Source organism: Lactuca virosa, chromosome 5 (genome assembly GCF_052849685.1).
Source record: "Lactuca virosa cultivar CGN04683 chromosome 5, Lactuca_virosa_CGN04683_v6, whole genome shotgun sequence".
NCBI classification, from domain to species: Eukaryota; Viridiplantae; Streptophyta; class Magnoliopsida; order Asterales; family Asteraceae; genus Lactuca; species Lactuca virosa.
The window spans coordinates 345,822,249-345,966,427 of record NC_136430.1 but is presented as its reverse complement, the minus strand read 5'-3'; positions in this window follow the sequence as shown (position 1 = coordinate 345,966,427).

The following is a 144,179-nucleotide window of genomic DNA, read 5'->3' as shown; positions in this document are numbered from 1 at the left end:
TTCAAATCTTAATCCAGTTCAACAAAATCTTCACCATGATGAAAGATTTGCAAGCATTGTTTGAGGAGAAGGGAAAACCTTCTTCCTTAAAAGGAGGAAAGGATCAAGCGATTCAAGTTGACGAAAGTACAAGCTCTTCTTCGACATCAGAGATACTGTAGTCCCCTCCTCATTCAAACAAAATTCCAACTCTTCCTCCGTCTCCAAAAGATAAAACTCCACCGTAGTCTCCCACAAGGTCTCCTCGGAAAAACAAAACTCCAACTCCTTCAACCTTTCTAAGAAGCATTCGCCCATCAAAGAAATATAACTGGCGCCTTCCATGTACGATGACAATTCCTTCCACTCTCCCAAGACAAGACAGAAAAAGGCGGACTGGAGTGCAACCAATCTAGTTGAATACATACGTCAGACTCAAGGATTTGATATGAGAATCGATGAATCTTTAATCAATTTTTGGGTAAATCCGATGCGAAGACTCTGGGACATGGATTATGTTCCTCATCTCACTTATGCTTAACCTCCTACTGGTGGATATTCCTCGCTCTCCCAACGCTAAATACTTCCTAGTATTTAAGCCATTCGACCAGAACATCCCGTATGAGAGAAGAATGCATGGAGTTCGAAATATTAAGCTTGTTTCACAACAAATATGGTAAATCAAAAGAGGAGATCTGGTCCAATGACATACCCGAAGTTGTTACAACTTTCAAACCAAGGTCTTTCAAAGGATAAACACACTATCAATACACTCTCTCTAGATGTGGAAAAGATTACCATTTAACACAAGCAAAATTCATCTTTATAAATCCAGAAGAGGTTTTTCTGATTGCAAGGGTCTTCCAATTCTAAGCTCAAAAATACCCGAAGATGGAAGATGCATATATAAGGGCTGCAGACTTTCTCAAAGCTCTTGTGTGTGACTTCGGAAAAATTGATGCTAAGATCCATTTAGCTCTAGCAGAGAAAATGAGCTTCCCGCCATTTGAACATCTTAAATACATTACCGAAGGAATTTAAGATTTAAGCCTCGGAGCAACAAAGCTCCCTAAACTTGGCATTGTTTTCAAGCTTTCCAGAGATGGCGAAAAGTTCTTCCTGCCAGCCACTGATTTCCACCGTTGCTCTCCAAAACAGCTAAAAGGTACTCTATCAATGGTTTAAATGTCCAAGTTCATCACTGAAGAGGTGAAGTTTAAAGTCTGCAGAAGAATCAAATGGATTTTTGAAGTTAGGAAGTTATGGTGGATCATTATTATGTTTCTCAAACTTAGTAAATGAAAAGTGATAGCTACGAGTGTTGGGTTATGAGCATATCTACAAATCCTATGTGTTCATGCAACCCTTAATTAAGGATCTAGGTTTTCACTAGTTGAACATGCAAACTTGAATATCAAAGAGAAACCCTAAGAAGCTAGTATATAATCGAAATCTATACAAAATAGGGTTTAGATGTGTACATTACTTGTTATGTAGTAATAAAAAGAAAAACCTTCTAGATCTTGAACTCTTGAGATCTTAGTGTCACAAATGTCACACCTCTAATGGCTCACAAACACACAATGCAAGAAGATGATTGTGAGAAGGAGGAAGGAGTATGATTTTCGGATTTATTCTCTCTAGGAATAGAGTGGCCGAAAATTGCAAGGGATATGCTCCTTAAATAGTTAGGTTGCTTAGCCCCAAATCTAGGGTTTCTAGATTGAAACCCTAATTTCCAACTTAGGCCCCAAGCAACTCATGGATCCACCTCCTTAAGGCCTTGGACGAAATTCTAAGGGCCTTCCTTAGAAATTTCGGCCAACCCTACGAAGGACGATCTAGGAGCCCAAACCACAACTATTAAGTAATTGCAAACCAGCCCCTGCACTATTAATTAATTCCTTTAATCCCAAAATTAGTTTTTGATTAAGTATTAATTAATAATATGATTTCTAATTAATATATTATTTCCATAACATATTAATAAATCATTTATTCCAATAATAAATTCTTCCTCTTTTTCAATAAATCATCCTGTCTAGTTGCATGTGTGAAGGCAACCTAAAAGGACCATGCCATTATCAATTCAAGTACATACCAATTATAATTATGGGCTTAGACACCTAATCCAACAGTCTCCCACTTGAATAAGTCTAATAACTATAGTTGCAAGTACGACTTCAAAATTTGACAAGCAGTCATAGCTCTCAAAGCCGTTGTCGAACTCTGACCTAGTCAGATATGTGTCCTTAGATAAGTGATCAAATATTCCTCCATTCTACAAGATATCGTATTAAACATGAGACATGGATTATAATCATTCTCTCTATCCAAGGATTGTTTCCCGATTTCAGATTTATAACGACTGATATCAGGCTACTAATTGAACACATCAATTCAGTTCAAGCTTGGCCAAGGGCTTTAAATGTCGTCACCAAATCATCGAGAGGCCCACATATATCGCTTATCCCATTAGGGTAAAAAGGAACGGATAAACATCAACTCATATGCTTGCACTATTTACTCATCAAATTACGCACACCAATACGTTCTATAACATCAAGTTACTGATGCGTTTACGTATTATCAATGCACAACTGACTTGTAAACAACAACTCATATGTCTCCGTTTCAAGAATATAAGATATTATCGTCTCAAAATTACTCTTGATAAAATCCATGAAGTAATTCTCTGAGCGTGGGTTAATCCAATACTCAAATCCCCACTTCAAAGTACTCGTGAATGTTGCAACAAACCATTGTTATGTCTAAACCCTTAGACAATCTACAATCCAATTCACGACAACCTTAATTCAATATTTACTTTCAAAGTATGATCGACTATGGATGTTTTGAATAATCCAATTATTCGGGAAGTAAACATGCGAAGTGAAACACAATAATAACCTAATTAACTATGGTCTCAAAACTATTGAATATAAATAAAACACTTATTATTTAATCACCATATTAATTAGACTTTATTAATTGCATAATGTTTCGATTAATCAACCAAACACTTGAATTTAGACATCAGTCATGCCATGTTCTAAACATGCATACTATGTCTCTCTATGGTCCTTCCTTTGTGAATAGATCGATCGGACATTATTCCAATGATGCTCATTTCATAATTTCAAATTCTTATTAGAACTAGTAAGAATTCCAAATTCTCTTCATCACTAAATATGTTAGAGTCTGACCTTGCATGCAATATCCTTTTGTGAAGACTTTACCAATAATTTCACAAAATGCTCCATTGAAACTTTGTTACTTAAAACAATTTCATGGCAATGAAGTATCAAATTCAAGGTAACTCTTTGAACACCTTCCTTGCATTAAGGTTTCTAACTCATATGCAGATTTCAATAACCAACTCCCAATATGGAAACAATTCCACATTCCCATATGACTATCAATTCTGAACAAGAATTATCCCAATCAGAAACATGTCAGTATGGTCCGTCCAAATATTACTATACTTCCAACTATCCACAAGCAACCAATCTTCAGCGAACCTCAGATTGTTCTTGACCATTGTTTAACAACTCTAGTCACATCTTGTTCTAGTCATTTTCCCCTCTTAATGCCCTAGGAATTTGAAAAATCAGAACAAGTGAATATTATAGCATATGTAATCAATCCTATATCTGAAAGCATATGGGATTCGACACACAATGTCTTACACAAAGACACGATACTTGATTAGTCTCTTTCTATAATATTTCCATACATCGAATTTTCCTATGTTGAATCACTTCAATATGATATTCATATATGTTCATGACTAAGTTCCATTAAAATCCTTCAATCTAAATGTTTAGATTTGAAATGAAGTATGAGTGTCATCTCCCCTAAATCCTTTTATAGCGAAACAATTCCCAAACTTTGCAAGTTTGAAATCTTTGTTTTCTACAACTAGTATTGCCAAACTGCAACACTTAATATAACAATTATGCTCCCACTTAGCATAACAATTATATTCTTGCTAGCATAACAATTATGATCCCACTAGCTTTGACATGAATCCAGAAATTAACTGGACTTCTAGAAATCAATACTATTGACTTTCTTACTAAAGTTCAGATTTATGATACGTGATGCTTCGATAAGTCTTCAAGAAGAATTCTCAAGCTCATACACCTTTCATTAGATAGCATACGTGTGTGTGTTTAAACCCATTTGGAACTTATAGCGATAAGTCCTGAATGTTCAAACTATTACTTGCCATTTCTTACAATTCAAACTATGAAAAGGGATGCCATAATCATATACGAATTTGAGAACACAATTATCACACCTGCTAACCATGATATCAATCAGATTTAAAATCTACCAGTTAAAGTGTTTCCTCATAATCATTTTCATGAACTAGAGCGAAAACTTTTGCCACCTAGATTTTAGGGTGTATGTGTTCCTATCCATGTGAATTTATCAATTCCAACCTACAATCATAAGACAAGGTTGAGGACAAACCATAATCAAATTTTGTTTTTCCTTTCATGGACTGAACTTTGCTTATTCTTAATTTCTTATCATCTGGTAGCATAAGGGCCTACCATGTCTTCCATGTTGTTGAAGCAACTCACTCCCATTGACCAATGTACTATCACTGACCAATGTGATCTGCCTTTTGCAGTCAAATGAGAACCATAGAACTCACATGCATTGTCAACTGGAACGTGCATAAAAAAGAGAATATGTCAACTTAACACGATAGGTTATCACCTCAGGTCGTGTGCTAATGATAACTAAAAGGTTTATTCTTGACTGACTCTTGAAACTCTTCAAGATCATTAAGACTCCCACTGACTTCTTGACATATAAGTTTTTCTGTTAAGGAACATTCCTTGACAATCAAAAACAAATATTCAAAAGTTAGTGTGGGTTCTTATCAAGATAACACTTCATTTAATTGGTCTTAGTTTATCTTGTTTTAACCAAAACATCACAACTACCAATTTCAAATGTGCTACAGTAAGAAAACTTTTCTACTCAACATATCATGAGGTGTTATAAACCTACTTATTTTGAAATAAGTTTTGAGATACGATTCAAAGTGACTAGAGTGTGACTCTAAAACTTTATATGATACGAAGTATGACTCATCTCTTGATTAAACCATTTCAACAATATCTGATTCCTCTTCTTAGTAAAACAATTGTACTAAGATATTCTTTGAGGATCAATTTGGGACATGGTTTCATAATCATTAAAATGATCATAAAACATGATACTAAAGTACTCTCCTTTCCTTTTAGATTGGAGAAACCTTTATCTTTCTGTCTGACATATTCTTCTTATTCGTTCTGTCATTCTTTGAAACTTTTCAAAGAATCAGAATTACACTTAATCTTATAAGTATACCATATTTACTGAACCATCAATAAATCATGACGAATAGACTTATCGTCCTTTGTGGTGGATCTGACCGGTCCACATCAATGTGTACTAGATCTTTTAGTCCTTCACTTTGATTCATATAAACATGTGATCAACGAATTAGTCTTAATCTTCCAAAGATCAAGATTCTCATACATCACACAATTCGAATTGTACGACTCCAAGTTTCTATCTAACTGAAGCTTGGGTGATGATAATTCCCTTTCACTTGGTTAATTATGACATTTCCACAAATCACACAACTAAGAATCAAATCCACATTTAACATTGCTAAGAATAGAAATATAACCACCAATTTTCATAAATGCCATTGCAAGGAAATACAAAGTAAATAAGATAAATGCAAAATTTACCTTATTGATAATGTGCGGAAAAAACTTGTCCATACAATGCAAATATATATGAAAACTATGTTTCTAGATATTTCCTAAGCAATCTATCATAACTCCTAAGCAGTATCTCAAAAATCCGATCATCGAACTATGCGACCGAAATCCATCTCTTACAATTAGATTTAACTTACTTCTTCTTAAGCTTCCTTCTTTCTCTTAGATCTTGCAAAACATCAAAATGTGACTATCACATCATGTAATAAGAATCTATGAATAGGAACTTAATAGAGTTAGATAGTGGATGTACCTGAAGTAGAGTCATACAACTTGACTTTATTATCTCTGCGATCTTTCAGGTAGACAGGGCAGCTTCACATCCAATGTCCCTTCAATTGGCAATAGAAACATATGGACTTCTCAGGAATAGCACATGGGACCATCTCAGAACTGGCCTTTCTCTTTACCATATGGTCAAACGGTTTGACCTTGGTCGATCCCTTTCCATTGGGAAGAGAAACCTTTTCTGGACTACCAATGTTGCCATGGTCAAAGTCCATGGAAACTTGGGAGACAGATCCTTCAAACATATTTGCTTGAGCAGTGCACTTGAGAATTTCTGCTTCAGCAGCAATTAGCAAATATGTCAGATCAATTAGGCTCACGTCGTTGTCACTCATATAGTAGTCCTTAATGAACTGACTATATGACTCAAGAAGCGAGTGAAGAACCAAGTCAACAGCCAGCTCCTTTCGGAAAATGACACCCAACATTCCCAATCTGTCAATGTACGATTTCATTTTCAGAACATGCGCACACACAAACTTTCCATCTAGGTGTTTTCATGCCAACAGGGCTTGAGTAACCTTGAACTTTTCAAGTTGAAGAAAACGTGGGTCGGGGAGAATCATTGGAGGAGGTGGAGGAAGAGTTGGAGAAGCATGATTTCCAGTTCCACTATTTGAAGAAGGGAATACTCTTTCCCCTTGATCAACTTGTGGAAGATCATCTTCGAAGGAAAACCATTTCAAGAAGAACCATTGTAGTATTGACTCGACATCTATAAAAGGATAAAAGAATTCAAGTTAGTTGATTTATTTAATCCTTAATTATTAACCCGATATTTAAATTAAGGCTAGTATCCATAATTTCGATTCGAATTCTGAAGAGGGATTCCGTAATCAAATTCGAATCTATTTTAGCTAGGTAAGCATTACGAGTTTCAATCTAATGAAACTCCTAGACCTTTTTAGATTCATTGAACTATTCAATGGCATGTTAAATCTCGATTATGCTCTCATTTTGTGACTGGGATGCCGAAGATCACAAACGAGATGTGAATAACCATGCAAATTAGCTTGGTACTCTCGATGTCAGTTATCACCCAATCAATGTGTCGGTTAACCACACACGCTCCATCGATCAATGATAATTTACGAGACACCCATTTCCAACAATATTAGTCTATATTAGTGTGCCGGTTAACTACACATGCTCCACTAACGACCAATAAGGTGCAATGTGCAATTTCATGGGTTAGCATCAAATTCACATTTTTCCTAAAGTAACTAAGAATGAGATTTTTAAAAAATGGTTTAGTTACTTTATTTATTTCATTATACTTATTAATGAGAGTTTAGAGTCCTATCAAACCCGTTCGGCTAACGACCCTCCACTAGTCAAGGGTGCGGTAGGTAAGAACGGATACCTAATGGCGGTCATTTTACATGTCGCTTCCTTAAACACCCCTTATAGATCAGATTCGTGAATAAGACCTACTAATGGTAAGATTGACTTTTCTTTATATATATATATATATATATATATATATATATATATATATATATATATATATATATATATATATATATATATATATATAAATTAAACTCTTAATCTTACATATAGTATATGGTGTATTTTAAACATATTAAAATACTAAGGGTTTAATCTTTTAATAAATTAAACTTTTAATTTGATTAAATTTAAACCTTTTATGGATTTATTAATTATCTTTTAATTAAACATTTAATTAAATTATTAACAACATCCATAAGGATATACTTTAAACCTTTTAAAATACTTGGGTTCTTAAATTTAAGATTTCAAAATTAAATTATTTAATTAAATTTTAAATTCTGAAACCAAGGGGTATTTTTTAAAACTTTTCAAAAATACTAGGTTAAAATTTTTAATAATTAAATCAAATATTAATTTTATCTTTATAAAAAATTAAACAAAATCATTACATTTGATAAGTATATCCAATTACCTTTATAAACAATTCAATTTTAGGCAGAAAAAATAAAAGGTAAATATCCTAATCAAGCCAAGATTATCAAAATCGAAAAACCAGGGATCTGACACGCCAACTCGTCGAGTCTGAGCAATGCACTCGTCGAGTTGGGCCAACTTGTCGAGTTCCAAACATGAACTCGTCGAGTTCAATGAACAAAATGACGATTTTGTTCCCTTCTCCTTTGAACGATTCACAATTGCATCAAATTCAACTGAAAAACATCCTAGGCTCTGATACCACTGTTGGGTTATGAGCATATCTACAAATCATATGTGTTCATGCAACCCTAAATTAAGGATCTAGGTTTTCACTAGTTGAACGTGCAAACTTGAATATCAAAGAGAAACCCTAGGAAGCTAGTATATAATTCGAAATCTATACAAAATAGGGCTTAGATGTGTACCTTACTTGTGATGTAGTAATAACAAGAAAAACCTTGTAGATCTTGAACTCTTGAGAGCTTAGTGTCACAAATGTCACACCTCTAATGGCTCACAAACACACAATGCAAGAAGATGATTGTGAGAAGGATGAAGGAGTATGATTTTAGGATTTCTTCTCTCTTGGAATAGAGTAGCCGAAAATTTCAAGGCATATGCTCCTTAAATAGTTAGTTTGTTTAGCCCCAAAGCTAGGGTTTCTAGATGGAAACCCTAATTTCCAGCTTAGGCCCCAAGCAACTCATTGTTCCACCTCCTTAAGGCATTGGATGAAATTCTAAGGGCCTTCCTTAGAAATTTCGGCCAAACCTACCAAGGATGATCTAGGAGCCCAAACTACAATTATTAAGTAATTGCAAAACAGCCCTTACACTATTAATTAATTCCTTTAATCCCAAAATTTAATCCAGATTAATTTCTGATTAGATATTAATTAATAATATGATTTATAATTAATATATTATTTCCATAACATATTAATAAATCATTTATTCCAATTTATTATTCCAATAATAAATTCTTCCTCTTTCTCAATAAATCATCCTGTCTAGTTGCATGTGTGAAGGCAACCCAAAAGGACCATGCCACTATCAATTGAAGTACATATCAATTATAGTTATGGGCTTAGACACCTAATCCAACAACGAGGCCACCTAGGAGGAAATTGTTGATGCATGGAAATGACCATCGGCAACTATGAGGTGTATTGAAGGACCGAAGACTTGTTTGTTGGTTGCGATAGTATTCTTGTCATTGATCAGTTATGAAGAGTTGTGATGTTTGATACTAAAGACTTGGAATACCGGAGTGAAGGATGTTAACCTGAAGGAGAGTATGTTTTGTCTTTTGTACGCCGAAATGTTAGAAAAGTAATGTTTACTTTTTCTGACATTGTGTGTTAGATGAGTTTGTTAGTCTAAGCGTGGCAAGCATGGCCGCCTGACTTAGGAGTATTCTATTATTTATCATGTACTAAATTTTACTATAAATAGATGATCATTTTGATCGATCTATTCACCACTTCTCAGAATTTCTTTGTATTACTCCTTATTTTGAATACAAGTCTTCATTATCATCAATTACTAACTTGTGTTTGAATGCAAACCTTGTTACGATTCAAATAAGTATTATTACTTGTTTATGTTTACTGATGAATCTAGTTATATTCTTCCTTATTATTCTGCATATTTCTTATTTTTGAGCTTACTAAAAGTTCCCTTGAGATTAACTTACATTTCCGCAAATCAATATCTCAAGTTAAGCTTTCTCTCAACGATATTAATGAAGAAAATAGATCAAAGGTTATAGTTAGGCAAAATAAATGATTTCAACAAGAGCTTACTTACTATCCACACACCAGCATGCCACACGTAACAAAATAAGAAATAAAATATAAAGGCAGATGACCGCTCATCCCAGTTTCCTATGCGCGGCCTTGAATTCGAAAGTTATGACTTCATACTTCCAAAGCAACGTGTACCATCTGAATTTTAGGCCTAGAATTTTTCCTTTTTAATAATTTTTTTAAAAATAATAACAATATATATTTCATGTATTAATTTGAAAATAAATTTTATTAAATTAAATAAATTTATATTAGTGAAATTTAAAGTTTCAAAGTTATTAGAAGGCTTAATTATGGTTAAATAAAACATTTAGTGTTAAGGGACTATTATTGTAATGTTTGGAAAACTTGTTTATGACTTGGATTTAACTAGCTAAATGATGTATTGATGACTTAATTATAAGAAATTGATACTTATAAGCTTAAGTTAGAATGTTTAAGTAGGAAATGTTGGTAGATGTCCTTTTAGGAAAATTTAAGACACATGGATTAAAACTATCAATTTTGTGAAACTTACGTTTAAGTTTGGGTTTAAAACTTCAAATGTAAAGAAGTTGATTTTTTGGATTCTATATGAAAATAATATAATTTTTTAAGACTTATAGATGTTAGATGATGTTATCAGTAGAAACTTAAAATTTGAGGAAACTAAGAGTGGAATTGGATTTTTGCTATTATCAAATTTCATTCAAAGTCTAACTTCAGGTTTATTTATCAGGCTTCTCAAGTCTAATATTATTATTGACTTGTATTCAGAGGGGAGGATTCAAAATTTGAATAATGAAGATATATTTTTAGGCCACATTTCATGTAGTGGTTATTCCTCGAGTTATGTTTTCATATAATTGTATCAAACACTTAATTTGGGTTGTTACACTTGAACCATTGGGACCTGTAACAATTACTTTTAAAAGATTAAATGTTTTCAAAAAATATAAGCTAATGAATTCTAAACCATATGAGGGGCATTTTGGTTGTTAGCAAAGCATTTGTTTATGTGAACTATGTGTTTTTTTAGTACTTAGACTTAAACCTCAGTGCTCATTAGGGATTGAATAAGATGCTTATGGGTTTTAAATCCTAGCATTACTTATACATATGAATTTAGGAGTCACCGAAGATGATAGTTTGTATGACTGTGAAAAGAAGTCACCATCGATGGTGTGGTTGACGGGTGGTGTGAGGTAGAGAGTGTGAGGTGGGTGGTGAAAAGTGGGTTTTTTTTTATTTAATTATAAAATTATTAAAATAAATTTTAAACAATGTAAAATAGTAATTAAATTGGTATGATGTCATTTCAACATTGATAAGGACTTAAACCACAATTAAATTATGCTAAGTAACTATTTTTTACAAATTGAAAGATTTTTGGATAGTACTAAAAAAAATGCAAACCACATGATCGATTTTTGACGTTTAGTCAATAATTTATGTAGAGTTATCACTGCTTTTTTTTTTGAAAAAATAACTTTTCAGAATGTCTTAAAGTTGCCAAGTATTCGGTTTTATGTTTTAAAAGTTATTAAACTCATGTTTTCTGTATGGTTACCTATTATCTCAGGTTGAATAAGTTATTTTTTAAAATTTTACAAGTTCGACCTAGATTTTAAATTTTGTTACAAATTTGGCCTAAATTTAATATTTTATTGCGAATTCGCCTAAAGATAAAGTTTTGTTTACAAATTTCTTTTTCTACAACTTTTTTATAATGATTTATCAGCTTTTTTTCTTTACTTTCTTAAAGAAAAATTCAATTACAATATTTTTTAGTTTTTCCAAACTTTTGTATTGTCTCACATACATTAACATAATCAATTTTTCTGGCTGATTGTGTGACAGTTGCATTTGATGAAATAACAAATAGGATATAAAATCAGAGGAAATAATAATACAACGATAAAATTATATTTCATCAAATACAAGCGTTGCATAATTATCAATAAAAATTGGTTTGCTAATGTATATATGAGACAACAAAAAAGTTTAAAAAAATATTGTAAAAGTGTTTTTTTTTTTTAAAGTTAGAAAAAATTTCGAAGAAAAAAATTTATAAAAAAATAAATTTGTATAAAAAACAATAAGTTTCGACGAGTTCGTAACAAAATTTTAAATTATGACCAAAGTTGTAAATAATTCTAAAATTTAGCCTAAAAATGTAAATTTTAAAAGATGGATGATCTATTAAACCCAAAATAGCATGTAAACCATACAAAAAATATGAATTAAATACCTTTTTAAAATATAAAATCGATTATTTCATAACTTCTAAAAAGATTTAAAAATTTTGTTTCCAAAAAGTTTATTACTAAAAATCAGTAATAACCCATTTGTGTAAGATGAGAAAATACACTATTGAAGTGCTTACACAATTCATCTGTACCGAAAAAAAATATTGTAATATATCCCCACTCAAATCAAACGCACGGCAAGTGGGTTTTTGGTGATTATCATCAAAGCAAATTCAATTACTTTCTATAACTTTTATATCAATTTATTTAAAGTATGCTGATATTAAAGTTTTGCTTACTGATCTAAACGGACTAGTTTACTGGAATTAGAAAAAAGTTATTTATTTTGAAATATAAATGAAATGAAGTGTAGAAGACTTAGTTGTACACTTACTAAAATAATTTATAATGTTTTTATAGATATTTAATGTATAACTTTAATTAAAAAACTATAAAAAAACATCCTAGGAATTCTGAATAAACATATTGAAAGGATTTAAACAGCTGGATATAAATTTAGAAACTCTTATTATATTCGATCTAGTTTGCTTTCTATTAAGTTTTTGGATTTCGTTTATATTTAAATCAGTAAAAACAAAGCATCATTCAAATCAGTTATTGTTAAATAAAATGGCAAACTGAGTTGATTGCAAGTTGACCACAAAAATGTGTAAAAGTCCATTGTCAAAACATAAAATTCTTTTAACTACTTATAACCAAATAGTTTATAAGCATTTTAGGTGGGGTGTCATTTCCTAATGATTAAGAATCCATTTATGTATTTGGATACATACGTGTTACATTTACGATGGTATTTTAACAACAAAACTAGTGCTCAAGAAAATGTCTCATATCTAAATCATATATTGAAAAGGAAAACCTTTTTTCTTGACATTTATCTAACATTTGTTCCCTCTTTCCTCATCCACCATCCACCAGACTAGAAATTAACATTGTAATAAAAATATTGAGAATTCTTGATAAAATTATATTTTTTTTTCTTTGTATAAACTTTTTGCATGAATGAAACCCCTCTACTAGAACTCATAAGAACTACTTTTTAAGGGATATTGACTTCGATATAGTAACGAATTATGCTCCGTGTATACATTTGATCATTTATCTGACACACAATAACCAACGTTTTTACCACGAGGCCCAACTTGTCTTGTAACCCAAGATATATATATATATATATATATATATATATATATATATATATATATATATATATATATAACATTAAATTAAGGGCCCTTTAGAATTGAGGACCCTAAGTCCTTGCTTAGTTTTGCAAAGGGTAGAGCCGGCCCTGAAAGTTTCCGGTCATCTTCTCCGACCAATAACAAAATTTCGGTCAACATTAGTTTTCCGATGAGTCTCCGGTCATTTTCTCTATGTTTTCAGATCTAGAAAATGATTTAAAAAGCTGAAATAGTGAAACTCAATTCCAAAAGTCTAAACAATTTAAAAAAATTCTGAAAACATGTTCTTCGTCTCCATGCTTCCAGATCTGAAATTCCGACCAACATCAATTTTTTTGTGAATCTTCAATCATCTTCTCCATATTTCTAGTTCTGAAAAACAATTACACAAAAAAAAAAAAGAATCTGGAACTCTATTCCAAAAACCTCGAAAACAATAAAAAAAAAATAATCAGAAAACATGTTCTTCATATCCACGTTTCCAGAGTTGAAACTTGATACCAAAAAATTGTTCTTCATTTCCATGTCCACAAAAACGATTTTGATGTTCTTCATCGGGTGTTGATTTTGATGTTGAATGTGTTTCGTAAACTGATGTGTTATAAAAGAACCCATACATGGCTCATTGGTGAAATCAATGGTTGAATATAAAGAAGTTTGAAATCATAGAGCAAAACCATTACAATTTTTTTATACGTGTGTTGCAAAAGTGTAACATTCAAAAATTGAGGCTAAATTTATTGTCCACTTTTGACTTTTGAAATCTTTATTCTGTAACTTTAACCTTAAATATTTTTATTTGTATTATATATTACTTGATGAAACTTATAAAAATGAAAAGACATTTAAATCACAATTCATTCATATATCTTGTATCAAGTACTCAAAAACAAAAATATTTAAAGTCAAAGTTGATGAATAAAGACTTTAAAAGTCAAAAGTAGACAATAAATATGAGACAGAGGTAATATAATACTTCAATTATAATTTAAGTATGAAATTGATTTTTTGAAACTATTTTTTGTAGGTATCATGCTTAATTAAAAAAAGTTGGTGGTTTTTAAAAGAATGCAAGTTTTACGAGTAGCTCAAAGTAGAGTAGGGTTGCACAATCTATAATAGAATTAGAGTATATCATAGCCTCAAAGGAAGCTCTAGAAGTTGTTAGGATTATTAAGTTTATTGTTGAACTAGGCATAATACCTAGCATCGAAAAGCCTATGGAGATATATTGTGACAATATCGACGCCATGTACTCGTAAAAGAGCCAAGAGTGATTAAACGGAGTAGACATATTTTAAAAAGATATTATTATGTTTGTGATGTTGTCAAAACAAGTAAATTGGTTGGTTTTAAAGTTCATCCAAATTGCAACTTGGCATATATGTTTACAAAACCCATGCATCGTGCTCAATATGATGATCATACCATATGAATTGGACTTCATTATACTAGTAGCTTATTTTGATTTGTAAGTTTTAGTATTTTGAAATTAGCAACATGAAAAAGTGTTATTTAAAGTTATGAACTAATATACTTGGTATGATTATTTTCATAAAATCTTATTGTGTTATGTATTAACATGTTTTTATCGGTGAATAATAGTTGGTTATTCTAAACGCCTATAGTCGATCGTATTATTGTAATAAGTATGAATTAAGAGTAATGTGAGTGGTGGTAGATATTCATTGTTGATGAGTACATACTCTACAAAAAAAAGGAAGAGATTATCCCTAATATTCATTAGTGAAAAGTTGTCCATAAGATCTAATGATCTTAAAAGGCTTATTCCAAAAGAAAAATAAAAACAAAAGACAACCAATCCAATAAAAAAAGATTAATGTACCTAAACAATGAAAAGTCTAAACAAGGATGACGATTTTGTTTCTCATCCTATTATGTTGCAAACAGTTATTAATATTCATTGAAAGGTGAATTATAGGAATCCTCTAAGATATAGTTCTCAACTTATTAGTGTATTAGATGACACGACAAGGAAAGAACTTTACGGGAAATGTTCAAATGATTTAAAGCTCTTAGGATGTAGAAATATTCCTAGTTAGTGATCAACAACAATCTATATGCTTGTTAACATGATTTCTAATTATTTTTGTTGTTATAAAACCTTATAAATTATTGAATTTCTGATTTTAATAAAATTTTACTATTTTTATATTCAGATGATGAAGATGAAATTCCTATTTGAAAGATCCAGTATGTTCAAGAATCATATTAAAGTCATTTTGCTAATTAACATATGATACTAATTGGTCACACTAACAACAACTTGATACAATTAATTATTTATTAGAAATTGATTTTAATAAATATTCAATAAACTCTTATAATTAAATTGGAAGTTATTTATTTCTACGAAATAATAAATTTCATTAGCAATTAACAATACATAATTATATGGTATGAATTAATAAGTCATGTACAATATTTTGGACTAGATAAATTCTTTTTGTTTTTTACCAAAAGTTAAAGTTTATAGTTTATAAACTTTGTTTATAAAATATTAAAGGTTTGTCTTCTTTTTACTCTTATTTTCGAAAATATGAGAAGACAAAAGGAAGACATGCCTTTTGATTATTTAAATAAAAAGTATGACTTGTCTTAAGAAGCATGAGCGACAATCTAATAGAAGCATGAGTGTTTAATGGTTAAAGACTCATGAATATTGTGCATATTATATGAATGAGCAAAAGGGCTTTCATTCATCATTCTTCATGCATAAAAATGGTAAGTTCCTTGGGACTTCTCTCTCCTTCTCTCTGTCTCTGTCTCTGTCTCTCTCTCTCATTTTGTTCTTCTCATGGAGATTACTTTCATCTTTATGCTCTCTTTATGTTCTTATTTTAATAAGAACATAAAGCTTAAGAGTCTTAAGAGTTTTATACAAAAGAACTAGCATTCTACATGAAGTTGATATATTGTTGGTGTCTCTAAAGTTCATCATTCTTAATCAACTTCCAAGCCTCCCAAGAGGATTCAAAGAACTACAAAGGTTGTGATTTCTCAATCTTTTTCTTTGGCTGGTGTTTTCTTTCCAAGCTTTACAAGATGATTCTTGGTGGGTTTAAATTGTTTATGTTATTCAAAATTTATAAGTCTTCCTTTGCCTAAATATTATATTTTTTAAACTAATTTTTGAATAAAAATCTAACAATTGGTATCATAGCTACCTTGCAAGTTTGGTAAGATTTTTGTTTTTTGAAATCTTAGTTTTTGGAGAATATGGATAACTTGGTCTTGTATAAAAACAAGTTTATACATATTTTCTATGACAACTTTATAATTGTTATTTTTTTTATGTGAAAAAAGTTTCATGTATCTTTTGTCATTTAAAGTTGTCTTAGAAAAACAAAGGTTGTTTAATATGTATGTTGATATATATGATGTGCATAAACTAGACATGGACCATTATGTTTGTTGTGTTGTCGTGTTTGATGCTTTTATTATAAAAATGATTGTAATAATTTATTTATTCATATGATATGTAATAAATTAAGTAGGTTAGTTTTCTTGGTTTATTTTTGTAATTAATAGATTATTTGTTATAAATAATTTAGTTGTAGAAAAATGTAACAAAAAATGAAGTTTGAGCCATTTTTTGAAGACCAAAGAGCAATTTTCGAGTTTATGAGCATGCTGAAAGTTAGTGACAGTTTCTGAAACGTGTCACTAATGCTGTTTACAAAGGGCTGTTGAACTTTTAGCGACAGTTACTGAAATATTGCTATAAAGAAGCTTTTTCCAATCTTTTGCAAGCAAATTGTGTTTTCTCAAGTGAGAGCTTCTACAAAAACATTAGAAGAAGATTTTTGGTCCCTTAAAATGTCGCTTTAGGAATGGACTTGACCTTTTTTGTTTTGGATCACAAAAAATGTCATTAGTTGGTTATGTTTATGCACATATATTTTATGCATGTGTGTTTTGTTTATTTTATGCAATTATTATGTGTAGTTGATAAATTAGTTTTTTCACATGCTAAACTAATTTTGGACAAAATAAACATCACATGGAGTTTGGTTTTTCAAAATTTATAATGTGGACATAAGATGTAACAAGTTATTGTTTTAAAATAAAATCTGGTTTTATAAAAACGTTAATAACATCAAATTTTGAAATACTCAAATATAAGTTTTAAAATTGTGATTTTTATAACTTATACAAACTCCAAATATATAAGTAATAAAATGAAGTTTTATTAAAGATATAAAAGCTTCAAATGCACTCAAACTTAATACCTATTATTAAAATGGAATCGCATTAAAATTATATAAAAACTAAATTTTTATATAGAACCTTTATACGTGATTTTCTTTTGAAAACTAGTACCATGGTTTATTATATGCATGTAATAATCATGATATCATATGTTTTTAAGACTAAAATTATAAAACATATAAAAAACCCTTTTACGAACCTCAAATCTACGCAATCCATCTTGAAGAACACTCACACATCTCTTGTATGCACTAGTGGGATAAATGATACTTAACCTCTTAATGTTATCTTTTGATGGTCGGGGTGTCTTTTTGATTTATATAAATAAGTTATAGGTCGATTACACATGTTTTTCAAATTGAATGATTTGATTAAAAGTGTTTTGTGATAAATGATACCTAAGCAAGAGAATTATGAGGCATAGATGTGATCAAACATGTCTAATTATGTAACATCCAAAAATCACAATAAATTTGAACTTTTCAAAACAACCCATTTCTTCCATAAAGTGTTTACAAAACCAATGTTTCAAAAGTATTACTCAAAATCAGAGTATTCTAAGAGCAAATGCCATAAAAACAGGGAGATGTACATGATCACGCCTTCGCTTTCCCACGATCCTTTCGAGTACTTGAAACAATAAACTGAAAACCGTAAGCATGAAGCCTAATGAGTTTCCCCCAAAGTACCACCTCATGTCATAATAAAAATAGCATGCATACATGAGCCTTCAGCATGAATGGACCGCCTCGCAGGCCTACACACTATCTGGAACGCTCTTAGAGCCTTCAGCATGACTGGACCGCCGCAACGGGATTAAAGCCTATCTGGACCGCTCTCCAGGCCATCAGCCTGACTGGACCGCCTCACATGCATTCAGTCTATCCGGATCGCCCTGGGTATCTTGGCCTTCAGCATAAAGCAGGACCGCATCAACCCAACAAACCATAACATATCAACATACGCCATAACAGTCAAGAGCTAGCAGATACATGTAGTTATACATATCTAACAGATCACTACAACATAACAACATCCTATATACCAAGATACAAATCTAACATATCACTACAACATAGCAACATCCTATATACCATGATACAAATCTAACAGTTCACTACATCATAGCAACATCTTACATAAAAGGATACAGATATAACAGATCATTACAACATAGAAACATCCTATATACCAGGATACAAATCTAACAGATCGCTACAACATAGCAACATAAGGTAAACCAAGATATTAATCCAATGGGCCGGCCTTGGTGCCTTCGACCCGTAAGCAGTGAAGAAAACTCACCTCACAATCAGAATGCAGTCTAAAGAACTCCCAGCTCCAACAACCGGCTCAACCCAAATCCTAAATGTCAAAACATTTCCCTTCTAAATTAATAACATTTCCACAAATTACCCTTGGTCAAAACTGCTCAAAATCAACAAGTCAACCGAGTAAACACAGCCGATTCGACTCAGGCTTCATATACGGGGCGTACTTCGGAGGTACGCGACACATATTAGTTGTCCAAGGCGTCGGGGCCAGATCTGCATACGCGCAGCGTACCCTTCGGTACGCCCAACGTACGCAACAGTCCCTTTCTTAACTTATTAAGAGCTTATTTCTCTGACTTAACACGCCCAATTGCAGATCCAATGCTAAAATATCATCAAGAGTCAGAAAGTTTCCAACTTTATGAATTTGCATGTCCATTAAGAACTTAATACACAAAATCTCAACATCTTAATGCCTTGAGACCTTATATAGCATGCATGGAGTAAAACTAAGTATCAAGACCACATTTTATGACTCAAGAGCCCTCATAAGGTCTGAAAGGATGACTTATTGGGTTAAGAGCATGCCATGCTCAAGAATCACAATATTTGGGACCAAAAATATCCTAATTGAAGAAATGGATAGATATACAACATAGAGTGATCAAGTTATGAAATTTTTACCTCCTGGAGGTTACTAGCAAGTGGGGAATCCCAGATCTATGTTGTTTCCAAGCTTTAAGGTCTTTGCACTATATATATATATATATATATATATATATATATATATATATATATATATATATATATATATATAACTTCTTCTTCTTCTTCTTCAAGAACACCAACAAATCACACAATTGAGCTCAAAAGCACTCTCCTCACTTAGGGTTTGCTAGAGGGTCGAATTCTCAGTTGGAGGTTGATTAGGGTGAAGGTATTGTTCATGAAGTTGTTTAAATAGGGTGAAAACCCTAAATTTTAGGGTTTGGAACCCTTGCACATACGCCCAACGTACTAGGTCCCTCGCATGTACGCGATGAGTACGAAGTGTACGCCTAGCATACAAAGTTCTGGCCAGAAATTACCAAAATGCCAGTAAGGGCCAAAATGCAATCACTTCTCATAATAAGGGGGTTAAAAGGTAAATACTTGAAAATTAAGATGTTACAATTCTACCCCACTTAGAACATACTTAGTCCTCAAAGTCCGCTACTGCAACTAACTCATGGTAGTGTTTCCGCAGCTGGACCGCGGCCACTCAAACGGTCATCCCCGGAACCCGATTCGAACTAAAAGTCGGTTCATTCAGGCGACTGCCTTCCTGTACTATCCTTAACCTAATCTTAACAAAGCTCACGCACCCCGATGAATAATGAATCCTTAACCCGCTAACTTTTACCACTGAAGAAAACCATCACACTTCTCCCAAAATGAGGAAATCCAAAACCTCGACTGGCTCTTAGGCAAGCAAAACTATCTCGGAACGCAGTCATTACGACTTCTCTTTACAATTCGAAGCATACAGAACCCTTCCGAACCTGAATTACCTTGCTGATACCACTGGGAAACAGAATTCCTGACCATTCACTATTGTTGAACCCTTCATCCAAAAACGAGGTGACTCCCAACACGAGTCTCAGCTAGATAACCGTTGTAGAAACGTACAACACCAGCATATTCCACAACTTCCTATCTATAAGACATAACTTTTAGCAAGGTCTACAGAGCTAGGGACTCTCAAAACTACAAGCCCTGAAACAACTCCATCAATATGCTTCCCGGGACCGGAACCTATCAGTTCTAAACTTCTAAACCCATATTCTAGGAACGATATCCATCCATTCGTTGGACCTACCCCTTGTCTTCGATTAAGAACACCACTAACCACACGGAACGAAGTACTCAAAATACTTTGATCCCGAATTTCAACCAATCCCAAAACCAGAAGTTATACCAAAAACCTTAAATACACCCTTGATTCCCTGACACGTCATTACCAACCCACTACTCCTACGAGCAAATATGATCAATCCAAGAACTTTCATGCTGTATCCAAACCCTTATCAACACAGGTGTACCCCTACCTGGCAAATCACTCGATACACTCACAATGAACTTCATGATTTGAGGTTCCATAACCAATACCCATCATTGTTGACCAATTAAAAAACAACTTGCAAACAAATGGGATTTATAATGCAAACACTCCTCAAAGGTCTTCTGATGTACGATTGATACTCCGAACAACTCTTAACTGACCATATGTTCCAAACCAACTGGTTACTGAGTTCCCCGACTCCCATTACGCACCAACACCCTAAACATGACAAGAAGACCAACGATTCGAGACCTAAGAGCCTCAAACATTTGGCTATCAGTTCCTACCCATACGAATCATACATCTCCGGTTCACGATAAGCTTGTGATACTAAGTCGTTCTTGTCGTCGCTCCATCACTGGCTTGAAGATTCACTCTTAGCGCCACAGGGGCTCAAAAATATCCAGCCATCAATCCAACGGCTTGTAGGAAACCAATCAACATCCCTCTTGATGCTAACCGAACACAATATACGGGTCAATCCAGATTCCAATCCCACCAAGGCGATATGACAAAACCCAATTATGTGCAGATCCAAATCCAAGCCTAAAAATAAATAAGACTACATAATGCTGCCCCAACATCCGAGCTTCCGATAACCAATGAAAATTTCCAACTCGAGCCTGCTATGAACAAATCCACAATCAACGATTGAGGGTACCCATTCCGATGGACCCAAATATACTATGTGCAAACTTTACGATAGGTCGACGCATCCATTGAAATCCAACTGATACAACTCAAAACTTTCAAAGGATCTCCGATTTGATGATGAACGAAATGGCCAATTCTCGAGAATGCATTAACACCTAATCCAACGAACCTGTACATTACTGAACCAAAACCCCTCACAGAGCTGAACATGCCCATCTTTGAAACTGTTTTACTGAATGAAACTTGCCTAATCTAGACCATAAATATCAATCCATACAACGAGCAGGCAATTCCCTCAAAAACCGATACTCAACCCTAGTGATCCTGACGCCTCCTTATCTATTCATTAGCATCCCAAAAAGGAACTAATGGCTGCAACGAGCTCCTTAACCAACTACTTCCTGCCATGAGACAACTTGTGTATTTCTTGAATACATACATCTGATAGCCACTTGATCTACACCCCTGACTTGATCAAAATATTGAATTGAGATCCCCACGAACCATTCTTCTAACACCATAAACTTGAACAGATCAATGATACTCTAAGCATAATACCATGTTCTCCCCCACTTAGGGTTCAAACTATCACCCACTGGTGTTGCAACCCAACCATACGTCAAACCGACTCAACCAAGTATAAACCATCCCTAACTCTTGGAAGGTATAACAAACGCAGATGATCTTCCAAATAAGGACCAAGCAAACCCTAAGAGATTCTGAATTTTAGATGGGGACCTTAGAAATTTTCCAATCATAAGAACATTTAACATTAAGGATTTCATGCAAATGCATAAGCAAAACATCGACTCACTATCCAAAACATACACTCCTTGCCTGCAGTCCCAACCTCCAATCCGATACCTGAACTGCCTATATCTAAGGAAAACAGACCCTTGATCGCATCACTAAGCATCCATACCACACCCATCCTCCTATGCCTTCCCACACTGTCATACTACTGCCAAAAATCTTAGCCAACTATCCCCCATGCTGGGTTTACATCCCAACTCTGAAAGTTACAAGCCTACTTACTCCTTCTTGGAAAAACTATCAGGACATAATCCTTGCCATAGATAGCGATGTTCCAATCCATCTGTCAACCACTCGGCTTCCAACTGTAAACCTTAATCCGATTATAACAATCGTTTCCTTATTGATTCCCGTGACTCAAATGCACGAACTCGAGAAAGGCCCTAGAGACCTTAAAACCAACAAACTTACTTAGGTCTGCACCAATTAAATCCAACTCACATCGCCCCTAAGGCCCAAAACAATTATCAAACCTATCCTCATGCTTAAACAACCATAACCAAAAAGATTGACAGATTTGGAACCACTGCCACAAATCATGGTATCAAACCATGCTATCTTCCTTGACCAGCTTGTTAGAATCCCCAAATTTTTTCTCGATTTGAGTATGGATCCTGTGCTTCCAGTAGTACGACCCCAATACTACCTTCCACACCTATCCATACTTTCCTCAAGAATTATCTCGGGTCCTCTAAGTCACCTACTCATAATAATACTCCCAATACCTGCTCAACAACGTAGCAACCACACTAAAATACTTCCTAGGCTCTCCTAGGATTCCCCATCTCCCCTGCCATCAGCTGCTGAAGGACCCCTGCTAATGTCAGCTAACCACTTCATGAATACAATTACATGAAACAAAGCTTAAATAATATTTCGACTAAATGACTCAACCCTATAACTGTTAGACTCAAACGAGAGATGCGCAATAGGACCAAATCATTCACTCTAAGATTATTTAACCTTCATAGCATGTAATTTAATGTATTCATTTGATAGTTGACTAACATTAATATGAGTCCCACAAAGCACAAACAAGCAGCATTCGAGCAATGGAGTCGACTGGCACTAAGACACATTAAAATCAGGTAGATCCTCATACAAAATTCCCGACCTCTAGGCCCAAGCATCTAGGATACACCCTCATCAAGTCCTCACTCTATAAAGAGTGGCTAATCATTCCTCATGCTGACCTACTATGAACTGCACCCACTCATGAAACTTCCACTAACCATGTAGATACGTGCATACTAATCATACATAACGCTGGATCGCATAGACAGTCGAATACTTGACTCTACACTAAGCCCTTAATCAGATAAGAACAGGAAATAAAGCTAAATCAAACATTCTCATGCTATAGAATCTTTGTTTTGTACATCTATGATGCATACACTAAGCGACTACAGTAATGATGTCAATTTCATCTAGCATAAGAAGTCCTCCTAGGATATCAGGCATCGTACATTAGATAATTCTATCATGCAATTCCTGAAGATCCCTAGCCTATCACTTGCATGCAGTTCTACCATAGCCATCATAAACAAGTAATAGTGTGGTAACTTCGAGCATACTCTCTTGCTCCAGCTGATCGTATACATCTCATCCTTCCTTGGTTACTTTTGGTGGCTTTTGGTTGTCCTTGAAGAAGAAGCTAACTTCCTGGTGTCTAGTGATGTAAACTCTAGAGATTTTCTACCTTCCAATTCCCTCTTTAAGCTCTATAAGTGATCAAGTTTCAAGCTTTATGGATATTTATGGCTAGATCTAGTATTTTAGATATTTTTGGTCCTTTAGTTGTGGTCCAATGGAGTTTGGGATACTCCAGGTCCAAAGGCAGTGTTGGTTGTTATTCTGGACCTTTTATGGTGATTTGTGTGCATATTCACCTTTCTTTTTAATCCGTGCATCAAGATTTGTTCAATACTCCAACCTAGGCTACCTGCTTAGCCCAAGAATATCTTTATTCTTCATAAACTTTGTAGCTCGGCCAACCGACTACAACATTATAAAGGTCGAAGTTCAACACTCCTACCTAGTCTACCTGCTTAACCCAATAATATCTTTATTCTTCATAAACTTTGTAGCTCGGCCAACCGACTACAACTTTATAAAGGTTGAAGTTCAAGACTCCAACCTAGGTTACCTTCTTAGCCCAATAATATATTTATTCTTCATAAACTTTGTAGCTCGCCCAGCCGACTAGAACTGTAAAAAGGTCGAAGTTCAACACTCTGACCTAGGCTACATGCTTAGCCCAATAATATTTTTATTCTTCATAAAATTTTAGCTCGGCCAGTCGACTACAACTTTACAAAGGTCAAAGTTCAAAACTCTGACCTAGGCTACTTGCTTAGCCCAAGAATATCTTTATTCGTCATAAACTTTATAGCAGCGGACTACAACTTCACAAAGGTCGAAGTTCACAACTCCAACTTAGGCTACCTGCTTAGACCAAGAGAACCCCTAGTCTTCTTAAACTGTGCAGCTCCGCTAGTCGATCACAATTTTACAATGACCAAAACTTCGAAACCTTAACCTAGGATATACGTCTGATTCAAAGAACACGAGGGGGATCAAGCAAACAGCACCGACCGCCACAAAATACTTACGAGATCTCACAAAGAAACCATGACAATATCACAAAACACAAGGAAAAAATCACGAGAGAAAAATTATAATCCCAGAACGCAAATAAATCGCTATCAGATAGGCAAACAAGACAAGCTACTAGAAGTTTAAAAGGCCGCACATGAAGCCATGCAAATATATGATCAAACCACAACCATCCGATCACCCTAAGAATCAGCACAAAGAAAAAGTCGTTATGTACAACATGACCAATATAAAACAATCACAAAACAAGAAAACCCAATATCCAAGTTATGTCAAGACCTAAACAACCAAGTATTAGCAATATGACAAATGATCACAACAAAACCATGTGATTCATGCTAAACGACACAAATATAACATAGTAACCACACAACAAGATTCAAGATCCACCACCACCTGCACCACCACCATGACTGCTCGTAGAGGCACCGTCATCATCCGGAGGACCCACCAAGATACGTAATTGCGAAACGATTTCACATATTGATCACGAAACGATTTCACATTATGAGAAACATCACGGACAGAACCACAAACGGTTTAACAAGATCATATATCTTTTTAAATTCATCTTGAAGGCCATGATTCTCCAAATGCAATGCCGCATTTTCATCAAGCTACGGGATAACTTCCTAACTAAGAACCATGTTTTCAACAAGTTTAATCTTATACATATCTCGAATATGTTCTCTACGACCTTGACTGACACTTGAGCGGGTTCCCGAAGAAGCAAAATTTTCAAAGAAAGAAATGGAAACTTTGGCTCCATTAAAATTTGCTCCCGCCTATACTCCTAAGAAGGAATATAAATAGGACCAGATAGGTAAGGAACACTAGCATCACGAGGAGGGATGTTAATGTTTTGTAATGTCCCATAATTACTATGTAAAAATTTCATTTTAAAAAAAAAAGAAAGATCATTCATTAATTTCAAAATCCATGAAAATGTGATAATGTATAAAATAGTTATCAAAGTACAAATCATGTCATAAAATGTGGAATGTTAGTGGATGCGGTGTGATCAAGCCAGGCCCTTCCCTTTCGAACTGGAAGTACCTGAAACCATAAACATAAATTATAAGCACAAAGCTTAGTGAGTTTCTCCAAAATATCCCATACCAAACATACATAACAGCTTGAAACGAAAATTGGGTCTATTTCACCCTCTTTGGTATATTTCAACTGGTACTAGGTCTATTTCATCCCCTTCGGTATCTTTCAATTGATATTGTGTCTATTTCGCACCCTTCGGTATCTTTCAACCGGTATTGGGTCTATTTCACCCCTACAACTAATCATACAATCATAGCAGCAAGAGTCACAAGGACAACAAGCACATACATACATATCAGCAAGTTTCATAAAGACAACAATCATCCTACAAACACAATCCAGTGGGCCGACATTGGTGCCTTCGACCCACGAGTATAGTGAAGAGACCCACCTAAAAAGCGATGATCAATTGCAACTGCTCCTGCTGCTACGAATACATATGCTACAAACCACCTATATATCCATATAAAGGACACCCTTAGCTTACCTTCCAAAACTAGGGGTTTAACCAAAAGTCAATGCAAGTAAAAAGTCAAAGTCAATGGTAAAAGTTGACTCACGGCATCGTTTCCATCCTTGGCCACGTTGTGGCCCTAAACGACAAAACATATATGTTTTCCCTAGTCTCCACACCGTGGCAGCCTAGGCCACGCGGTGGGAACTAAATCCAAAATGTCTTAATGAGTTAAGCCGAAACCTCTAATCACAGAAGTTCTAAAACCCCGATCTGATCATTATATTTGTCTAAAGGGATAAACTTTCCACCTTTATCCCTTGAGATCCACCAAAAGGTCAAGATATCAAGCCTTAGATCTATAAAGCATAACCATGACATATGCTTAATTAAGAAGCACTTAATCCCTTAAGTCTTCAACCTATTTGCTCCCGATAAGATTAATACACTAAAACCATCCTAAAGATTGATGCTTTTTATAATTGCATGTTCAATGCAAGTCTTGGACTCATCTTAGGTCAAAATGGGGTTTTATGACCAAAATCTTATTCATGGCACAAACAAACCACCAAACTTCAGATCCAAACCATAAACTACTTCAAATGATCTAGAGATTCATAAAGTTGCAATATTTATGAAGTGTCACTATCCCATCCAACAAGATAAAGAAGAAAACGGGACAAAATGCAAGATCTAGCACTCTATAATAAAAAAGGTCGAACCTTGAACACGTACAAAGGTAGAGAATAGAGCTAGAAAGGGAGATAGAGACTCTCTTTGTTGATCCTTGGCTTTCTCCTTCTTACTTCTTCCTTAAATACCTCTCAAAAGAACTCAAGAAAGTGTCAACAATGGAGGAAAAGAGTTAGTCTTTTCCTCTGGATAAATGAGTGTCGTGGAGGCTGATGGTGAGTAAACCTTAGCCTCTTTATTCCTTTAAATACGGTGCAAACCCAAAATTTTAGGGTTTAAGACGTTAGTGGCAGCCATTCCGTGGCCCTCCTTGCCTCGTTGTGGCGATTCAAAAAGACCCACGATTAAAAATGCTTCACGTCGTGGCCATCCTTCCCACGCCGTGGGGACTCCCAAATTCAATTCAAAATAAAACGTACCTCAGAACCAGATGTTACAAATCTGGCCCGTTTGAATCAGACTTCGTCCTCGAAGTTTGTTGCTACAAATAACTTTAGGTAGATCTCTCTCATTTCCTCCTCAGGCTCCCAAGTCCATTTTGAGCCCTTTCAGTGATGCCATTGCACCTTCAATAGGTTCACCTCCTTGTTTCGAATGGCTTTGGTGTTCCTATTGAGGATCACAACCGGTCTCTCAATGTAGTTCAGGTGCTCATCAACCAAACACTTCCGTATTTGAGAGACGTGAAAAGTGATGTGAGTCTGACTGAGCTCTTCGGGCAACTCCAAACGATAAGCAACCATGCCCACCCGGGCAATAACACTGAAAGAACCGATATATCTGGGGCCCAGCTTGCCCCACTTCTTCAACCAGATGAAACCTTTCTAGGGTGACACCTTCAGGAGTACCATATCTCCGAATTGAAACTTGAAATAAGATTGACACCTATCTATATAGCTCTTCTTTCAACTCTACGCAATCTCCAATCTCTCGCGCACATGCTGGACCAACTCGGTAGTCCGAAGCACCACCTTCATGCTACCCATGACTCGATGACCGACCTCGACCTAAAAAATCGGGGTCCAAGACTTCCTCCTATAGATAATCTCAAAAGGAGTTCGATCAATACTGGCGTGGTAGCTGTTGTTGAAAGAAAACTCAGCCAATGGGAGATACGTATCCTAGCTACCACCGAAATCCTTCACACAAGCCCAAAGCATATCCTCCAAAGTCTAGATAGTCCACTCACGCTGTCCATTGGTCTGTAGATGAAGCGTACATACCTATCCGAGACTACTGATACCAGAACCCCAAGCGGCGCCACAACCTCTCGGAGATAAATGTCTGCCAACTTCTCCACATAGATGCCCTCCTAAATGGGAATAAAATGTGCACTCTTGGTCAATCGAAGATCTCTATACATTTTCGTCGCACCCGGATGAATAAAAAATCTCTACTTGTGTGCCTTCTCCATCAGTACCTATCGTACACCACCCTAATATGGAACCCAAATCCTTCGATGTAAGGTTAACAGTCCCCTACTTTCGTAATCGAAAGAGGACAACTGCCTCATAATGCGCTCACTCTTGGGGTGCTCCTCTTTCATGGCTTTGACCTGAGTCTCGCAAATTTTCTCCCATAATGGAGTAATCACCATCATCCTCAAAAATAAATCTCGATTATGTGCACTCATCACCTTATGACTGAGCGCATAGGCCCCCACGTTGGCCTTCCCAGGGTGATAAAGGATCTCCACTATATCCAACCATGTGCCCTGCCTCATATTCAGATTTGGCTGATCCATCAAGTACCTCAAGCTCTTGTGATGTGTGTAAATGGTACAACAGACCCCATAGAGGTAATGACGCCACATCTTGAGGGTGAAAACCACTGCCCCCAACTCTAAATAATGAGTGGGATAGTTCACCTCATGTGGCTTTAGCTGCCTCAAAGCGTACGCAATAACCCGAACCTTCTGCATCAGCACCACACCAAACATTATGATCGATGCATCACAATATATTATGAAATCATCCACACCCTCTAGAAGAGTCAAAATCAGAGCCTCACACAACCTCTATCTCAAAGTGTCAAACGCCGCCTGCTGCTCAGACCCCCGGTGGAAAGTAATTGTATTCTTCGTTAGCCTGTTTGTCACACACCCAAACCGGAACGGTGGAAACGTTCAGGGGCGGAGGACGTCATGCTCAGTATCATAACCATAGTGAAGAAAGTAAATTATGAATGAAAATACCTGAGAATACAAGTTGTTTTTGAAAGAGGATCAGCATAAAGCTGGTGGGTTCATAAGCAATTTATGAATGAAAAATGAATGTTGTTCCTTTAAGTTTGTTACAAGTTTGTTTCCAGAAAATCCAATATTTTCTAAAGGTTTGATGTAGTCTTAACTGAACCAAGACTTAGTATATGTAAGTAAATCGTCATACTTGTGTTTGTGGTTTTATATTTAAATAAAACTCCTAAAATCCCCGTGAACTGTGTGTTTTGTTAATTCCCCATGTGAGATGTTATAACCATGCTAAAACTCGAAGACCTCGTACTCGACGTTCTTCCGACATCAGAATTTTATGACACTTGTCACCCCAGACCTGTCGGTCTAGCTGTTGCAAGCAGCTTAGATGCGGGTTTGTCAGACCCAATATAGATCTATACACAACTATCACGCTCTCTTTACAAGAGATTCTGGTTATAACTACATGACTTTTCTGTTGTACTTAAGAGTACCCTGAAGGTGAATGTCTCACAAATTTATTCATTAACAAGTTCACGTAGTTTGTAATGAAATACCCGTTTTGTAAATCGATTGTATTACCATTTCTTTGTTAAATGAGGTGTTCGAACTATTCCTATTATAGTTTATCAGCTGTGTGTTATGATTTAATGAAACCTTGATATGCATGACTTTGTATTTCAACGAAAATGACATTGAAACTACTAAGTGTAAATCTTACACACCTTGCACAGTATGTTACAAGGTGTGAATAACTCTTAAACTTGTGTTTGACAGTTTTACCCTTAACTGTCACTGTTTTTAGAATATTTATAGAAAAACCATCGTAAGTCGAAAACTGAATCCGTAAACTCTGAGTGTTTGGAAAACGAGTCTACTGTATTCATAAATTTTCCTATAATTTTTGGCGGTGTCAAACCAGTGTGAAAATGTTCATCTTCACAACCTGGTCCGACTTTGTTGCTTCAGTGATAGACAGTTTTGTAAAAATCACCATAAATTATAGGAAAACTGTATGCAGATGTTCAAGTAGTCATTTTAATGGTATAAACCTGAACTATTTGCATATTAAACAGTTTAGAAAAATAATAAGTAGATGTTGGGTAAAACAGTTCGTGAACAGGTCACAACTTTTCTGTTGTAAGCTGTCAAGTAGAGTTTTAAATATGTTTTGGTGTTTTAACTTGTATTCCCCCCCCCCCTGAAAACTAAAGAACACTGGAAAATGTAGGGGTATGAACTCACCTTGAGTGATTTCTTGAAGAATGGAAGGTCGAAGACGAGGAGTATCAAGTCAAGAACACTTGATGAACATGTGAAAGCTTGGATGATCCTAAGAACGATTTTTGGTGTTAAGATGTGGGTAGATGATCCAAGAGTGTTAGGAAAATATGGAATAACACTTGAGTTTAGATGAAATACTTACCAAAAAGTGAAGTAGTAACTCAAGAACACTTTCACAAAGTGGTGGGAAGTAGTGAGAAAAGAAGCTTTCTTGAGGGGTAAGAGAAGTGTGTATGTGAAGGAAATGATCAAGGAATTCAAGAAGTTACTCCAGGGGTTTCTTTATATAGATGTTGCTAGAGCAAGTTGCAAAGTTGAAATGATGTTTACCTTAGTTTGTGTGATGTGGATAATATTGGGAAATGAGGAGGTGACACATGGAGACAAGTGGGCACACTTGACCCACTTGTGTGGTAAACATCCTTAGATATTTCTCTTAATGTAAAAAAATGATTTATTATTAATAAATCCTTGAGAAATGAATAAAATATGAGTTGAGGGAGTTTAAAATGATAAAAATATGAATTTGGTGAAAAATCCCCATCAAAAACGTCAAAAACGGGCTTAAGAAGCGAAAGTGGTCGAAAACCGGACAATAGAAGCGAACCTGCGAGGTTCGGTCCTTAGGAGGTGAGAACCGAGAGAAGGGAGAAGGAGGAACCGAAAGTGGGAGAAGGAACCGAAGGGGGAGGCTCGGGCCCGAAGGTGGCAGGGAACCGAAATAGACCGAGGGCTCGGTTCATTTCGGGTGCAAGAGGGTTCGGTCCGAGATGTGATGACTTCGGTCCAGAAGGCTTAGTTCGGTTCTGTCAGTTCGGTCCTGAGGGACCTTCGGTCCTAATAGGAGGGTTCGACTCTAAGAGGTTCGATTCCTAAGAGGTTCGGTTCCTAAGAAGGGTTTCGACCCTAATTAGCTGTTTTTCACGTAAACTCCCCGTTTCAAGCGGTTTTTGGCCAAGTTAAGGGTCGGGATGACCCGGATGACTATAAAACGTTGAGAGAGATTTTGAGAGAGATTTGGGAGAGATTTGGGGGAGATTAAATTTTATCCATTATTATTGTATAACCTCGTAATGCAAGGTTCGTGAACCCCGTTATGCTTCGTTTATGATTGTTTTAAGTCCCCAAAAGGGTCCATAGTCGTGTTTTGATGCGTTTAACTCCCTTTTTAGGGTTTTACATTGATAAACACATAGATTTTCCGAGACACTTGAATTCTTGGCATACAAATGAACATTTTTATACATAGAATAAGTTTTAACATACAAGTACTAGTTAAGTTTGATCGATTTGACTTGTTGACTTTGACTTTGACTTTGACTTGAATTTGACGGTTGTCACATTATCCCCCCGTTAGAAGGAATTTCGTCCCGAAATTTGCATTTTGAGTGGGACTTCAGGGGTTGGGGAATAGATGTTGGTACTTTTGTTTCATTTGGTCCTCACGTTCCCAAGTAAATTCGGGTCCTCGCTTGGCGTTCCGCCGGACCTTTACGATGGAAATGCGGCTTTATTTCGTCGATTTGACCTCTCGGTCCATGATTTCAACAGGTTCCTCTACGAAGTGGAGGTTTTCATTGATCTCAATTTCTTCCAAAGGAATGGCAAGGGTCTCATCCGACAAACATTTCTTAAAGTTTGACACATGAAAGGTAGGATGAACGTGATTGAATTCCTGTGGTAATTGTAGCTTGTATGCCACCGGGCCTATCCTGGCGAGGATTTCGAATGGTCTGATATACCTTGGATTTAATTTCCCATGTTTTCCAAAACGTATTAATCCCTTCCAAGGTGATACTTTTAGTAGTACTCGATCCCCAACTGGGAACTCCAAGGGCTTTCGTCTCTTATCCGCGTGGCTCTTTTATCGGTCTTGCGACGCCTTCATTTGTTCTCGAATTTGGACGATCTTTTCTGTTGTTTCCCTTATGATCTCCGGTCCAGTGAGTGTGCTGTTAGGAACTTGCCCTCTTGCTAGTTGTGTATCGCCCACCTCAGCCCAGCACAGGGGTGATCTGTACTTACGACCATAGAGGGCTTCGAACGGAGCGACTTTGATGCTAGTGTGATAACTATTATTGTATGAGAATTCGATAAGGGGTAAATGAGCATTCCAAGCTTTAGCAAAGTCTATCACACAAGCTCTTAGCATATCCTATAACGTCTGAATGGTCCTTTCACTCTGCCCGTTGGTCTGTGTGTGGTAGGTTGTACTCATGTCCAGCCTAATTCCCATAGCTTTCTGCAGTGACTGCCAGAATCGTGACGTGAACCGACTATCTCTATCAGAGATAATGGATATCGGTACTCCGTGAAGTCGCACGACTTCTTTAATGTAGAGCCTTGTCAGTTTCTCCATTTTTTCTGTCTCTTTTATTGGTAGGAAGTGTGCGGATTTGGTTAATCTGTCGACGATTACCCAAATGGTGTCAAGTCCACCCGTTGTCTTAGGTAGCTTGGTAATGAAATCCATCGTAATCCGCTCCCACTTCCACTCGGGTATCTCTGGCTGCTGAAGTAGTCCCAAGGGCTTCTGATACTCTACCTTAACCTTGGCGCAAGTCAGGCACTTGCCCACAAAGGTAGCTATTTCGGCTTTCATGTTTGGCCACCAATACAGCTTCTTGATGTCTAAGTACATTTTGTCTTAATCATGAGGCACGGAGTAACGAGTTTTATGAGCTTTGTTCATGACAACGTCCCTGAATCCACCAAATTTTGGTGTCCAGATCTGGTTCATGAGACCATGAACTCCGTCATCCCTGACTTCAAGATTTTTGTCCATTCCTCTCAACGCTTCACCTGCCACGTTCTCTGGTTTTAAGGCCTTTTCTTGTGCCTCTTTTATTTGTGCGGACAAGTGTGAATGGATGGTCATGGTTAATGCTTTTACTCGACCGCCCGAGTATTCTTTTCTACTCAAGGTGTCCGCAACCACGTTGGCTTTTCCGGGGTGATAACGAATCTCACATTCGTAATCGTTTAGTAATTCCACCCATCGTCTTTGTCTCATGTTGAGTTATTTTTGATTGAGGATATGCTGAAGGCTTTTGTGATCGTTGAAGATAGTGCACTTAGTGCCGTAAAGGTAATGTCTCCAGATTTTTAGGGCGAAAACTACTGCTCCCAATTCGAGATCGTGCGTCGTGTAGTTTACCTCATGTGTCTTCAGCTTTCTTGAAAGTAGGCAATGTCTCTTCCTCGTTGCATTAACACACATCCTAGACCTTGGTTTGATGCATCAGAATAAACCACAAAGTCCTCTGTTCCATCTGGTAAGGACAAGATCGGAGCACTACACAGAGTTCGTTTCAGCGTTTGGAACGCAACCTCTTGCTTATCCCCCCAGACGAAAGTCACTCCCTTTTGAGTCAAGGTGGTGAGTGGTTTCGCGATCTTGGAGAAGATTTGAATGAATCTTCGGTAGTAACCGACGAGTCCTAAAAATTGTCGGATCTCCGTGGGTGTTCTTGGTGCTGCCCAGCTTTCGATTTCCTTGATCTTTTAAGGGTCCACATGTATTCCTTCCTTGGTGACTACATGTCCGAGGAAATTCACTTCTCGAATCCAAAATTCGCACTTTGAGAATTTTGCGTACAATTTCTCCGCCCTCAGTGTCTCTAGGACTTGACGTAAATGCTGACTGTGTTCTTCCTTACTTCGGGTTGATGGTACCCTGATCTAAGGTCAATCTTTGAGAAGAAACTTGCTCCTTGTAGCTGGTCGAAGAGGTCGTCGATTCGAGGCAAAGGGTATCGGTTTTTAATGGTGAGTTTGTTTAATTCACGGTAGTCGATGTACATATGGAACGATCCATCCTTTTTCTTAACGAACAAGACCGGTGCTCCCCAAGGTGAGAAGCTTGTTCTAATGAAACCTTTGCTTAGCAGTTCGTTCAATTGATTGGACAATTCCTGCATCTCGGCTGGACCTAGACGATATGGCGATTTGGCTACGGGGGTAGCTCCAGGGATTAGGTCGATTCGGAATTCGACTTGTCTAGCAGGGGGAACTCCAGGAAGGTCTTCCGGGAATACGTCGGGGAAATTAAAGACCTCCGGAATGTCTTTTATGTTTTTCGCTTCTTGTTTCTTGTCTACGACGTAGGCTAGGAAGGCGTGGTACTCCTTGCGGATATAATTTTGAGCCTTGACACAAGAGATGATCTGAAAGTTTGAGCTAGGTTGGTCGCCATAGACGGCGAGGGTTTCGCTATTTGGCAGATTAAGGCGAACGACCTTTTCGTGACATAGGATTTCAGCATGGTGAAGGCATAACCAATCCATGCCAATGATGACATCAAAACTTTTTACGGTGACCGGCATAAGATCGATTTGGAAAGAGTGATTGTTTAAGGTGAGGGTACACCCGGTGTAAATGTCGTTAGTGTTCTTTGTTTTTCCGTTAGCCATTTCTACGGTGAATGTGTCTTTTAGTGTTTATGGTTTTTGTTTAAGAAAGCGTTTAAATTGATGGCTCACGAAGCTTTTCTCCACGCCACTATCGAAAAGAATGCATGCATATGTATTGTTGAGGGGAAACGTGCCGGTGACCACAGTCGGATCTGCAACTGCTTCCTCATGACCTATCGCCAGCACTCTGCTCACTTCACCAGAGTTGGGGTTTCTTGCCTTCGGGCAGTTACGCTGGAAGTGTCCTGCTTCTCCACATCCATAGCAGGTTCGACTGGCTCCGGCGTTGGCAGCTTGTGCGTTCTGTTGGACTGGAGCTTTACAAAATCGGGCGGTGTGCCCTTTTTGTTACAGTTGGTGCAATGCATTTCACGGCATGCGCCATTGTGGTTAAAGCTGCACTTGTTGCACTTGGGTAGGTTCCCGGTGTATTGCCTTATCGGAGTTGGGTTGGCAGTGGTTGTGGCAGCGTGCACCGCAACCACTTGTTGCTTATTGGCAGGGTTTTGAGCAGGTTGACCCTTCTTCTTGTTCCAGAACTTCCTTTTGTTGCTCCCCCCTTTTGCTTGTTCGGTGGTGGTTGCCACAGTGCCATGGCTGGCTTTATTATCGATGAGTTGTTGTGCCAGTTCTTTGGCACTGTCAAAGGTAGTTGGCTTTGAGGCCAATACGTTTCCTTGAAGTTGAGGAGATAATCCCCATATGTATCTTTCCACCTTTTTACTTTCCGAAGGAACCATCCTGGGACACAGCATGGCTAGATCGCTAAACCTTGAGGTATAAGACAGGATGTCAGAGCCTGTCATTTTGAGACCCCATAGTTCCTTTTCCAACTTCTGTATCTCGCCCCTTGGGCAGTACTCCTTCATCAACATGGTTTTCAGGTCTTCCCATGTTATCGAGTTAGCCACCGGAAGTGTCAATGCCTTGACGTGGCCATTCCACCAGGTGAGGGCCCTTTCAGAGAATGTGCATGCTGCAAATTTGACCTTGTTTGCTTCAAGGCATGCGCATATTTCGAAGATGGATTCGGTTTTCTCGAACCATTACAACAATGCTATGACAACTCCGCTTCCATTGAAAGTTTTGGGTTTGACATTTATAAAGTCTTTGTAGGTACATTCTCTCGAGTGTCCCTGACTGTCCCCGTGGTTAGAATTTGTGGCACCATTACTCGCACCACCTTCATTGTTGGTGCTGATTTGGGACATTGCGGCTGCTACTGCAGCAGTTACGGCCGCCTGGAACATTACTGGGTCGAACTGAGGGGGTGGTGGAGGTGGTGGTGGTGGCGCTGCAGCTCCTGCGGCGCCGCTGCGTCTAGGATTTCTACGAGGTGGCATCTTCTGCCATTTCAAGAATGAAAAGACAATAAGTCTTTGATAGCACTCACAAGTCGAGAGTTAAAAACTACACATTATTAGTTCTTTATATGCATCATGATTCCGACTTGTAAAGATATTGCATGAATCCATTCATACTAGAGGTCTATAGATAATGAAATATAGACTTTATGAATGCTGATAGTTTTGATTCACATGAAATGTCTGTGATAGTATCCATACTGGGCCCATCCAACAATCGTTTGATGTACAATATTCATAGATAATTAAGATTAAATAAACTTTCGAATCTAATGGGTCTGCCCTGGGCCCACAACCAAACAAGGAACAGGATCCGAGGCGGAACCATCATTTATAGGTCGACATGGTCTTAATTATATATAACTTTGATTTATACATCAAACAATCATGAATTGGCCACCAGTAAATTTTAATCTCAGAATAATCCTTGTTATTAATCTGATGTAATGTTCCCAATAAAACAAATAACACGTCAATTTCATTGATATAACTTAGTATACAATATTGGGGGAAATTTGACCCGACAAGGGGTCTATGCTACATCAATGTATGGGAAAATCTTGACCGCCTAACTGATCCCGGAAGTGTAAACACTTAAATCGTGAGTTCGGTCATAAAATACTAGAAAATAATAGTAATATTTATCCGTAAAACTAGATTAAACTGAAGCTAGCAGTGCAAACACTACTTGCGGTGGTTGAAGCTCCGAGGATCACGAAATGAGGACACGAAGTTCTTCATTTCGGCTCTGGATTCTGCCGCTTGGCGCTCTGCTTCTGCCAGACGTCCTTCTAAAGCGGCTCGGTTCTCTCGGAGTTCTTGTACTTCTGCTCGGGTCGCGGCCATTTCCTGTCGAAGAACCTCGGTGCGGTCTCGAGTTTGATCGTGGTCATCATCCAACCGGCGAATGCGAACGGAGTTGACTTGGCTGGTTGCACCAATTTCCATGAGGTGGCGGGTGTTAACTCTTGTTTGCTCTTCGTGGCGTGTGACACGGTGAACCATGACAGGAAGGGCTCGGTCGGCTGACCCTCCTCTGCTGAGATCGTAGAAACTTCGTTCCATGCCATAGGGAGGTCGTTGACCTTGCTCTCGGCTCCATCGATGCATAGTTTTGGCCCATTGGGGCGTCGGGCCTTGGAAGTGTTGCGGAGGGATAGGGGCAGGGTGTGGATTGTAAACTTCGGGTTCGGAGTCGGTTCCATCCGAGTCTTCTTCCTCTTCGCCGTTTACGGATTCTTCCTCTTCCATGGGTTCCTCATCCTCCATGGGTTCTTCTTCGGATTCTTCCTCTGGGTCTTCCACAATCCAGCCGACATTCCCTTGGTTAGGGAAGTAGGGATCACCTGGTAAGTGAAATCCTGCCATTGCGCCTGTACGAGAATAGGGATAAGAAGGATATCGCGAGAAATTTTGGGAATAAGAAGTTAGTTATCGCAATTTATAATGTGGTTATTACGGTTCTTGTGTTAAAACACTCCTATAGTATTTTTATGTTTGATTCTCGAAGTTTTTTGGTAAGTTGAAGACTTGTTGCTCATCATGATCCTTCTTCGGCATACATTGGTCCTACCTTGGCTAAATATAGTTGATCAGGCTATATTCATCCAAGATCTGACTACATACCCCGAAGCTGAATCATGGTGTCCAACTTGTCTTGATACTTTTATGTTATTGCCATTATGATACCAAATTAATGAGTGCGATTGTATGAATACTTTTATAAAAATATTAATTTTTATTTTAAAGTATTTTTGAAAAGCTACATCAGAGAATTTTGTCCCGTTGTATTTATAGTTTGTATATCTTACGTGGTTCGATATACTTAGTTCACTATAAACAAAGCTCTGATACCAATCTGTCACACCCCCAAACCGGAACAGCGGAAACGTTCGGGGGCGGAGGACGCCATGCTCAGTATCATAACCATAGTGAAGAAAGTAAACACAACCATCACAAATATAATTTAAAAGGTTACATCGTTGCAAAAAAATACATGTTTTCAAATAAATTACATATGATGTCAAAATAGTTCAAAAGAAATCTGCGCCTTAGCGTCTTGCCTTCAAAAATCTTGTGGTTACCTATATTAATGAATACCTGAGAATACAAGTTGTTTTTGAAAAAGTATCAGCATAAAGCTGGTGGGTTCATAAGCAATTTATGAATGAAAAATGAATGTTGTTCCTTTAAGTTTGTTACAAGTTTGTTTCCAGAAAATCCAATATTTTCTAAAGGTTTGATGTAGTCTTAACTGAACCAAGACTTAGTATATGTAAGTAAATCGTCATACTTGTGTGTGTGGTTTTATATTTAAATAAAACTCCTAAAATCCCCGTGAACTGTGTGTTTTGTTAATTCCCCATGTGAGATGTTATAACGATGCTAAAACTCGAAGACCTCGTACTCGACATTCTTCCGGCATCGGAATGTTATGACACTTGTCACCCCAGACCTGCCGGTCTAGCTGTTGCAAGCAGCTTAGGTGCGGGTTTGTCAGACCCAATATAGATCTATACACAACTATCACGCTCTCTTTACAAGAGATTCTGGTTATAACTACAGGACTTTTTTGTTGTACTTAAGAGTACCCTGAAGGTGAATGTCTCACAAATTTATTCATTAACAAGTTCACGTAGTTTGTAATGAAATACCCGTTTTGTAAATCGATTGTATTACCATTTCTTTGTTAAATGAGGTGTTCGAACTATACCTATTATAGTTTATCAGTTGTGTGTTATGATTTAATGAAACCTTGATATGCATGACTTTGTATTTCAACGAAAATGACATTGAAACTACTAAGTGTAAATCTTACGCACCTTGCTCAGCATGTTACAAGGTGTGAATAACTCTTAAACTTGTGTTTGACAGTTTTACCCTTAACTATCACTGTTTTTAGAATATTTATAGAAAACCCATCGTAAGTCGAAAACTGAATCCGTAAACTCTGAGAGTTTGGAAAAAGAGTCTACTGTATTCATAAATTTTCCTATAATTTTTGGTGGTCTCAAACCAGTGTAAAAATGTTCATCTTCACAACCTGGTCCGACTTTGTTGCCGCAGTGATAGGCAGTTTTGTAAAAATCACCATAAATTATAGAAACATTTTATGAAGATGTGCAAGTAGTCATTTTAATGGTATAATCCTGAACTATTTACATATTAAACAGTTTAGAAAAATAATAAGTTTAAGTTGTGTAAAACAGTTCGTGAACAGGTCACAACGTTTCTGTTGTAAGCTGTCAAGTTAAGTTTTAAATATGTTTTGGTGTTTTAACTTGTATTCCCCCCCTGAAAACTAAAGAAAACTGGAAAATATAGGGGTATGAACTCATATTGAGTGATTTCTTGAAGAATGGAAGGTCGAAGACGAGGAGTATCAAGTCAAGAACACTTGATGAACACGTGAAAGCTTGGATGATCCTAAGAACGATTTTTGGTGTTAAGATGTGGGTAGATGATCCAAGAGTGTTAGGAAAATATGGAATAACACTTGAGTTTAGATGAAATACTTACCAAAAAGTGAAGTAGTAACTCAAGAACACTTTCACAAAGTGGTGGGAAGTAGAGAGAAAAGAAGCTTTCTTGAGGGGTAAGAGAAGTGTGTAAGTGAAGGAAATGATCAAGGAATTCAAGAAGTTACTCCAGGGGTTTCTTTATATAGATGTTGTTGGAGCAAGTTGCAAAGTTGAAATGATGTTTACCTTGGTTTGTGTCATGTGGATAAGATTGGGCAAATGAGGAGGTGACACATGGAGGCAAGTGGGCACACTTGACCCACATGTGGTGTAAACATCCTTAGATATTTCTCTTAATGTAAAATAATGATTTATAATTAATAAATCCTTGAGAAATGAATAAAATATGAGTTTAGGGATTTTAAAATGATAAAAATATGAATTTGGTGAAAAATCCCCATAAAAAACGTCAAAAACGGGCTTAAGAAGCGAAAGTGGTCGAAAACCGGACAATAGAAGCGAACCTGCGAGGTTTGGTCCTTAGGAGGTGAGAACCGAGAGAAGGGAGAAGGAGGAACCGAAAGTGGGAGAAGGAACCGAAGGGGGAGACTCAGGCCCGAAGGTGGTAGGGAACCGAAATGGACCGATGGCTCGGTTCATTTCGGGTGAAAGAGGGTTCGGTCCGAGATGTGATGACTTCGGTCCAGAAGGCTTAGTTCGGTTCTGTCAGTTCGGTCCTGAGGGACCTTCGGTCCTAATAGGAGGGTTCGGCTCTAAGAGGTTCGATTCCTAAGAGGTTCGGTTCCTAAGAAGAGTTTCGGCGCTAATTAGCTGTTTTTCACGTAAACTCCCCGTTTCAAGCGGTTTTTGGCCAAGTTAAGGGTCGGGATGACCCGGATGACTATAAAAAGTTGAGAGAGATTTTGAGAGAGATTTGGGAGAGATTAAATTTTAGCCATTATTATCGTATAACCTCGTAATGCAAGGTTCGTGAACCCCGTTATGCTTCGTTTATGATTGTTTTAAGTCCCCAAAAGGGTCCATAGTCGTGTTTTGATGCGTTTAACTCCCTTTTTAGGGTTTTACATTGATAAACACATAGATTCTTCGAGACACTTGAATTCTTGACATAGAAATGCACATTTTTATACATAGAATAAGTTTTAACATACAAGTACTAGTTAAGTCTGACCGGTTTGACTTATTGACTTTGACTTTGACTTGAATTTGACGGTTGTCACACTGGTCAATGGTACTGCGATTTGGGGGAAATTCCCGATGAACCTACGATAATATCCTTCTAAACCCAAGAAGCTTCAAATCTCAGATGGAGACTTCAGAATCTCCCTCTACATTACGGCCTCAATCTTGGCCAGATCAACTAATATCCCCTTCACATTAACAAGGTGTCCCAAAAACTACACCTCGCGCAAACAGAACACGTGAATTGACCAAGATATCATCAATTAAAACAATGATAGAATGATCCAGCATCGGTCTACACAAGCGGTTCATAAGATCCATGAACGCGACTAGGGCATTGGCGAGCCCGAAAGGCATCACAACAAACTCGTAATGACCATAACGAGTCCTGAAAGCATTATTTTGGATATCCTCGTCTCTGACTCTTATTTGATGGGAGCCTGAACGCTGATCCATATAGGAGAACCAGGACGCACCCTGTAACTGGTCGAATAAATCATCAATCCTCGGGAGCGGATAACGGTTCTTCATCGTTAGCTTGTTCAGCTCCCGATAATCGATGCACATCTTTTGGGAGCCGTCCTTCTTCTTCACAACCTGAATCGGCGCTCCCCAGGGTGAACTACTCGGTCTGATAAACCCCTTGTCTAACAGCTCCTGCAACTATATAGACAACTCCTACATCTTCGGCAGTGCTAACCGATAAGGTGCCTTGGCTATTGGAACCACACCAAGTACTAGATCAATACGAAACTCCACCTGCCTCTCCGGAGGAAATCCATTCAATTCCTCTGGGAACACATCTGAATATTCTAGAACTACCAGCACATCCTCAATTATCCTCTGTCTCTCCATCCTCATGTCCAATACATAAGCCACGAAACCCGAACAACCCTGCTGAAGATATCTCTTAGCTCCCGTAGCTGAACAGAGAGCTGGTCCGAACGGAGCATCTGCACTCTTAATAACTAGTTCTCCCCGAATTGGAGTTCGAATCTGCACTAACTGGTGCCCGCAATCAATCTTCGCCCCATTAGGGCTCAACCAGTCCATCCCCACAATGACTTTGCTCTCGTGCAAAGGAATAGGAATCAAATCGATTGGGTACCTCTCTTGGACTAACTTAAAAGTACAACCCTGATGAATCCTCATTACACTTACTGAATGATAATCGGTATTTCCACCTCAAACATATAATCAAGCTCCCCAGGAGCATCACCAAGTCTCTTGCTGAGCGCAAGAGATACAAATGACCGGGTAGCGCCCGAATAAAAAAGAACTAGAGCAGGAAGTTCGTTCACTAAGAAAGTCCCTAAACATTACAACATAAAACATAAGTATAAAAAATAATGAAAGCACATAAATGAATGGAAAACATACCCGTATCCACGTCAGAAGTTGCACGCGCCTCCTCTACCGTCAGCTGAAAAGCCCTGCTTTTCACTACAAGGGTCCTTGCCCTGCCCTCACGGCCATTTATGATCCTTAGAGTCGCCAGAGCGGGTGTTGTGGCAGTGCAATCCCTGCCGAAATGACTTGTCTTGCCACACTTATAGCAACCGAAACCACCCGCCCTACAAACCCCATCTTGCATCTTGCCGCAGCGGCCCCGACCCTGCTGGACCGTCGATCTAGAATAAAAAACCTTGGGTTTCTTCATTGAAATCCCAGTCGCCTTAACCTACTCTGCCTTTCTCTTTCTGATTTGCTTCAAATGAATTTCCTGTTCCCGGGCCCTGGGTATCATGTCTTCTAATGCCCTGGGTATCTTCATAGTTAATTCCTTGAATTTGAGTATACCCTTTTGTGAAAAGTCGTGCCTTGAATTTTTATACATTTCCGTCCATACTGATATTCTTCTTGAAGATCCACTTGCTTCCAACACCCGTGTTGTTAGGAGGTAAGTCAACCAAGTCCCATACTTGATTGTCATTCATGGACTGAATTTCAGCTCTCATGCCTTCAAGCCATTTTCAGATTTAGGATCTGTAGTAGTTGTCTTGAACTTGATGGGTTCATAGTGATCCATCAAAAACACTTCATCTTCAAGAATGACAAATCCAAATAAGCCAGTTTCCTGACGAGGTCTACTTAAGTGTCATATAGCTGGTGTGCTTTCGAGTATTTGAACGATAATTTCAGGTTCAACATTGCTTTGTTCATTATCATTCTCAACTAATGGTTGTTTCTTGAATTTATTCAAGATCAATGGGACTCCTACTTGATTTATAAAAGATAAAGTCATTTTCAAGAAAAACTAATTTCCGGGCTATGAACACTCGGTTCTCTTCTTTTTGAAAGAAGTAATAATACATGGTTTCTTTTGGGTATCCCACAAAGATACACTTTTAAGATTTGGGGTCAAGCTTGTTAGAAGTCTCTCTTTTAACATATGTTTCACAACCCCAAATGTTTAAGTAAGACATTGATGAAACTTTTCCATGCCATAATTCATAGGAGTCTTACTGACCTTTTTATTTGGGACCATGTTTACGATTCAAGATGCGGTATCGAGCGCATACCCCCAAAACGAACGAGGAAGGGAAGTATGACTCGTCACCGATCGTACCATATCAAGTAGAGTATGATTTATCATTTCCGAGACACCATTATGTTGTGGTGTTCCCAGTGGATTGAGTTGTGATATTATGTCATAATTCTTAAGTTTTTCATCAAACTCATATCATAGATATTCACCACCACGATCTGATCGTATGGTTTTAATCTTTTTCCCTGGTTGATTCTTTACTTCATTTTAGAATATATTGAAGATTTCAAATGATTTGTGTTTGTGTTTCATGAGATACACATATCTAAATCTAATAAAGTCATCATTAAATGTAATGAAGTATCTTTAACTGTTTCTACACATTGTCTGAAAAGGTCCACATACATTAGTATGTATGAGTCCTAATAGATCCGAAGCTCTTTCACCAACACTGGTAAACGGAGCTTTGGTCATTTTTCCACATAGACATGATTCAAATACATCAAAATACCCCGAGCCTATTTATTATAAGATTTCATCATTTTGAAGCTTAGCGATGCGATTTTTGTTTATATTCCCAAGGCGACAATGCCATAATTAAGTTTTATTTAACTTGTACATTGAATTGTCCTTTTAGTATGAACCATTTAATTCGATTTCATATATTCCATTATTGGGACAAGTATCAAATTAGAACAAATTATCTTTAAACACATATATGATTCCAGAATAAAAGTCAAACTTATAACGAAAACCTTGTTCATACAAACAGAAAGTAGAGATAATATTCCTAGTTATACTAGGTATATAATAACAATTTTTTAAAATAAGAGTAAGACCATTTGGAAGCAAAATATGATATTTCCCTATGGCCTTGACAACTACTCGAGTTTCATTACCCACATGAAGTTCCAAATCGCCATCTATAAGTTCTCTAAAACTCTTTAGACCCTACAAATCATTGTAGATGCTAGTACCACCTATAGTATCGAATACCCAAGAATTAGTATGGAATGCATATAATTCAATCACATATATACCTGAGGTGCCAATCTTGTTGGCTTTGTTTTTATTAACTTCCTCTCAGTACTTGGCACAGTTGCGTTTCCAGTGTCCCTTTTGATTGTAGTGAAAGTAATCAGAGTCAGTAGTAGGTTTGGGATTACGAGTTAGATTAGTAGCAGGAAGCTTCCCTTGACTCTTTCCCTTTCCCTTTCCTTTCTTTGTAGCTTTGCTTTTCCCCTTGTCGGTAGCATTACTTGTTTTCTTTTTGGAAATTTGACCCTAGCGGATCATCAGCACTTGATTTTCAGATTTCTTGATGTTTTCCTCAGAATTTTATGCATCAAATGAACCTCATTGATGCTTCTCTCCCAGTTATTCATAGTAAAGGTCAACACAAACTAATTGAATGACTTTGGCGATGAGGCTAGGACCACATCGGTCGCTAGCTCATCCTATAATGGGAATCTGAGGCATGCAAGCCACTTCGGTCGAATCATTTACATGTTTCGACCGAGCATCTTTCAATGCCTTGGCGGCAATTTGTGGGAGCTCTTCTGGAATAGGTTCATCAAGGACATAGTCCCTTTTCTAAGTTTTGAGGATAAACCCAAGTTGTCTCAGCCAATCAAGAAGGTTGGGTCCACTTAGTTATTCGTCTTCGAGGATCGATCAGATGGTGAGTGATGATGTGGTTATAGTCGGGGTAATCATTTAAAATATAATATGATTTATTTTAATATTTTTGATACAGTTTCTTTTAAAATTAATTACCATTTAAATTAAGATTGAAAAGCTAATATCCACATCACCCAAAATAACTTTAGGCCCTCAACACAAGTGATTTTGTTCATAAGTAGGTTGTGATAACCAATTACAACTCTTATGTAATTCTTGGTATTAATGGGATCTAAAAACCATTTCTATGTTTTTAATGACATGTTAACCCCATCTATGCCTCAAGTCTCTTCTCCTTAGGAGACACATATCACATAAGATACTTGATTAAATCATCCATTTAAAAAACTTGTGAATTGTATTTCAGAAATGGTTAGGTGACCTTTATCCCATAAGTAAATATAAAACACCTTGGCAATGATTGAACAATCCAAATACATCAACAAAGATTGCACAAATAATGCACAAGTGGTTTTTAAGTGGATTGCATAGATTTGAAGTTTTTGAAAAAAGACTTTTATAAATGTTTTATTATTCTAGCATTTTAAAAAAAAATTATAATGAACAATTCATGCATAAATTATTCCATGATACATTTTATAAAGTTCCAAAATTATACAGTTGAATTCACATCTTATATTTAATTTTACTGATTAAAATTAATACTCAATTTTAATTCGACGTTATAATGATAGGAATTGGTTTTAAACTTTTTAGTAAAACTTTATTTTATTATAGAGTTATAGAGTTTAGATTAAGTTTAAAAATCATTTTAAACCTTTTTAAATATTTAAAAGTTTGGCTATTTAAGAGTTCTAAAATTAAAATTCTTTTTAACAAAAAACTCAATTTTTGACATCTTATGTTGGAAGCTTTTTAATTAAAATTCTAAACCCCAACTTGATGTTATTTTTGTCAAAAAAAATTTAGCTTGGAAAATATATTTTCATACATACAACATTTTATAGCAACCAAAAATAAACATCACAAACATGCATTATAAGTGTATAAACAAAGCTATTTTCTAGTAATATTTATTGTGAGCCATCACAACAAATACTACGTGATTTCCTAAAGGACTTGTTAGGACACTTGAAGATCTTCAAAAGATCCATGTCTTGATAAAGTCTCCATTTCTCCATCTTGTTACATTTAAAAAAAAATACAAGCTAGCCTAAACTAATTTATTACACATAAAAATAAAAAAAATGAAATAACACCTATTTATGTATTACATCATCATATGAATAAATAAATAACATCCACAAATGTCCTAATTACTTGTAACATTAAACATATTAGCAAAAAAAAACTCTTTGTTTTTTCTAAGGAAACTTCTATATAACCAAAATGCATGGGACAATGGTTATATAAAAAATAAACACTTTTAAACTACTAGTTGCCAAAGAAAACAAATATGGACAATTATTAAGCCAAAAAGAAATCCATGCTTATTTTCCAAGAACCAAATATCATCAAACACAAAAAATCATTCTAACATATAAAAGATTGCTCTGATACCACTGATGGGTTTTGATACATAAAATAGAAAGTTTTTCACAAAAAACCGCAACAGAAGCATTGTAAAAGTAACTAGTTTATTTTAGAGCATTTTGAAAAAAAACCATCAAGTATGCTTTTACAAAAGTTAGAAGGATATAAAAAGCAACCATAGGAAGTCTAAGAATGACAACATTTGAAGCGTTTGAACCCACTTGGTTTTTGGGTTGTTGAAGTAGATGGCAAGATCAAAGAGTATGATCTCATCTACAAGTAATCCACCACAAAGAGTAAAGGTACATTGAAATGATAGTTTACTTATTGTATTCTTGAGTTTATTAGGCCTTAAAGCACTTTAAAAAATCAGCACTAAAGCAGAAACAAGATGAATAACCAAATAACAACAACTAGCCTCAAAAGGAAGAGAGTGAAATGGAGGAAGAAGCTACGACTTCTTGTCTGAGAATGCAAGAACAAAAAGCTAGTAACTCTCATGCATAATTCTATCTTATGTATCTCGTTGAAGTTAAGGTCAAACCTATTATAACATAGTTAAGTATTATAAAGTAAAAATGTATGGGGAAAAAGTGAATAGAGGTTGACAAGCAACCTCCATACCCTCTAGAAAGTTACGGTCGTGAGGCCTTTTGGAGGAGACAAAAAAGTTAGGCAAGTTAGTTTAACTAAAATCCAAATAGTTATGTCATGGTTAACCAAAGTGTCCAAAACATTTGTACATGACTTATTAATCATACCATATGATATAATAACCAGTTTGTCTTCTCTTTTAATTATTATTTTGATAAAACAATAATTTTTCTCTAATTAAATACAAAAGTTGAAATTAATTATTAATAATAAAATTCTTACTTAATATTCAATAAATAACAACTTGATTAGGTGTGACCCTATAGGATCATATGTTATTAGTTACATCATTCAAATAATGATTCTTGAGCATATAGATCCAACACCATATAGTTAGACAAAGCTTATAAAGGAAACTGATTCCTATTATTCTCATACTTGTTATATCTATTGATATGAGATCTGTTAGAAATACATGTTGGTTTGTTGGCTAAGGATGTTTTTGAGAATTGCATGTTAGAATTTGATGATAATTAAGATGCATTGTAGCCTTAGGGATTCCTCGATACGTGCTACTTCAAGTTTGTGCTAATGTTAATATGCTGTTAAGTGAATGTTTTAGAGTTGTACATGATTAGGAGTTTATAGCCTTATAATAGTTGATTTAGCCTTACTTCATGTTCCTTTTCTGGTTATGGGTGTTGGGTTTTCTATGCATCCATACATAAATTTTAGGCAACGAAAGCAATTAATAATAACTCTCATGCATAATTCTATCTTATGTATCTCGTTGAAGTTAAGGTCAAACCTATTATAACATAGTAAAGTATTATAAAGTAAAAAGGTATGGGGAATAAGTGAATAGAGGTTGACAAGCAACCTCCATACCCTCTAGAAAGTTACGACCGTGAAGCCTTCTCGATGAGACAAAAAAGTTAGGCAAGTTAGTTTAACTAAAATCCAAATAGTTATGCCATGGTTAGCCAAAGAGTCCAAAAAATCTGTACATGACTTATTAATCATACCATATGATGTAATAACCCGTTTTTCTTTTCTTTTAATTATTATTTTCATAAAACAATAATTTTTCTCTAATTAAATACAAAAGTTGAAATTACTTATTAATAACCAAATTCTTAATTAATATTCAATAAATAACAACTTGATTAGGTGTGACCCTATATGATAAAATGTTATTAGTAACATCATTCAAATAATGATTCTTGAGCATATATATCCAACAGCCTATAGTTAGACGAATCTTATAATGGAAAGTGATTCCCATTATACTCATACTTGTTATATCCCTTGATATAAGATCTGTTAGAAATACATGATGGTATGTAGGCTAAGGATGTTTTTGAGAATTGAATTTTAGAATTTGCTGATAATTAAGATGCATTGTAGCCTTAAGGATTCCTTGATATGTGCTACTTCAAGTTTGTGCTAATGTTAATATGTTGTTAAGTGAATGTTTTAGAGTTGTACATGATTAGGATTTTATAACCTTATAATACTCGATTTATCCTTACTTCATGTTCCTTTTTTGGTTGTGGGTGTTGGGTTTTCTATGCATCCATATATAAATTTTAGGCAACGGAAGCAATTAATAATAAACCTAAGTAGACATGCACCCGAGATCTAGCTTTTACTACTATAGTAACCTACTTTCAAAACTACTAAGAGATATAAAAGTACTAAATTTAAAGTATAATTGAATTTACTTTTGATTCATTTGTAGATATGAAGTCTTGGTTTCTTCAAAAAGGATCTATCACCCAAAATAGGAATATCTTTAAAGGTTCACACCTAAAAGACTAAAGCCCTAGAAAATTAAGGAGAGAGGAGAGGGATTACAAGAATCAAATTCTCAGCCTTAGAAGAGTATAGGATTAGAATTCTAAAGGCCAAGCATGTCTTTATATAGACGAGGTAACTTGTAGATAAAGCTGATTTGAATTAATTAAATAATCAGATTTAATCTTAATTCAAATCCTTTCCTTATCTGCTAGCAAGAAAAATTTTCAGAAGGCTTTTAGAGCCTCTCTAAAACCATCCACCCCCTTAGGGATTCCATAATGTTCCTCTTGCTCAACTATTGAACAATTAACATTCAGTACATGTACATTTAAATAAATCCTAGTTAATGCTAATTAATTCCAAATTAATTTTAACACGTTTCTAATTAATTTATCAAGCTATGATAAATTAATAAACTATTTATCTCACTATCTTAAATCATTTTCTATCTATTTTAGCTCTTGAGGGAAAGCCTAAAAGGCCTTTGTTCTTTTTACAAAAGTTATACCAATTAGTTATGACATTGGACACATATTTACAAGAATAGGCTTAGGGCATAATCACTTCTTCGATTGTCTATCTACTCCCTGATTACGTACTAATTTCGATCACCAGGCGGCTATTGATATTTGAATAAATTCTTAGTGGTATGGGAAAGAGGGTATATGAATCCTAGAAGGAGAATCTAGGAAGATTTAGCTCCGTATGTTCAGTTTCACATTTAGGTATATGATAGAATTCCTAGTAGTAGTTGTGTCTGGTGACTTGTAAACTTTGGGGAAATTCTTGGGACGAGTCGAGATAGGTGTAGAATGTAGTATGGGCCTGTAATATTGGAAGCACATGATACGTACGAGGATCCTGAGAGGTCACAAAGTCATTAAGGAATTCGTATATTGGTAGATAGTATGTGTGGTAGCACTATGTTTGATTGTAACCTGTTTCCGTCTATACATGCAATTTAGTAATGGCTAGATAGACAAAGAGTGGTTCTGGTTCAGGCCATAGTGTCCATGATGGATAGGGTCTGTATGATGCAAAGCTACATTAGATAGTTGATCTTGAGGTCTCAAGGGCCTTGTTTGAGGTAGTACAAATTTGATTTTGAGATTTAAGCAGGAAGTAATTGAGATGATCGACAACAGGATTGCAACCTTCGCTGGGGATAGGAAGCCTATGGTTAAAGATGTTACTTTCTATGATATGGTTGTGTATCAGCCTCCCACGTTCAAAGGGAGGGGGATCAGATTCTTAGCAGACAATGGATAGAGGAGTTGGAGCATTCCTTCCGAACCAGTTTCTGCCTTGGAAGTAAAGGTCCCACTCACTATGGACCTTTGTCTTAATGCAACGAGTGATTGTTGGGATGTGATCGTGTATAGATACCATGTATTGGGATGAGTTTACAGTCTGCTTTAGGAAAGAAAGGGTGTATTTGATGAAGATCAAGCATATGATTCCTAAGTGTGGACTGGAGGTCTAGCATAGGACGAAAGAGAAAGTACAGATTAAGGCACCACTGACAGCTAAGATGTTAAAGACTATTGATACTCGCTCAAGAGGTTAAGGGTGCCACAGTTGTTTTGGAAAATGCAGGAAGGTGCTTGATGATGTTTTTTATGCATTTATATCCAAATGTTTCAGATGTGGTCCAAAAAGGTCATTACAGTCGAGAATGTAAGCATGAGAGAAGATAGTATGTTTTCTTTGCAATCAACTAGGGCATGTCAAGGCTGATTGTCCTAGATGAGCAGGAAGGGTGGTCTTGGATCCAACATGTATCGTTGTTTCTGGTATGTTTCTATTACGTTTAGGATGTCCCTTTGTGTTATTTTTTATGTGTGTGCACTGGTGCATTCTAGGTGACCCTGTGCTTTCCGTAGTTTTGTTCGGCTCTTACTCATGTTGTTCGTCTATATCGGTTGTTGTTGGAAAGGTCTTTAATGTTACTCGTAGAACACCGAAGTTGTTGCTCGAGGGATCAAGAGTTTCATTCAGTCATCAGAGAGCTATGTTGGATTAAAATTACATAGGTTTAGAATTTTTGGTTTAGCTCTTCACCCTTTTCTTATTTGATTAGGGTTGTAGCATGGAGTCAATTATTTGAAAGGATATTTGATTCCATATTGTGGACAACTATTTAGAATCAAATATGGGATGTGGCGGTGGAGCCAGTTCGAGGCTATTTTGAATTTGGTCGACAAGAGAATGTAATTCGAACACTAAATAGGGGATGACTATTTATTCGGAGTAGCGGTTCGTGGAGTAGCCCTACTTTTGGATTCAGAGTCAAGGGCTAGAGGTAATTAGGGCATGGAGGTGCAGATTGTTGGTGCATGCTTATTTTTATACGGGAAAAGAAGAGAGAGAAGTCTATCACCAAAGTACCTTTGATTATAAACTTTTTCCTATGTGTTTTTATAAGGATTTGTTAGGAATTTCCTTCTAAGCTTCAGGTAGGATTCTGTATTTGACCAGAATCCTAGGTGTGGCTTGGGTAGCCAAAGCACCATTAGGATTGCACCTTTAGGGATACATGTATTGTCCTCACAGCTTAAGAGCTACATGACAAGGAATTCACTCGGTTGACTAGTTCACCATGGGGAGCATCGGGTGCTTTTATGGTGAAGAAGGATATGCTACTTAGGATGTGAAACGGTTTTAGGGAGCTTGGCTATCTTGTAGTAAGGATCCGTTATTCATTGCCGAGGATTGGAAAATGTATGATCGGTTTAGAAGGGGACATGTTTTTCTTCCTATGATCTATATCCGGGTCATCATCAGATGTATGTGAGCGGAAAACGGGGCACCTAAAAGTGTGATTTCAGGATAGGTTATATCTAATAAGAGTTATAGTGATGCCATTTGGGATTTGTTAATGTTCCATTAGTGTGTTTAGGATTGATGGGTCGAGTCGTTAACCCGTGTTGATCAGCTGATTATGATGTTATCATCAGCAGCTAAGGTTAGTGAAGGGTCTCGTATACGGATTGGTAAAGGTTCTGGTATAGGAGTGACTCTGTGTTAAGTGTTACAGGTGTGGTCTAGGTTGTGGGAGGCTTAGTTTGAGGACGCCTCGTCCACTAGAATGAAAATTTGGTCCATTCGGCCAGAGTCTAGCCATCGATGTAGTGAGAGGTTATGAAGACTCCCTTTGAGATAAGGTATTTTAGTGGTTCAACAGGTTATCTTTAGAGATCTGTTCATGTCTTCCCAAGAATTAGGGTGCCCTTGTTTGATTAAAGCTTATGTCAACCTTGGTAGATCTTGATAGAATGACGTAGGGTTTGCATGTAATCTAAATGAGATAGCCTCAGAACTCTTGATCCAACCTTATTGCATGGTTCTTGTCTGATTTATTGCTTTCGAGTATGAACAAGTGTTCGAATGGATATCTTATTTCCTGACTATATATGGTTATATGTTCATCCAGTGACTTTCCAATATTGGATTAGACTTTGGAATGGTTTGCATGATTAGATTGGTGTCTCTTTTGTTGTGTGGTGTAATTATTAGATCCTAGGGGATAATGTCTATGTGCCTTCAGGCATGCTAGGATGATGACTAGGTTCCTTCAGGCCGATATGGGATGGTGGCATGATCGGTGTTGTGTCAATAAATGGATGGTGTCATGACGTATCGTGGACCTTCATGTGTACGATTTGCATAGATGGAACCCAAAAAATTGTGTTGCTTAAACCCATAGGTCTATCTTCCATATTCCTTCATGACGTAGTTTGGGTGTTTAGAGCCTTGAGGTAGGGCTATTGGTGACTCTGTATCCTACAGGTTTTGGTCTGGCATATCGAGGAATGTTGACTTTTTGGATAGGTCATGGTTGTGCATTAGAAGCTCCTTCTTGAGCTTTCGTAATTGTGAAATCATGTATGGGGGATTGAGAGCGTTCTGTCATGAGTTCAATTGTCTGTGTTAGAATATTGGTTTTGGATATTTCAAACCGATAAAATTTGTTGTAGTAGCATTCGATTATTCTTGGTGGACGAGCGTCTAAGCTAGGTGAAGAGACCAGTTGCGATGTGAGGATGTGAGACGTTAGGTGGGATGCGTGTTTCATACGATGGAAAGTGATACCTTGTCGACAAGTCATGACGAGGTATCAGAAACCCCTAGGCATGATCCATGGCGTGGTTATCGTTTGATTTATGATAGATGAATTGAACATGGAATTAAATAGTAGTTTTAGCAGGAGGTCAACCGTCGATCTTTGAGTACGAGCTCAAGGGTTCATAATTATCACTTCCTAGGTTAGGAAGTTTTTGCAAGGCTTGGTGTAACACCAGTGTTTCTGGGCTAAGCAATAGTATAATGATGTAATAGTCACGGTCAACCATTGTAACTCATTTTGAAGTAATAAAGAGGAATTATGTGAATATTATGTGAATTATGTGCTTATATACTTGTTTATAACGATATAATAAATTAAGAATGAAAATACGCGTCAAAAATAAAATAATAGATAAACCCTATATCTATGAAGAAAGATTTAGTGGTCGTGACAAGGATTCCAGAGATATAAAGAACGCCGAAATCCGAGTTATAACAAAGAAGTTATGACCTATCGAAGTTTTACGGCTAAACCGGCACGACACCGCGTAACGTAAAAAGTGAATTTTTGATAAAATACTTTTTAGCCTTAGAGATCTAAACAAAATTCGTAGTATACGTTAAACCGAGAGCGTGCGAAAAAAGAACGTCCAAATCTGACTTCGTATGAGGAAGTTACGATTTTTCTAAGATTTAACATAACAGTGCACAACCCGGAATTCAAATTTTAGATCAGTAGATTTTTAGCCAAAATAATCTAAACGAGAAATGAAGATATCATTAATATGAGTTCAACGATAAAAGGACAGTTGAAAACGGAGCTTGTATGCGAAAGATATGGACGAAACTTAGTCCCTACATTTCGAGCGCGACGGATTCGATACAGTTTTGTAAATCTGAGATAGAATGAGAATTAGCCGACGGGGTCTAAATGAAATTTGTAGTACTCATAAATACCAACGCGTGGATATAAATAACGTTGATAATAAAGCTCTTATGTTAAAGATATGGACGAAACTTAGTCCCTACTCTTCGAGCGCGATAAATTCGATACAGTTTTGTAAATCAGAGATAGAATGAGAATTAGCAGATGGGGTCTAAATGAAAGTTGTAGTTGATGGGTTTAGGCCATAAGAACATCCTATGTGCTCATGCAAACCCTAATGCTTGGATCTAGGTTTCTCTATTGTACATGCATTCATCCAAGACTATAAACCCTAGATCTAGCATGTGATAATCAATATTAACATATGAATTAGGGTTTAGATCATACCTTAATTGTTATGTAGCAATAACAATCTCAAATCCTCCTTGTAATGGCTTTAGAAAGCTTAGAGTCACAAGTGTCACTCCTCTAATGGCTCACAAACACCAAGAGCAAGAGGATGAAGAATAAGGAAAGAGGTGGCTGCCCAAAACGTGTGGAAACCCTAGTGGAACTCTTAGCCACGTTTTTGGGGCTTAAGGGTACTATATATACATGTAGGCTATTAAGGTTTTCAACTAGGAAACCCTAATCTGACTGCTTAAGCCCTAAGCAGCCCATGGACCCTTTTAGAATATCCCTTGGGCGATTTCTAATGGGTTTCCCCATAGAATTCGTCCAACCTATTATTCCAAGGTGATCCATAGCCCAAATGCAATTATCTTATAATTACAGTTCCAGTCCCTTAAGTTTAATTAATCTCTTTTAGCCACAAAAGTAATTATCAATTAATTCTTGACTAATATTAATTAAACAATATGATTTCTCCTTTAATATATTATTCTCATAATATATTAATAAATCATAATTAATCCTTTCTCTCCATAATTCATCCTATCAAGTTGCTTTGGTGAAGGCAACCCAAAAGGACCATGCACCATCGGGTCAAGTACATACCAAAATAGTTATGGACTTAGACACTAATCCAACAGTCTCCCACTTGGATAAGTCTAATAACTATTCTGCGTATGACTTCAGATCCTGATCTGCAATCGTAGCTTTCAAAAACCGCTGTCAACTCTGATCCTATCAGAAGCGTGTCCTTTAGATAAGGGATCATATATTCCTCCATTCTAGATATCGTATAGACTGAGACATGGATTTAAATCATTCTCTCTGTCTATGTGTTGTTTCCTGATTTCCGATTTATGACGACTGACAACAGACTACAATTGAACACATCAAATTAGTCCCGGCTTGGCCAAGCGCTTAGTTGTCATCACTAAATCATCGAGGGGCCCACAGATATCGCTTTCATCCTACTTTGGATAAAAGGAACGGATAAACTTTGATTCAATGCTTGCTTGCACTCACTTACCGAATCACACACAACAATATGTTTTATGACACCAAGTTACTGGTGCGTTTACATATTATCAATGTGTAACCGACTCACAAGATACAACTCACACATCTCGGTTTCAAGAATATAAGATATTATCGTCTCACCAGTCACTCGTGATAAAATCCATGAAGTGATCCAAGTGAGCGTGGGTTTAATCCAATGCTCAAATCATATTCATAAGCACTCATGAACGTTGCAGCAAACATTTGCTTATGTCTAATACACTTTAGACAATCTACAAACCAATTCATGACAGTCTTCATTCATACCTACTTCCAACATATGAACGACTGTGGACCATTCGAATAATTTGATTATTCTGAAATAATTTAATTATTCAGGAAGTCAAAACATGCAAAGTGAAACACAAGAATAATACTAATCCCATATGGCCCCAAACTCTGGGTATAAATAAAACATTTTATTTAATCACCATATTGATTACTCATTATTTGTTATTTCGGGTAATCAATTTCTTACTTGAATTATTACTACACTTGTCCCATTCTCTCAGCATGCACACAATGTTTACCTATGGTCCTTTCTTTGTGAAATAGATCAAATGAACACATTTCCAATCATATTCATTTCACAACTCCCAATCCTTATCACAAGTATAAGAATATCAAATTCTTATTACTTATGCTAGATTCTAACATTTTATGCAATGATTCTTTCGTAAAGTCACAGCTCAAAATCATCAAGACTCGGCCAATCTCTATCAGAAACAATTCTATAGATATGATGTCTCTCACTCAAAGTACATTCCTTTGAACATCCTTCTTGCATAAAAGTTTCTAATCTAGACATAGATTCTTAATATCTAACTCCCAATATGGAAACATTTCCATATTTGGCATATGACAATTCATTCTTAATAGAATCTTATCTATTCATAATAATGTCATCCAATACCATACTTCCAACTACTCACAAGCGACCAATCCTCAGCGAGCTTTGGATCGTCCTTTGATAGTTGTTTAATTATTTTAGTCAAAACCGATTCTAGTCCTTTTTCCCTCTAAATGCGCTAGACATTTTGAAAATTTTAGAATGGTCAAATATTATAGCACTTGCAATCGATCCTATACCCGAAGCGTATGGAACACGATGCATAATGTCTTACATAAAGATATGATGCTTTATCCATCTTCTGCCATAATATTTTATGTGTCTCGTTCTTACAATTCGAACTATGAAGAGGGATGCCGTAATCATAATCGAAATTTAAGAACACACTATGTATCCTTTGACTAAATTTATTAAAATTTCTCAATCTAAGCTTTAGATTTTGAAACGAAGTACAATATTCTCTTCCTTAATTACAGCAAAATAACTATTCAACCCTTACGACTTTGCAAAGTATGACTCTTGTTTTCTATAATTAATGTTGCTAACTTGCAATACTTGCCTTAATAATCATACAAGCACAACATTTATGCTCCCACTATCATGATGACTATTATCATATAAGCATAACACTTATGCTCCCACTAGCTTTGACATGTTTTAGAAAACAACTGAACTTCCAGAAAACAATACTTATTGAATTTCTGAAGTTCATATTTCTAATACCTAATGCTTTGATAATCCTTTATCTAAGCTTCTTAAACTTATACACCTTTGCCTTAGATAGCTCATATGTGTGTCTAAACAATCCAGACTAATTGCCAAATCTCACAATCGAATTATGGAAAGGGATGCCGTAACCATAATAGAATTCGAGAATACAATTTCACGATCACTATCTTCTTAAAATCTCTCTTTGTGAAAGCATTTCCTCACAGTCATTTTCATGAAGGAGGGAATCTTATGACACTTAGATTTTAATGGTGTATGTGTTCCTATCCATGCGAATTTGTCAAAACCAAAGTTTGCGACAAATCCAAACTCATATGGACTGAACTTTCTCAATCTTGATTTCTTGCCTTATGGTAACACGAGTGCCCACCATGTCTTCCAAGTAGTTAAGCAGCTCACCCTTTCATATCAACGTACTTTTCATTGATCAAGGTGCTTGCCTTTTATGCGTTCAAATGAGAACTCATAGAACTCACATGCATAATTAACTTAATTGGAATGGCACAGAAACAAAATAATGTCAACACGATAGGTTGTAAACCTCAAGTCGTGTGCTAGTGATGATCGATAAGGTTTATTCTCGATTAGTTCTTGAAACTTTTCAAGACCATTAAGACTCCCACTGACTCCTTGACATATAAGATTCTTTTGTCAATAAACATTTCTCGACAAACAAATATTCAAGAGTTAGTGTAGTTTTTATCAAGACAAAACACTTCACTAAATTGGCCCTAGTTGGTCTTTGTCTTATCCAAGACATCACAACTTTCCAATTGTGCAAGAATAAGAAAACTTTTCAAATTTTACATTTGATGAATGTTATAAACCTTCTTAAGACTTGTCACTCAATTCACAATCTTAACTCTAAGACTTGGTTTTGAAACGAAGTATGATTGACTTCTTGATTTAACCATTTCTTCAATTCTTGATTCCTCTTCTCAGACATACAATTGCACTAAGACTCACTTAGAGGATCAATTGAGATATGGTTCTTAATCATTAAGACCTATCATAAAACATAATAAAAAGGTACTCTCCCTTCTTCTTAGAATAGAGAAACTTTTATCTTTCTGCCTACTTGATTCTTCTTATTCGTTCTGCTATTTATTGAAACTCTTTAAATCAATTGAGAATTACACTTAATCTCATAAGTATAATCATATTTACTTAACCTTAGTAAATCATGACGAATATCTTTGTTACTCTTGTGGTGGACTTGATCAACACACAACCTTGTGTACTCGATCTCCTAGTCCTTCACTTGACACTTTGTCAATGAATTAGTCTAGTTTCTAAATATGAAATTTCTCATTCATCATGCAACCAAGTTGTATGATTCCAAGTTTCTGTCCAATTGAAACTTGGGCGATGAGAAACTTTCCCTATTTGGTAAATTCTTGACCTTTCCACAAATAACATAATTAAGAATCAAATCCATTATTGCTAATAATAGAAACTTACATCAATTTTTCATACACGCCATTGCAAGGATAAATAAATAATATAAAATCAAAATTTATATTATTGCGGAAAAATTTGTCCTTACAATGCAATTCAACTGAAAAACTATGTTGTTAAATATTCCTAAGCAATCCATTCTAACTCCAAGTAGTAGCTTAAGATTCTAATCTTCAAGTAATGCGATCGAAATCCATTTCTTCACGATTAGATTCCGCTCACTTCTTCCCTTAAGATTCCTCTCTTTTCTTCGATCCTACAAGACATCGAAATGTAATCTTATCACATTATGTATTAAGAATCTAGAATAGGAACTTAAAAGAGTTAGTTAATGGATTTTACCTAAAGTAGAGTCATACGTTTTGACTCTCCCATCTCTTAGATCTCTTAGGTAAATAGGGCAGCTTCGTCTCCAATGCCCCTTCTCTTGGCAATAAAAGCAAATTGACTCTTTTGGAACAACACACGAAACTACTTCTGACTTTGCCTTTCTCTTATGATCAAACTTTTCGATCATGGCATGCCTTTCGTTGCCATTGTCTATATCCATAGAGGTCTGGAAGGCAGATCCACCAATCAACTTTGCTTTTCCAGTGCGCCAAATCATTGCTGATTCAGCAGCAATAAGCATATAGGTGAGATCGATGAGGGTTACGTCGTGGTTCATCATATAGTACTCTCTTACGAACTCACTATATGAGTCAGGAAGTGACTGAAGAACCCAGTCAACAGCCAGCTCCTCACAGACAACAGACCCCAACATTCTTAACTTATCAATGTGCGACTTCATCTCTAGGACGTGTGCAGACACTGACTTTCCTTCTTCATGTTTACTTGCCAAAAGGGCTTGAGTGAGTTTGAACTTTTCAACCTTTTTGAACTTGTGGGTTAGGGAGAACAATAGGAGGAGGTGGAGGAAGTGAAGCATGATCTCGTGTTCCTCTATCGAATCGTGGAATATCATCTTCATGTGAAAAGCTTGTTCCACGGGATTTGGGAATACCATAGTTGTCATACTTTGACATCTACAAAACGGGAGAAAAATTCAAGTTAGTTGATTGATTGAGTCCTTAATAAATCACCCAAATGAGATATTAAGGCTAGGACCCAACACAATACTCTACAACTTGGGAGAGGGATGCCGTAACCCAAATTGCAGAACATTTGAAGGTAAGTGAATGACGATTCACTAATTTCCACCATGAAAAACAAAAAAGAAATTTAAGTTTTAAATCTATTGAAAATTCCTAGATCTTTTGAGATTCATTGAACATTTCAATGGCATGTTTAAATCTCGATAATGCCCCTCGATTTGTGACTGGGATGCCGAGGATCACAAAACAGGGTGTGAATAACCATGCAAACTTACATGGTGCCCCCAATGTTACAGTCACCTATTCGATGTGCCGGTTAACCACACACGCTCCACCGAACTATGACAAACAATGAGTCACCCTTTGCTACCTTTGCTTAGTACCATTTAGTGTGCCGGTTAGCCACACACGCTCCACTAATGTCTTCGCAAGGGCACAAAGTGTAATTTCATGGAATTGCATCAATTCACTTTTGTCTAAAGTAACTAAGATTGGGAATTTTGTATAAGACATTTAGTTACTTAATACTTCATTATACTTTTAATGGAAAGGGTTTGCCCTATCCTACCCGTTCGACTAACGACCCTCCACTAGTCAAGAGTGCGGTGGATAAGAGTGGATACCCATTCAATCGCCATTTTATAGGCAATTTCCTTAAACACCCCTTATAGACTAGCTTCGTGAATGAGGCCTACTAACGGTAAGACTGACTGTTTACTCATACATATATATAATACTAGACTTTTAATGTTATATATAGTATAGGGTGTATTTTACACTTTTAATATACTAGGTGGTGTAATTTAATAAAACATACTTTTAATTTAATTAAATGTAAACCATATCACTATGGATTTATTAACTCTCTTTTAATTATACAATTAATTAATTTAATAAAACCATAAGGGTGTGATTTGAACTTTTCAAAAACAATACTAGGGTTTTAGAATCTAACATTTCTAAATTAAACTTTTAATCAACTTTTAAATTCCAAAACTTGAGGGCAAGTTTTGAAACATTTCAAAAACACAAGGATCAAATAGCAAATAATTTAAATTAAACAATTAATTTAATGATTATCTAAATTTGACCTAATTTCAATTTCTTGCAAGATAAGTTACCCAATTAATACAAATAATTAATCTTTAATCATATAAGGAAGTTATTATCTAATCAATTGGTAATTATCTTTTGTTTAATCAAGGATATTCTCAAATATAAGATAAAATTCGAATATTAAAGACCCAAAACAATTAAGGCAAGTATCCTCAAGCAAAATAGCAAGAAATCCCGAAATCTGCTCTTACTGACGCTCGAACTCGCCGAGTTCCTCTATGGACTCGCCGAGTTGGAGCAACTCGCCGAGTCCACATTGGAACTCGCCGAGTTCATCAGTCAGGGAGCCAAAAAATCGATTTTGAAGCTTGAACAAATAACCAAGGCATCAATACAATAGAAACCAATCAAGTCTCTGATACCACTGATGGGTTTAGGCCATAAGAACATCCTATGTGCTCATGCAAACCCTAATGCTTGGATCTAGGTTTCTCTATTGTACATGCATTCATCCAAGACTATAAACCCTAGATCTAGCATGTGATAATCAATATTAACATATGAATTAGGGTTTAGATCATACCTTAATTGTTATGTAGCAATAACAATCTCAAATCCTCCTTGTAATGGCTTTAGAAAGCTTAGAGTCACAAGTGTCACTCCTCTAATGGCTCACAAACACCAAGAGCAAGAGGATGAAGAATAAGGAAAGAGGTGGCTGCCCAAAACGTGTGGAAACCCTAGTGGAACTCTTAGCCACGTTTTTGGGGCTTAAGGGTACTATATATACATGTAGGCTATTAAGGTTTTCAACTAGGAAACCCTAATCTGACTGCTTAAGCCCTAAGCAGCCCATGGACCCTTTTAGAATATCCCTTGGGCGATTTCTAATGGGTTTCCCCATAGAATTCGTCCAACCTATTATTCCAAGGTGATCCATAGCCCAAATGCAATTATCTTATAATTACAGTTCCAGTCCCTTAAGTTTAATTAATCTCTTTTAGCCACAAAATTAATTATCAATTAATTCTTGACTAATATTAATTAAACAATATGATTTCTCCTTTAATATATTATTCTCATAATATATTAATAAATCATAATTAATCCTTTCTCTCCATAATTCATCCTATCAAGTTGCTTTGGTGAAGGCAACCCAAAAGGACCATGCACCATCGGGGCAAGTACATACCAAAATAGTTATGGACTTAGACACTAATCCAACAGTAGTACTCGTAAATACCAACTCGTGAATATAAAGAACGTAGAAAACAAATCTCGTACGCAAATGATACGGACGAAACGTAGGGCCTACTCTATGATCAAATCCCTATAAATAAAGGATGAATTCTTCATATTTTCTTCACACCATAAGCCTTTCTTTCTCTCTCTAACTTCTCTCTAGTTTCCCAAAACCCCTCTAAAGCCCTAGTAACCTCAAGGTGCTAGAGGAAAGCCCCGGAGCGCCCGACGGATCCAAGAAAAAGAGATTTTCGGCTTAGAAGCTCTGCTCTAGCGGAGCCCGGTTTTTAAGAAACCCGTTGTAAGTGAGATACGCCTACCCTATTTTAAATATAGCTTATATTTAATTATAATATCGTTATTATGAACCTATAAATAAGATTTATCTGTGATTCAAAGTCGTTATACTGATTGAACTACTTACGAGAGAGGTGTCTAGAATGGTCACGTTGGGTTTGGTTGTTGGATTTCAGAAAAGCTATATGTCGAAATGGTCCTGCCTCCCAACTGTCCTGTCTGGCTGATCCTTACTTGATAGATCATGAAGTAGACTCTGAGTTAATGATGAATCTAGACTAATAATTAGTCGCAATGAATATTAGACTAAAATCTAGAGGTAATGATACTAGGTTTCGTCGAAGGAAATAAAATTAAGCGAAGTGTTGTCTGAGTTCGAAATCATCATTTTAACAAGTGAGTGCATAGTTACTTTCATCTTACATATAGATATGAAGTATTTTATATAAATTGTGTGCTATGTGTGTATATTATCTGTATACTTGATATCTATGATGGATGAACGTTTTTATACATGATTTAAATGATTTAAAATGTATACGTATTTTATATCTACAAAAATGTTGGGTATAACATGGGTAGATGAAATAGATGATGTGTCATAAGCTGATGAGAGGCCTCGATGTTTACGATGATCCAGTCATCTAGCGGAGTATAGATGACGACCACAGACTATTCTAGACAATCCAGTGGAACGCTAGCAGACTCGCAACCTGTAGGTGTTTATTTGAACTTAGTGTTCGTCAGCAGTACTCCATCCCCCTCATGGTTGCCTTATTTGACATAAATTGCTGAGCAACCCTCAAAGCAGTGTTGTCACCCCGATGAAAATCCTTTGGCTAGGTCCCTTATATTAGATGCTTTAGGGACGTAAAGTGAGGATAACGGGAGCGGGTAATCGGGTTTGTTTGGTGTGATGAAATTAATTAACTTATTATTGTACGTTGAAAACCCTAGGTGCTCACTAGGCTCCCAATCCTGACCTACTTAGTTTCTTTTATTATAGGTAGTGGCACAAGAGTATAGTTGGATGACTTGACGAGGGATTAAGGATTATAGGCGAGTAGATATAAATAAATGTTGTAAGGCCTATGTTGTTCTGTTTATGCTTTTGATATGTCTCGAACATGACCTACCAAGGTTTTATTATAATGAAATACATTTCTTTGGAAATGCTTTGATAAATCTTTATCACATTTAACTTTTAGGAAAACATTCTACAACACTTTCTTTAAAAAGGTTACTCTGATTTTCAAACAAAGCATAAACAAATCTGTCTTTTCTGGCCGTGAAAATGTTGATGTCACATTTGGTATTAGAGCATTAGTTTAAGCGAACTAGGAATTTGTAGGATTTCTAGACATAAACTTAGAATGCTAAGCGATGATTGTGAGATGAGTGTCTACTATATTTTAGACACGAGCACTAGTTTATTTTAGGAAAGATGCCTAAAATGCTTTTATGTGCTAAATGATTTATGTTATAGCTATAAAAATGCTTTATGTGCTATTATTTATTCAGATCTATGGTCTATTGCCGACCAGATCTGGAAACCTTACGTGTGAAGGATTCTAAACGTTCGACTACGATATTAGAACAAGCATGCAACGTTTCACAGAGACAAGGAAGATTTAAACGTCTATCGTAAATAAAGATCTAAATTCACCTACTTTGGTGTATAGATCGAAATGGCAAGAACCTGCAATGGAGTTGGAGACGCGAATGGAAACTGAAACCAACAGCCACAACCCCAAGTGGTTGACCCAATACCTGTAGTAGAAGCTGCACCCGAGCCAATCACAATGGATGGAGTCTGAGCCATGATTCGGGCCATTTTAACTGAACAAAGAGAAGAGATGAGACAGATGTTGCACGAGAATAATAGGGATGAACCTACAATGCTTGTCGAACAACCAAAACTGAATGATGAGCAATCAGAAGAGGGAAACTACAACAGGACCGTTGGTCAAGCTGATCCACCAGTGGTTAGGAGAAATAACCAAGAGGACGGAGTTGAGAGAAACGGATGCAAGTATAAGGACTTTACGACTTGCAAGCCGTCAACTTTAACTGGCAAGGAGGTTCCCATCGGAGTAATGGATTGGATCTCGGAGATGGAATTAGCCTTCATGACATGTGGTTGCAAAGGCAAGCTACAAACCACATTTGCAGTGCGGCAGTTTAGAGGTGGCGCAGTTCGCTGGTGGAACACTCTGGGGAAAACCATAAGCCCCAATGAGCCCTTGCAGCTGACTTGGGCAGAGTTCTTAGTGCACTTCAAGTGCAAGTATTGCTCGGCCCAAAATCTGCTTGAGCTAGAGAACCAATTCCTTACTTTGAAGAAAGGAAGCATGTCCATCGATGAATACACCAACAACTTCACAGACAAAATGGAGTTTGCTTTGCGCCTTGTCCCAGATGAGCTAACGAAAATCGACAAGTACGCAAAGGAACTTACATGGGAGTATGCAGTGCCAGTACGACAGGCACCCACTCTAGAGGCAGGTATCTGGGCTGCCAAGTCTATTGAAGAGATGATAAAGGGAAGAGCCGCCAGCAAGGTTGAGGTTGGCAAAAAGAGAAAACTTGAGGGGTCTACAAGGCCCAATAAGAAAATAAAGTCTAGTTCAAGGAAGTTTGGAGGAGGAGGAAGCAAAGCTAAGTGGTGTGAGAAGTGCAGAAAGAAGCACTTCGGGAAATGTAGCCAGGAGGTGACTTGCTACAAGTGTGGGAAGACAGGGCATTACGCCAACGAGTGCAACGCCAGCAAAAGGGTGTGCTATGGATGTAATGAAGAAGGGCACATTGCTAAGGATTGCCCGAAGAAGAAGGAGTTGAAAAGGCCCAATGTCCCACCAAAGCCAAAAGCCAGAGCTTTCCAGATGACCCTGGAATAGAGGTGGCAATGGGTCGACCTGGGTTGGGTTCGGGTTCAGCCCATTTAATAATTGGGTTGAAAATTTCAACCAAACCCAACCTGTTTATTTAAATGGGTTGATATTTCCAACCTAACCCAACCTTTTAGATAAATGGGTTGTCACCGGATTGACCTGTTTATGTAGTTCCCGTCCCAACCTATTAAATAAATGGGTTAAACTTGGGTTAACCCATTTGAAATCAATTAAATAAATTATATAATTAAATATTATACCACTTAAATTATGAAAAGTAAATAAAACTTCATAATTATGACAAAAGCACAATCCTAATTTATAAATACAAATAAATTGTTCAAATAACATTAAAAATGTTTAGTTTCACATTGATTTTGGAGAGTGACTTGTCTTATGGGTGCTAAAAAAGGATGGAAATTAGGGTTGAATTTTGTTAAACATAGAAAATAATAATGCAAAATTATAATTTACAAATTAATACTTTGATTAATACATGATAATATTCAAATAATATATAATTAAATATATATTAAAGATAAATGGGTTGACGGGATTGAAAACGGGTTGATACTTTTTACCCAACCCAACCTATTTAATTAAATGGGCTAGACGGGTTGACCCATTTAAGTGAAATGGGTTGAAAATCTCAACCTAACCTGCTAATTTTGGGTTGGGTTCAGGTTAGGTTGGCGGGCTGGGTTGATTTTTGCCAGCTCTACCCTGGAAGCCGCAAAGGATACAAAAGATGTCGCTTCAGGTACCTTTCTTGTAAATGGACTGCCTGCCAATATATTGTTTGATACGGAGCTAATTACTCCTTTGTATCACATAAATTTCGTGGAAGACTAGCATTTCCTGTTAATAAACTTGATGATGCCCTAGTTGTAGAAGTTGCCAGTGGCAAATTCATACTTGTTAGCGATTGCATTAAGAACATCGTCATCGACTTAAACGGAAACGAATTCCGTGAAGCGCTGTTACGCATTGAGTTGAATGGTTTTGACATCGTTCTGGGAATGGATTGGCTTACGCCAATGATGCCGAAATACTATGCAAGAAAAAGATAGTAAGAGTAAACCCACCAAGGAAAGAGTCATTTATGGTGTACGGGGACAAATGCAGAGTGAATTCTGGAATCATTTCCCTAATGAAAGCCAGAAAATGCTTGTCCAAAGGATGCACATCATACCTGGCATTTCTGATCGATGCTAAGAAGGAGAAGAAGGAGATGTAAAATATACCAGTGGTGTGTGACTATCCGGAAGTCTTTCCCGAAGATCTTCCTGGATTACCACCTGATAGACAAGTAGAATTTCGGATAGACTTGTTACCATGAACGACACCAATAGAGAAAGCACCATACCGATTAGCACCGACGAAGATGAAGGAGCTTATGACGCAACTTCAGGAGTTGTTGGACAACAGTTTCATTAGACCTAGTTCATCACCCTCGGGAGCTCCGGTGTTATTCATGAAAAAGAAGGGCGGAAGCATGAGGATGTGTATAGACTACAAAGAGATGAACAAGAAAATGAAGAACAAGTATCCATTTCGAAGGATTAATGACCTATTCGATCAGCTGCAAGGTTCGAGATAGTTCTCAAAGATCGATCTTAGGTCAGGTTATTATTAGCTGAAGGTGAGAGAGTAGGATATTGATAAGATTGCATTCAGAACAAGATATGGACACTACGAGTTCTTGGTTATGTCGTTTGGACTAACCAATGCTCCAACAACATTCATGGATTTGATGAATAGGGTTTGTAAACCATTCCTCGATAAATCCGTGATAGTGTTCATAGATAACATTATGATTTACTCAAAGAGCGAGCAGGAGCATGGCAAGCATCTACGAGAAGTGTTAGAAGTTCTAAAGAAGGAGAAGCTGTATGCAAAGTTCTCCAAATGTGATTTTTGGATTCGAGAAGTCCAATTCTTGGTTCATGTGGTAAACCAAGAAGGAATAATGGTTGATCCAACAAAGATTGAAGCTGTGATGAAGTGGGAACGAGCCAAAAGCCCCACGGAGATTCGAAGCTTTCTGGGATTAGTTGGATATTACCGATGGTTTATCCAAGGCTTTTATTCGATAGCTGCTCCATTAACAACTTTGACCCATAAAGGAGCTACGTACACATGGAGTGAGAAGCACAAAGAAGCATTCAAGAAATTAAAGAAGAAGTTGTGTTAAACACCAATTCTTTCTTTGCCTGACGGAGTTGAAGACTTCACAGTTTATAGTGATGCGTCTGGAGTTGGGTTAGGTTGTGTTCTAACCCAAAGAGAAAAGGTGATAGCATATGCATCGAGACAATTGAAAGAGAACGAAAAGAACTACCCCACTCATGATCTGGAGTTGGCAACGGTAGTATTCGCACTAAAGATATGGAGGCACTATCTTTATGGCACGAAGTGCAAACTTTTCACTAATCATAAGAGTCTCCAGTATCTCTTTAATCAGAAGGAATTGAATATGAGGCAACGACGCTGACTAGAGTTACTCACTACGACTGTGAGATACTTTACCACCCTGGTAAAGCAAATGTTGTCGCTGATGCTCTAAGTCGAAAATTAAACCTTGAAAGGAAAAGACCAAGAGCGTTAAGAATTGAAGTTGTCTCAAAAATTGTGGAAAACATTAAGAAAGCTCAGGAAGAAGTTTTAGAGAAAAATGACCGAAAGAAAGAACGTTTGGGCAAAACGTTCGTGTTCGGTACAAACAGTCAAGGATTGAAGGTATTCCAAGATAGGATTTGGGTACCTAAGACGGGAGGGATAAGAGATCTTCTGATGGAAGAAGCTCACAAGACCATGTGCTCGATTCATCCTGGCAGCACTAAAATATATAGGGATCTGAAACCCTACTACTGGTGGCCGACGATGAAGCTCGATGTTGCAAAGTATGTGGCCGAGTGTGTAACATGTGCGAGAGTTAAGGCACAACATTAGAAACCATATGGGAGTTTAGAACCTTTATCTGTACTGTAACAACCCGATATTTCGAATCAATGTAACGATCCAAAGTCGAGTTTGGTAACCTATCTTAATATAATAGGAATGACGCCAAAAATGAAATGTTCGAAAACCTCAATGTGAATGTACTAAGTGGTAGATATCGTATCAAGGTTTTCAAAAATATAAAGAACCCAAAAATCCGAGTTATAACGAAGAAGTTATGACCAATCAAAAATGCGCAACAAAACTGGCAAAACACTGTTAAACGTAAAATACGAAATTTCAATAAAATACTTTTCAGCCTTAGGTATCTAAATGAAAGTCGTAGATATCATTAAACCGTAAACATACATAAAAAGAACGCCCTAATCTGACTTCATATGAGGAAGTTATGATTTTTCGAAGTTTCGGACATAGCAGTAGACAGCTAAAAACTCGAAATAGAGATCGAGCGACTTTTTGCCAACATGACCTAAACGAGAATCGAAGATCTCATCAATGGTATTACAACGGTAAAAAGTCTGACAAAAACGGACATCGGATGAAGAAGTTATGGATTTTTAACGGACTTTTCCTGTCCCGGCCTTTAAAAATATAATATTAAAATAAAGTGAAAATTAGCCGACGAAGTCTAAACGAGAGTTGTAGAGCATAATCTCACCTACGCGTGCATATAAAGAACATCGAAATCCGAGCTCGTACGCGAACGTTACGGATTTTACAAGTTCTGGACACAAAATCCGAGGCTGTCAGGCAACTCACGACGTGAGCCAGAAGCTCACGACGTGAGTCTGTGATTGATGGGTTCCAGAGTTGGTAGCAGACGTCGTGTCCTTGGAAGAGGATAAGATCAAAAACTCACGACGTGAGCCAGCCCATGCTCACGACGAGAGACCCCAAATTCAGCCTATAAATAGAACCCAAGGGGTTCCGGGTTTAATGCTCAATTCCTCTCTTCCTCGTGCTTAAGCTATGCGTTTAACCCCTCGAAGCCATCCCAGTTTGCACATCCAAGTCTCGAATTAAGTGTTACGCTCCCTAGATTCCCGAGATTCCCGAGATTCCCGAGAAATCAGCTTTCTCTAGTCGAAGTTCTGCTCGATCTTTGTCTCACCTTCTTTAAGCTACCACTTCAACCACGTGAGTTCATACCCCTATCACTAAGTTTTCAAATGCTTTTCAAATGCTTTTAAACGCTTTTAAGTGGGGAATACAAGTAAACACACGGTTAAACTCGTGTGAAACACAAACCTTTTGCTATACTTTTCATAACTGTTGTTTTAACTATCTTATGAAATTATTATCATGCAAAACATCATACATCGCAACTTTACCCTCATGGGGTACAATATGTTTTATAAATAGAAATATGTTTTATTTATATATCTGCATACTACATCATACCAAGAGTAACCATTTCAACTATAACATCATGTTTATATAAGAAAATGCAACTCATTATTATGCCTATGTTAACACTGTAGATAGGCTAATCATTTCAGAAATCATTCATATATCTTTCCAAATACGCGACTTAATTGAGAATATGTGAGTCAATCGTCTTCACCATACCTGTCAAGGTACCACTAGAAAGCCCTGTTTTATAACCAGAGTCTCTGTTGTGAGAATGTGATACGTGTGTATAGATCTATACGGGACTGATGATCCCGCGCCCTGACTGTTAGCTACAGTCCGCGGGGTGACAAATATCATATCGCTTCGACGCCTGAAGAACGTCGCCGCAGGCAAACCCATCATAGTACGGTTATGAAAACTCACAGGATAGACAATTATTATGGTATTTTTGTTGTTGCGGGAAAAGTAATATTACAATTACTTTTACGCCAAATTACAAACTTCTTATAGTTTTGTTTACTAATAAAACTATGCATCATTATTTTAAGTATGACATATTTACTTACAAATCATAGTCTTGGACATTTGAGACTACTCCTCATTGTTAGGAAAATATAGGTTTTTCCTGCGCCAAATTACAAACTTCTTATAGTTTTGTTTACTAATAAAACTATGCCCCGTTATTTTAAGTATGACATATTTACTTAAAAAATCATAGTCTTGGACATTTGAGACTACTCTCCACTGTTAGGAAAATATAGGTTTTTCTTGGTTCGACACATTCATTCTATACAAACAAAGATTTATAACTCCTTTTATGAGAAAATATTGGATTTTCTGGAAAACAAACACGAACTTTCGAATGGCATACAAATATATACTTATGAACTCACCAACTTAAATGTTGACACTTTTTCTTTCAAATAACTTGTATTCTCAGGAAATCGCTAAGCCAGGTAGCAACTACTTTTGAAGACTAACGCGCTGGCGTTAGTAACATATTTTTGGAACACCATATTGTATTTGATATTTAAACATGTAACACTTACAATCATGTAACACTTACAATCATGTAAACTTTTCAAATATATATGTTATGGTGGTGTGTACTTTCTTTACTATTCAATTGTTATGATACTGAATATGACGTCCTCCGCCCCCGAACGTTTCCGCCGTTCTGGTTCGGGGGTGTGACAGATTGGTATCAGAGCATTGTTTATAGTGAACTAAGTATATCAAAACCATTTTTGATATACAACTATAAACACAACTGGGCAAAAACACTCTGACTGAGTGTTATACTTTTAAAATGAAATTTTTATAAATTATACATGCATACATCATATATCAGGGTCAGTATCATAATGAAAACAATATAGAAGTATTATGGATAAGTTGTGCACCACAGGTATGCCTTGGGATATGTAATCGGAACTGGGATGAATATAGCCTGATCAACTATATTTATCCGAGAGTCGACTAATGTATGCCAAGGAATAGCTGCAGTGGACAACAAGTCTAAAACTTACCAAGCATATAAAATTTAGAATCAAACATAACATTTAGAATACTATAGGAGTTTTTGGTAAATGCAATAAGTTTAAACTTTGACACTTCAGTATATGCTTTAGTTTATGGTAAATTCTTAACCCAATTCTCGTATAGATACAATGGCTGGATTCCATCTACCCGGAGACCCTTACTACCCCAATCAAGGCAACGGAGGATGGGTGGAAGATGACCCAGAAGAGGATGAGGAACCCATGGAAGAGGAGGAAGAGGAAGGCTCTGATGGGACAGACTCAGAACCAGAAGTAAACAATCCACCAGCCGTCCGACCTCCTGCGGTTCGAAGAGGTTTTCACGGACCAACTCCCGTCTGGGGAAGTCACATTCACCATTGGAGTCAACAGCAAGGATTGCGCCCTCCCTAAGGCATGTGTCGGGACTTCTACGACGTCAGTGGTGGAAGTTCAGCTGACCGGGCTCTCCCAGTCATGGTGGGCAAAATAGTCAACCATTCCTACTAATCAGGAGTCCAAGCGAACCGGATTCGCGAAGCCAACGTAGAGGTACAAAGTAACGCAGCCGATATCCGTCGCCTAGATAGGTTGCAGGAGAATGCCCAACTTCACACCGAAACACTCCAGGACCAAATGAATGCAGCTCTTTCCGAGATAAGAGAAATGAGGGAGCAGCAAGCCATCTTTGATAAGGTCTCATGGGAGTAAAGCAATCAGACGCAGAGTCAAGCTCTAAGCGCAACCCGCGTCACAAGTAGTACTTGCCCAACTCCCAAAATTTTGTTATAGATTAGGACCTTGACTAAAAGTCTTACTTATCTTTAACTTTTGGTAATCATAGACCTTTATAAAGGTCGAATTTTCCTGACTTCGGAATGTAACCAAGTATATGTTTAATATATAAGGAAGTACTTCTTTTGTGTGTTAATCCTTTGCATAACACTCAAATTCATAAGTTTATCTAATATATATAAACTCTCATTATGAATCAACCTCAAAACCTTGTTTAGGTCAAAACCAATTCATGAAATGTTTAAAATAGCTAACTCATTATCATACGACTATCAAACATCAAAGACTTATTGTCTTCATTGTTATTTCTTTGGCAGCTAGATGCCTCCTCGTAGGTCAGCTCGCCGAAATGCAACACCAACGCCACCGCCACCACCTCCAACTTTCGATCCCGCTATGGTACAGGCTGCCATCACCGCAGCAGTAGCAGCTGCGCTATCCCAAATAAACTCTAATGGAGCTAGAGGGAGCGGGAGTAGTACCAACCATCAGAACCATGGCACTGGTCATGGTCATGTTAGGGAATGCACCTACAAAGAATTCTCAAACGCCAAGCCAAAAATGTTCAACGGCACTGGAGGAGTCATTGCACTTATGCAATGGTTCGAAAAGACCGAAACGGTCTTTGAGATCTGTGCATGCCAAGAAACAAGAAAGGTCAAGTTTGCTGCTTGCACCTTCACGGACCGAGCCCTCACATGGTGGAAGGGCCATGTGAAATCCGTATCTCTTCCAGTCGCCAACGCCATGAGCTGGGAGGACTTGAAAGTCCTACTGTTAGAAGAATACTGCCCGAGGGGCGAAATTCAAAAACTGGAGCAGGAACTATGGAACCTGAAAATGGTTGGTTCTGACCTAGCCGCCTACACGGCCAGGTTCAGTGATTTGTCAGCCCTGTGCCCGGGCATGGTCAACCCAGAACCAAAGAAAGTGGAAAGATACATTTGGGGGATGTCGCCGCAGATTCAAGGGCATGTTTTGGCTTCCAACCCAGTCACATTCAACAGCGCGAAGCGCCTGGCACAACGATTAATCGATCACGGAGTTAAACAGGGTACCATCACAGTTACTGCTGACCCACCGAAGGAGGTAGAGAACCGAAGGAAACCATGGAACAAGAGAAAGGGGAAAACCACGCAGGAAAACCCTAAGAAACAACAAATGGTGGCTGCTCGCGTTGTTACTGTCCCGACCGCCCTAGCACCAACAAAGCCATACATCGGCAACCTACCGAAGTGCAGTAAATGCAACTTCCATCACCACGGACCCTGCCGTGAAATGCATTGCACTAGGTGCAACAGGAAGGGACACACCATCCGCTTCTGCAAGGAACCAGCCCAACCAGCCGATCCAGCTGCGAATGTCGGAATAGGCCGTACCTGCTACGAGTGCGGAGCAACAGGGCACTTCCGAAGGGACTGCCCGAAGGCAAACAACAGGAATGCAGGGGAGAGTGGCCGAGTATTCGCAATGGGCCAGGAGGAAGCCATTGCAGACCCTACTGTTGTTACGGGTACGTTTCTGCTCGATAACTCATATGCATACATGTTATTTGATAGTGGAGCGGAGAGGAGTTTCGTGAGCCATACTTTTAAAAATCTACTCAAACGAACCCCTCAATCATTAGGTGAAGCTTTTATAGTAGAAATGGCTAACAGGAAAATAGAAGGTGCTAAGGAAATATACCTAAATTGTACCCTCTCGCTAAACAATAAATCCTTTCCAATCAACCTCATGCGAGTCTCGATAAAAAGTTTCGACGTTATCATAGGCATGGATTGGCTAAGTTCTCATCGTGCAGACATTTTATGTTACGATAAGGTCGTTCGCCTTAATCTGCCAAATGGCGAAGCCCTCGTTATTTATGGCGACAAACCTAGCACCCCTCTTCGTATCATCTCTTGCATCAAGGCTCAAAAATATCTACGCAAGGAATGCCATGCGTTCTTGGCACATGTTGTGGATGTGAATCGGGGAGTAGAAGACATCAAGGGCGTGCCTGACGTCTGTGACTTTCCTGATGTTTTTCCGGAGGATCTTCCAGGAGTACCGCCTGCAAGACAAGTCAAATTCAGAATCGACTTAATTCCTGGAGCCACCCCTGTGGCCAAATCCCCGTATCGCTTAGCCCCAGCAGAGATGCAAGAACTATCCAGTCAACTGAATGAACTACTCAGCAAAGGATTCATCCGACCAAGCTTCTCACCTTGGGGAGCACCAATGCTTTTCGTGAAAAAGAAATATGGATCGTTCAGAATGTGCATCGACTACCGAGAACTCAACAAACTTACCATTAAGAACCGGTACCCCCTACCACGAATAGACGATTTATTCGATCAACTCCAAGGAGCAAACTACTTTTCCAAGATCGATCCGAGATCGGGATATCACCAGCTGAGAGTCCTAGAGAACGATATTCCTAAGACGGCCTTCCGAAGTAGATACGGTCACTACGAATTCGTAGTGATGCCGTTCGGACTAACCAATGCACCCGCCGTGTTCATGGACTTAATGAATCGGGTATGTCGTCCGTTCTTGGACAAATTTGTGATTGTATTCATAGATGAAATACTCATCTATTCTAAAAGTAAAGAGGAACATGGTCAGCACCTGAGACAAGTCTTAGAGACACTAAGAACTGAGAAGCTGTAGGCGAAATTCTCAAAATGCGGGTTTTGGATTAGGAAGGTGGACTTCCTAGGTCACGTGGTCAGCGAAGAGGGAATCCACGTGGACCCCTCCAAGATCAAAGCTATCCAGAATTGGTCTGCGCCAACAACGCCAACCGAAATTCGCCAATTTCTAGGCCTTGCTGGCTATTTTCGCAGGTTCATTCAGAACTTCTCCAAAATTGAAAAACCTCTTACTTCCCTGACTCAGAAGGGTGTAACCTACAACTGTGGGGAAAAGCAAGATACTGCATTCCAAACCTTGAAGCAAGCCCTGTGCAGTGCACCCATTTTGTCTCTTCCAGAGGGGACAGAAGGCTTTGTACTATACTGCGATGCATCCAATCAAGGTTTGGGTTGTGTACTAATGCAGCGAGGAAAGGTTATTGCGTACACCTCACGACAACTAAAAACGCACGAGGTTAACTACGCCACTCACGACTTAGAACTTGGAGCGGTGGTGTTCGCCCTAAAAATCTGGAGGCACTACCTATACGGTACAAAGTGCACCATATTCACAGACCATAAGAGCCTTCAACATATATTCAATTAGAAAGAGCTCAATATGAGGCAAAGACGTTGGGTTGAGCTACTCAACGACTACGAATGTGAGATTCGTTATCATCTGGGAAAAGCCAATGTGGTGGCAGATGCCCTTAGTCGTAAGGAGTGCTTTGGTCGAAGAGTGAAATCACTAACCATGACGATCCATTCACACCTGTCAACGCAAATCAAGGAAGCTCAACTGGAAGCCTTGAAACCCGAAAGCCTGACAGGTGAAGCACTTAGAGGGATGGACAAGAATTTTGAGATCAAGAGTGACGGAGTTCGTTACCTCATGAACCGAATATGGACACCGAAGTTCGGTGGATTCAGAGAGATAGTTATGAACGAAGCACACAAGACCCGATATTCCGTGCACCTAGGTTCAGATAAGATGTGTCTGGATCTCAAACAACTCTACTGGTGGCCAAACATGAAAGCAGAAATTGCTACCTATGTGGGCAAGTGCTTGACTTGGCCAAAGTCAAGGTAGAACATCAGAAGCCCTCAGGTCTACTCCATCAGCCCGAAATACCTGAGTGGAAGTGGGAACAGATTTCCATGGATTTCATAACCAAACTACCCAAGACGCAGGGTGGTCACGATACCATTTGGGTGATCGTCGACAGGTTAACCAAATCTTCCCACTTCTTGCCAATCAAAGAGACCGATAAGATGGAGAAACTAACAAGAACCTACATCCGAGAGATCGTGCGACTTCATGGTGTACCGATATCTATCATCTCGGATAGAGACAGTAGATTCACTTCAAGATTCTAGAAAACGCTACAGAAGGCCTTAGGTACTAAACTAGATATGAGTACAGCCTACACCCACAAACTGACGGGCAGAGTGAGAGAACAATCCAAACCCTTGAAGACATGTTGCGAGCCTGTGTAATCTACTTCGGTAAAGCAAGGGACATCCACTTGCCATTGGTCGAGTTCTCTTATAACAACAGTTATCACACTCGCATCAAGACTGCTCCATTCGAAGCCCTTTACGGCCGCAAGTGCAGATCACCTCTGTGTTGGGAGGAAGTGGGCGACTGTGACAACCGTCAAATTTCGGTCAATTCAAAGTCAACAAGTCAAACCGGTCAACTCCAATAACCCTTGTATGCTAGGGTTTACGTTATGTAATCACTATACAATTCGCTATTTTAATGAGAAATCATCATTTGGAAAGTTCATGTGTTTGATTTTCCTTAGCCTTAACAAGTGCTAAACAACGAACCAAAGCGATAAAACACTATTACACAATCATCGGGATTGTGTAAGACACTAAAACACGGTTTAATGGGGTTTACGAACCTTGCGTTGTGAAGCCGGACACTCAAATTAAGCACAAACGAAACCTCTCTAAATCGTTTTCACTCTATCTCTTTCTATTTGAAATCTCTCCCAAATCTCTCCCAAATCTCACTCAAAAGTTACTTTAACTTTTTGTAATCATTTGGGTCATCTCGACCCTTGACCGGGTCAAAAATCGCTTGAAACGGAGTAAAAACGAGTAAAATAACTTTAAGGATCCGAAACCTAAGCTTCTGGACCGAAGCCTCGCATCCGAAGCCTCGCATCCGAGGCCTCTGATCCGAAGCGAGGGTCCGAAGGTCCGAAGCGAAGGTCCGAAGGTCCGAAGCCTCGCAGACCGCTCCTTTTTACCGGTTTTTCGACTACGACTTCGTTTTAACTCCGTTTTTCATTATTTTAACGTGGGATTTTCACCCAAAACTTTATTTTATAAACTAAGGCCCCAAAATATATAAATCTCCAGGGTTTTTATAAAATATATTAAAAGAATTGGTGATTGAACTAATTATTGAGGGAATATTTGCTTTTCCTTAATTTATGGCAAAAGCAAACCACCACCACCTCACTCTATGATTAGCCATTCTTTCCCACTACCCCTTGTCTCCTTAGTGGACCTTTACAGCCAATCTCCAGCTCTTCCCACGTTCTAAGAGCTGGAGGATTGATCCTCTCTCCTCATTCTCCATAAAACTCTTTCATTCTACACTTAGCAACCAAGAACACTCTCCAAAATTCTCTCATCTTTTCTCTCAACTTCAAGAACTTCAAGGCTTTCTCCAGGGATTTGTTTCTTCAATTAGTAAGTATCTTCATCATTCACATAATTATTAAACTCCATTCTACTCAAATCATTGATATCTTACACAAGTTCCATCTTATTCGGTGTTAGATTCTCGAGTAGTCAAGACATCTTCTTAGTGTTCTTGGGTTGAACACTTCCTCTCTCTCACTTTCATCTACTGAAACCACATAAGGTGAGTTCATACCCATACATTTACATGTTTTCTTAAGTTTTAAGGGGGGAATACAAGTAAAATCATCAAGAACACAATTAAACTTTTCCTAACAGATTACATCAGAAAAGATGGACGTTAATCACGGACTGTTTTGGTCAACTAAAATATTTTAGTTTTCAAAACGGTTTCAGGTGCAAGTAGTTCAAACTCTTAGCTTTAAAATGGCTACTTGCACATCTCCATATGATTTTTCTACAATTTATGGTGATTTTTACAAAACTGCCTGTCATTTCAGAGGCAAACCCGGACCAGTCTGTGATTATGAACATTTTCACCTCTGTTAGAGATCACTAAAAATCATGATAAAATTTACGAACAAACTAGACTCATATTCCAAACTCTCAAAATTTGCGGATTTGGATTTAGAGCTTTGATGATTTTTCTATAAATTTTCTAAGAACGGTAACAGAAACTGTTTTTAACAAAAAGTTGCTGTTAAGTTCATTTCACCTTGTAACATGTTGAGCAAGGTGTATATCTTTATGTGATTATATGTTACTGCAATATATGACATTTTATCTTAATATTTAGACACACATCAGTTTACAACTGGATTTGGTCATATAAAATATAAAGAATAACAAGTTATTATAATCAAAGTACAATCGATACATTCAAACATTAAATAAACTATTTTGAATATAGTTTGCATACATTACCACGTACTACCCTTGGTTGATAAACTATAATAGGTATAGTTTATGATACATTACATAACACATACATTTAAAAAGGGTACATTTATACAAAGGATATTTTCATTAAGCAAGGTACGGCCATACGGTACCAAGTTTTCATAACACGTAATTCCGTTAATGACTTTGTGAGACATTTACTTCAAATTACCATTAAGTCCTGTATTGTAACCAGAGTCTCCTTGAGGGAGAGCGTGATACTTGTGTATAGATCTATATTGGGTTTGACAAACCCACACCTAAACTGCATGCAACAGTTAGACCGATAGGTCTGGGGTGACAAATGTCATAACATTTCCGACGCCTGAAGAACGTCGTTTTAGGCAACCTTGGTCATAGTATGGTTATAATAAACTCACATAAAGTATTAACAAACATTGGAAATTACGGGAACTTCATTAAAATTTAACGAGTTTATGTCGATTTAAACTTGCATTGTTTTACTATAAATATGACAAATTACTTGTACGTTTCGGTCTTTGGGTTTTAAGACTACATTTACACAAAGGAAAATATTGGATTTTTCTAACACAAATACTACTTTTACAAACGAAAAGCTTATGAACTCACCAACCTTTGTGTTGACGCTTTTTCAAACAACTTGTATTCTCAGGAAATCATTAAACAGGTAATCAAGTGCTTTTGAGGATGGGACGCTAAGGCGTCTACTATTTTATATTTTATCAACATATTGTAATTGATTCGTAAACATGTAATTCATACAATGATGTAATTTTTTTCAATTATATATATGTTGGTTGTGTTTGCTTGAATTACTATTACAATTGCTGTTATGATACTATACATGAAGTCCTCCACCCCCGGACGTTTCCGCCATCCTTGGTTTGGGGGTGTGACAGATTGGTATCAGAGCGCAGTTTATAGTGAATTAAGTATATCAAACCACATAAGATATACAAACTATAAACACAATTGGGACTAATAGTCTCTGATTTGTGCATTTTCAAATAAATATACTTTTAGAAAATAAATGATTTTTTTTTATTAAAAGTATAAATACATGCATACATGCTCATATAGTGTCATAACTAGAAGAACATAAAATAAAAGAAGAGGAGTTGTACATTATGGGTATGCCTTGGTATATGTAAATCAAGTCTGGGAAGGATATAGCCTGATCAACTATATCTGTCCGGGAATTGACTTGCATATACCGGGGGATGGTCAGGATGGACAACAAATCTAACAAACCTAATAACAGACTACAAAGGACACTTTAAGGACTCAAAACTAAACATTTACAAATACTATAGGAGTATTTTGTGTTCCTATAATAAATTATCTGATAATTAAATAGGTCTTTATTTATAAATTAATAGCTGCTAAGTGGATGCGCTAAGGTCATATGTAACTAAGATGCTATAGACTTAGAATTTATGTATCTTTGTTTCACTTCCTGTCCTTGTTTGGTTGTGGTCTTGGAGTTAGGGTCATCTATTCGAAGGACTATTATATCTTAATCACATATGACTGGTATGCACTTTGCAACTAATTAAGTAACCGATAAAGATCATTTTAAAATATAATATATTAATTATGTCCCGACTAAATTAGTATGCACTTTGCAACTTATGACAGAACCATGCCGCCAAGAAGAAGACCAAGACCTTCCAGCAACACAGCAACACCTCCTCCGCCGCCGCCTCCACAGTTTGATCCCGCGATGTTCCAGGCTGCAGTAACAGCAGCCGTAGCGGCCGCAATGTCGCAGATAGGGACCAACGGAGCTGGTGGTTCGGGATCGGGAGCTACACACTCTAACCACGGAGACAGTACGTGGCGTGCAAAAGAGTGTTCATACAAAGACTTCACAAATGGCAAACCCGACAACTTCAATGGAAGCGGGGGAGTCATCGCGTTGATGCAATGGTTTGAAAAGACCGAAGTAGTCTTTCAGGTGTGCTCTTGCCCCGAAGCGAGCAAAGTTAAGTTCGCAGCCTTCACCTTCACCGGCCGGGCCCTTACTTAGTGGAACTGCCGAATTAAGTCACTTACTCTCGAAGTGGCTAGCTCCATAACCTGGGCAGAACTAAAAACGTTGATGATGAAGGAGTACTGCCCGAGAGGTGAAATTCAAAAGCTGGAACAAGAACTTTGGAACCTCAGGATGACGGGCTCTGACCTTGAAACCTACACCACCCGATTCAATGAATTGGCTCTCCTCTGCCCAACAATGGTTACTCCGGAGGAGAAAAAGGTGGAGCGATACCTTTGGGGACTGTCTCTCCACGTGCAAAGTAGTGTCCTGGCTTCAAGGCCAACTACTTTTGACAGTGCCAGGGAGCTGGCACAACAACTTGTTGACCACCGAGCCGGTCATAATACTACAACCACCACCACTGATAAATCAAAAGGAGGAAACAACAAAAGGAAGTTCTGGAACGAAAAGAAGAGCCAACCAGCACAGGACCCCGCTAAGAAGCAGCAAATTGTTGCTGTCCATGCTGCCACTAATACTGCCACTACTGCTACCACTCCAGCACCACCGAAGCCATATGCGGGAAAACTACCTAAGTGCAACAAGTGCAACTTTAACCACAATGGTGCTTGTAGGGAGATGCACTGTAACAACTGCGACAGGAAGGGGCACACTGCTCGTTTCTGTAAAGCGCCGGCTCAACCAATCAACCAAGTCGCCAGTACGGGGGCAACCCGGACCTGCTACAACTGTGGAGACGCAGGTCACTTCAAAAGAGACTGCCCCAAAGCACAAGCCCCTAATGCTGGTGGAGTAGGAAGAGTCCTGGCAATAGGACATGGGGAAGCAGTCGAGGATCCCACGGTGGTTACCGGTACGTTTATCCTCAATAACTCTTATGCATGCGTACTATTCGATAGTGGAGCGGAGAGGAGTTTCGTGAGCCACCAATATAAACAGTTACTTGAACAAAATCCCCAATCACTAAAGGATACTTATGTAGTAGAAATGGCAAATGGGAAAGTAGAACGCACTAGCGATATATACTCAGAATGTACTCTCACTCTAGGCAACCATACATTTAAAATTGACCTGATGCCGGTCACCATAAAAAGCTTCGACGTAATCATCGGGATGGATTGGTTAGTTCCTCACCGTGCCGACATTCTATGTTACGAAAGGGCCGTTCGCCTCAATCTACCAAATGACGAAACCCTTCTCATCTATGGTAACAAACCTAGTACGAATTTACAAATCATCTCATGCATCAAAGCCCAAAAGTATCTCCGGAAGGAGTACCACGCCTTCTTAGCCCATGTAGTAGACAAGAAACAAGACGTGAAAGACATCAAAGACATCCCCGAAGTGTGTAACTTCCCGGATGTGTTCCCAGAAGATCTTCCTGGTGTACCACTCGCACGACAAGTCGATTTCAGAATTGACTTAATACCCGGAGCTACCCCCGTAGCCAGAGCTCCATACCGCCTCGCACCATCAGAAATGCAAGAGTTGTCCAGTCAGTTGAACGAGCTTTTGAGCAAAGGGTTCATCAGACCAAGCTTCTCACCTTGGGGAGCACCAGTCCTTTTTGTAAAGAAGAAGGACGGATCCTTTCGCATATGCATCGACTATCGGGAACTAAACAAGCTCACCATCAAGAACCGATATCCTCTACCCCGAATCGATGACCTTTTCGGCCAACTCCAAGGAGCAAATTTCTTCTCAAAGATCGACCTAAGGTCAGGCTACCATCAGCTACGAGTTCAAGAAGAAGATATTCCCAAAACTGCATTCAGAACTCGCTATGGGCACTACGAGTTTGTGGTGATGTCCTTCGGTTTAACAAACGCACCTGCGGTATTCATGGACCTAATGAATAGAGTGTGTCGACCCTACCTAGACAAGTTTGTAATCGTATTCATCGACGATATCTTGATCTACTCGCGAAGCGAAGAAGAGCATCGCCTACATCTACGCCAAGTGCTAGAGACACTAAGTTTGTAATCGTATTCATGGACCTAATGAATAGAGTGTGTCGACCCTACCTAGACAAGTTTGTAATCGTATTCATCGACGATATCTTGATCTACTCGCGAAGCGAAGAAGAGCATCGCCTACATCTACGCCAAGTGCTAGAGACACTAAGAGCGGAGAAGCTTTATGCTAAGTTCTCTAAGTGTGAATTCTGGATTAGAGAAGTGGATTTCCTTGGACATGTGGTAAGTGAGAAAGGCATACATGTGGATCCCTCCAAGATCAAGGCAATCGAGAATTGGTCAGCACCCAAGACGCCAACCGAAATTCGACAGTTCCTTGGGCTTGCTGGCTACTACCGAAGATTTATACAAAACTTCTCCAAGATTGCGAAACCACTCACCACCTTGACGCAGAAAGGTGTGATATTCAAGTGGGAAAATAAACAAGAAACTGCTTTCCAAACGTTAAAACAAGCCCTATGCAGCGCACCGATCTTGTCTCTCCCAGAGGGAACCGAGGACTTCGTAGTGTACTGTGATGCTTCGAATCAAGGCCTCGGATGTGTGCTCATGCAGAGAGGGAAGGTTATCGCGTATGCATCAAGACAGCTTAAGACGCACGAGGTTAATTATACTACGCACGACCTGGAATTAGGATCAGTGGTATTCGCTTTGAAGATCTGGAGACACTACCTCTACGGCACGAAATGCACTATCTTCACTGATCACAAAAGTCTTCAGAATATCCTCAATCAGAAAGAGCTCAACATGCGACAGAGGAGATGGGTGGAGTTGCTGAATGACTACGAGTGCGAAATTCGTTATCATCCGGGCAAGGCCAATGTAGTGGCCGATGCTCTAAGCAGGAAGGAGTACTCGGGCCGCCGAGTAAAATCCTTAACAATGACAATCCATTCCCACCTGACCATACAAATCAAGGAAGCTCAACTGGAAGCTTTGAAACCAGAAAAGGTGGCAGGAGAGACATTAAGGGGAATGGATAAAAACTTAGAAGTCAAGGATAATGGAGCACGTTATATCATGAACCGAATTTGGACACCGAAGTTCGGTGGACTCCGAGATGTCGTCATGAATGAAGCACACAAGACTCGATACTCCATCCATCCCGGGTCGGATAAGATGTATCTGGACCTCAAGAAATTATACTGGTGGCCGAACATGAAAGCTGAGATTGCTACCTATGTGAGCAAGTGCTTGACTTGCGCTAAGGTCAAAACCGAATACCAGAAACCATCCGGGCTATTACAACAGCCGGATATACCTGAGTGGAAGTGGGAATGAATAACCATGGACTTCATAACGAAGCTGCCTAAGACATCGGGCGGGCTTGACACAATATGGGTAATTGTAGACAGATTGACCAAATCAGCACACTTCCTACCAATGAAAGAAACCGACAAGATGGAGAAGCTGACTAGAACGTACATCAGAGAGATTGTACGACTCCATGGTGTGCCGATATCCATTATCTCCGATAGAGATAGTAGATTTACCTCACGGTTTTGGCAGTCTCTACAAAAATCATTGGGAACTAGGCTTGACATGAGTACGGCCTACCACCCACAAACCGACGGACAGAGCGAGCGAACCATTCAAACGTTGGAAGACATGTTAAGAGCTTGTGTGATAGACTTCGGTAAAGCATGGGATACCCATCTACCGCTTATCGAATTCTCCTATAATAACAGCTATCATACTAGCATCAAAGTCGCTCCATTCGAAGCTCTTTACGGTCGCAAATACAGATCACCCCTGTGTTGGACTGAGGTGGGGGATACACAGCTAGCTAGAGGGCAAGTCTCTAATAGCACCCTCACTGGCCCTGAAATCATAAGGGAAACCACAGAAAAGATCGTTCAAATTCGAGAGAGACTGAAAGCGTCTCGCGATCGGCAAAAGAGTTACGCAGACAAACGACGCAAACCCTTGGAATTCCAGGTGGGTGATAGAGTACTACTAAAAGTTTCCCCTTGGAAAGGAATGATACGATTCGGCAAACGCGGGACACTAAATCCAAGGTACATCGGGCCATTCGAAATCCTTGCTAGGATTGGGCCAGTAGCATACAAACTTCGATTACCTCAGGAACTCGACAAAGTACATCCCACATTTCACGTGTCGAACCTAAAGAAGTGTTTGTCTGATGAGACACTCGTAATACCACTCGACGAAATCAAAGTTAACGAAAATCTCCACTTCGTGGAGGAACCAGTCGAAATCATGGATCGGGAAATCAAACGAACGAAACAAAGTCGTATTCCCATCGTGAAGGTACGTTGGAACGCTAAACGAGGACCCGAATTCACCTGGGAACGCGAGGATCAGATGAAACAAAAGTATCCACATCTCTTCCCAAACTCTTGAAATCCCAGTCAAAATGAAAATTTCGGGACGAAATTCCTTCTAACGGGGGGATGATGTGACAACCGTCAAATTTCGGTCAATTCAAAGTCAACAAGTCAAACCGGTCAACTCCAATAACCCTTGTATGCTAGGGTTTACGTTATGTAATCACTATACAATTCGCTATTTTAATGAGAAATCATCATTTGGAAAGTTCATGTGTTTGATTTTCCTTAGCCTTAACAAGTGCTAAACAACGAACCAAAGCGATAAAACACTATTACACAATCATCGGGATTGTGTAAGACACTAAAACACGGTTTAATGGGGTTTACGAACCTTGCGTTGTGAAGCCGGACACTCAAATTAAGCACAAACGAAACCTCTCTAAATCGTTTTCACTCTATCTCTTTCTATTTGAAATCTCTCCCAAATCTCTCCCAAATCTCACTCAAAAGTTACTTTAACTTTTTGTAATCATTTGGGTCATCTCGACCCTTGACCGGGTCAAAAATCGCTTGAAACGGAGTAAAAACGAGTAAAATAACTTTAAGGATCCGAAACCTAAGCTTCTGGACCGAAGCCTCGCATCCGAAGCCTCGCATCCGAGGCCTCTGATCCGAAGCGAGGGTCCGAAGGTCCGAAGCGAAGGTCCGAAGGTCCGAAGCCTCGCAGACCGCTCCTTTTTACCGGTTTTTCGACTACGACTTCGTTTTAACTCCGTTTTTCATTATTTTAACGTGGGATTTTCACCCAAAACTTTATTTTATAAACTAAGGCCCCAAAATATATAAATCTCCAGGGTTTTTATAAAATATATTAAAAGAATTGGTGATTGAACTAATTATTGAGGGAATATTTGCTTTTCCTTAATTTATGGCAAAAGCAAACCACCACCACCTCACTCTATGATTAGCCATTCTTTCCCACTACCCCTTGTCTCCTTAGTGGACCTTTACAGCCAATCTCCAGCTCTTCCCACGTTCTAAGAGCTGGAGGATTGATCCTCTCTCCTCATTCTCCATAAAACTCTTTCATTCTACACTTAGCAACCAAGAACACTCTCCAAAATTCTCTCATATTTTCTCTCAATTTCAAGAACTTCAAGGCTTTCTCCAGGGATTTCTTTCTTCAATTAGTAAGTATCTTCATCATTCACATAATTATTAAACTCCATTCTACTCAAATCATTGATATCTTACACAAGTTCCATCTTCTTCGGTGTTAGATTCTCGAGTCGTCAAGACATCTTCTTAGTGTTCTTGGGTTGAACACTTCCTCTCTCTCACTTTCATCTACTGAAACCACATAAGGTGAGTTCATACCCATACATTTACATGTTTTCTTAAGTTTTAAGGGGGGAATACAAGTAAAATCATCAAGAACACAATTAAATTTTTCCTAACAGATTACATCAGAAAAGATGGACGTTAATCACGGACTGTTTTGGTCAACTAAAATATTTTAGTTTTCAAAACTGCTTCAGGTGCAAGTAGTTCAAACTCTTAGCTTTAAAATGGCTACTTGCACATCTCCATATGATTTTTCTACAATTTATGGTGATTTTTACAAAACTGCCTGTCATTTCAGAGGCAAACCCGGACCAGTCTGTGATTATGAACATTTTCACCTCTGTTAGAGATCACTAAAAATCATGATAAAATTTACGAACAAACTAGACTCATATTCCAAACTCTCAAAATTTGCGGATTTGGATTTAGAGCTTTGATGATTTTTCTATAAATTTTCTAAGAACGGTAACAGAAACTGTTTTTAACGAAAAGTTGCTGTTAAGTTCATTTCACCTTGTAACATGTTGAGCAAGGTGTATATCTTTATGTGATTATATGTTACTGCAATATATGACATTTTATCTTAATATTTAGACACACATCAGTTTACAACTGGATTTGGTCATATAAAATATAAAGAATAACAAGTTATTATAATCAAAGTACAATCGATACATTCAAACATTAAATAAACTATTTTGAATATAGTTTGCATACATTACCACGTACTACCCTTGGTTGATAAACTATAATAGGTATAGTTTATGATACATTACATAACACATACATTTAAAAATGGTACATTTATACAAAGGATATTTTCATTAAGCAAGGTACGGCCATACGGTACCAAGTTTTCATAACACGTAATTCCGTTAATGACTTTGTGAGACATTTACTTCAAATTACCATTAAGTCCTGTATTGTAACCAGAGTCTCCTTGAGGGAGAGCGTGATACTTGTGTATAGATCAATATTGGGTTTGACAAACCCACACCTAAACTGCATGCAACAGTTAGACCGATAGGTCTGGGGTGACAAATGTCATAACATTTCCGACGCCTGAAGAACGTCGTTTTAGGCAACCTTGGTCATAGTATGGTTATAATAAACTCACATAAAGTATTAACAAACATTGGAAATTACGGGAACTTCATTAAAATTTAACGAGTTTATGTCGATTTAAACTTGCATTGTTTTACTATAAATATGACAAATTACTTGTACGTTTCGGTCTTTGGGTTTTAAGACTACATTTACACATTAAGGAAAATATTGGATTTTTCTAACACAAATACTACTTTTACAAACGAAAAGCTTATGAACTCACCAACCTTTGTGTTGACGCTTTTTCAAACAACTTGTATTCTCAGGAAATCATTAAACAGGTAATCAAGTGCTTTTGAGGATGGGACGCTAAGGCGTCTACTATTTTATATTTTATCAACATATTGTAATTGATTCGTAAACATGTAATTCATACAATGATGTAATTTTTTTCAATTATATATATGTTGGTTGTGTTTGCTTGAATTACTATTACAATTGCTGTTATGATACTATACATGAAGTCCTCCACCCCCGGACGTTTCCGCCATCCTTGGTTTGGGGGTGTGACAACGACTCGCAGTTGGCGAAAGGTCTAGTCCCTGATAGCACTCTCACTGGTCCAAAAATCATAAGGGAAACCACTGAAAAGATCGTTCAAATTCGAGAGCGACTAAAAGCCTCAAGAGATAGACAAAAGAGCTATGCCGACAAAAGACGAAAACCCTTGGAATTTCAGATTGGTAACCGCGTGCTACTGAAGGTCTCACCCTGGAAGGGCATGATACGCTTCGGGAAGCGTGGAAAACTAAACCCAAGGTACATTGGACCCTTCGAAATTACTGCAAGGATTGGTCCAGTAGCTTATAGACTTCAGCTTCCAATCGAACTTAGCAAGGTACATTCGGTGTTTCATGTATCTAACCTTAAGAAGTGTCTGTCCGACGAAACTCTAGTGATTCCACTCGAGGAAATCGAACTAAATGAAAATCTTAACTTTGTGGAAGAACCCATCAATATCATGGATATGGAAATCAAAAGAACTAAGCAGAGTCGCATACCAATCGTGAAGGTTCGCTGGAATGCTAAACGGGGACCCGAATTCACTTGGGAGCGAGAAGATTAGATGCATCAAAAGTATCCGCATCTTTTCCCTAGTCCATAAACTTTTACTTTGTAAATAAATTTCGGGACGAAATTCCCTCTAACGGGGGGATGATGTAACAACCTGATATTTCGAATCAATGTAACGATCCAAAGTCGAGTTTGGTAACCTATCTTAATATAATAGGAATGACGCCAAAAATGAAATGTTTGAAAACCTCAATGTGAATGTACTAAGTGGTAGATATCGTATCAAGGTTTTCAAAAATGTAAAGAACCCAAAAATCCGAGTTATAACGAAGAAGTTATGACCAATCAAAAATACGCAACAAAACCGGCAAAACACTGTTAAGCGTAAAATACGAAATTTCAATAAAATACTTTTCAGCCTTAGTTATCTAAATGAAAGTCGTAGATATCATTAAACCGTAAACATACATAAACAGAACGCCCTCATCTGACTTCATATGAGGAAGTTATTATTTTTCGAAGTTTCGGACATAGCAATAGACAGCTAAAAACTCGAAATAGAGATCGAGTGACTTTTTGCCAACATGACCTAAACGAGAATCGAAGATCTCATCAATGGTATTACAACGGTAAAAAGTCTGACGAAAACGGACATCGGATGAAGAAGTTATGGATTTTTAACGGACTTTTCCTGTCCCGGCCTGTTAAAAATATAATAATAAAAATAAAGTGAAAATTAGCCGACGAAGTCTAAACGAGAGTTGTAGAGCATAATCTCACCTACGCGTGCATATAAAGAACGTCGAAATTGGAGCTTGTACGCTAACGTTACGGATTTTACAAGTTTGGGACACAAAATCCGAGGCTGTCAGGCAGCTCACGACGTGAGCCAGAAGCTCACGACGTGAGTCTGTGATTGATGGATTCCAGAGTTGGTAGCAGACGTCGCGTCCTTGGAAGAGGATAAGATCAAAACTCACGACGTGAGCAAGCCCATGCTCACGACGTGAGACCTCAAATTCAGCCTATAAATAGAACCCAAGGGGTTCTGAGTTTAATGCTCAATTCCTATCTTCCTCGTGCTTATGCTCTGCGTTTAACCCCTCGAAGCCATCCCAGTTTGCACATCCAAGTCTCGAAGTAAGTGTTACGCTCCCGAGAGTCCCGAGAAATCAGCTTTCTCTAGTCGAAGTTCTGCTCGATCTTTGTCTCACCTTCTTTAAGCTACCACTTCAACTAGGTGAGTTCATACCCCTATCACTAAGTTTTCAAATGCTTTTCAAATGCTTTTAAACGCTTTTAAGGGGGGAATACAAGTAAACACACGGTTAAACTCGTGTGAAACATAAACCTTTTGCTATACTTTTCATAACTGTTGTTTTAACTATCTTATGAAATTATTATCATGCAAAACATCATACATCGCAACTTTACCCTCATGGGGTACAATATGTTTTATAAATAGAAATATGTTTTATTTATATATTTGCATACTACATCATACCAAGAGTAACCATTTCAACTCTAACATCATGTTTATATAAGAAAATGCAACTCATTATTATGCATATGTTAACACTGTAGATAGGCTAATCATTTCAGAAATCATTCATATATCTTTCCAAATACACGACTTAATTGAGAATATGTGAGTCAATCGTCTTCACCATACCTGTCAAGGTACCACTAGAAAGCCCTGTTTTATAACCAGAGTCTCTGTTGTGAGAACGTGATACATGTGTATAGATCTATACGGGACTGATGATCCCGCGCCCTGACTGTTAGCTACAGTCCGCGGGGTGACAAATATCATATCGCTTCGACGCCTGAAGAACGTCGCCGCAGGCAAACCCATCATAGTACGGTTATGAAAACTCACAGGATAGACAATTATTATGGTATTTATGTTTTTGCGGGAAAAGTAATATTACAATTACTTTTACGCCAAATTACAAACTTCTTATAGTTTTGTTTACTAATAAAACTATGCATCATTATTTTAAGTATGACATATTTACTTACAAATCATAGTCTTGGACATTTGAGACTACTCCTCATTGTTAGGAAAATATAGGTTTTTCCTGCGCCAAATTACAAACTTCTTATAGTTTTGTTTACTAATAAAACTATGCCCCGTTATTTTAAGTATGACATATTTACTTACAAAATCATAGTCTTGGACATTTGAGACTACTCTCCACTGTTAGGAAAATATAGGTTTTTCCTGGTTCGACACATTCATTCTATACAAACAAAGATTTATAACTCCTTTTATGAGAAAATATCGGATTTTCTGGAAAACAAACACGAACTTTCGAATGGCATACAAATATATACTTATGAACTCACCAACTTAAATGTTGACACTTTTTCTTTCAAATAACTTGTATTCTCAGGAAATCGATAAGCCAGGTAGCAACTACTTTTGAAGACTAACGCGCTGGCGTTAGTAACATATTTTTGGAACACCATATTGTATTTGATATTTAAACATGTAACACTTACAATCATGTAAACTTTTCAAATATATATGTTATGGTGGTGTGTACTTTCTTTACTATTCAATTGTTATGATACTGAATATGACGTCCTCCGCCCCCGAACGTTTCCGCCGTTCTGGTTTGGGGGTGTGACATGTACCCATGGGTAAATGGGAAGACATCACCATGGATTTTGTAGCTAAACTGTCGGGACAAAGAACGGTCACGACAAGTTGTGTTTAAGTACAACTTACCATCCGCAGACTGATGGTCAAAGCGAAAGAACGATTCAAACACCAGAAGATATGCTAGGAGCATGTACCCTAGAGTTCCAGGGTAACTAGGATGAGCACTTACCTCTAATAGAGTTTTCCTACAATAATAGTTTCCACTCGAGCATCAAGATGGCACCTTGTCAATCCTTGTAAGGACAGAGGTGTCGTACGCCGTCTTGTTGGCTTGAGGCGGGAGAAAAGAAGTTTATGGGCCTCGAGATAGTCCATCAGACTGCTGAAAAGTTGAAGGTGATTATGGAAAGGATGTTAGCATCTCATGATTGTCAAAAGAGCTATGCTGACAAAAAGAGATGACCGATGACATTTGAAGTTGGAGATTCGGTTTTGCTTAAAGTCTCACCATGGAAGGGACTTATAAGATTCGGAAAGAGAGGAAAGATGAGTCCAAGGTTTATTGGACCATTCAAAGTTCTTCAGAGGATTGGGAACCAAGCTTACAAGCTACAACTACCAGAAGAACTAGATGGTATTCATAACACTTTCCATGTGTGTTATTTGAGGAAGTTCACGGTAGAAGTTCCCAAAATAATTCCAATTTTAGAATTAAGGATGGATGAAATTATGAGGCTAATCGAAGAGCCTGAGGCAATTGTTGACCGTAAGACTAAGACGTTACGACGCAAGATGGTCGACTTAGTGCTTGTACGTTGGAAACATACGAATGGGTTGAACCTCACCTGGGAAACAGAAAGTGACATGACAAGTCGCTATCCACATCTGTTTATTGATGCATGATTCCGGGACGGAATCATCCTAAGGGGGAGAGAAATGTAACGCCCGTGTTTCTGGGCTAATCATTAGTATAATGATGTCATAGTCAGGGTCAACCATTTTAACTCATTTTGAAGTAATAGAGAGGAATTATGTGAATATTATGTGAATTATGTGCTTATATACTTGTTTATAACAATATAATAAATTAAGAATGAAAATAAGCGTCAAAAATAAAATAATAGATAAACCCGTTATCTAGGAAGAAAGATTTAGTGGTCGTGACAAGGATTCTGGAGATATAAAGAACTCCAAAATCCGAGTTATAACAAAGAAGTTATGACATGTCGAAGTTTTACGGCTAAACCGGCACGGCACCACGTAATGTAAACAGTGAATTTTTGATAAAATACTTTTTAGTCTTAGTGATCTAAACAAAAGTCGTAGTATACGTTAAACCGAGAGCGTGCGTAAAAAGAACGTCCAAATCTGACTTCGTATGAGGAAGTTACGATTTTTCTAAGATTTAGCATAACAGTGCACAACCCGGAATTCGAATTTTAGATCAGTCGCTTTTTAGCCAAAATAATCTAAAAGTGAAATGAAGATATCATTAATATGAGTTCAACGATAAAAAGACAGTTGAAAACGGAGCTTGTATGCAAAAGATATGGACGAAACTTAGTCCCTACTCTTCGAGCGTGGCGGATTCGATACAGTTTCTAAATCTCAGATAGAATGAGAATTAGCCGATGGGGTCTAATTAAAAGTTGTAGTACTCGTAAATACCAACGCATGGATATAAAGAACATCGATAATAGAGCTCGTATGTTAAAGATATGGATGAAACTTAGTCCCTACTCTTCGAGCGCGATAAATTCGATACAGTATTGTAAATCGGAGATAGAATGAGAATTAGCCGACGGGTCTAAATGAAAGTTGTAGTACTCGTAAATACCAAGATGTGGATATAAATAACGTAGAAAACAGATCTTGTACGTGGAAGATACGGACGAAACTTAGGGCCTACTCTATGATCAAACCCTTATAAAAAAGGATGAATTATTCATATTTTCTTCACACCATAAGCCTTTCTTTCTCTCTAACTTCTATCTAGACTCCCACAAACCCTCTAAAGCCTTAGTAAACTCAAGGTGCTAGAGGAAAGCCCCGTAGCGCCCGACGGCTCCAAGAAAAAGAGCTTTTCGGCTCAGAAGCTCTGCTCCAGCGGAGCCCGGTTTTTAAGAAAACCCGCTGGAAGTGAGATACGCCTACCCTATTTTAAATATAAATTATATTTAAATATAATATCGTTATTATGAACCTATAGGTAAGATTTATCAGTGATTCAAAGTCGTTATGCTGATTTAACTACTTATAGGAGAGGTGTCTAGAATGGTCACGTTGGGTTTGGTTGTTGGATTTCAGAAAAGCTATATGTCGAAATGGTCCTGTCTCCCAACTGTCCTTCCTAGCTGATACTTACTTGATAAATCATGAAGTAGACTCTGAGTTAATGATGAATCTAGACTAATAATTAGTCGCAGTGAATATTAGACTAAAATCTAGTGGTAATGATATAAATTACGTGCTATGTGTATATTATCTGTTTACTTGATATCTATGATGGATGAACGTTTTTATACATGTTTTAAATGATTTAAAATGTATATGTATTTTATATCTACAAAAATGTTGGGTATAACATAGGTAGATGAAATATATGATGTGAGATAAAATGATGAAAGGCCTTGATGTTTACGATGATCCAGTCTTCTAGCGGAGTATAGAGGACGACCACAGACTATTCTAAACAGTCCAGTGGAACGCTAGCAACCTCGCAACCTGTAGGTGTTTATTTGAACTTACTGTTCGCCAGCAGTACTCCATCCCCCTCATGGTTGCCTTATTTAAGATAAATTGCTGAGGAACCCCCGAAGCAGTGTTGTCATCCCGATGAAAATCCTTAGGCTAGGTCCCTTATATTAGATGGTTTAGGGACGTAAAGTGAGGATAACGACAACGGTTAATCATGTTTGTTTGGTGTGATGAAATTAATAAACTAATTGTTTCGGGTTGAAACCCTATGTGCTCACCAGGCTCCCAAGCCTGACCTACTCAGTTTCTTATATTATAGGTAGTGGCAAAAGAGCAAAGTTGGATGACTTGACGAGGGATTATGGATTATTGGCCAGTAGATATAAATAAATGTTGCAAGGCCTATGTTGTTCTGTTTATGCTTTTGATCTGTATTAAACATGACATCCCGAGGTTTTATTATAATGAAATATATTTCTTCGGAAATGATTTGATAAATCTTTATCACATTTATCTTTTGGGAACAAATTTCGCAACACTTTTCTTTAAAAAAGTTACTCTGATTTTCAAACAATGCATAAACAAATCGGTCTTTTCTGGCCGTGGAAAGTGGGACGTCACACTTGGATTTGTGGGTGGAATGTCAAATTAGATACAATGTTGTGTAGGTTTAGAGAAATTTTATGTGTTGTATCGGGAATGTTTTGTAAAGTCACATTTCGTGGACGAAATCCAGACTAGTGGGGGAGATTTTTCATGCCCGTTTTCCGAAAGTGTTCATCTAGTAGTTTTTAAGGAAAAAGAGAAAGGGGTTTTGAGGAAAAGCCTAAGTCGCAACGCATACATGGGAAAGCCGTGACACGTTTCACGTCACAAGTCGTTGTTGGGTACAAAGTTATCCATGTATGACTTTGTAAATGGTTTGACTTTTGTAGACCCACTTGCATGTGGTAAATTAGCCTTGTGACATGAGAGAGAGAGAGACATGTAAACACCTCTATATAAGGTGGGTTCATACCACTTATAGAGGTGTGCTTGAGAGATGTAACATTGAGAGTGTTAGTATGTGTTAATTATGTAGATTTAGATCTACATCCTTTTTTGTAAACACCTTTCATAATCGAATGCATCTATTAAACACCTAAATCACCGTGTTCTTTGTGTGTTCTTTAATTATGCATGCCAAACCAATGTTCATAATTCACATCAATTGGTATCAGAGCGGGTCTTCGAAGATCAACATGATTTTTTGAAGAAAGATTCTCGATTTGGCAACAATCATCACAATTGGAACATTGATGGCGAGTCTCTCTATGATCTCTCTAAATCTCTTTAATTCGTGCTTGCGTTCTTGAATTTTTGATCATTTTGACTCATTGGATCAAATTTTTTTTGAAAAACCTATTTGTTATGATCCAATAATTTTTTTATTGATCAAGCCCAATCCAATCCTATATTTTTTTTTGTTTGATTCGATATTCAATTGCAATTATTCATATGAATCAAAATTTGGCCCAAAATGTTTTCCATCTAAGATCCAAGATATCGAACTCTCTACTGTTCATATCAAAAATTTTAACCCAATCTTGAGTTACTGTTTGTGTTATCAATTCATAAGCCCAATCTTCAATCCAATATTGTTCATAATCGGATTACCTTAAGCCCATTCATATTTGTTTTAATCTGATATCATTTGGTGTCATTCTAATAATAGTTTTTCATCAATCTACTTGTACGCTTGCTTATCCAGTTGTACCATCGAAGACTTATGTCTCAGATTATAATCGAAATTGTTCTTGAAGTATAATCGCATTGTTTCATCTTTGATTGTTTGATTCAGTTTCTGCTTGATCATCAGTTATTTATTGATTATTTAATTAGTTCTTGATTATCGATCGTTCATTGATAATTTCAATTTATTCTTGATCGTATTCAATTTTCTCCACAAAATCTCCAATTTGAACATTGTACCACCCACTATGCGTGATGTACAACTCGTTCTTCGTGTTCTTCAACGATCCAAGAACATCTTCAAAAGAACCACCAACACTTTTGGGTTTTGACTCCAAATTCAATGCAACCTTTGGAAATTGTTGCTTTGGAACCCAAATTTGCTTCACAGATTTTGACTTCAGAACATTTGATATTTTTGTGAGTAAACCCGCTTGTTTTTGCGTTTAATCTTCTTCTTCTTTTTCTTTCTCATCTTTTTACATCTTGAAGATTTGATTTCATTAACAAACCCACTTTCCACAACTTCAATTTTTTGAGTTTGAATCAAATCTTTTGGAGTTTGATACTTGTGAATTTCTTGGATCACCGGCTTCCGATAAGGAATCATTCCTTCAAACGAATCACAAGAACACAAAATATTATCGGTTTGAACTCCAATCGAGCAAAAACTTTTTCATCTTCATGAGAATTAACTTGAATCTTCTAATCAAGAACTTCAAGAACATCAAGAACTTCACATTGAACTCCATTGTCTTGGACTTCAACAAACTTAAGAGCACGAAGATCATTTGGGTTTTCAATTAGAGAAATGTATTTCTTATTAAACAAATCTCTTTCTTCTCCTTCCTTTTGATCTCTACTACAGACTAATATGGACAAAACAATTTTAGCTAACCACTCAATCTTAAAAAGTGGTTGAAAAATCAAGCTTCCATGATCATCCTTCAAACCTCCATAAGAAACCTTATTGCTCCATGAAACCAAATTACTTATCACCAACCCATAAATTTGATCTTCATTGACTTTGTATTTGATATCTTCAACGATCACAATCCAAGAATCATATGAAAAATCCACCATGATCACAAGAACTTGAAAATTTCTAGAGAGAGAAAGTGATTTTGAATGAGTTTTCTAGAGAGAGAAAGTAAAAATCACTTGAATTCTAGTGAAGAAAATCGAAGTATGAATAGAATCAAAGATTAATTCGATTTCTAGAATCCAAAAACTCTTTAAATCACAAAGATCAAAGATGAAAAAATGAATCACCAAATCTAGATTGCCACCATGGATCAATTATTGATCAAATCAAAAACACCTGCTCTGATACCAATTGTAGTAGTGTTGATTATGATGGTATGTGCGAAATTAGAAAAGATCTAGTGAATCATCATGTAAACTCAAGAAAACAAAGAGTAAATAAATATGTGTAAGCTCATATTAGATCTAGAAAGGATATACAAATAGGTTTGTACAAATTTCTCTCTCTAGTCTAACACTCCAAACTGATCATTCTAAATATGAGTGTCACTCACTTCCTATTTATAGGAAAGACAACTCATTTACACATCAATAATGGTAAGCCACATCCAAGCGTGATTTTGCACCCTAACAGTCGCGATGTGACCTAGTGTTAGTCACGACCTGAAGTCGAAAGGGAGCCTAAACCCTAATTTCCAAGCCTTTAGCGCTATTATGGACTCTAACTTATTGGATTTGCTATTTCTATAACCTTATTCTCCATAGAAAACCCTAGAGTGAATCCTAAACCTCAATTTCCTTCTTTTTTGTGTTTTTCGTGGCTTGATGGTCCTTAAAGTGGAAGCTCACTTCTTGGTATCTAGTGAAGCAAACTCAAATGATTTTCTACCTTCTAGTTCCCTCCTTAAGCTTCGTAAGTGATCATGTCTCAAGGTTTAAGGATATTTATGTCTACACCTAATATTTTATATATTTTTGGTCCTTTTGTTGTGGTTCAATGGATTTTGAGCAACTGCAGGTCCAAAGGCAATGTTGGTTGTTATTTAAAACCTTTTATGGTGATTTGTGTACATATTCACCTTTATTTTTAAGCAGTATATCAGGATTTGTCCATTTTGGCCTCTTTAGATCTAAGGTTTTGTGGAAAGCTTGTTTGACGCATGCAAATGGATAAAGTTGGAAGGTTTATCTATTAAGATCATATTTTGAAGTATTCTGGAAGTTTTGAGCTCTGGACTTAAAGGATAAGAGGTTAATGAAAAATTGGCTGAATAACCAAGAATAAAGACGCGACCATAAGGGTGCCGCGACGTGAGGCCTGATGATCAGTTGTGATTATATTGTCATTGGTGTTCGTGACATGATCTATGAGTTGGTCGCGATACGATTGACCATGACTGGTGACTTTGACGATTTAACTTTTTGAGCAGGTTGACTTTTGGTCAACGTTTGATGAATTTGAGTATTTAAATAGGGTTTGGTCTCAGATTGGTTCTTGGTGTTTTGTGCTTGTTGTTTCATTGTAGAGGCAGATTTTGCGATTGTGATGTTTGGCTCAAGTAATTTTTCTCATTGTATTACTTATGTTATTATTGGATCCACTCTGTATAGGGTGCTTGTGTGATACTATGATATATTTGTATGATGGACTAGTAAGGTCTTGCTTGTTTCTGGTACGTTTACATGATATGTTTGGGATAATGACTATAGCGGTGTCATACCGTGAGTCTACAAGCCCGATTGGATGATGACATTACCGATGCTATGTTGTGAGTCTATAGGTCTATTTGGATGATGATAATAACAGTGTTTTGCCGTGAGTCTACAAGTCAATTTGGATGTTGACAATAACGGTGTTGTGTTGTGAGTCTATAGGTCTGTTTGGATGATGTCAATAATGGTGTTGTATTGTGAGTCTACATGTTCGTTTGGACGATTAAAATACAAGTGTTGTGAAATGAGTCTACATGTTCGTTTGGATAATGATTATATCAGTGTCATGGTGTGAGCCTATAGGTCCGAGGGATGACAATGAAAGCCCAAAGGCATGTTGTGATACGCGTAGTTATTACAATAATCTATGTGGTATTTTGGGGAACTCACTATGCTTTGTGCTTAAATTTTAAAGTTAAATCTTTTTTCAAGTTGTTCTTCTGATCATGGAAAGGGCGGCGTGAGTATACTTCATCTGCATCAATGATGATTTATGATTTTAGACCACCGGTGATTGATTATGATACATTGTTTCATGACTTGGTTTTAAGAGAGTAAACTATTGGTATTCCATGTTTCATGAAAATGGTTGTTATACTTATGCTTTTAGACAAAAAAAAATTGGTTAGAAATTTGGAATGTTACAGTAAAAAAGGGAATAACAAACAATACGAAATTAAGATCGTAAGAGGGAGAAAAAGGGATAGTATAAAATATTTTATTTAATATAGCTTTCTATTATACTCTTAAATAAAACATGTTTACATGTCTTGACTATATGTTTGATTATTTCAATAAAATACATGTTGAATAAAATATTTTGGTTTACCAAATTTGGATAGATATAAGATGTTATTCTCCAATAATTTTGAAGAAACTTTGGACGATTACGATTATATTCCTCTAAAGGTATGTATATTTAGATATGCTATACTTTAAGCTTCAGAGATTTTAGCATATGATCTTGTTTTCTCTATCTAAATATTTCATCACCCCAGCCTTTTATATGATATTTTTTTATACTTTTTATAATGATATATATATATATATATATATATATATATATATATATATATATATATATATATATATATATATATATCGGTTTTATTTATGATCTAAATATTTTTCACTACGCACTTAATATTATCTAGATTTTTCTTTATGATCTATATTTTAATAAACAAAGAAATTATGATCATACTCTTCTTCTTATCAAACTTACTATTTCCTCATGTTCATTTCAGGATCTTAAGGGAAGATTTTGATTAATTTTTCAAATGATACTATGATTGTGGCATCCTTTATTTTTATATTAAATTTCAAGTATAATCTTTGTGGATTATGTTTGATGCTTATGAAAATCATGATACTAGAAATTGAGAACGTGTTACAATGCTTTATATGTTAAATTTTGATGAGTATGATCCTTTAACATGCTATATTATGTTTTAGAATAAAAACGGTGAAATGTAATATGTGTGTATGCAAGATTTGGAAAAAAAAAACCAAAAGTACGATGTCAATTCTCATAAAAGTTGGACAAAAGGGGAGTATGGATATATTTTGGTTAAAAGGAAAAAAACATGATAAATATTTAGATACACTACTTAAATAGTGTGGTAACCTTGGAAAAGCTTGGAAGTCTAAGAATACAAAGGTTGGTTACTATATGTTATAAAAATGTGGTAATGTGTACAATTTTTCTCTAGTACATGCCTTTCATAAGAAAGTACAAAAAAGGCATCATAAATGGAACATTGGAGTATTATAAAGTAGTATATACAATTATAGAATGTGCATGGAACCGTCATCGACAAATGAGATTATAAGATGTGAGAGATGGCCCAAAAATGTGATTACATATAGTTTTTACTAACCAAGTAGCCTAACATCAAGATCCAACACGAACCGAGTATGCTAGTTGGCTCTATTAGTCCAAAGAAGCTCATGATTCATGTTTTTTTAAGCCATGAGTGGGTCTTGGCCACAGTTTTACAGTGGCTGTGTAGGGTGTGAGATCTAATCACATGTCTCATTATCCAAGTTTGACCAACGTGTTTAAAAAAAGCTTTATGTCAGTCCCATATCTTCAAGAACATTACTAGGATTATTTTAGGTGTTTTAGTGTGTAGAAGCCCAAATAAGGTGGATTCAAGTGATATTAAAAAAATTATATCAAGAATCAAGAGTACCATTGAGGTAAGAACTATAATCTATCTATATTTTAGGGAAATTCTTGTTAGTTAGTGTGTGATCATATATATCAATTTTTGAAATTGGCTTTGCATGTTGAAATTGTGAATAGATAAGAAGTAACCACTCTTAGTAAAAAATAATGTTAGTATAAACGACACAAAAGAACAAGAATTATGGAGTTTCAAGTATCAATTTGTGACACATTTTAAATAAAGCTTCAATAGGAAAATTCTATGGTAAAATATGCAAGAATAGTAAATATAACGATGAATCGATATTGTTTTCGCATAGATTTTACAATAAGAACATGATGAGGAGTATAGATCACTTGTAAGAATTCAAATGTTTGACTAGAAAGTCAAAATTAGGCAATTATATAAAAAAAATTGGCAAAATTTGTTTTTGGTAAAGGTACATGTGTCATATGAACTATATATGACATAAGGTTATACGGAAATTTAAGGTTAGACACAACTAAAAAGTGTCTTTAGAAAACAATATGAGAAGAATTGTTCGAAATGAAAGCATAATGATGAACGACACGGGAAAATCTTATAACTTTCATTTATGGGTTAAAGGGCATCTTTGGATCTTGATCAAGGACAACATAAGGATTAAGGTTAAAAAATATTAACCTCCTAAGATTAACACATATGTATTTTATCCCATATGGGTTACATGTAATAAGTATTAATACACTTTGAATGAAATCTCTTTATAAAGTAAAGTATAACATGAATTTATGAATGACCTGTAACGCTTGTTCCAGGTATCATTTATTTCTCAAAAAATTTAGGGTTTTGCTCTAGGACTCAACGAGTTTGGGAGCCCCAACTCAACGAGTAGAGATCATTTTGGACGCGGGAATTAGGGTCTACTCGACGAGTTGGAAGGCCCCAACTCGACGAGTAGACACTATAAAGGAAAACCCTAATTTTCAGGGGTTTGTACCCTATTTAAAGAACTTATGGCTCATTTGTAGCCTCCCTCATTGTCCTTACAGCCCAAAGAAACCCTAGTTCGAGCCTTATACCTTCTTGAGTGTGTGAGAGAACTTTGGATAGTGATTTTGGTGTGGTTGTGAAGGAATTTGGAGCTTGAAGAGGTTGGAGTAAAGAGAGAGGCAGTAGATCCGACATCTACTCTGTTTTGGCAACCATCTTGAGGTATAAAGTTGCTACCTTGACCTTTATTTTCTTAGATATCATCTTGTCAAAGTATATTGTCACGTTTGGTACATAATGGTGCCATTCTCGGGTTTGAACTTGTCATGAGGATATGGTTTCAGATATGGACACCTCTAGGCCTCCATGGACATAAAGTTGCTCACTTTATCTAGTCTAGGCCCTTTTCCGTGCCCTAAACCTTGTATGAACCTTAGTTTTAGTAATTTAACCTTTTGAGGCCTTGCATTCACGTAAAGTTTTCAACTTTACGTGGTATTTCAGTCCTAAGGGACTGGATCCGTAGTTTGGGGGTTTGGATTCGACTGTAATGGCTGAATATGTTAAGACAAGGGAAAACTCGACGAGTTGCCCCGACAACTCGACGAGTTGGATCGGGTTTTCCCGTTTTCGGTATGCAGAGTAAACTCGGCGAGTTGATAAGATAACTCGGCGAGTTGGTTAGGATTTTTCCCCGATTTTCGGAACATTGAAGGAACTCGACGAGTTGCTAGATGCACTCGACGAGTTGCTAGATGCACTCGACGAGTTGGGTCAACATGGGCTGTTGACCTTGACTGTTGACCTGACTTTGACCACGGTTGACCAAGTTTGACTTTGAGGGTATTTTTGGTATTTTGGGATTTTGACAAAGTTAGTCACATGATGATTTTGGGCGGTTAACTTGGAGATGTGCGTTAGGACTTATCATACCTTATCAGTTCAACATTCTTAAGAGGTGAGTCTCCTCACCATACCAATGGGTCTAAGGCACCAAGGCCGGCCCATTATTTATTATGTGATATGCTAGTTGGTTATGGGATATGTGGTATGCTAGTTACTTGTGATACTTGCATGAAAGACCTCGGGGGGGTTCCCGAGGCACTTATGTGTAAGACCTTGGAGGGTTTCTAAGGAATCCTTAGTAAACACCTCGGGGGGTTCCCGAGGCACTTGGGTGTAAGACCTTGGAGGGTTTCCAGGGCACCCTTGGGCTAAGACCTCGGGGGTTTCCCGAGGCACCCAGAGTAAGACCCTGGAGGGTTTCCAGGGCATCCTTAGGCTAAGACCTCGGGGGGTTCCTGAGGCACCTCGAGTAAGACCCTGGAGGGTTTCCAGGGCATCCCTATATGTTGTATGCATGGCTTATGTGGTTTATGTAGCTTATATAACTAATATGGATTATGTGATTATGTGAATTGTATGGGGTATGCTCTGGGGAATTCGGTAAGCATTAGCTTACAGTTTGTTGATTGTTTCAAGTACTTCAGAGCCTAAGGGCAAGGTCAAGGTTTGATGGCGCGACATGCACTCTCTCAGGCATTTTTATGGGGACACTCTGATATTTGAAAAAAAAAATTGATGTTATGAATTTGAAAACAATTGTCATTGACTTTGAAAACAATTGTCTTTGAGATTTCATGGTTTATGGGAATGTTTTGATTATTTAAAAATTAAAAATTAACTTGAGAGTGTTTTGATTATTTAAAAATGAAAAAAATTATTAGAAAAATTGGGTTTTTACATGACCTCCTTTAATAGTAATGTGTGTTATAAAATTATGAATGGACTTATGAATTATTTCTAGTATAAACAGTTTTATGTTATTATGGTATCAAGTATATCATATCACGGTGTTTCATTAAATTTATGAAGAGAAATATGTGTTTTTTCCCATACAATTAATGTAAATTTCATTTTGTATGATGAATGATAGTCTAAACACATGATATCCTAACAAAGGGGGACCTTTAAGACTCTACCAAAGTGGTATAATCCCTTCATGTGGTAAAAGTCTTATGACTTATCGATATGATGTCATGGTAGGTTGATTTGTTCTTCCTATTTGGCATGGACATGGTATGTCACCATTGTTAGTTAGTCTTATGTGTAAAAAGGAAAATGGTATATAACGAATAATATTATTCTGATGAAGGGATCAAATATCATATTCCAATGGGTATTATTTAATAAAGTTAGATCGAGTTTATTGTCTATTCAAGTGGTCCCAGACTTATTTCGTTGTATCATACTTACCCAATTGAGTGCCAATTGAATAAACTACACAATTATTTATCTAAGTTATAATCTTAGAATTATGTGTTTTCCACAAATCAGGTAACGTTGAATAATTAGCACCTTTCTAAACTCCCGATTTTACTATGTGACATCCCCTCACTTTTTGTTATTTTTAAAACTAATTTTAAACAAATCCTTTAATTAATAGCGGAAGTTCCCAGTTTAATAAAACATTTTTTTAAAATATTATTTGTTTCAAAACATTATGGGATGTCAACACTTATATCAAATTATAAGTAAAATCATAAACAAAAATAGCCAAAGATATTACATTAAATCAATGTCTAAGTTGTGGAATCTCCAAATCTATCATAGTCTCTAAAGCAACATCTACTAATTGTCACCCGCGACACACGTCAAAATACAATACCAGACTAGAAAGTCTAGTGACATACAAAGGGGTTGACTTATAATAAACTCTCTATATGATTTTTTTTATATAATAAGCTCTTTATATAATAAAGTCTCAAAACACACATTGCATACAATCATCATTTAGAAAACTTTAAGGAATGCATCATAAAACACATTTACATCATTAAACTATTAAACATTGTATACACAAATACCACCCTAAGTCGTCTTAGTTACTCACCACCTTTACTCCTTGTGACAACACAATTTTGGGGTTTCCTACTACACGTGTTAGTCATATCATGATGGGGAAATTCTCTTAATTACACATGCATGAACCATGGGTTTTTTCATCCCTCCCGTGAACATGATACCATCATGACACCTGATACAAGAATTTCTTACAAGGCCCTTCTTACCAACGCGTCACATGTATCATCTTAAGGGTAGCTAATCCAAAGACTATATATTTGTGAAGACTATCAAGAATTTTGAACACCTATTTAATCTTTAACTCCTTAAACTCTTAATGTTTCCGGACTACGCAAGTCTTACCCCTTGAACACCAAATATAACTATTTAGCATAAGTCATTACATCATTTAGCACATAATCATCATAAGCATCATAAAGATACCATAATCACAACATGCATACATCATGGAAAAACAACTAGCATGTAACTTATATTTACATCATACGTCGAAAAAGCATAAAAATCGTCGTAAAACTTCATATCTAAGAACATATAATTCAAGTAATTATATATATCACATAGCATCACATGAAGCACATAGATACAAAAAATATGAATATACTTGAAATCATTTATTTTATAGGGACATGTGCTCGAAAAACAAATTTACTCACATGTTAGAATATTAGGAACGAATAGGTTCTAATCAATCAGTGACATAGATGATAAGATCAAATGAGATGAACATACGAGGGTAAATAAGATAAATGATTTCATTAGAGAGTAAATAAATATTTGATATAATAACGAAAGAACTAATTTTCAAAAGATACTCTCTTTATCTAACTAACTCTTCTACATAAACTGCGTATATCAAATCGTCATTTACCTACCTTCAAATATTTTACGATTGGATTACGGCATCCCTCTTCCGAATTGTAGAATATTGTGTTGGGTTCTAGGCTTAATATTCCATTTTGGGTGTTATATTAAGGATCCTTATATAATCTAAACTTTATCTTTCTTTTTAGATGTCTACTTCAAACAATGCTTCCAACCCAATCCCTTCCTGCTCTTTCTCCCTCATGAACTTATGTGGGAGGGTCATCTTCGATGGATCGAATTTCAATGATTGGATTCGAAACATCCGAATGGCTATTCGTTATGAGGAAAAAGAATATGTTCTTTATAAAGAACTTAAGGAGATTGATGAATCAACTGCTACTCCCGAACAGATTGTTGAGTACAAAACTCATGAGAAGGGACGCGACCAAGGTGTCCTGTATAATGATCGCTACCATGACTGCTGAGCTTCAGAAGTACTATGAGGACTTTTGGCCTTATGAAATGCACCAGGATTTGATGGAAAGGTACCATCAAAGTGCTCGGCAAGAGAGGTATGAGATCATTGCGTCCATGATCACGACCAAAATGAAGAATGGAGAGTCCATCACGACCCACTTGCAAAAGATGCAAAGGTTTGTGGACCGCTTGCTGAAGTTGAATGTAAACTTCGATGAAGAGTTAGCCATAGATATCATTCTACACTCTTTGCCTCCATGTTATGATCAGTCTGGTATGACCTATCATATGAACAAGGAGGAGGTCCCTCTAAGCAAGCTTCAAGGTCTCTTGAGAACTGCTGAAAGCAGATTGAAAGGCAAATCTGTTGTACCTACTCCTACTGCTACTGCTACTGCCCCTGTCCTGGCCATTGGGCATGGAAAGGGAAAGAAGAGGAAGTCTCCTTCCAAGAGTCACAAGGGAAAGTCCCATGTTGGGTCCTCTTCTAGTGGGACCAAAGTTGGTTCTGTCATACCCTCTTCCAATCCAAAGGAAGCCGAGTGGTTCCATTGCCATGAAAAAGGGCACTGGAGAGACGAAGCTGCCCCAAATAATTGAAGGAGATAAAGGATGGGAAGATTTAGCCCTCATTTGCAGGTATTTATACTATTCTATCTAATAACTCATCACATGCTAATTCTTGGGTCCTTGATACGTGATGTGGTTTTCACATTTGTTCTGATTTGCAGGGTCTAAAAAGAAGTAGGGATGTGGAACACGGGAAGATGAAGTTAATCATGGGGAATAGGAAAAAGTCGCCTGTCACCAAGATTGGAGTTTATTCTTTATTGCTTAGTAGTGGGTTAAAATTAGATTTGAATAATTGTTGGTACTCGTCTGATATGGTGAGAAATATTATTTCCTTCCACAGTTTGTATGAACAAGGTTTTACCTTTTCTTTTAATAATGAAATTGGTAGTATTAATGCTTATTATAGTGGTACATTTTATTTTGAAGCATCACCTTGCAATGGCATATATGAAACTGTGATGGCTGTAGATAACTTAGGAAATAATGTGTTTCATATTGATCCATCCAATGATTTGGATAAAGCATGCTTATGGAATTGTCGTCTTGGACATGTTAACAAGAAGAACATAGCCCAACTCCAAAAGGATGGAGTCTTGGAGTCATTTGACTTAAAGTCGGATGACAATTGTGAATCTTGTTTTCTTGGAAAGATGACCAAGTCACCCTTCACTGGTTCATGTGAAAGGGGTGAGGGTTTGTTGGATCTCATACACACAGATGTGTGTGGACCCTTCAGAACCGCCACAAGGGATGCTAACCACTTTTATGTGACTTTTACTGATGATTATAGTAGATATGGATATGTCTACTTAATCAAGCATAAGTCAGAAACCTTTGAAAAGTTCAAAGAGTTTAAAAAAGAAGTGGAGAATCAGCTGGTCAGGAAGATAAAGATGCTCCGATCCGATCGAGGAGGAGAGTATCTTAGTATCGAGTTCAACGACTATCTTAAGGAAGATAAAGATGTTTCACAATTGACGCCACCTAGGACACCACAACTTAATGGTGTGGTTGAGAGGCGCAATCGAACCTTGCTGGACATGGTTCGTTCCATGATGAGTCGAGCTTCGTTACCTATCTCATTATGGGGGTATGCCTTAGAGACTTCCGCCCATATCCTTAATCTAGTCCCAACTAAAAAGGTTTCCAAAACACCTCACGAGATGTGGACATGGAAGCTTCCCTCGTTAGCACACATCAAGGTTTGGGATTGCGATGCTTTTGTGAGAAAAGAAACTCATGACAAGCTCGAACCTCGAAGTGAGGGATGTACTTTCATCGGCTACCCACATAAATCCTTTGGATATCTCTTCTTTAGACAGAGTACAATGTTGTCTTCCTTGAGAGGATAGGAGTCTTTCGTGAGAGAGAACTCATATGCCAAGAGGACAGTGGGAGGCAAATTTACCTTGAAGAGATTCAAGAGTTAAACGATGAAGGGACCTCAAAAACTAGCACTCAATCCGAGGAGGAAACTCCTATTGAACCGATTGACGAGTCCTTACCTCTGAGACGTTCTGGTATAGTTAGACAGGCACCTGAGTTTTATGGTTTTCATATTACTACTGAAGGTGATACATTTATCAGTGATAGTACACTGGTAAATATAGATGAACCTAACAACTACAAGGAAGCCATGGCAGGCCCAGAGTCTGTTAAATGGAAAGACGCGGTGGACAGCAAGATTCAGTCCATGTATGGCAATCAATTTTGGAACTTGGTTGCCAATGTACCAGGACGTAAGATAGTCGGGTGCAAATGGATCTTCAAGAAGAAGACCGATATGGATGGGAAAGTACACACATATAAGGCACGATTGGTTGTGATGGGCTTTACTCAAACTACTGGAGTTGACTATGATGAGACCTTCTCACTAGTAGCGAAGATTAAATATGTAAGGGTTATGCTAGCCATAGTTGCATTTCATGATTATGAAATATGGAAAATGGATGTCAAATCCGCTTTCCTTAATGGAAAGTTGGCTGAGGATGTTTACATGAATCAGCCAGAGGGTTTTGTCGATGCAAAGTACCCTAATAGAGTGTGTAAGCTTGAGAAATCCATTTATGGATTGAAACAATCATCTCGCAGATGGAATCTTTGTTTCGATGAGAAAGTCAAAGAATTTGGTTTCTCAAGAAGCGAGGATGAGTCATGTGTATATGTCAAAGCTAGTGGGAGTATAGTTAGCTTTCTCGTGTTGTATGTGGATGACATACTACTCATAGGAAACGACATTCCAACCTTGCAGGAGGATAAGTCCTGGCTTGGGAAGTGTTTCGCTATGAAGGACCTCAGAGAAGCTGCTTATATTCTAGGGATAAGGATATTGAGAAACAGGAGTAAAAGACTAATAGGACTTAGTCAAAGTACCTATTTGGACAAGGTGTTGAAACATTTCAACATGCAAGATTCCAAGAGAGGAGAATTACCTATCCAAAGCAATGCCAGACTGAGTAAGACTCAAAGTCCGAGTACTGATGTTGAAATAGCAGAAATGAGTCGAATACCATATGCTTCTGCAGTTGGTTCGATCATGTATGTTATGAGATGTACTCGCCCTGATGTAGCCTTTGCATTGAGCATGGTTAGCAGATATCAATGGAATTCTGGTAAAGCTCAATGGACTGCGGTAAAGAAAATTCTGAAGTACCTGCAAAGAACTAAGGACTGGATCCTCACCCTTGGTGGGAATGACGAATTAAGAGTGGTAGGGTATAGTGATGCCAGCTTTCAGACCGACAAAGATAATTTCCGCTCTCAGTCGGTCTGGATTTTTACCCTAAATGGAGGAGCAATAACTTGGAAAAGTTCCAAACAAGATATTGTAGTTGATTCAACGTGCGAATCAGAGTATATAGCAGCGAGTGAATCATTGAAGGAGGCGATATGGCTGAAGAACTTCATCGGAGACCTTGGAGTTGTACCAGCTATAAAGGAGCCCATGGAGATTTTCTGTGATAGCGACAGTGCAGTTGCCTTATCCAAGGAACCGATAGATCATAGCAGATCAAGACACACCAACAGAAAATATCACTTCATAAGACATCAAGTAGAAGAGGGACTCCTCGTGGTTAAGAGGGTATCGTCAGAAGAAAATCCACCATATCCGAAGGGACTGAGTAGGGTTAAGCACTTGCGGCATGCTAGTAGTGTCGGGCTGAAGGACGATATTAGTTTTAGTGATTAGATAGACATTTAGAAACTTGTAATAGTTAAAATGTAATTGACATTTGATGATTGAATAAAAGGTGTTTTATTTATAAGTAAAGTTACTTTCTTGTGTCAATTATTTACTATCGTTTCAATTTTGCATGTTTGACTTTCAGAATAATAAGATTATTCAAACTATCCACAGTCGATCATACTTTGGAAGTAGGTTATGAAAGAAGACTGTCATGAATGGGTTTTTGTATGATTGTCTAAGGTGTTAGACATAGCAAAAGAATGCTACAATCATTAATGAGTGCTCTTGAAATAAGATTTGAGTATTAGACTAAACCCACGCTCACATATCACTTCATGGAATTTATCACGGGTGATTGTGAGACGATAATATTGTATAATCTTCAGACCAAGATATATGAGTTGGCGATTATTTGTTGATTGTACATTAATAGTGCGAAAACGCATCCGTAACTCGATGTTATAAAACGTGCTATTATGTATGATTCAATGAATAGTTAGCATAAGCATATAAGTCGAAGTTTATCTGTTCCTTTTATCCTAAGAGGATTAAAAGTGATATCTTGGTCCCCTCGATGATTTTGTTTTGACTAATGTGTCGGGCCCGGTCAGAACTCTATTAATGTGTTCAATTAACTTCTACATCAAACAAATCAGAAATCGGGAAACAAAATGTTGGACAATGATTAGGACTTTAATTCCATGTCTTTGTCCACACGATATCTTGTAGAACAGAGGACTATATGATCACTTATCTAATGGACGCGTCAGAGTTCGAAAACGGCTTTTTGAGAGCTACGATTGCTAATCGAATTTTAAGTTACATTGGCAATTACAGTTATTAGACTTATCCAAGTGCGAGACTGTTGGAAAAGGTTTCAAAGCCCATAACTATAATTGGTATGTACTTGACCCGATAGTAGCATGGTCCATTTGGGTTGCATTCATCAAAGCAATATGTTAGGAAGGATATTTGAGTAAGAGGTTAATTATGATTTATTAATATATTATAAGTATAATATATTAATTGAGGAATCATATTATTTAAATTAGTATTGATCAAGAATTTATTTAAGGATTAATTTAGTGATCAAAAGAGACTAATTGAATTGATAAATATGGATTGGGCTAATGATCCATGGTTTGATTTGTGATGGGCTTATGGGTTAGTCGATGGAGTATTTATCCAAATCAAATGGGTGGATCATAAGCTTATGGTTATGGATTAGGGTTACACATGACCCTTGATATTCTATATATATATATATATATATATATATATATATATATATATATATATATATATATATATATATATTCATAAGCTAAAATCGGTTACACCTTGCATTCCAAGAAGTAGAATCTGATTTCTAGTCTCCATAACCTCTCCATATTCATCCTAATTGTTCTTGGTGTTTTTTGATTCTATTTGAGGCATCACACTTGGGGTGCTAGACTTTCTTGAGGCCCAAGTTATTCAAGCTACAACACAAGGTAATATTCTAAGTTGTTTTTATGATTCAAATATCACCTTGCATGCTAGTTTAGGCTTTATGCTTTGGAAAATGTTTATTGCATGTATAATTAGAGAAAACTTAGATCCAAAGCATTAGGGTTGTATGTGCACCATAGGAATGTTAGGGTACATAAAATCCAACACCTTTCCCTCTACCACATATTAACTCTATGATAGATGCGACGGTTGGCCATGAATTCCTGACCTTCATGGATGCTTCAGCAGGCTTCCAACAAATCCAAAATAGAACCATCAGACCAAGAAAATACTACATTTATAACACCAACAGGTATATATTGTTACACCGCAATGCCTTTTGGTCTAAAAAATGCAGGTGCAACATATCAAAGATTGGTGAATCGGATGTTCAAAGACAAACTGGGGGACACCATGGAAGTTTATATTGACAACATGGTTGTGAAGTCGATGAAAGCCGAAGATCACCTTAGAGACCTCAAGGAAGCATTTGACATCCTGGACGAGTACAATATGAAGCTGAAGCCACTCAAATGTCACTTTGGAATGAATCCACATAGGTTCCTTGGATACATGGTAACGAAAAGAGGGATAGAAGCAAGCCCAGAAAAAATAAAAGCGATCATGGAACTAAGATTCCCATCTTCAACAAAAGACATCCAGAGGCTAACCGGAAGAATAGCAGCACTCAACAGGTTCATTTCATTATCCTTAGAAAGGTGCAAGCCCTTCTACGATATATTGAAAAAGAACAAGAAATTTGAGTGGAAAGAGGAACACGAGAAAGCCTTCTAGGAACTCAAAAAATATCTAAGCTCTGCTCCACTACTAGTGAAACCTATAGATGGAGAACCATTTATTCTCTACCTCTCAGTATTCTCAAACGCGGTAAGTGTCGTTCTGGTCAAGGATCTTAACGGGGAGCAACATCTTATCTACTATGTAAGTAAAAGTCTCTTGGATCCTGAAACCAGGTACTCTCATCTTGAAAAATTAATTCTTGCGTTAGTAACTGCTTCTACCAAACTAAGACACTACTTTGAAACGCACACTATACATGTAAAAACTAACTATCCTATAAAGAATGTCATGAGAAAACAAGAAATGATAGGAAGGATGGCAAAATGGTCGGTAAAATTAAGCACATTTGACATCAGATACTAACCAAGATCCGCTATAAAATCACAAGCATTAGCGGACTTTGTGGCTGACTTTAGTGATGATATACAAAACGAAGTAGACATGGAAACCAAGCGACTCCTAGAACATGAACACATGGTAAGATGGACGTTGTTCACAGATGGAGCTTCAAATCAGAAAGGAATAGGCCTTGGGATCATGCTAAAGTTGCCACAGGGGGACATCATACCCTAGGCAGTTAGTTGTGAATTCAACACTACCAACAACGAAGCAGAATACGAAGCACTCCTCATGGGACTACAATTAGCTAAGGATCTTCAAATCAAGGATCTTCAAGTATTTGTTAATTCTTTATTACTAACCAATCACTACAATGGATCTTATGTAGTGAAATATGAAAATTAGCATTATACCTAGAGATCCTCAAAAAATTAGCTTCTGACTTCGAAAACTTTAGCATAACCCAAGTTCCCAGAGAGGAAAACACAGAAGCAGATGCACTAGCTAATTTAGGATCCCACCAAAGACGAAGATTCCCATAACTCACATAATAACCACTGCCATAGAAACCCTCTCCGACAAGCCAGAAGATCCTAAACGTCCAACAAGCATAGCAGTTATTGAAGATCCTGACCCTAGGATCCTTCCTCAAAGAGATCCCGACAAATAGGATCCTCAAAGAAGTCCACAATCATGGACCCAACCCATTATGGAATATCTCCAAAATGGCACAATCCCAACAAGAGAAAAAAATGAAAGAGCATTCAGGACGAGAGTCTCAAGGTTCGTCTTAATCCTAGGTAAACTTTACAAAAAATCTATGGCAGGTCCATACCTAAGATGCTTGGAAGATCCTAAAGCTGCAGAAGTCTTAAAGGATATACACGAAGGAGATTGTGGCAATCACACCGGAGGCAGATCCTTATGCTCCAAAATACTGAGAACAGGATACTACTGGCCAACCATGAAGAAAGACTCCTTCCTACATGCTAAAAAATGTGATGCTTGCCAAAGACACAACAATATCCTGCACCAACTGACAGAACCTCTACATCCTATTATCTCCCCATGGCCATTCATGAAATGGAGGATGGATATTGTATGGAATTTACCAGTAGCCCCAGGAGGAAAAGTCGTCATGTTGGTGATGATTGATTACTTCTCCAAATGGATCAAAGATGAAGCTCTCGTCCAGCAAAAGAACAAGAGACTTTTGCACAAGTTGGGGATCAAAATGATAATGTCCACTCCTGTTCATCCCCAAGCCAATGGTCAAACGGAGTCCAGAAACAAAATCATAGTTAAAAATTTGAAGAAAAGGCTGGATAAAAAGAAGGGAAGATGGGCAGAAGAACTTCCTTTCGTTTTATGGGCAGACAGAACCACTTCCAAAGTGGCCACAGGTCAGACCCCCTACTCCTTGGTGTTTAGGACAGAACCACTTCCAAGCGATCCCAACGGCAAGATACTTGCTGCAAGACCAAGAGAATAATCACAGGATCCTAGAACAGGATCTTGACACTATTGACGAGCTTAGGGATCTTGCCAAAATACGCATTGCTGCTCACCAACAAAGAATCACCGAGGCTTACAATAGGAATATAAGGGTCAGAAGGTTTCAAATAGGAGACTTGGTATTAAGGAAAACATTCAAAAACACCAAGGATCCTAGTGCAGGAAAATTGGCTCCCAAATGGGAAGGATCATATCTTGTAGATGCTGAAGTAGGAAAAGTAGCATACTCGCTAGCAACACTCGAAGAAGATGTTCTACCAAGATCCTGGAATTCCATAGACCTTAAATCATACTACATGTAAGTAGGATCAAATGATCCACAGCAAAACCAAGGTACACATATCCTTTACCTTAAAACTTTTATTATTACTAATTTTCTCCTCGAACACATTAGTAACTTAAGCATCAGAGGGGCGTTAGCCCACCCTTAGCTAATGCTTGCTATGCATAACGACATACATTTAAGGATCCTCAAGAGTGGAGATCCTGAAACATCAGGATCCTCACAATCGGGGATCCCAGAAAGACTGGATCCTCAAGATCGAACACCCCGAAGTGCAAGGATCTTGACACATGAAGATTCCAATACTTGGTAAACTCCACTATATTTAACAATATAATACCTAAACTATCATGTACACAAGGTAGAGACTGATCATCTCTCCTACGCCTAAGGGTACTTAATCCCCTCTAAGGTTTAAAGAGCTAATTATTTCTTTCACACGAACTAAGGTTTATACACCTCGCTTGGACGCATAATATCTAACTGTGGGATATGGATAAGGGGATCATTTCAAGATTCAGTGGCTTGGCAACCCTCTTATCTTTGAACACAAGTTGAGATCCTTATGGTTTATAACATTTTCATGTTATCCAGAAATCGGGATCCTACCCCAGTGATTACTTAAGGCTTATAACATTTTCATTTTATCGGGATTTTACCCCAATAACTACTTAAGGCTTATAACATTTTCATGTTATCAATGATTGGGATTTTGCCCCAGAAATTACACTAGCCCTATACCAACTTCATGTTGTCACATGTTGGGAATGTGCCCCAGAAAAATCCGGTCAGATTGTAACATTTTCATGTTACCTATCCAATGAATTATACCTCAAGTAGGGATCCTACCCAGAATATAACATTGACGTGTTATCTATTTTTTCTAGGTCTATAATCCAAACAGGATTGTCCTAAGGAGAAATTTCCTTTACAAGATCCAAGATCTTTATTTCAAAAGATCTCTGACGTTAAGGATCCTCATCGACCCTCGTTAGTAAAGGACGTCATTCCCAACATCGAACCAAAGTTCTCTCCTAAGTTAGAATTTATCCTTAGTAAATCCTAAAACTCAAAGACTCATGAAGCTTGAAGTGAAACTCGAAGACGATCAGGTTCCATCTTTCCTTAACTTTGAAGTTTTAAAATCGAGGATCCTAAACTTTCTAGGATCCTAAATCAATCAGTGACATATAAACTCTCATCACTTCGAAGTAATTTGCTATTCTGATATCTTCACGGAAGTCTTAAAAGCGTATTAAAAAACTCTTATGAGTTGCGAGTTAATCACTGAACTTCTAAGAGAAACTTTTAGATCACTTAAAAAATCAGTTATTATCCGTTCGTTTTGTTTTCAGGATCTTAAACATGCAAAGGTCTTAGTATTGTATTATGCAGGAAACGAAGAAAGACGAAAAGAAAATCAACCATTATATTCAAAAACAAAAAGACCTACAGCCTTACAAGAGTCTTGCGTTAAAATATTATGCTACCCTAATCTCCTAAAAGGCCTAGACCTTATCCTGGTCATCATCGACCTTCTTCTCTTCCCCCCGGTCAGCCGCAACATAGGTTCCTGACTGGCAGTAGCAGGCTTGCCAGTTAAATTGGCTAATGCCTCCTGCCAACTAACCACGTCCTAGGATCCTGTATTTTTAAGATCCTCAGCCAGACAGATCTTGGCCTCCCAAACGGCCACTGCAACACTGACCTTTGCGTCGGAGATCAACTCCTCTATCTCATGTACGAGCTCCTCCTCTCTCTCAGCCTTTTCCCTTGTAAGCAGGTCCACCCTCCTAAGAAGATCCTCATTGGTCGTCTTCCACATCTTCTCTTGTCCCTTTGTTCAGCCCTCTCCGCCCTGATCCTTAAATCAGCGGAAACATGATCAGAGACCTGTGATGAAAATATGGTAAGTCAACGAAAAACAAAATGAAAAATGGATCGAAAATGAAATCAACACTTACAGCCTGAGAGAAAGAGACCAACTTTTGGAGCGCTTCCTCGGCTCCAAGGCTCTCCAGAGATAAACCTATGGATTCAACAGTTTTCTTCTTCCGGGATCGCAGAGTTTTCACTGTCAAATCCACGGTCGACCTCTCAGGAGGAAAAGAGGACGAACTCTTCTCCTTCTTCACTACTAGTTGATCTCCTAACATAGTCATATCAAGATCAACAAGAGTAAAGCGAGCACTGGAGCGAGTGACCTTGGATCCTGTATACAACAAAGGATTATTAAAGATCCTCATTACAAACAGGAAAAAAATTAAGGATCCTTACTCATCGACATGAGGTATGTAGCGGATGAGCTTTCCTGATGGACGGCTTAATCGAATCGGAAGGATCTCTCGACTTCAGATACGGCCAAGAACTTCTCAATCTTCTCTTCTGAATCCTCAGCAACGGGAACAAGTTCCTCAAACTTGAAGGCTGCAAAGAAACAAACAAAATAAGAATAAGATTCCAGGATCACAAGACAAAGCATTGAAATCCTACCTTTCTTAACCCAATCTGTGGGCAAGAGATCCCCATTGGGAACGGAGTCGTGCCTCACAAAGAGGTATCTTCTTTTCCAAACCTGATCATTGTGCTTGGTTTTCAAGATTAGAGAAGATCTGAGGGTTTTGACCTTAATAAGGAAACGATAATTCCCAAAGGTGGTGAGATCGTATATACAGGCCAACTCAAAAAGGCCTATGTCAAGACCCTTTGATTGATTTATCTGGTCGACCCAATATAGGATCCTCTAGACGATTGGCATGGCCTAGATATACGAAATCCCAATCACCCTAAAAAATTCGGAGACAATCCTTGGGAAAGGATATCTCAACCCTAAGGAGAAAGGTTACTCAGGAAAACACACCCAAGTAGGAGAGATGAATTTGGGTTGAATAAGAGGATCAAAAGGCCTGAAAATAGCGCTGGGAGAAAAAGGCCCATTTAGTTTTAGAGACTCAATGTCGTCATCGCCAAAAGAGTAGGTCTCCTCGTAAGAGAGGATCCCCTGATCAGTAAAATCATCGTCGGGAAGGGCCAAAATGCTCTTACGAGAGACAACCATTTTTCGACCCATGGTAGAGAGATTAAAGGTCTGGAAGAAAAAAATTAGCTTCTAAATCGCAATCTGGCACAAGAAAAGCAAAGAGGAACAGATGGGAGAATATGAAACTGATCCCTCGTATTTATACTGGGGCGGTGAATATGATTTGACTGCTAACAGCTAGTGAACTATCCATTGGAATTTAAATCACCTAGCCGTTATGGGTTAAAACTGAAAATTACTATTCCCCCTCCTCTTATCTATTTACCTTAAGTTATTTCTTTAGTATTTACGGAACTAACCCCTATATTTTCAGGAATTACTTGGGGGCAATTGTTGGGACCAGGATCCTTACTATATCAAGGATCCTCAACAACATCAGGATCCCGGTTAATTACCGTTATTATTTTTATCAATATTTATAACGGTCATATTTTGTCTATAACTAACACGTGTGCAGAAGTAGTCAAGGGAAGACCAATTCTCAACGAAGAATCATCTCAACTATGCTAAAGACTTGGAATACTTGGTCAAATAACATTCGTGAAGCTGGTCATAGAGGATCCCGAAAATATTGGACATCTTGTTAGCTAAATTAGACTATAAATTGAAACTTGTAATCTGCACACAAGACACTGTTCTTTAGGTTAAGCTTACTCTATGAAATTCTCTCCTTATTCTTAGTAAGAACTCACTGTAATCTTCATTTTTATATGAATAACATCATCAAGGCAGGTGATCATTATCACCTTCTAAGGTTTTATGTCGGAGATCCTAGTAAGGATCAAGGGCTTTCCTTGTAAACCATTATGTCACTTTCTTTTATCACTTGCTTTTACACAATCTGAACATCACAACCTCTCATTTAATTTGGTTGATTAGTACTTGTGTAATTTTTTACCACAATAATCCCCTTAATAACCATACAAACACTCATCCACCACTTTAACTATAACATCCGGATGATGAGGTATTTTCAATTTTAACCCTATGTATGAAGGAATATTGCATTTGGACCCATGTGCTTGAGAAAGATTGCAAGAACTATCCATATTGGCATTTTGGTGATTTTGGCCAAAGTGTTAGTATGCTGAGCGTACGTTGTGTACGCTAGGCTTACTGGGGCAGACCCTAGTACATTGGTTGTACACCATATATGCAGGGCGTACGTGATAAAACCACAAACCCTAATTTTTAGGGTTTAGTCCATATATAAGCATCATTATCACCTCATTTTTCATTCCCTCATCAGCCTCCACCTAAGAAAATGTCCCTCTTGCTAACCCTAAGTGAGAAGAGTGCATCTTGAGCTTATCTTTGTGTTTTGGTGACATTATTAAAAAAGAAAAAGGTGGTGGGAAGACCTTGAAGCTTGGAAGCAACTTAACTCTGAGATTCGCTTTTTGCTAGCAGCCTCCAGGAGGTAAAAAGCTCCTTGCTTGACCATCTTATCTTGTAAATCTAGCTATTTCTTCATTTAGGGCATTTTTGGTCCCAGCTATGATGATTCTTGAGCATAACATGCTCTTAATAAAATAAGTCATACTTTTAGACCTAATGAGGGGTTTTGAGTAATTAAAATGTGGTCTTGATGATTAGTTTTTTCCCATGCATGTTATAGAAGGTCTAAAAGTGGTAAGAAGTTGGTATTTTGTGTATTAAGCACTTATTGGGCATGCAAAGTCAAAAAGTTGGAAACTTTATGACTCTTAGTGGTATTTTGGCCTTGGATCTGCATTTGGACGTAATAAGTCAAATTATTAAGCTCTTAATGTGGAAAGTAGGACTTTAGTGTGTACGCCGTGCATACCTCTGCGTACAATGAGTGTATGAGGTCAACTGCCCGATCTTGGTCAAGGCTCGAGTACGCCCCGTGTACATCTGAAGTACGCCCCACGTACGAGGCCCGAGCTGACTCGAATGAGTTGACTCAACTGGGCTGACTCGATGACTTTGACCTTCGACCAGAGTTTGACAAAGTTGACCTAGGGGTATTTTGGGTATTTGAGCTGTTAATTAAAGATTAGGTTCTTGATTTTGGTTAGGTGATCGTTTAGCTGATTTTCAAAGCAGAGTTTTATTCAGTTTACATTCTAACTAAGAGGTGAGTTTCCTTACTGTTTTTATGGGTCGAAGGAACCAATGGCAGTCCCTTTTGTTATGTATCCTGGTATATAGGGTGTTGCTATACAGTAGTGATTTGTAGATGATGAGTCGAAAACTCTAATGATCGATTAGATTCAAACAAGTAAGAGCAATCAATAAACAGAATACGAATCAAGAATATGTCGAATGATTATAAATCACAACCTCATAAGATGTCGATAAAGAACTGCTACTGTAGAGGTGTGTAGGGTTTACAATGACACGATTAATTGATACACGATGCAGGCATGCACCTTAAATAGTAAAAACCTAATCATTAAACACGGGTGGACATGCCCAAACCGGATATACAAAAGACTAAATAAAGGACCAAATGACGCAACACTTAAATACTCAACAATCTCCCCGTTTTGCGTCGATTGAGGCGAGAGTCCTTCACTGTTGAGTTCGCTTTTTCACTTCAAACACTTTCGAACTTGCATATACCATAGAATCACATCCTAAAATAATTTCTTGTCACTCTTGTTGTTCCCTTTGTGCTTATTAACGAAGTCCAAGACATACTCCAAGCATGAAGTGGTGAACAAGTGCTTATCACAGAGAAAGAAGCAAGCCTTGTGAAAATGTGCATATGTTCATTCCTTTAACTGAAGCGCCACACACCACCCATTCTTTTGTATCTTCCCAAGTTTCATTTTGTCAAAACCTTTAGGGACTTCTTTGGGGAGTACACTTGGCTTCTTTCCCAGAACTGAAGCAATCTCAAAATCCATATGCCCAACCTCATGAATGTATGAAACAATCATTTACTTGAGGTGAGCAACAACTGGATCATATTTATGTCCATCTCTCAGCAATAAGTTGTAAGGCACAATCTATTCATAAGGATTAAGGCATGGAAGATCAGCGAGGGTTAACTCATAGACCTGACCGGATGAACCTCTCGCAACCTTAAACTTTGCTTTTGGGAAGCTATCGGTTACAAGTGGACCAGTGACCTTCATAGCAGTAATCTTGTTCGCACTCCACGTCTCGTATTGAGGCTTCATATGCTTGAGATAGAACGAGAACAATAAGTGGTATGCTCATTCAGTTGAGCTTCACGTTCATTTCTTCTTTTCAGCTCATGTTCGTCTGGCTCTTCATCTTCACCGTTGTCAACAATTGGTTCTTCATTCAACAACTTTTCTTTGCCTTTACAAACCGAAGCTACATTACCCTTCGGTTCTTTGTCAGTCTTGGGCTTGGGGTTTTCCTTCTGAGTTAACTTCACATTTTCTCCCCCTTGTTTCGAAATAGAGCTTGACTCCGAAATACCCTGAATCTGGTTTTGCATTGCAAACGCCAACCTTAATTTTTCAGATAGATGCTTCTTGACAGAAATCGTGATCATTGAGTCACGAGTCTCAATGATGTCAGAGAGCAAGTCGTTTTCATCCGCAACACAACTCTTGATAACGACCTTTTCTGACAGAAGATCATTGATTTGTTTTTCAGCCTGCTCAAGCTTGATAGCGAGAGCTTTCTCATTAGTTGTTTCTCTGCAAGCTGATCCCTAAGACTGTTTTCAGATGCCAAACCATCTTAAAGCTTTTAAAGTTTATAAGAAATGGAGGTTTGGAATTCTGAATGATCAGACTGGATACCAGTACGAACATCTTCAAGCTTTGTTCTTTCAGGGCGAAGAGTGGATCCAAGGCTAGAGGTAACTTCATTTTCCTTTGCGGTGTTAGACTTAGATGAACTCTGAAATGTCTCCATGAATAGACGAGCATATGCAATTAGTTTATCGACTTTTTCGGTCGTGTTGTTTCACACTGAAGCAGAAGCATCTAACGCCTTATTCATCTTTTCAAGGTTGGTGGAGTGCTCCTTTGTATGGATCTCCAGGATGGACTTCATCGATGCGTGGGAATAATAATCAGTGGATGATGCATTAGAGGCTTGGAGCAACGAGTCCAGTTTCTCATTAATCTCCTTGAGTTGCCCTCGTGTGAAAGGAGCTTTGTCGTCACTTTCAGTCTGAATGTTGAATGGACTGTAAGTAAATCCTGCAAAGACTTTGTCGCCATCATCACCATAGATTGTGTCTGGATCATCCTAGCGGAAAGGAAATATTGGTGGAGTGGTATGACCAACTGTTAATCCTGAAGCACCTGCACCCGTATCAGATGCGTTGACAGTTACTGGAGAATCAATAGTGAAGGTAGTGGTAGTGGCGGTGGAATCATAAAAGAATGAAGTTTTGACTTGTGATACTCCCAATGAAACCGTTGGGCAAGAGGCAATGGTAGTGGGAGTTGAAATAGTGGCAGTTGGAGAAGGGACAGAAAAATCATCGAAAAAGTCATCAGTTATCGGAACAGATGTTGGGATCTCAAGGGTTACCTTAGGATTCGTAGAGACAGCTTTCGAAACCTTCGGTTGAGATGTAGTGTCTACCTCGTCTTCATTGTGAACCTCCTCGTGAATTCGAATCACTGAAACCGTGTCTAAATGCGAATCTCCATGGTCACTCGGTGTTGGACCTCTTGGTTTACGAGCCGCTTTCTTGATCTTCTTCTTATTAGGAACTTCTTCGGATGTTCCTTCATTGGACTTTCGTTTACGACCCTTCTTTAGTGACTAAACAGTTTCAGACGTACCAGCTTTCACACCCTTTTGCTTTCCCCCTTTCTTGGATTAGTCTGCCTCGTCAAGGGCTTTTTGAAATTCTTCAGAAATAGGGCGAAAGCCTGAGAGGGGTTGAGAGCGATAGGCTTGTAGTACCTCGCTCGCAGCAGGAACATCACGAAGCATTGCTTAAGGAATAGAACTGATAAAGTTGAACTTGGAGTTATCGGCGAGAATGATGTTCTTTGTGTGGAAAGTTAGGATCGCAGCCAAAGCCGGACCTTCCATATAAGGAATGTTGAACTTTTTGATCGCCCTTTGAATGATGATAGACCAGAAGCGAGCACAAGAGATTTCACTGTGTCGAGTCGTTGAGAGTGTGCTTTGTACAAACTGAGCCCAGAGAATTGACCCGTAGTCCAAGTTGATGCCGGACTAGATGTCGTACATCATAGTCATGAAAATTTTGATCGCACAGTCTGAGCCAGTTACCCGTTCAGAGAAACTCTTGAAGAGCAGCATGAATAAGCCATTCCACATCAGCGGCAAGTTGGGATTTTTGAACTTTGAAACTATAGATAACGTTTCCTTATAGCCCATATGGTAGAACATCTCCATAATCGCGGAGTTGGAGATGCTGTCAGGGTTAATTAGGTCTCAACCCTGAGAAAGCCTTTGGAGAGTGCAGAACCTCGATTTCGTGATGTGGGTTTTGTGGTTGTGGACTTCAAACGTGATTTGTTCTTCTCCTTTGGTATAACCAGCGGTGGAATAAGCCCTGGAGAGATGCACCATAGGAACAAGTTCAGTCTTGGTAAGCACGACGACGAGCGGAGAGTACTTCAGGCACTCAACGATTGGTTGGAGAAACCCATTGATTTTGCTGGGTCAAGATCAAGGATCATATTCTGATTGGCTTTCAGATTGAGGAGAGAGGATTGTGCCATATTTTCTGAAGGAGACTCTGAAGAAGCTGCCATTGAAGCGTTGATGATGAAGAAGATGAACGTTAGAGAGAAAAATCACCGGAGGATTTGTTTGCCTTTTTTAGAGTGCCAATTGATTAATGAGGCGTCGAAATCCTTTTATACGGAGTAGTAAGTGAGAGAAAACCGTCGATTTGTTGTACCGGTTACTGAAAAGACGCCTAAAAGGCGTGGCTGACAGCTGTGACGTATGGCAGGCGGCGTCAAATCAACGTCGTTCCAAATTATTGCGCCCAATCTTATATGTTAAGATGTCGCGTCAGATACGCGCTTTCATAGTTGAATTAGTTATGAACTTTCGCAGTTGATTCAGTCATGAACTTTCGCAGTTGATTCAGTAATGGACTTTCGCAGTGATGAATCATGAACAAGTCTGCGAAACAAAAAGTAAAAGTAAGTGCCACGAACCAGACTTTGGAAAATCACAAGGATCTTCGTGCGAGAGTGTGCTAAAGATAAAGAAATAAATCAAAGCTTTTGTGGGATATTAGTGATGTCTTATTGAGACATAAAGCAGTGGATCTCGAGCAATGATCTCTTCCTTTGGAGTCAAGAGAGACTCTAAAGCGTCTGTGTGGTTTCCCATTGAATTACGATCACTTGTTTGTTAAGAAACAGCGAAAGGATTCCTTTGTTTAGGCTTTAAGGGCAGTTTTATCTTCAAACAAACTATGAAACTTGATATAATTCTGAACGTTTGATGAAGTACTTGTCTGACCGGTGTAGCCATAAAAACAAGTAAGTTGTGGAATTATTGTGAGTGACTGGGATAAGTATAGAAATCTCAAGAAAAATAAAAACTAGATCTAATTGGGAAGAAACGTCTTAGGACTATAACGTCTCATTAAGATCATACAAAAAGAAAAAGAGAATTCCTAGTACAGACCAAGAAAGTGGACATTCGTTAATTCCAAGGTGAAATATCTTGAACATGTTTATTGTTCACAGTCAATTCGTATATATGTGTTGGATTTTGGGTTTCACTCAATTCGTGGTAATAACGAATTTAAGATCATAAACACAGAATTGGTTATAACCATAAACCTCAATGGTAACTTCTAAGAGTCTCAAGGGTTATATTTATGAATGTGAAAGTTGATGAAGAAATGGTATGAGGTGGTTCCAAAGAAAGAATGTACCTTCTGTTGTGCGAAAGTGACCAAGCAGATAATGTGAGAACAAGATAGATCTGATGCGTAGGGACAAGGTTTGAGAACTCAAACCTTGAGTGAATGCTTAAGATCAATGTCTGCTTGCTAATTGATGTTCAAGTCTAGCCTGGAAAGACCAGTCAAGTCTTAGATAATGGATTCAGCAAATGATCAAGTCATTTAAAGAGCAATGAGAATAAATGATCAAGGTAAATCTAATAAATGAAGAACAAGACGAATGTTTGAAATAAACTTAATGAAATGCCAAAAGTTGAGTGAAGGATCCGTAGTTGACTTGTATTGAATGCTCCTATAAATAGGAGTGATGGTTACAGCGAATTAACTAGAATACTTGCATAGGACTGGACAATAGAAATGTTTCTGACATTCTGATTGTCTAATACAACAAAAGACTAAGTCCTATGAAATGTCATATCATTACAAAGACAAACTTAATAAATACACAAAGACAAAATAGAGTTGCTCCGGATCAGCATCCATTCCGGACATGGGAGTCATTCTGAAATGCTTTCAGCTTCGCATCTTCTTCTTTTCTGGTCCGGACAGATTTCGGACCACTCTTCACATTTCACTCCGGACCATTTGTTCCGGAATGCAAGTACTTCCCAATCCAGACTTAGGATTGCTAGAGGTTCACTTTCAGCTTCCGACAATCTCCCCCTAAGTGAACTTAGCAATCCATCCAATTACACTGCTTCTTCCTTGATGAAGGTGAAAGCTCGGAACAGCCATTCTCTGACTTTAATGGACCAGGTCAGTTAACTTACAAACTTTTCTTTGACCTGTTCCGGAGCTTTAGACTTTGATGCACGAGAGATGAACTTCTGGAGTGCTTTGGTCGAGACTAGGTGTTTGTCAAGGACACAGAAAAGTCCTTCTTGTTTGTCTTCTTGGTTTTGTAGACAAACCCTAGAACCGAGTCATCAATTGGACCATCTTCAAGCAGATTAGCTTCCGGAAGAACATAGGTGATCTTCGCAACGTAGTCTTCAGTTCTGTAGAGATGAGCTAGCTCATAGTCGCATTTGCAAAATTCTGCGACGTAATCTTTGAGGAAGCTTCGAGCAGCATGGAAAGCACCCATGCCGATATCGTTGTTTTGCATTCCTCGAAAGTGAGCAGCTAGAGTCAGAATGTCGTTCGGATTCATGGAAGGGAAGTCAGCATCAGTAATGGTTCGGTAGTTAGGCTTGTTCTGGAAGACGTGAAATCGAAATAGTGGGCAGTTGAGTTCGAATTTCACTAGGATTTTTCTTGCAAATCCATGGACTTTGGTGATTCTCTTTCTAGTCCATACTTCCTTGAACGGTTAAGCATTCTTGGAGTAGAATGTCTCAAGCCTTTCTCTTTCATTCCGGAGGATCACTTCCGGATCATCATTTGGGTGAAGAGGAGAAAATTTGATGTAATACTTGTTGTATCGAGAGAGAGGAAGATCGAGTTGTTCGGAATCGTTGGTAGGAACATCGTAGTACATACATGGAAGGATTTCGTGATCCCGGAGAATGCCTTCTCAGCAAAGAGGAGAGATGCCACACATCGGATCAGGATTATCCTTAAGAGCTTGGATCTGGATGTTGTCCTCTAATGCCTTGTTGATTTCCTCCTGAGACCATCCTTGTTTTTGCTTGAGAGGAGGTCCGAAGTGGAAGGCTTGTTGATCAGTATTCATTGGCATTTTGCCTTTGTTTCTTTTAAGAGCGTCCATGAAGAGCTTCATGTTTTCATCCACCACAAATTTTAGAGTGGGATTCGGAAGAGGATCTTCTAGAATGTCATCAAGGATCCGGAGTGGAGAGCCCTGCTCTATTGGAGCAATTTTTGGAGCTGGAATAGGTGGGAGCATAGAAGGAGTGGTTCGGAAGGCTTCAGCTGTGAGGAGAGATTTGGCCTTGGTCATTTGAATGGCCTTTTGAAGAGCATTTGGTAAAGAGGATGGCCAAGAGGTTGCGGACCATATTCTCTTTTCTTCCTCAGTCAACACATTTGGAAATATTTTCTTTGGAGCTTCGAGGCCTAGAACTCCGTTGGTGACATACTTTTCTTCTTCACTGTCTTCTTCATCATCAGAGGAAATTCCTAAAAGTCCGGACACAACTTGGACTTCATCGTCGGAATTCAAGTCTTCATCTCGGAGTGTGAACTCCGAGGCAGGTTTCCATGGTTGACTTGGACCTTCTCCCCCTCTTGCATCGGTGGATCTCGGAACCGGTGCAAGTACTAATGCATCCTTGAGATCGTCAAATTTGGAGAAGACTTTCTAAAGGCCCGTGTTGAGTTGAAGATTGAGGGTATCATATGCGTCGGAAGTGGGGGCTTGAGCAGCACGGTGATCGAACAAATGACTAAGAATAGCTATCATCTCATCAAACTTCCGATTCGGAACATCAACGATGTTCCAAGTGGAGCGAAGAAGCTTGATGAGGACTTGTTGAATGATCAGGTTCATTTCATCCTTCTTCTTGATCTCCTTCTCCAGCCTTTGGATTTGTTTCTCATGACGAATGTGGGTCTTCTTGATGAGATCGTTAGTAGCAGACACCAAGTTGTCATGGACTTTAAGCATAGAGGTGATTGTGTCGAGATAGTAGTCAACCATGACATCATATTTAGATTCAACTTCCTCGATGGAGTGCTTAAGCCGGAGAGAGATCAGTTGATCTAGTTGGGCTTCGCGTTACGCAATGGAAGGTTCGGACTGTTGAGAGAGAGACTGAAGAATGGCATCAAGTTTGGAATCAAGTCCGGAAACCTTTTGATCCATTTTTGTGTTGAACTCTGTTACGGATGTTTCGATGGAGGAGACCTTCTTCATAGTATCTGACACATTGGTTTGAATGTCAAGGAGGGCAAAAGGATCAATGTGATCACCAGCAGAGGATTCTGAGTCAGAGTCTGAGTGTTGTGGCGGAGCTTGACGTGATGAAGTATGTGTGGATGGGCCAGGCTTCGTGATTGCATCATCTTTATGTAGCTGGGAGTTGGGTCCATCATCCGGAGTGGTTGAAGAGGATGATCTGAAGTCAAAAGCAGACTTGTAGGTTGATGGCTTGGATTGAAAACGGATGTATGACATGAAGTTGGGGTCCGCAACAGAGTTTCCTTCATCAGTGATCATTATTTCTTCGGAGATTTCTTCATCCGAAACAGTTTGGAATACGTTGGTATGAGTGGTGATTGGAGGTTGTTCCGAATCAAGTTCCCGATTGGCATCATCATCTGTAGGAGGAACATATGGAAGACTGCTTTGATGAGCTCTGTTGTACACTGAAGTGAGAGTGGCCTCCACTTGAGCTCTAGTCAGATTCGGACGTCTCGAAACAGCCCTGTTAACATAATCTACCCATTGAGGATCGTTAGCACCTGGTCGTCCTGTACACCTTCCGAGTATCAGACCAGTTGGGGCATCCGGAGTCCGAGGGACTGCTCGAGCTCCAGAGTGGTTAGGGTCCGGAACAGGGGTTCCGGAGTCTGTGCTTGTGCGAGAAACGATAGGGATATCAAATGAGACTCGTGGGTGTGTTCCAGGGGGCTTCAAGGAACTATTGTCAACACCGGCATCACCTTTTTGGGAAGGTGAGGGTGGATTATGTGGAGACTCCCCGTGAGTGTGTGCAGGTAAGGGGTACCTCAGATGAGTAGGCAGGAGGGGTGTTCGGACGGCCAGAGTCAGCCTGAATGTCATGAGCATCTTCCTTTGGAGAGGAAGAGCTGACTTTGGTTCTCTTTTTAGGCTTTGGCTTGGTGGGAGAACTCTTTCGTTTGGCAGATTTCTTAACCTCAGGTCCGGACGTGGTAGGATTGGCCTCTTCCGAAGTGGGTTCAACTGAGACTGGGGTAGGTTGTGTTGGGTCAAACACAACCGAAGTCTCTAAGTGTTGTTTCAGATAAATGGAATCGGAAGGGATTAAGGTCAAAATGTGGTCTGGAAGTCGTCTAACCAGACCTAAGGAGGATTGGTCCGGAATTCTATAGGCCTTGACAACTTTGAAGGAAACACATACCTTTTCGAGGAATTATGGAGACCGGAATTGGTTCGGAAAGCTCGTTGAAGATTTGTTGAATCGTCAGTGCCCAAAATCTAGGGCTCGAAATTTCTTTGTCCTTCCCTTTGATGGTAAACTTGCAGAAATCTTGCCATAAGACCTCCGGAAGATCAATCGCATTGTCACGTCCGGAGTAGATGCTATAGACAACATGAAGCCAGTCCTTGCTAAGTATATCGGTTCCTCCGTGCTTACCCGATAGCCCGCGAATGATGAAGTGCATCAGCACAGTCCAAAGTCCTGAGACAGCTTATTTCTTGAAGTCTTTGGCCCTGTAATCTTGATTGTAGCCAATGTGATTCAGAAAGGTCTGAAAATCTTCAGTGGTTGGTTCTTGGACTGTGAATCCTTTGGGGTTTGGTTTAACACCGATGGCCTTGAGAAAGGTTGATTTATAGATGGGAACGATTCGATCTCCAATGATTTGCGTCTCCAACACACCGTCGATTTCCTTGATTCTGGTGAAAGCTCTATGGAGATGATGAAGTGAAAGAGGTGGTTCAGGAATTTTAGTGAGAGGGATGGAGATGGGATGATTTGTGATGAACTCCACCATAACACGAATCGATTCATCGTAATCTTTAGGGTTTAGGGAAAACAGTTGCGTCGTGTCCCTTAGAAACAGTTCATGGGAGGTTGATGAAGATGAACCCTTTAATCGTTTCTTCTTGGCAATGGATTTCTTGGGAGTTGAAGCGGTTGGAGCAGTTTTTGGTGGTGAAGGAGGGAAGCCATTGTTGTAGAGTGATGAGTTCTTGATTAACACGAAGAACTCAGAGAGAAATTAAGGGTTTTGGAAGTGTTGGGCGGGTAAAGAGGTCAAAGGGGGTGTTAATTGGAATTTATAGGTAAGGGAAGTATGTCGGGTCGGTGGGTGTAATGATGATGATCCGAGTTCGAAAAGGGTTGGATTAAATGAGGGACTAGATTAGGGGGCTGAGTTGACCTGGGAGGTGAAAGGTGAGATTGTTTGTAACTGGAAATGGAAATCCCCAAACAGCAATTCGATGGTTGCTTTATGGGGGCGTGCAAACGTGTCACGAAATTCGAGGAGGATAGGATAAGGATCTTCCTAAAAAGCAACCATTGAACAAACGTTTCACCTTATTAACCTTTGGAACTCCGGATGAGCGGTTCCGGACAGAGTATGATCCGGAGGATAGGAGTTGTGTTCCGAAACATGCTTGTTTTGAAAAGGGATCCGGAATGATAAATAATCCGGAGAGAGTTTCGATTCCAGAGTCAAAATTTAGTTTGATTTGAAAAGGTTTGGGATTCCGGAGCAGAAATTCCGGAATAATGATTTTCAAGAAATTCCGGAGTGAATTTGAAAAAGTTCCCGGAACATGATTGGGAGAGCATTCCGGAGTGAGATTTTGAAATTTCGGAGAGTAGAATGTAATACCTTTCCGGAGTGGAATTCCGGGACGCCATTATGAAGTATATTCCGAGATGAGAATTTGAGCACTATGACAACGTGGACTTTAAATGACAACTAATCAGGATGAACTGTACAACTTAAAAACTCAAGTGAAGGTCAGAAATAAAGACAAGTAAAATGATCATATGTATTCAGAGAGAAAGTAGTTCCGAGATGAAAAAATTAAGATCGGAACTAATTTTCTTTCGAATACGTCTATCAAAGAGAACAAGTCTATTGAAAGAGCTGAGGATCTGGTATCAGCATACCCATCTTGTTCAGAAAAGCGTTGAATTTGGTTTCGTCTAATGCCTTGGTAAAGACATCAGCAATCTCATCGTCAGATGGAACAAAAATGAGTTCAATGTTACCATTTAGTACATGATCTTTTATGAAATGGTACCTTATATCGATGTGCTTAGTCATTGAGTGCTGAATTGGATTGTGGGAAATCGTAATGGCACTTTGAGAATCACAATAGATAGGAATGCGTTGAAAGCGGTAACAATAATCCAAGAGTTGAGATTTCATCCACAGAACCTGAGATGTACAGCTGGCAGCGACAATGTATTCAGCTTCGGCTGTAGATAGTGCAATGCAGTTCTGTTTCTTGGATGACCAACTGACCAATCGACCACCTAAGAATTGACAGCCACCTGAAGTGCTTTTTCTATCAAGTTGAAGACCACCATAGTTTGAATCTGAATAGGCTTGAAGTAGAAAGCTCTCGTTTGTTGGGTACCATATTTCGAGACTCTTTGTACCTTTGAGGTATCGGAAAATTTGTTTCACAGCCAAGAGATGAGACATTTTTGGGTTGACTTGAAGTCTGGCACATAAACATGTGGAAAACATGATATCAGGACGACTTGCTGTGAGATAGAGTAGGGATCTAATCATTCCGCGGTACTTCTTTTCATCAACTGAAACACTTGAAGGGTCGGAAAAGATCTTGTGTCTGAAGCCCATTGGTACCTTTGCTGAGGCACAGGTGTCCATTGAGTATTTCTTGAGGAGCTCTGAAATGTACTTCTCTTGGTGAATGAAGATTCCCCTGTTAGTCTGTTTGACTTGAAGGCCAAGAAAGAAGCTTAACTCCCGATTCATGTTCATTTGAAATCGATTGACCATAAGTTTAGCAAAGTCAGCAACCATAGATGAATCCGTAGATCCAAAAATGATGTCGTCCACATAAATTTGTACCAGCATGAGATGCTTTCCATTTGATCTTCGGAATAAGGTAGGGTCTAGAATTCCTATTTGGAAACCGGAGCGTTTGACAAAATCAGTGAGGGACTCGTACCATGCCTGAGGAGCCTGCTTGAGTCTGTAGACAGCCTTCCGGAGTTTGTAACAGTAGTTCGGAAAGGAGAGATTAACAAAACCGGGGGCTGTTGTAGGTACACTTCAGTGTCAAGTTCACCATTAAGAAAAAGCACTCTTAACATCCATTTGGTAAACTTTGAAGCCTTTATGAGCAGCACATGCAAGAAAGATTCTGATGGCTTCAAGACATGCAACGGGAGCAAAGGTCTCATCGTAGTCGAGCCCTTCGATCTGTGTAAATCCTTTTGCCACCAATCTTGCTTTATTTCGAATAATAACTCATGCGTCATCTAGCTTGTTGCGAAATACCCATCTCGTACCGACAATGGGATGATTCTGAGGAGGTGGCACGAGAGTCCAAACTTTATTTCGTTCAAATTCTGCCAGTTCTTCTTGCATGGCTGTAATTCAGTCAGCATGCTCCAATGCATCGTTAATGGATTTGGGTTCAACCATGGATATAAATGCTGAAAAATGGCATTCATTTTGGATACTTGTAGCAGAACGAGTCTGTACACCAGCATTGGGGTTTCCGGTTACTTGGTTTGGAGGATGATCCTTTGTCCAAACATGTAACCTTGGGAGTTCTTGTGTAGCCGTCGATCCGATATCAACAGTGGAATTGATTTGCTCCCCCTGAATGGTTTGAATGTGAGGATGATGCTCCCCCTGAACTTCTGAACCGGAGAGATTGACATCATCATCAGAAAGGAACTCAAAGAAATTTTCATTTTCATCAATGTTGAGAGGATTAGAGTCATCGAAATCAGCAGCTGCATCTTGGAAGCCATCCACATTTGATTCAAGAGAGGCATGAACATTCTCCCCCTCAGCCTGAGAAGGTTGAAATGGTTCGGAATCAAATGGAGGGAGGATGGGGATCGAACCGGAGCGTTTTGCGAAACAGGAGCTTCCGACGGAGAAATTGGAATGAGAGTTGGCCTTGTTCGAGATTCTGAATCAAGGGCGGTTTCGGAGGGACCATAGAGAGTTTCAAAGTCAACTTCAAGAATTGTTTCGGGGTTCGGACATCCTGGCGGAGGAGCATCGGACTCCATAATGTGAGTTGTAATATGATTTGGGCCAGAATTCCGAACGAAGTTGTCATCAAAAGTAACGTCAAAGCTTTCTTCCAGAACACGAGTTCTCTGGTTAAGAACTCTGTAAGCTTTTGATTTTGAGGAGTACCCAAGGAAGATGGATTCATCAGCTTTAGGTTGGAACTTGGTAAGCTGATCACGGTTGTTCTTGATGAAGCATCTGCATCCGAAAACATGCAAAAATGAGATTATTGGCTTCCGACCATTCCTTGCTTCGTACGGTGTCATGTTGAGGTGTCGATTGATGATACTTCGATTTTGAGTGAAACAGGCAGTAGATACGGCTTCAGCCCAAAGATACAGTGGTAGATTTGCGAAGTTCAGCATGGATCGAGCAGCTTCAACGAGATTTCTATTGCGTCTTTTGACTACACCGTTTTGATGTGGAGTATAAGGAGCTGAGAAGTTGTGGTCGATTCCTTTTTCAGTGAGAAATTTCTCAATGGTGGAATTAGTGAATTCCGATCCATTATCACTTTGGATTCTCCTAACTGGGAGTTTGATATGAACTTCTATTCCTTTGATAAAATTGATGAGCTCTGAGGTTGTTTCGGATTTCAGCCTTAGAAATAATACCCAAGTGAACCTTGTAAAACCATCAATAATCACAAGAATGTATTTCTTATTATGAAGACTTTCTACAATGGATGGTCCACACAGATCAATGTGTAGAAGCTCCAATGGTTCCGAAATGGATTTTTTGATGATAACAGGATGACCCTTCTTCGATTGCTTAGCACACTCGCAAGCAGCACACAAGTGATCATTTTTGAATTTGAGAAGAGGTAAACCTCTCACCATTTCGCCTGATACGAGATCATTCATGTACCGAAAGTTTAGATGAGCGAGCCTTTGGTGCTATAACCAACTGACGTCAAGAACAGCTTTGGTGAGAAGGCAGAGTTACGGTTTGCCAACAATCATGTTAATATCGAGCGGGTACTTGTTCTTGTTGCGAAGTGACTTGATTAAATACTCTTTCCGGTCTTCAGTCATTACGCAGCTGTACTTTTTGCAAAATTCCACACGTCGATTTGAATCAGTGAGTTGAGCAACACTTATCAAATTATATTTTAGATAAGCTACATAAGCCACATGTGAGATAGAGAAGTTTCCATTGGTGAGGATCCCATAACCACGTATTTGAGAGTTGGAGTTGTTGCCATATGTCACGTAACCAGCGTTTGGAGAAAGCTTTAGATCTCGCAGAAAATCTTTCTGCCCCGTCATGTGCATGGAGCAAGCACTATCAATATACCATATTGTTTCTTGCTCCGAAGCACAAAGTGCCTGCAAAATTAGTGAGTAATGGAGTTTTTAGGCTCCGAATTAGACTTTGGGACGTAGGCACCGGCTTTGGACTTTGATTGTGACTTAGGAACAACTTTGTGTTTCTGGGTGGTATTCTTTGAACTCTTTGGAAGCAGACAGAAGGCTAATGTCTTTTCATCTATCCAGTAGTCATATTCAATGACTTGAAGGTTCTGACGGGTCTTCTTCGGACCTTTGGCTTCCGGAGTGTTGGTAACATTTGTAACCTCCGGAATTGTTGTTTCATCAATGGGAGTTTTGACTTTCCATACAAGATTTTTCTTTGAAGATTTTGAAAAAGATGTTTTCTTTGCATTTGTAAATTTTTTTGATGACACATTGGTTTTTGAAAGATTGGGTTTAAAAATTGTGCCATCAGATTTTGCAATAAAAATAGATGAAACAGTCCGAGGAGGAGTGTTTTGGACTGTCATGGAATTCACACGAGATTTAGGCTGAGTAGAACTGTCTACTTTCTTGGGTTCTACACGACTAAGAGATTCGGAAGATCTTTTGAGGATCTTAGTGGGAACAAAGGAGTTTTGACTATGGGTTGATGCATGAGAATTCCGGGATAAACTTGGTTTGGAGTTTGCAATGAACCTGAAATTTTGTCTAGCCTTAACTTCCTTTTTATGTGCATTTCGAGCTTCTACTTTGGGATCTACAATATCCTTCCTATTCAGCATTGGTTTTCTCTTAGGGTGAGACAAGGATTTTGAGGTTTGTCTTGCGGATGGATTACTAAACTCAGGAGTAATGGGAACCAATTTAGTTTTTGAGACAACTAAGGAATCTGATTCGCAAGAATCAGAGGACACACAGCTTGAGACTTCAACTTTATTATCTAAAGATGCCCATACAAACTCAGGGGTAGCAGTTTCAGTTGTCAGGGAAGGAATTTCTTCAACAACACAGTTGTTGAGAGGGTTACTCCTAGAAACATAATCTACACAATTTGAAACACTGTGATGAAATTCTGTGGTCCGATTCAGGTCCAGGTTTATCAGAGGCGGAAGAGGCGTGGAATCAGGACATTTGATAATAATTGGTTGAAACGCAGGAATTAAGGAATCAAAATGATCAGTGGTCTCATGAAGAAGAGACAAGGGAGAAACGGGGGTGTCCGAATGTTTGATGTTCGGAACCTCTCCCATACAGGTCAAATTTTGCAATTCTTTTAAAGGACGAGCAATAGGTTTCGGATACTCGCTTCTGAGACCTGGTGCTTTTGACCATGGATGACGAAAATTATGAGTCATCTGAAGATTTGATTCATGTATATCAATTAAATTATGCAAAGCATCTATCTTAGCATTGAGACGTTTGTTATCAGTGATCAAAATATTTCTTTCAGAATAGGTAATTTCGCAGTTGTCTTTCAAAATGATACATTCATCTTTTGACATTACAAGCTCATGCTCTAAAGACTCGATTTTAAATTTTTTATCCTCAAAACGTAACCTAAGAGGATTTAGTTCACAGTCCTTCTTCTCACTAGCTTCTATGGTAGACTCATAGGCTTTATAAATGGTGCTCATATCTGTTTGGATTTGGGTCAGGTAAGGTTCACAAAGAGATAGATCAAAATTATTATCAGTAATCATAGTTTTACCTGCTGAACAATGCTTCGTCCGGGTGGGTCATTGGTGGCCATGTAGCAGTAGTGAGGTTCAACAACATCATATTTATCTTCTAACCCAGAAGACCAATATCCTTCATCACATTCAACTGTTTGTCTTGCCATCAAACACATGTTCCTCCCAGTTACCATGTCATCATCATCTCCGGATGACCAATATCCTTCAACATCTCTCGAAACCGTTGTTACAAAGGCTTTTTCGCTTTCATCCATCTCATGGGCTCTTCGGACGTAGTAAGCAGAATCCTTGATTTTTGGTTTCTGCGGAGCATCAGCCAAGCAATCTTTAGCAAAGTGATTTGCATGTCCACACTTATGAAACACAATTTTTGGTTTGTCCGATTTGGAGTTCTGAGAGGGTTCCGGAGTAGAGTTTGGCTTGGTGATATTTGGTTTGTATGCAGGAGGATTTTCCGAAGTTGGTTTGGGTTCCGGAGCTGAGTATGGTTGAGGATTGTTATGGTGAGGAGCATGGAATCGGTTTTGGTATGGTTTGTAAGAAGGATTGAAAGGACGTTTGTATTTCATTGAGAGTAGAGAAAACTCTTGTTGAAAATGGAGTTCAGAGTCCATGGCTTCGGAATCATCAATAGGATAGGTTTGAGTAGGTAAGATGGGTGCGGATGTTTGAACGGATGGAACAATGGGTTTAAATGGATCCAAAGTAGATGAGTTCGGAATGGTTGATTCGAAAGAAATGACAAGGGAAAGAGGACCTTCGGAGAGTTCCCTTATGGTTTGAGAAACATTAGACTCATGTCCTTGAAGTTCATCAAAAAGTTGATAGAGCTTCAACTTTTTCAAGGAACCGTTGCTTTGGAGACAAGATTTTACATTTCCCCATCCTTTGCCGAGACTGTTTATGAATTTGAGATTGGACTCCAAAGGAGTTCATACAATCCCGTGAGCAGTCAAATTGTTGACCACGATTCGGTAACGGTTGGAGGCTGAGGCCACTGATTCACCAGGAGTGGTAGTGAAGGTGTCGAAGTCATTGACAACTGAGGTGAGGCGCTTGTCTTTCATATTTTCCGAACCTTCAATCAGGTCCTGAAGAGTATCCCAAATCTCTTTGGCTGATTTGCATAGCTTGATGTGCTCGAAGAGTGAAGGAGGAACACCAAACACCATTTCTGAGAAAGCAACTTGATCAGCGTGCAGCTTCTCGATATCATCTGCAGTTAGAGGAGTTGGGTGAGTTTCATCTTCTCGCATGAGCTGAGCAGCTGCATCTCTTACAAATGTTCTTACAGGATCATGTGGACCTTCTTTGACGGATCTCCAGATTTCTTCACCTTTATCTTTGGCAAGTAAAAATATTTCCATTCTAACTTTCCAGTGATCATATTCTTCCACAACTAGTCATGGGGCACGTGTAGGGCCACCCACACTATTTGCAATTTGCATTGAAATCATTTGCTGAGGATTAGAAGCATCCATTGAAGTTTAAGATATCTTCAAGCTAAAGTGGTATATAGAAGAACTTTTATCCTTAACACAGAAATGGTTGAAATACCAAGGTAAATTCAAACCAACTATAATCTGATCTTATGGATTCAAAGGACAACCACTCAAGCTCTGATACCAATTGTGAGAACAAGATACATCTGATGCGCAGGGACAAGGTTTGAGAACTCAAACCTTGAGTGAATGCTTAAGATCAATGTCTGCTTGCTAATAGATGTTCAAGTCTAGCCTGGAAAGACCAGTCAAGTCTTAAATAATGGATTCAGCAAATGATCAAGTCATTTAATGAGCAATGAGAATAAATGATCAAGGTAAAGCTAATAAATGAAGAACAAGAAGAATGTTTGAAATAAACTTAATGAAATGCCAAAAGTTGAGTGAAAGATTCGTAGTTGACTTATATTGAATGCTCCTATAAATAGGAGTGATGGTTACAACGAATTAACTAGAATACTTGCATAGGACTAGACAATAGAAATGTTTCTGACATTCTGATTGTCTAATACAACAAAAGACTAAGTCCTATGAAATGTCATATCAATACAAAGACAAACTTAATAAATACACAAAGACAAAATAGAGTTTCTCCGGATCAACATCCATTTCGGACATGAGAGTCATTCTGAAATGCCTTCAGCTTCGCATCTTCTTCTTTTCTGGTCCGGACAGATTCCAGACCACTCTTCACATTTCACTCCGGACCATTTGTTCTGGAATGCAAGTACTTCCGAATCCGTACTTAGAATTGCTAGAGGTTCACTTTCAGGTTCCAACAGATAACTCTTAACTCAATGTGAGAAGAGTAAAGTAGCTCATGACTTATGTGAATAATCAGCCTAATTGGGAAGAAACGATTGGTGTTATCGAATCATTAAGGCTTCTACATAGAAAGTCTTTGAGGATTTAGTCGACATGCAGCAACATGCTTCTAGGGACACTTAACTAGTGCAAAGTTTCAGAATGTATACCTGCCCCATCATTCGCAAATTGAGATTTTCAAGATGTGTACTGTGAAACCTGCTTAATTAGCTAATATTTTTGGTATTTTATAATTTTATAATAAATGAAGAAATTAAATAAAGTATTTTTGTATTTTATTTTTTCTGAAAAAGAAATTAAAAACATAAAGAAATAAAATATTTTAGGATTTTTGTTTTTCTGAAAAAGAAATTAAAAACAGAAAGAAATAAAATATTTTTGGATTTTTGTTTTTCTAAAAAAGAAATTAAAAATAGAAATAAATAACAAGAAATAAAGAAAATATACAAAGGATACAAGAAAATTCCAAACCATGAATGAACAGTTGACTGCGAGTCACTGCGAGCGTTCGCACCAATTCACAGGACAAAAAGGTGACTGCGAGTCACTGCGAGCGTTCGCACCAATTCGCAGGCCAATCAAAAACTTATGACTGCGAATGTGGTTTTGAAACAGACTCAGCCTCTATCATTCCTAAGCCTTGAAGAATGTGGTTGAATGATTGTTCAGGCAAGCCTTTAGTGAAGATGTCGGCTAACTAATCAGTCGATCTTACGAAGTGTATCTTTACATTTCCATCTTACACATGATCTTTGATGAAGTGATACCTTAGTGCGATGTGTTTCGTCTTTGAATGTTGTTTTGGGTTGTGACAAATGTGAATGGTGCTTTCAGAATCGCAATATAAGGGGATTCGTTTCATGTTGATGCCATAGTCACGAAGTTGACTTTGAATCCAAATAAATTGTGAGGTGCAGGAGACAGCAGCTATGTACTCTGCTTCAGCAGTCGATAGGGAGACGCAAGTTTGCCTTTAGATTGCCAACTTACGAGTTTTCCATGAAGAAATTGGCATCCTCCCGTTGTACTTTTTCTATCCAAAACGCAACCTCCAAGATCAGCACTCGAAAATGCTTGCACAAAGAAACCTGAACTAGAGGGGTAACATATTGCTAATGAGGATGTTCGCTTGAGATACCTGAAGATGTTCTTAATAACTGTCATGTGAGGTTCGCGAGCATTAGCTTGAAACCTAGCACAGTAGCAAATAGAAAACATGATATTTGGACGAATAGCAGTTAGATACATCAATGACCCTATCATTTGTCGATAAAGAGTCATATCAGCTGTCGATTTATCCAGAGATGGTGTTAGTTTCGTTCCGAATGCCATTGGAACCTTTGCTTTTGAATCTCCCACCATTCCGAACTTGGAGAGTAAGGTCTTTGTATAAGCCTCCTGATTTATAAAGATACCTTCCTGACTCTGTCATATATTCAAACCAAGAAAAAAATTAATTGGACCCATGGAGATCATCTCAAATTTAGTTTCCATCAACTTTCGAAATTCAGCTATTAAGCTAGGGTTAGTTGATCTGAAAATGATGTCATCAACGTAAATTTAGACGATCATCAAATGGTCACCATCTTTCTTGCGAAAGAAGGTTGGGTCGACAGATCCTTGTTTAAATTTAGCCTGTTTTTGAAAACGAGTTAGAGTTTCGTATCAGGCTCTTGGACTTGCTTTAGACCGTAAACTGCCTTGTCCAGAATATAACAATGGTTCGGACACTTTTCGTTTATGAACCCTGGTGGTTGTTCCACATACACTGTTTCTTCGAGTTCCCCATTTAGGAATGCACACTTGACGTCCATCTGATAAACTTCAAAGTTCTTGTGTGTTGTGTATGCCAGAAAGATGCAAACTGATTCTAACCTTGCAACGGATGTGAAGGTCTCTTCGTAGTCGATGCCTTCCTCCTGAAAATATCCCTTTACTACAAGTCACACCTTATTTCTTATCACATTACCCTCTTTATCCAGCTTGTTGCGAAAAACCCATTTAAGACCAACAACAGATGCATCCTTTGGTAAGGGAATGAGTCTCCAGACCTTGTTTCGTTCGAATTCATTGAGCTCCTCCTGCATCGCTTGCACCCAATTAGAATTATCAAGAGCAATTTGAACGTTTTTGGGTTCAATTTAGGAGATAAGCGAGCTGAACATGCAAAATTCCACTTTTTGAGAATAGTGCAGTTTGCTTCGCCTTTTGTTGAGCTCTCGTAAGAACCCCTGAAGACGATTCTCCTATGACTTGAGTTTTCGGATGATCTTTGGTCCATTTAGCCAATGGAGGGTAATTTGGATCATATGTTGGATCCAATTTTGCATTCACTTCTTCAAATTATGATTGTACATCCGAATCATCATTCGTATTTCCGAATGATGTATGAATATCATCTTCTGAATTCGGATTCTCCCCCTGGAAAGGTGAATCTTAGATGACATCAGGGGTTTTGTTCTCCCCCTGAACAGGTGTATCATATGAGGAGGTTGAGGTAGAACCCTCCCCGTGCGATGGAGCATTTGCATTTGTAGATTGAACTGGAACTTCAGGATCTTTCGTAGTTGTGTATTCCTGTTCCATTTCTTTCGCAGCATCATCAATAATTTTCTTCAATTCATCTTCCTTGTTGTCTGCTGCTTTGGACTCTGAGGGGATTGCCTTTTCTGGCTCATCGAATAGATTCATGAACTCCTCTTAAAGATTGGAGAGTGGGATGGTGGAGGGATTCGGTTTTGGAAAGATCACCTGTGTAGGACTGTCATTCTTCTGAAACTTCTTCATGTAATTATCGTCGAACGTAACATAGTAGGTCTCTTCCAACTTTTTGGATCTTTTTTTGAGAACCTTGTATGCTTTAGAAGTTATAGAATACCCGAGGAAGATACCTTCGTCCGCTTTCACATCGAATTTGTTCCTTTGTTCCTTTGAATTGAAGATAAAGCACCTGGAACTAAAACCATGGAAAAACTTAACATTAGGTTTACGATTATTTACTATTTCGTATGGGGTGACATAGAATCGCTTATTGAGTATGGATCGGTTTTGGGTAAAGCAAGCAGTTCCTATCGCATCCGCCCAGAAGTAAAGTGGCAGGTTTGCGAATGAGAGCATGGTTCTCGCAGCTTCACACAACGAGCAGTTTCGTCTTCCAACGACTCCGTTTTGTTGAGGAGTATAAGGAGCTAAAAATTTGTGAGATACTCCTTTCGCAGTTAGGAATTCATCAAATGCTTGGTTTTTAAATTCTAGACCGTTGTCACTGCGAACGTTACGAACTAGCTTTCGCAGTTGTAGCTCTATCTGCTTTATGAAGACCTTGAGCTTAGGAGTTGCTTCTGATTTCTGCTGAAGAAAATGCACCCAAGTGAATCTGGAAAAATCATCTACAATAACAAGAATATATCGATTAACACCAATGCTTTCAATTGCAGAAAGACCACAGAGGTCTATATGCAAGAGTTCAAGTGGTTCTATGACTTTCGTGTTGACAGTCGTTGGATGACTCTTCCTGCTTTGTTTTCCCATTTCGCAGGCTGCACAGAGATATTCTTTGTCAAATTTAAGGAGTGGTAACCCTCGCACATGATCACCAAGAAAAAGCTTGTTGATATCTTTAAAATTGAGATGCGAGAGTCTCCTGTGCCACAGCCAGCTATCATCAAAAGATGTTTTCGCAAGTAAGCAGATTGCAGGCTTCTGTTGGATGGGATTCAGATTCAGCAGATACATTTTGCCTTTGCGTTTGGATTTAAGGAGCACAGTTTTGGACTTCTTTTCAATTATCTCTGATCCCTCGTCGTCAAATGAAACTTTTAATCCAGTTCCCACCACCAACTACGAAACACTAATAAGGTTGTGTTGCAGTCCTTCCACGTATGCTACTTTACAAATTGAAAACTCTCCATTGGTTATCATCCCATAACATTTGATTTCACAGAGAGAATTATTGCCGAATTTCACCCTTCCTCCATCTTTTAGTGCTCTAAACTCTCGCAGTTCCTCCTTCCTACCTGTCATGTGACGTGAGCAGCCACTGTCTATGTACCATTCAGAGTTAAACTGCTCGTCACGTATTACCTGCGAAAGTTAAGCAGATTTAGGAACCCAAAGTTGTTTGGTCCCTCATGAGTTTTTCACAGGAAAAGAAATAGCAGGATCAACCACATAGTTTCGTTTTATTAAGGTTGTCTTATCTTTCTTTTTTATTTGGAAAACAGTAATCCTATTGTCTTTTGATTTCGTATCCTTAGAGGATAGATTCTTTTGTTTATTTTGGATTTGTTGTTTAACAATATTTTTCTCAACTTTCTTAGAATTAGTTTCAGATCTTTTAAGAGGAACATTAGGCTCCGAAACTTTCTTTCCTTTGCCTTTTAACATCTTGCGATGTCTTGGCTGAATGCGAAACAATCTTGTTAGGAGAGAAGTGAGAGTTTGATTTATGCACAAGTTTCGCATGGTTTGGAAAGAATGGTTTTTGAAAACCTTTTTGTTTCGTGACCAGTGAGGCGTGATTTTGTTGAGATCTCTTAGGTTTCGCAGGTGAAGAGACTTTCGTATTTGGATGGGATTTTTCTCTATGAACGAAGTTGGGATTCTTGGATTGCCAGAACTGCTTTCTTTCCCTGAGATTCTTGTTGTATCTGGCATTCCTTTGGCATTTTTGAGTTGCGAATTGATCAGAGGATTTGTGAACACTCACCCTAGATTTTGGCTTTCTGGTAGGGGTTTCGTTCCGAACTGACGATGTATCACTTGGAACTTTCTTAGTTTCACTTGGACTTCCCTTTTCGTAACTTTATTTGACTTTGTTTAGGGGTTCTGCTACGTATCGTCCCTTCGTTTTCCACGAGGTCATTTCTGATAGACCTTTGGTTTCGTCTGTATTGTCGATTGGAGCAAACCAAAAGAACTCATCACATCCATCTTAGTTATCATCTTCAACCATGGACGTTAATTCTACTATTTGATTTTTGTTCAGTCCTTTAATTGTAAAGACTTGGTTTCGAACAGTATAAACTTTTGGAAAAACAGTAGCCTTAGCTTTTAAAACTTTAGTTTTGTTTTCAGAAACACGTGCGAACTCAACTGAATTTTCAGAAATTAAGACTTTCGCGGGTGATGGTTCGCTTTTAACAAAATCAGAGCAGTCAACCTCATCCTCCACAGATATTTCACTCATATCACTTTCATCGTCGAATTCAAAAACATTTTTGTAGGGTTTCAAATTACTCCATTGATTATGGCAATGGGCCCCCTTGATGAAGTGTAGATAAAGATTTGTTAAAAAAATTTATCATTTTCAAAGAATATTTACTTTTGAAGGAAATACAACAGAAGTCAGAAAAAGAAAGAAAAGAAAAAGGAGATGTTCTTGATGTTCTTGAAGAAGTTCATGATGTTCTTCAATTTTCTGAAGAAAAAGTGACTCCAGATCTTCTTGTTGAGGGGGAGTCAAGTGTTTCAAGTTTTTCAGAAGCTTCACAATCCGAATCTAGTTGTTCTGAAAAAGAATCTCAAAGTAAATCTTCAGAAACCGTAAAAGTGAAGGAGTTTTGTTCTATTGGAACAACTGCAGATGATTTTTTGTGTGTTGATGATGTCTTTGAAGGATTGATTCCTTACAAAAAGCCAATAATTCAAGATGTTTTGATTTATCAAACTCCTAAGGACTGTGTTCAAAAGTCTTCAAATGTTCATATTCAGAAAGATGAAAAGGTTGTTCAGATCCGAAATTTGTTGCTGAAGCCTAAAAATAAGAAAATGAAGAAGAAGCGGAAGAATAAGAGTAAAATAAAGAAAGTTTGGATGCCCAAGGTACAAGTACCTAATGCTTGTGAAAAAGTTGAGAAAGTTGAAGTCAAGCATGTTCAAAGAAACTTCAATTCTCATTTTTCTTTAGATAAAAATGTTAGAAGTTGGAAGGAAAAGAAAAGAGAATTTGGTTGGTTTAATGAAATTTATGGAAATTTTTGTTTTCCAACCAAAAAGCGGGTATTATTTTCAAAAGATGATAGATTTTCATCAAATAAATGGGTGTGTAAGAAACCAACTTCATTCTTGAATCTTAAATGGGTACCAAAAGTGTCTTGAAATGTTTTGACCTTTATCGAAAAAAAGGACAAAAGCTGATGAAATTTGAGTAAAAAAAGGAGAAATTTTGTTGAAGAAATCAATTTTTATTGATTTTTAATTGTTGGAAATGACAAAAGTTGAAAAAGTGGGTGAAAAATGACATTTTCTGCAAAAAGGAAGGCTGCAATCTGACATTACAGCAAAAAGTAGGCTGAAATTGTCAGTGTACTGTAAACAGAAGGATCAGATTCGCAATTTCTTAAAAAATGGTGTTACTTTCGGAGTTAAGGGCATAATCTGCCAATTCTTTCAAATGTGAGGGTTCTGTTTGGAGCTTTTGATCTATTGCTTGACTCGTTCCAGTGAAATGGTCAATGACGAACCAAAATTGTCTGTGCTTCAACTCCTTCACAATCGGAACAGATAGTTCGTGGTTGAAATTGTGCAGTGTTCTGGAGAAATGTTCGTATACGAAATCTGTGACAAGATTCGCAAGTGTATCACCAATTGGAATTTAACGATCGTCTATGAATCGCTGCGAACGTATGTTCGTAGGCATTCGTAGTCCTTGAATCGATGTTCAGACGTTCGTGTTCATGGCTAGATGGTTCGCAGTAGGGATGAGATTTAGAACCGGAAAACCGGACCGGAACCGGAATCGAACCGGAACCGGAACCGTTAGAACCGGAATATGTAAAACCAGTACAGGTCTCGGGTTTAACGAATGGCTCTATCAGAGTTCCGGTTAATCCGGGTTTCGGGTCCTTTGGGTCTGGGTAAACCGGGTTTAAGAACCAGAACCGTGTTAGGAACCGGAACCGGTTTTAGGGGCCGGAACCGGTTTCTGTGAAAAGTTTAAAACATGCATATCTCATTCGTTTGAAGTCGGATTGACATGAGGCTTTTTCCATAGTGTAGTTTATAGTTTGTACATGATTTTAGACTATAATTTTGTCACTTTGGGGTTTATATTCATTGACTTACAGTCTCTCAAAGTCGGGATACCAAAGCTGGAAATTTTATGTTTTTCAGCTTTTTTTATATTCTGTGATAGTATTAAAACATGCATATCTCATTCGTTTGAAGTCGGATTGGCATGAGATTTTTTCCAGAGTGTATTTTATAGTTTGTACATGATTTTAGTCTCTCAAAGTTGGCATATCAAAGCTGTAAATGTTATGTTTTTCAGCTTTCTTTGTATTCTGTGATAGTTTTAAAACATGCATATCTCATTCGTTTGAAGTCGGATTGACATGAGGTTTTTTCCATAGTGTACTTTATAGTTTGTACATTATTTTAGACTATAATTTTGTTATTTTTGGGTTTTTATTCATTGAATTATAGTCTCTCAAAGTCGGGATATCAAAGCTAAAAATTTTATGTTTTTCAGCTTTCTTTATATATCTGTGGTAGTTTTAAAACATGAATATATAATTTGTTTGAAGTCGGAATAGCATGAGGTTTTTTCCAAAGTGTAGTATAGAATTTTTACATGATTTTAGACTATAATTTTGTCATTTTTGGTTTCATATTCATTGATTTATAGTCTCCCAAAGTTGGGATATCAAAGCTGCGAATTTCCTTTTTTTTTCTCAGCTTTATTTTTTACTTTGTGAAATTTTAAAACATGCATTCGACCCACTTTATCCGGTTCCCCGGGTTTTTCGGTTCTAGACGCACTTTACCCGGTTCCATTCGACCCACTTTGATATTTCCGGGTTTTCCGGTTCTAGACCCACTTCATCCGGTACCTTACCCGAAACCGTACCAGAACCGGTTCCTATATACCGGTCCGGTTCCCGGTCCTAAAATATCTTGTTAACCGGTTCCCGGGTTTTCCGGGTCCGGGTCTTCCGGTCCGGGTTTAGACCCACTCTCATCCCTAGTTCACAGTTCCAAATTAAGAGTTCAGGGATTAGCACCTAAATATCCGTAGTCCTCTATTCGCAATTGAATCTGAGGTTAGCAACTGAATCACAAATTGGAAATTGACGTTCAAACCGTGAATCGTTGCGAACATTCGCAAGCATTCGCAGGTTACTGTTCATCTACCACACATTCGCATGCTGCAACCAGATTCGCAATCGGAATTTCTTCGCTGTTCTTGGATCGCTCGTAAACGCATACTCACTTGATTTTGAAATTGCATAAACGAAGGCACTCTCGTACTTGAAT